The sequence below is a fragment of the Taudactylus pleione genome, unplaced genomic scaffold (assembly GCF_031769625.1).
Source record: "Taudactylus pleione unplaced genomic scaffold, aTauple2 ptg000897l, whole genome shotgun sequence".
NCBI classification, from domain to species: domain Eukaryota; kingdom Metazoa; phylum Chordata; class Amphibia; order Anura; family Myobatrachidae; genus Taudactylus; species Taudactylus pleione.
In genome coordinates, this window is record NW_028285298.1 from 1,896,298 (window position 1) to 2,036,858 (window position 140,561).

At 46.0% G+C, this 140,561-nt stretch overlaps 2 protein-coding genes across 2 annotated transcripts in view; both read right to left on the reverse strand.

The window, feature by feature from the left end:
* The window catches only part of LOC148474064 (POU domain, class 5, transcription factor 1.2-like), a 10,564-nt gene extending 239 nt beyond the window's left edge, over positions 1-10,325 (reverse strand). Inside the window, exons 1-5 of the mRNA XM_088459141.1 lie at positions 9,624-10,325; positions 6,704-6,815; positions 6,482-6,612; positions 5,580-5,744; positions 1-37 (exon numbers count right to left, since the gene is read on the reverse strand). The exon at positions 1-37 is cut by the window's left edge and continues 239 nt beyond it. Of these exons, the coding sequence (XP_088315267.1) occupies positions 1-37; positions 5,580-5,744; positions 6,482-6,612; positions 6,704-6,815; positions 9,624-10,325 (1,147 nt within the window). The remainder of the gene's footprint in view (positions 38-5,579; positions 5,745-6,481; positions 6,613-6,703; positions 6,816-9,623) is intronic.
* Positions 10,326-25,851: 15,526 nt separating this feature from the next.
* NPDC1 (neural proliferation, differentiation and control 1) lies at positions 25,852-116,826 on the reverse strand. Its single transcript, XM_088459151.1, has 9 exons — positions 116,604-116,826; positions 61,178-61,306; positions 38,180-38,269; positions 36,810-36,938; positions 35,032-35,098; positions 34,112-34,196; positions 32,714-32,793; positions 31,622-31,721; positions 25,852-27,330 (listed from the first exon to the last, which is right to left on the reverse strand). Exons 1-9 carry the CDS (start codon positions 116,689-116,691, stop codon positions 27,256-27,258), a joined length of 843 nt encoding a protein of 280 aa, XP_088315277.1. The 5' UTR covers positions 116,692-116,826; the 3' UTR covers positions 25,852-27,255.
* Between the last annotated feature and the right edge of the window lie 23,735 nt (positions 116,827-140,561).

Here is a 140,561-nt window from a genome sequence, read left to right on the forward strand (position 1 = left end):
CCTTCTGTCTGCGGTTGCAGAACCACACTCGGACCACCTGTTGGCAGATTGATACAACCAAATATGAATGGTAAAGCATTAAGGGTGACAGCAACAAGACAAATATATCAGATAATGACTGGATTGAGTACTGGGTTCCGTATGAAAGGTCGACAGTAACAAGCAATAGGTCGACAGGTATAAAAAGGTTGACAGGTACAAATGTTTGACATGGAAATGGTCAACACAAATATGGTCGAGGCACTAGGAGGGACAGTTAGGGCTAGACACTAGGAGGGACTTTTAAGGCGGCACTAGGAGGGACGGTTAGGGCTAGGCACTAGGAGGGACAGTTAGGGCTAGGCACTAGGAGGGACAGTTAGGGCTAGGCACTAGGAGGGACAGTTAGGGCTAGGCACTAGGAGGGACAGTTAGGGCTAGGCACTAGGAGGGACAGTTAGGGCTAGGCACTAGGAGGGACAGTTAGGGCTAGGCACTAGGAGGGACAGTTAGGGCTAGGCACTAGGAGGGACAGTTAGGGCTAGGCACTAGGAGGGACAGTTAGGGCTAGGCACTAGGAGGGACAGTTAGGGCTAGGCACTAGGAGGGACAGTTAGGGCTAGGCACTAGGAGGGACAGTTAGGGCTAGGCACTAGGAGGGACGGTTAGGGCTAGGCACTAGGAGGGACAGTTAGGGCTAGGCACTAGGATGGAAGGTTAGGATTAGGCACTAGGAGGGACAGTTAGGATTAGGCACTAGGAGGGACAGTTAGGGCTAGGCACTAGGAGGGATAGTTAGGGCTAGGCACTAGGAGGGACGGTTAGGGCTAGGCACTAAGAGGGACAGTTAGGGCTAGGCACTAGGAGGGACAGTTAAGGATAGGCACTAGGATGGAAGGTTAGGATTAGGCACTTACCCCGACAGTTAGGGTTAGGCACTTACCGGAGGGTTAGGGATAGGCACTAGGAGGGACGGTAAGGGTTAGCCACTTACTCCGATGGTTAGGGTTAGGCACTTGGAGGGACAGTTAGGGTTAGATATTTACCGGGGGGTTAGGCTTAGGCGCTAGGAGGGAAGGTTAGGATTAGGCACTTACCCCGATAGTTGGGGATAGGCACTAGGAGGGATGGTTAGGGTTAGGCACTTGGAGGGACGGTTAGGGATAGACATTTACCGGAGGGTTAGGGTTAGGCACTAGGAGGGATGGTTAGGGTTAGCCACTTACTCCGATGGTAAGGGTTAGGCACTTGGAGGGACGGGTAGGGTTAGACATTTACCGGAGGGTTAGGGTTAGGCACTAGGAGGGACGGTTAGGGATAGGCACTAGGAGGGACAGTTAGGGCTAGGCACTAGGAGGGACGGTTAGGGCTAGACACTAGGAGGGACGGTTAGGGCTAGGCACTAGGAGGGACGGTTAGGGCTAGGCACTAGGAGGGACGGTTAGGGCTAGGCACTAGGAGGGACGGTTAGCGCTAGGCACTAGGAGGGACAGTTAGGGCTAGGCACTAGGAGGGACGGTTAGGGCTAGGCACTAGGAGGGACAGTTAGGGCTAGGCACTAGGATGGAAGGTTAGGATTAGGCACTAGGAGGGACAGTTAGGATTAGGCACTAGGAGGGACAGTTAGGGCTAGGCACTAGGAGGGACAGTTAGGGCTAGGCACTAGGAGGGACAGTTAGGGCTAGGCACTAGGAGGGACAGTTAGGGCTAGGCACTAGGAGGGACAGTTAGGGCTAGGCACTAGGAGGGACAGTTAGGGCTAGGCACTAGGAGGGACAGTTAGGGCTAGGCACTAGGAGGGACAGTTAGGGCTAGGCACTAGGAGGGACAGTTAGGGCTAGGCACTAGGAGGGACAGTTAGGGCTAGGCACTAGGAGGGACGGTTAAGGCAAGGCACTAGGAGGGACGGTTAGCGCTAGGCACTAGGAGGGACGGTTAGGGCTAGGCACTAGGAGGGACGGTTAGGGCTAGGCACTAGGAGGGACAGTTAGGGCTAGGCACTAGGAGGGACGGTTAGGGCTAGGCACTAGGAGGGACGGTTAGGGCTAGGCACTAGGAGGGACGGTTAGGGCTAGGCACTAGGAGGGACGGTTAGGGCTAGACACTAGGAGGGACTGTTAGGGCTAGGCACTAGGAGGGACAGTTAGGGCTAGGCACTAGGAGGGACAGTTAGGGCTAGGCACTAGGAGGGACGCTTAGGGCTAGACACTAGGAGGGACAGTTAGGGTTAGGCACTTGGAGGGACGGTTAGGGTTAGACATTTACCGGAGGGTTAGGGTTAGGCACTAGGAGGGACGGTTAGGGCTAGGCACTAGGAGGGACAGTTAGGACTAGGCACTAGGAGGGACGGTTAGGGCTAGACACTAGGAGGGACAGTTAGGGCTAGGCACTAGGAGGGACAGTTAGGGCTAGGCACTAGAAGGGACGGTTAGGGCTAGGCACTAGGAGGGACAGTTAGGGCTAGGCACTAGGAGGGACAGTTAGGGCTAGGCACTAGGAGGGACGGTTAGGGCTAGGCACTAGGAGGGACGGTTAGGGCTAGGCACTAGGATGGAACGTTAGGATTAGGCACTAGGAGGGACAGTTAAGATTAGGCACTAGGAGGGACAGTTAGGGCTAGGCACTAGGAGGGATAGTTAGGGCTAGGCACTAGGAGGGACGGTTAGGGCTAGGCACTAAGAGGGACAGTTAGGGCTAGGCACTAGGAGGGACAGTTAGGGATAGGCACTAGGATGGAAGGTTAGGATTAGGCACTTACCCCGACAGTTAGGGTTAGGCACTTACCGGAGGGTTAGGGATAGGCACTAGGAGGGACGGTAAGGGTTAGCCACTTACTCCGATGGTTAGGGTTAGGCACTTGGAGGGACAGTTAGGGTTAGATATTTACCGGGGGGTTAGGCTTAGGCGCTAGGAGGGAAGGTTAGGATTAGGCACTTACCCCGATAGTTAGGGATAGGCACTAGGAGGGATGGTTAGGGTTAGGCACTTGGAGGGACGGTTAGGGATAGACATTTACCGGAGGGTTAGGGTTAGGCACTAGGAGGGATGGTTAGGGTTAGCCACTTACTCCGATGGTAAGGGTTAGGCACTTGGAGGGACGGTTAGGGTTAGACATTTACCGGAGGGTTAGGGTTAGGCACTAGGAGGGACGGTTAGGGCTAGGCACTAGGAGGGACAGTTAGGGCTAGGCACTAGGAGGGACGGTTAGGGCTAGACACTAGGAGGGACAGTTAGGGCTAGGCACTAGGAGGGACAGTTAGGGCTAGGCACTAGGAGGGACAGTTAGGGCTAGGCACTAGGAGGGACAGTTAGGGCTAGGCACTAGGAGGGACAGTTAGGGCTAGGCACTAGGAGGGACAGTTAGGGCTAGACACTAGGAGGGACAGTTAGGGCTAGACACTAGGAGGGACAGTTAGGGCTAGGCACTAGGAGGGACAGTTAGGGCTAGGCACTAGGAGGGACGGTTAGGGCTAGGCACTAGGAGGGACAGTTAGGGCTAGGCACTAGGATGGAAGGTTAGGATTAGGCACTAGGAGGGACAGTTAGGGTTAGGCACTAGGAGGGACAGTTAGGGCTAGGCACTAGGAGGGATAGTTAGGGCTAGGCACTAGGAGGGACGGTTAGGGCTAGGCACTAAGAGGGACAGTTAGGGCTAGGCACTTGGAGGGACAGTTAGGGATAGGCACTAGGATGGAAGGTTAGGATTAGGCACTTACCCCGACAGTTAGGGTTAGGCACTTACCGGAGGGTTAGGGATAGGCACTAGGAGGGACGGTAAGGGTTAGCCACTTACTCCGATGGTTAGGGTTAGGCACTTGGAGGGACAGTTAGGGTTAGATATTTACCGGGGGGTTAGGCTTAGGCGCTAGGAGGGAAGGTTAGGATTAGGCACTTACCCCAATAGTTAGGGATAGGCACTAGGAGGGATGGTTAGGGTTAGGCACTTGGAGGGACGGTTAGGGTTAGCCACTTACTCCGATGGTAAGGGTTAGGCACTTGGAGGGACGGTTAGGGTTAGACATTTACCGGAGGGTTAGGGTTAGGCACTAGGAGGGACGGTAAGGATTAGGCAGCAAGGGGAAGGTTAGGGTAAAGATTAGGGTTAGAAAAAAAAATAATGTGTCGACATTTTTGTGTCAACCATACTTATGATGACCTTTTGTACATGTCATCCTAGATCCATGTTGTCCTTGCGTGTGTCGACAGTTTGTACCTGTCAACCTTTTGTCCCTGTTGACCTAGTGATTGTCGACCATTTGGTGCCGACTTATACACTGACAACCTTTTTATTGTTGATCTAATGAACCACATCCTCCAAGTACTAAATGAGAGAAAAGGAAGCAGGGAAAGCAGAACATTGGGGTACGAATTAGAGGGGCTTGCGGTGGACAATTAGCGGATATTTAACTTGCTTCCAACCCATCTATTTGTGAGCTGGAGGGTTATGTTTCAACATTAGAATCCTGTATGGGTTTATATAAGTATAAAGGAGCTAGCACTGTAATTGTGGGCAAGCTGTGTCCTGATTCCTGTACACACAAAGTAAGTGTACAGAAATCTGGAGAACGCAGCTGTCACCCATTTATTACAGGACGGCTGTTAGGGTAGAACCAGATGAGCGCTTTGTACGTTGCTATTTTCCAAGCTAGAAAAGTGCTGGCATTAATAACAAGTGCAGGAACAACACTTGGCGATACATGTACAGTATATGGTAGTAAACCTCAACGGCAATTTTCTGAGGTTTTACCTCATTATAATATTTGATACATCCCACCCCAAGAAGAGATTTGAGAGCCATGAATACTAGCGTTCTTCTACTGGACAAAATTTAGCGTACAAACCGCCCGTCTGACACTTATAATAATCTTTTATATTGTTACAACAATATTACAACTCTATGTAAAACTATGGGCCTAATTCAGACCCGCTCGCAAGCGGGTCGATGTTTTGGACCACTGAGCATGCGCACGATGGACCCGGCTCCGTTGTGCACATGCGCGAGACCCGGATAGCGACGGGCAAGCCATCGCTATGGGTCTCGCTACAAAGGGGGCGTGCTGTCGATGGTGAGTGACAGCACGCCCCCTTTGGTGGGCGTGCCGGGGGCGTGGCTGCCCAGACGGAGGCGTTCCCATGGGAACGCCTACTGTCTGGGGCCCACAAGTGATGTCAGTGGGAGTGCTCTCGGCTCTGATAGAGCCGAAAGCACTCCAGGGCCGGAAGCCCGATGGTCGCGATGGTCTTGACCATCGCGACCATCTTCATGGCTGCTCGCTATAGCTGTGGGTGGTCACCCACAGCTATACGAGCGGTGAGGAGGCCGCTCTAAAATTAAGAAGGACGGCCCTGAATCAGAGCGAGCGCTCTGTCAGAGCGTCCGGCTCTGAATCAGGGCCTAAGTTCAAATGTGACACTTTCAATCATGTATGCGGAACTAACGCCTCTGTTAAACTGTGCAGATAGCGAGGAGGATCCATTTCAGTTAATACGCTAGGCAACAAAATGGCTGAGTGCGCCCCGGACGGTAGGTAGGCCTCTATAGGCCCAGCTATCTGTGTATGCTAGGTAATCAGACTAACAGGGTAACCCCATTTACTTACATCTTTATCCATGCTCAGCTCTCTGGCAATCTGGGAGATCTCTTGGGCACCTGGCTTTGAGCAATGCATGAAATAGTTCTCCAGACGGCGTTTAACGTTGTTCTCGATGCTGGTTCGGTGCTTTCGCTTCTGGGCCTGAGGTAGAACGTGCCCTCGGCTGATGATCTGTTACATTAAATAAATATTACTGTATTGGTTAAGACTAACTGGCCTATAACAATTCATTACTCCGTGAGCATTTAGCAGTTAAAAGTTTCAGAATGAACAATTTCATAAGCGGAGCAGGTATTCGGGATCTTCCTTGATGAGAGTCCGTCAAGTACCAGGATTGGATACAGTGACTCTGATCTGAGGAGATCCCGAGTGTTCCATACAAAAGGTCAACAATGAAAAGGTTGACAATGATTTGGTCGCACACCAGAAGGTCGACATGGAAGAAGTTCGACAGCTACAAAAAGTCAACAGTACAGAAGGTCATCAGGTACAAAAGGTCGACACAGAACTGGTCGACATATGGGGTTTATTTTACTTTTAGGGTGAGACACTCACCAGAGGGTTAGGCACTAGGAGGGGCGGTTCGGCAGCAAGGGGAGGGTTAGGGCGAAGATTAGGGTTAGATAAGCAACAAAAATTTGTGTCGACCATTTCCGTGTTGAATATTTTAATGTCGACCTTGTGAACATGTCAACCTGACAGCCTTCAGTACTGTCTAACCTTTGTCATGCCGACATTATGGTGTCGACCTTTTGTACCTGTCCCAATCCCAAAACCCTGCACTTTTGGAAGACAAAAACACAAGTTTGGAAAGCACTGTACTAGCTGTCCCAGCAGATTGCCTGGTCCTAAAGAATCATGTCCAGTGATGGACTCAGGAGATCCCTCCAGTCACGACTCGTACTCACCTCCTGCAGATTCTCATTATTTTCCACCTCGTGCAGCCAGCTCCTCAGCAAAGGCTTCAGCTTACACATGTTTTTGAAGCTCAGCTGTAAGGACTCGAAGCGACAAATGGTCGTCTGACTGAAGGTTTTGCCTTTAGGAGAGAAGAAAGATGTCACACCCACAAGACTCCAACCAACGCTCTACCGTCAGGTCTCCCAAAACTCCAGCGCCCATGTTCTTACCGAAAAGAACCCCTAGGGCATAGCCCACGTCTGCTTGGGTATAGCCCAACGTGATACGTTTGTGCTTGAGATCTTTCGCAAACTGTTCCATCTCAGCGGATGTCGGGACTTCCTGCATTAGCACGACAAGGGAACAACATTTACCAGCAGAAACAAACAACATCTTGAGCAATTGTACCATTATCAATAAATCAGTGAACATCATGTAAGACAAATAGTAAAATAGGTTTAACGCAAGACCTGAAGTACAAATACAGTAGACAAGGGGAGAAACCAGGCTAGCTATCATGCAGATTATCCCCTTGTGGTGGACCTGTCACGTCATATCTACATGATGCTTTGAAAACAAGACATGCAAAGGAACCAGAAATGCGCCCTTCCTGCATGATATGAACTAATATTGTGTATTTTTCATCCTAATGGATCTGTGAAACCTCGTGTTAGCATATCTCACTGAATTTTCCGGTACAAACTTTCTTATGACTTCTCAGGATGCGTCTGAAGGTTTTAGAGAATGCTGACAACACAAATATAATCCCAATGCCTACGTAGTCAACTCTAAGATGACCTGTGGCTAAATCATGAGCTGAGATTGCAGAGTTCCCAGGAACTAATGACTTTTGGAACACCTGCAAAACTGTCTGTACATTCGCTCTCTATAAATTACCCATGTACGCACAATCAGGAGACGAATAAAGTTTTCCTGGTAAAAAAGTGTTAAGAGACACCACAAAACAGTCAGTTGATGGAATAGCAACGGGGATGTATATGTATATAAGAAAACATACAGACATTATCCTTATCTATATATCACTGAGCTGATATATGGTAGGAAAAAGATGGAGTGACATCACTGTTACAAACTCAGTGCATGATGACATCACCTCACTTTGACAAGGCCAGAAGCGCAACACAATATAGAGCTCTCTCAATGGGGGTAGATGTACTCAGCTCTGGAAAGTGATTAACTGGAGAGTGATAAACTACCAGCCACACAGCTCCTAACTGTCATGTTACAGGCTGAGTTTGACAAATGACAGTTAGGAGCTGATTGGTTGGTACTTTATCACTCTAATTTATCACTTTCCAAAGCTTAATACATCTGCTCCAATATAACAACATAATGGACTCAGAGTAATATGACAATTCAGTCATTATAACAAGCTCAGTAGCAAAAAAAAAAACTATATGGAGTTCTCTCAATACTACAGGATAAGACAATGGTTCCCAAACTCACGCGGCACCCTGGAGGGCCACAGTGCACTCCCAGGGGTGCCGTGGATCCTGGTCCCAACAGAAAAAGATTTGGGGCAGCTTGTTCATAGGCCAGGCCACGTGCTTCCTGTATGCCTTAAATATTCAGCAGCCATTTACAGTGCTGAACAGGAGGAATATGGACAAACAGGAGCGCAACTGTGTCCAACACCGCATAATTTACGAAAAGTGCAATTTTCTGATTTGAATCATTTTTGCTGAATACCTCAATAAGAAACACCTTGGGGATAAATTCAGTTTGATGTTTAAGTTCCATCTGCGCACAGGCTATTATGGTAGAAAAACCGCGTTCACTTTGACTCGCACCTCCGTTTGGACCGCTGCTTATTGGCGTGAAAAAAATAGCTGAGGGCTTAAGGGCGCAGAGAACCAAGAAAGTTTAGGAAGCACTGAGGTAAGGTAATCTATAACAAGATGGCGTCCATTCAATATAACAGGCTCAGGAGCTCAAAACAAGCTGATATAACGAGCTCAGTACAAGTTGAAGTCACATCAAAGTGACAAGGTCAAGAACTCAATATAACAGAGATGTACAGGATGGGAGTACCCTCAGTATAACAGGGACCTTAGTGCAGGATGGGTGTACCTTCAGTATAACAGGGACCTTTGTATAGAATAGGAGTACACTCAGTATAACAGGGAACTTAGTAGAGAATGGGAGTACCATCATTATGACGGGGACCTTAGTACAGGATTGGAGTACAATCAGTATAACAGGGAACTTAGTAGAGAATGGGAGTACCATCATTATAACAGGGACCTTAGTATAGAATAAGCGTACACTCAGTATAACAAGGAACTTAGTACAGGATGGGAGTACCATCATTATAACAGGGACCTTAGTATAGAATAGGAGGACAATCAGTATAACGGAACAGTACAGAATGGGAGTACCATCATTATAACAGGGACCTTAGTATAGAATAGGAGTACACTCAGTATAACAGGGAACTTAGTACAGGATAGGAGTACAATCAGTATAACAGGGACCTTAGTACAGGTTGGGAGTACAATCAGTATAACAGGGACCTTAGTACAGGTTGGGAGTACCCTCAGTATAACAGGACCTTAGTGCAGGATGGGAGTACCCTCAATATAACAGGGACCTTAGTACAGGATGGGAGTACAAACACAAACAGTATAACAGGGACCTTAGTGCAGGATGGGAGTACAAACACAATCAGTATAACAGGGACCTTAGTGCAGGATGGGAGTACCCTCAGTATAACAGGGACCTTATTACAGGACGGGAGTACCCTCAATATACATAACAGGGACCTTATTACAGGATGGGAGTACCCTCAATAAATATCTTAGTACAAGAAGCCAGGACAAAAAAACTGGGTAATTACAGGATGGGGTCACATCATCCTAGTAGCCAATAATCTGTATGATATATCTCCACAGCTTTCCGCACCCTGCTAGAATCTAGGCAGTTTTTGTTTTATTGTAACATTACACAATAATTAACATTTTTGGTCTATTTGAGCCTCGTACAACGCAGGGTGCTACACAATACTATCTCTAGAATATCACTTATGGATAAGGGTCTACAGGAGGCTACGATGGGCATGCATGATACCCCAGAGAAGTGGGGGGGGAGGTAAACACCAGACAACACCAGGGGGCGCCAGTGTGCACTCACCTCCTCATTGTCGCTACCGATGCCCTCGCTGACCCCGCTGGAAATGCTCCTGGGGGTGGTGCCCGAGCTGGTGGCGCTGTTGCAGCGGCTGGTCTCTATGCTGGAGATGCCACTCTCGGCAGCCGCATTGGGGCTCTGGTTGGAGGGGTACTGCTGCGGCTGCTGCACCGCGGGAGCAGCGGCTTGAGGCTTGACGGTGGCTTGGGGCTTGCTGGGAGGTGCAACGGTACCTGCGCTGGGGGCACTTGGCCACACGGTGGCGCCATTGGTCTCCCAGGTCTGGGGGTAGAAAGCTGCGCTGCTGGGGGAAATACTGGGCAATGGGAGGTTACACTTGGCCGGCGGAGGTTCCTCTTTAACCTCCACCTCCTGGCCCCTCTCTCTTTTCACGTTGCGGCTCTTGTTGCCCCCCGGGCTGGCCATCTGCTCCCTGGCTTGCTGCTCCCCGCGGATGCCCACCTGGCTGGCAGAGTCCAGCTGTGGCAGGTGGTTCCAGTGCATGACCTGAGCCGGGCAGTCCCCCATGGCCTGCACCCCCAGATCCCCATAGTCTGATGTCTTGACTGTGGAGAAGGGGTAGAAGGCCTGAGGGTGGTGGGGGTGGCTGATGCCAGCATAGCCACCCATGTTGTACTGGCAGTTGGCATCCTGCATCAGCCCCGGGCTGTGGGCAAAGGCCTGGAAGCTCTGCTGGTTGTACATAGTGAGATGTTCCTCAAGTCCCAGGTCTGGATTTACGAGTTAGCTTCAGTTGGAAAGTTGCGCTGAACTCTGAGATCTTCTCATCATCTTCTTGGTTCCCTTGTTGTAGCAGCTACAATATTCCTAATAGTCAGGGCAAGATGCCCTCTTTCTGGACCTGCTGGAGGTCTCCTATGGGTCAGTCCATGAAGTTTTTGGCTGTAGTTAGGCTCCTGCAGGTCCTCAGAGGACCTTTAGTATTGGGATGGAGGTTTGTCCTGTAGTTTTGCTGGCAGTAATCTAATTCCCCATGATCGTGGGCCTCCTTACACTAGCCCTAGAGACCCCTCCTCCCCCTGGCTATGGTAATTGGCCTCCTAGGTGATTGGCTCACTTAAAACAAATGACCCCCCCCCCCCCCACCCTCTCCAATGGCAATGAATAGCAGCCATATAGGTGTAAGGAAATAAAATAATGTGCTATAAGAATATTAGTTATATGGGGGTGATATATATTAATTCCCAGCACGCTGTGCAGAGACCCCTCAGCCCTCACTTAAACAGGTGATCACATTTGCAAATGCTCAAACATTATCCAGTGTAAAGAGTCTGCTCCTTACATGAATTTCTATATACATGGGAACACCAGCTCCACAGAGGCAGATGAATATTCAGCAGGGTCAATTCTTACAACTAGGTCCCAAAACTCCAGCAATCATTCCACCCCATTTCCTAAACATTAGACCTAATAAACCCATTTACTGGGAGTAATCACACAGGGACCTGTGACCTGTGTCTGTCATAACAGGACTGCTGGCTTCACAGCTATGTGCTAATGTGCAGGTATTGTCATTATCGAGATAGATAGATAGATATATAGATAGATAGATAGATAGATAGATAGATAGATAGATAGATAGATAGATAGATAGATAGATAGATAGATAGATAGATCATATGAGATGATAGATATAAAGACAGACGAAAGATAGATATTAGATAGATGTGAGATATGAGTTGATGAAAGATAAATAGATAGATAGATATATGAGATAGATATATAGTTAGATGATAGATATGAGATGATAGATATAAGATAGATCATATGAGATAGATATATAGTTAGATGATAGATATGAGATAGATAGATATGAGATAGATAGATATATAGTTAGATGATAGATATGAGATAGATAGATAGATATGAGATAGATAAGATATGATAGATATATAGTTAGATGATAGATATGAGTTAGATAGATATGATAGATAGATAGATAGATAGATAGATAGATAGATAAGATATGATAGATAGATCATATGTGATAGATAGATATGATAGATAAGATATGATAGATCATATGTGATAGATATGAAATAGATATATATGAGATAGATAGACAGACAGACAGATAGATAGATATGAGATAGATAGATAAATCATTTGAGATGATAGAAAGATATATATGAGATAGATAGATAGATAGATAGATAGATAGATAGATAGATGTGATATATATATATATATATATATAGATATGAGATAGATAGATAGATAGATATGAGATGATAGATAGATATCATTTTGTGTCATCTCTTCTAGGCGTAACCTATCCCACCCAGGGTAATCCTACATAGTGCGCCCAAGACGGCTGCCTCATTTGGTACCTTTGTGGGTGGAATATATTACCCATGGAAGTTATTTCCCAAAATGTCTGCACCAACCCCACAATATGCTTATTGTACTCTCTAGGTTTCGGTTGATTGTAATGATCTCGGTGTTGTTTTCTATTCTTTTGCAACACCAAATCCTTGTACGATGTACCATGTTTTCTGATGTCTGTAAAGTGACTTTGAGTCTTATGGGAGAAAAGCGCTATATAAATAAAATTATTATTATTAAAGATATGAGATGATAGATTAATAGATAGATATGATAGATATAGAAAAATAGAGAGCGCTTATGAATACAAAATTTCAATATTTTAATAAAACATGAAATTGCAATTTTAATATTAATCAATCATATAACAGCTTACAATGAAGATGGCCAATAAAGCACATTAAAAAGTACATGAAAATACAAAAAAATTCCATATAGCAGCTAAAAAAATAGTCAATAAAAATGAATAACCGTTAAAATTGATAAAAACAGAGAAACGCGTTAAGGATTTGGAGCCATCTATACCAGCTACTTTTTATTCAACATTTGATTGATGAACTGGTGGATTGATACACCTAATCCAGGGGATATTGATTTCTGGACAATACAGAGACCGCGTGGCTCAAGTGGAGTCGGGATTAACAGCTAGACTGTTATCTTTGGATGCCTGGTAACCTTAGCCGGGCTGATATTGTGAGTAAGCCGGTAATTAAGTGGTGACGAGTGGAACTCCTTATTATTTCCCAGCAGACTCCTCTGATGTGCTGTCACCGCTACTAGTACCGGGCTGATCTGGGAGTAAGCCGGTAAGTGGTGACGAGTGGAACTCTCTATCACAGTTTCCTTTGATGTGTTGTTACCATCGCTAGCACCGGGTACTTATTTTTGCAGGCTAGCCGGTGACTAATAATAATCAATACAAGGAACTACTATTTTTCCCTACGGATTATTGGATTCCCACTGTGCGTTTTCCTTCTTTGGATTTATGTCATACAGGAGCACATTATAATTAGTGGTGATAAAAAGATTGGAACATACACATGCTCATTGAAGTGTACTGCTGAATTAACCAGACAATTATTAATTTTTATTGACTATTTTTTTAGCTGGTATATGGTATTTTTTAGTATTTTCTTGTACTTTTTAATGTGCTTTATTGGCCATCTTCATTGTAAGCTGTTATATGATTGATTGATATTAAAATTGTAATTTCATGTTTTATAAAAATATTTTAATTTTCTATTCATTTTTATTGACTATTTTTTTAGCTGGTATATGGAATTTTTAGTATTTTCTAGTACTTTTTAATGTGCTTTATTGCCCATCTTCATTGTAAGCTGTTATATGATTGATTGATATTAAAATTGTCATTTCATGTTTTATTAAAATATTAAAATTTTCTATTCATTTTTTTTACTATTTTTTTAGCTGGTATATGGTATTTTTAGTATTTTCTAGTACTTTTTAATGTGCTTTATTGCCCATCTTCATTGTAAGCTGTTATATGATTGATTGATATTAAAATTGTCATTTCATGTTTTATAAAAATATTTTAATTTTCTATTCATTTTTATTGACTATTTTTTTAGCTGGTATATGGAATTTTTTAGTATTTTCTAGTACTTTTTAATGTGCTTTATTGGCCATCTTCATTGTAAGCTGTTATATGATTGATTGATATTAAAATTGTAATTTCATGTTTTATTAAAATATTTACATTTTCTATTCATAAGCGCTCTCTATTTTTCTATATTTATTTGTTCATTTCTTGTTTTGTGGGGAGCTCCCAAACACCCCTTTTGAGAGCTGCTATATAGCTGTTTTACAAGATTTATGTAGTGGGTGCCTGATATATATTTCTAGTGTAGTTTAGATATGATAGATAGCTAGATAGATAGCTAGATAGATAGATAGATCATATGAGATAGATAGATAGAACATAATATATATATAAAATAGATAAAACATATATATATATATATATACATATATATATTAGAATATATACAATTAAATAATATATAAAATATACATTCATTCACACATACACAGATTAAAAAAGTGTAAGATAAATAGATACAGAGATTGAAAAGGGCTAGAAAAAATATATACTCGATATATATATATATATATATATATATATATATATATATATATATATATATATATAAAACTATACGGCTATATACAGTATATATAAGATAGATGTTAGATACATAGATAAAACAGAGCAGCACAGTTGGCGTAGTGGTTAGTATTACTGCCTCACAGCCCTGAGGTCTTAAGTACAATTCCTTATCTATCTGTGTGGAGTTTGTATGTTCTCCCTGTGCCTGCTTCCTCCCACACTCAAAAATAAAATACTGGTAGACTAATTGGCTTCTGACAGAAACTGATGTGAATGACTCAAATATTCTCTGTAAAGTGCTGCATACACAACAGTATATAAATATATATTAAATAGATACATATATTACTTCAAAATAGAGCGCACCGTGGTTCCATACATAACTCCGCTGCTCTGATAGTAACCAGGGGATTGGTCACTTCTATACACATTTATCCCCTTCCCTTGTAATAGCTTCAGGCTAACCAACTGCAGCCCAGTAATACAGGGGTTAATCATAATGCTGGAGCTGCAAGTATTGGCTTTATCCAGACATGGAAAATCTTGTTAGGACTGATATCAGATAACAGGGGTCAGTCCTGGGACCCCCCCTATATATATATTGTGCTATTTACTTTACTTTTCATCTAGGTCAAATAAATAGCTGGGGATGGAGATAAGAGCCGGATAATTGGCTTTGGGAAGTTTGGTGCTATTAGTGTAAGAGGAGTCTGAGATCATTGCTCTCCGGGGCTGCACTAGCCAAGAGGGGGTTAAATAGATTAATTAAAGGTTTTCTTTGTTAATAGAGTTCGACTGACCTCACTGAGACATGTTAAGTGGCCTTAATCATGTTATGGCTACTAAGCCTCTTTATGCCCTGCAAAATGTTATAATCCCATCTCTTGTAAAAATATAATTTTTGTAATGGTCACGTCTGTGTTCAGTACTGTATATGGTATATGCAATGCACAGGTATGACTTAGACCAGTAATGTCAAACTCGGGCCATTCAGCTTTTGTGGGACTACATATCCCAGCATGCCCTGCCACAGTTTTAGCATGCCCTAACAGCAAAACTGTGGCACTGCATGCTGGGATGTGTAGTTCCACTGCAGCTGAAGGGCCAGAGTTTGACACCATTGGCTTAGGGCCTGCCGAGGGCCCGGTGAGCACTCTGTGGCCCGCTTTAATCTATTGTGTTTGTGTTTTACCTTAGCGGCACCCTAGAGCAGGGGTTCCCAACCACGGTCCTCAAGGCACACTAACAGTCCAGGTTTTAGGGATAGCCATACTTGAGCACAGGCATCTTAATTAGTACCTCAGTTATTTTGATTTAACCATCTGTGCACAACCATGGATATCACTAAAACCAGGACTGATAGTGTGCCTTGAGGACCGAGATTGGGAATCACTGCCCTAGAGTTATCAGCATTATTTTCACGACACCCCCTAGGCCAAAAGTTTTTTAATGAGAACGAGAAATTCTGCAAATGAATGAGATGAAGTAAATTGTGCTTCTATGTTATTAATAGGTGCAGTTACACGGTGATGGACAGCCAGGCGGTTGTGTACATATTTTGTGATTGACAGCCGCCATAGCTTGTTTTGCCTATCACAAGGACCATAAGTAATTTGATCTCTCCTGAAACACCAACCTGTGTCACCCAGTTTGCGATCCACTGCCCTAGGGTGTAGCTATGCCCTACATGGGCTGGCACACTAGCTCTTTACCAGGTTGGGTATGAAATCCCAGCGGCTGAATAGTTCATGGTTCATATCTGGACACCGGAAGCCCGAACAATGAAGATGTCGACAGGAGCAGTCAGTAGCTTAACCCTAACCCCTCCCTTCCCGCACCCTAAACATAACCCTCCCCGGGGGGTGCCTAACCCTAACCCCCCTCTCCGTAGCCTAACCCCAAGCCTCCCCAGGTGATGCTTAACCCTAATTTCCCCCAGGCAGGGCCAGATTAACAATGGGGCAGATGGAGCTACAGCTCCAGGCCTCCACATAAAAATAGGACCATTGTCATGACAACATGATGTTGACTAGCCATCAGCTCTCCACACGGTCAGCCATAAATCATAGGTATAAAAATTTTATTTCTATTCACCTCACAAAATTAAGCATTTTTTTATTTTACATATTTAGGGAGACATTGGGTCTGAGAGTATAGGGGGTACACCTCCTCTCTTCTCTTAATAGGCCCTTGGTCATTTTCAGCTCCAGGCCCATGTGACCCTCAATCCGGTTCTGCCCCCTGGGATCCCTAAAACTACCCCCCCTCCCCTCCGCGGCTAGCACCTTACAGGGCCTCGCTTACATTTGCTTGGGATGCCGGCTGTCTGGATTTCGGCGTCAGGGTAAAGATAGGCGTCAGGATTACGACTCCTATCTTTAGTCCCGGGTCGGGCTTCTAACGTCGGAAATCCAACGGCCGGCAGCCAGGCCGCCGGTATATTAACTTCATCCCCTCTTTACCACCCTCACAATCCAGCCACTTGTGAGCTGGTGCTGAAGGACAGCAACGTCGCAGGACTCTGTGATCTTGTAGAGTACAGGATTGTAACTATTTTTTTTGAGGGTGGGACACAAATTATATCAGTAAAATGAACTTTACAAAACATATATATTTTTTTTTATTAAAGTTAATTCTTTTGAGATGCAGTTGTCTACAAATTATGCACATGGGGTATATTTACTAATCAACAGATTTCGAGGACGCCACTTGTCAGTGGTTCTGGATTTAAACGGATAATTAAATCAAAGGCAGAATCACAGTTCACCCGTCTTTTAGCTACATATAAGCATGCTGGACTTTTCATGGGAGTGTTTGAGGCCTATGTGCTGTCTGTGGTCTCACGACCTTCCACACGGTCTATAACACGGGTTGGGTGCGTGTTGCCGGCACTCTGGATCCTGGCGGTTAGAATCCAGGGTTAGGATACCAACACCTGTCGGTAAGTATCCTAACCCTCCCTCCCTATTGCCTAACCCTATCCCCTAACCCCACTACTTACCGTCGGGATGCCGACGCCGGGTTTCTGACTGGTGTCGGGATTTTGGCGCCGGCATTGTGAGCGCCTTCATCCTGGCTGTCGGGATTTCAACTACCTACCCTATAACACATATGATGGAAGACTAGGAAAGTCCATTCTAGGGATCAATCCAATTAGGTGCGATGGGGGCTAGTTACCATTGCAACGGAGTAGAAATGCCAGCAAGGGCACAGAAATCCCCCCCCCACCACACCCCTTCTCGAGGCTGATTTTGATTCTGCATTTTTAATATGAATGTCCTGTAGTTGGTCTCAGTTGTGTGCAAGTAGCGTCTACAAAATGGGCCTGTATGTATCCACGCCATAATACTTCCAGTGGGATGTGAATGATTGATGTGCTGTATCCAGAACTAAAGGACAAGAGAAGGTATTGCCCATAGCAACCTATCAGACAATAAAGATCATTTTACAGAATGTGCTAGATAAATGTAAGCTAGTATCTGGTTGGTGGCTACGGCAGCTTCACTTATCCTCTTTAGAAGTTTCCATAAATCTCCACCTAGATCTCAATGGTTAGGTGGCTCTATCACAGGATCCTGCAGGATACAGCTCTCCGGGGATCCACTGGTGACAGACCCTGCTCCTGTCACCACAGGGGGGGCTGCTGGTATCTCTGAGCAGACCATGCAAGTGCACAATAACTCTATCACTTTGATTCATTGTTACTATTGCCTCATTCCATCCCCCGCCCTGTTGACTTATCACCCCGGGACACTTTGCTACCCAAAACAAGGCAAAAGAACTGCTTTAAACTAGATTGGCCACATTCCAACAGGTTTCTCTATTCAGAGCTCGGTGAAGACCCCTCCTCAGCTTGTGACTTTGAACCTGTTGGACCACACATGGGACTTTTTCTGATCCTGCCCTGTCCTGGGTACGGACTATAATTCACTGATTACTGGGTCAACTACAACAGTGGTGCTCAACCTCTTTATTTTGGCATGGACACCAAGTGTCAGTGCGCCAGGATCCCTGAGAGTCAGTGTACCAGTGTTCTAGGATCCCCGAGCATCAGTGTACCAGTGTTCTAGATCCCCGAGCATCAGTGTGCCAGTGTTCTAGGATCCCCAGAGTCAGTGTGCCAGTGTTCTAGGATCCCCAGTGTCAGTGTGCCAGTGTTCTAGGATCCCTGAGAGTCAGTGTACCAGTGTTCTAGGACCCCCGAGAGTCAGTGTGCCAGTGTTATATGATCCCAGAGCATCAGTGTGCCAGTGTTCTAGATCCCCGAGCATCAGTGTACCAGTGTTCTAGGATCCCCGGTGTCAGTGTACCAGTGTTATATGATCCCAGAGCGTCAGTGTGCCAGTGTTCTAGGATCCCTGAGAGTCAGTGTACCAGTGTTCTAGGATCCCCGAGAGTCAGTGTACCAGTGTTATATGATCCCAGAGCGTCAGTGTGCCAGTGTTTTAGGACCCCTGAGAGTCAGTGTACCAGTGTTCTAGGATCCCCGAGAGTCAGTGTACCAGTGTTCTAGGACCCCCAAGCATCAGTGTACCAGTGTTCTAGGACCCCCGAGAGTCAGTGTGCCAGTGTTATATGATCCCAGAGCATCAGTGTGCCAGTGTTCTAGGATCCCTGAGCATCAGTGTACCAGTGTTCTAGGATCCCCAGTGTCAGTGTGCCAGTGTTCTAGGATCCCCAGAGTCAGTGTGCCAGTGTTCTAGGAACCCTGAGAGTCAGTGTACCAGGACCCCCGAGAGTCAGTGTACCAGTGTTCTAGGATCCCCGAGCATCAGTGTGCCAGTGTTATATGATCCCAGAGCATCAGTGTGCCAGTGTTCTAGATCCCCGAGCATCAGTGTACCAGTGTTCTAGGATCCCCAGTGTCAGTGTACCAGTGTTATATGATCCCAGAGCGTCAGTGTGCCAGTGTTCTAGGATCCCTGAGAGTCAGTGTACCAGTGTTCTAGGATCCCCGAGAGTCAGTGTACCAGTGTTATATGATCCCAGAGCATCAGTGTGCCAGTGTTCTAGGATCCCCAGAGTCAGTGTACCAGTGTTCTAGGACCCCTGAGAGTCAGTGTACCAGTGTTCTAGGACCCCCGAGAGTCAGTGTGCCAGTGTTATATGATCCCAGAGCGTCAGTGTACCAGTGTTCTAGGACCCCCGAGAGTCAGTGTGCCAGTGTTCTAGGATCCCTGAGAGTCAGTGTGCCAGTGTTATATGATCCCCGAGAGTCAGTGTGCCAGTTTTCTGAGACACTTGAATGTCAGCATACTAGCAGTCTAGGCCTCCTAAGGGGTGCAGAGCGATTCAATTAACTGCCAAAACTCTGTGGGGGAGAATCAATTGTTGTGTGGGCGGCGATATTTAAAGTGTTGCGATTCAGTTGTTCTGAGCACCCATTAATTATCGGTCTTCACCGGGTTTAGCCGTTTTGCTCTAAAGTGCTGGTTAGGGCACCCTAACCACGGCTTTATCGCACATTTCCCGAAGGTGTGAGCAACAATTTAATTGCTCCGTCGGGCACCCTAAAAAAATAGCTGCCGTATAAATAATTTAATCGCCCCCCCCTCTGTGTTAAATTACCAGACGGTGCACTTTTCCTCGCAGCCTCTACAGGGTATTTACACATTACACTTTTTAATAACATCTCCAGCATATTATATTGACAATTTTATTGGTAGGGCCCCCACAAGTTAGTTGCCCTGGTGCCCCAACAAATCATAAACTAGCCCTGCACTATTATTTTGGGACCCTAAGATTCACTGTGACTGTGTTCTAGGACCCCTGAATGTCAGTGTTCTGAAACCCCAAGTGTCAGAGTGCCATGTATTGGAGAGCCAAAGTGTCAGGGTGCTATGTTCTGGGAACTCCAAGTGTCAGGGTGCCATGTTCTAGTAACCCCAAGGGTCAGGGTGACATGTTCTGGGGACCCCAAGTGTCAGGGTGCCATGTTCTGGGGAGCCAAAGTGTCAGCATACTAGTGGTCTAGGATTCCATAGTGTCAGTGCATCAATGATCTAGGACTCCTCAAGTGTCAGAGTGCTATTATTATGGGACACTAAGAGTCAGTGCATAATTGGTTTAGGACCCCAAGTGCTCATGGTCTTCCAGAATCCCACAAGAGATAATAACCAATTAAATGCATTGCATACCTGTCAGAGAACAATTCAGAAACCAAACTTAACAAGCTGACCTCAATTTTTATTAATAAATACAGCAAGGAAAATATTCAGTTAGTGATCATGCATCATGTTTACTTGCATGTGTAGCTTAGTCAGAGGCATGTGCAGCACCCTCTCTTCTGCTGGTGGCACCATTTGGGTGCAAGGTATGGGTTTAAAGCTGAACACACCTTAAGACCTGATTGTATAGTTTGATTGGCGAAATTGGCAACCCAATTGAACAACCTGGCGATAATTGGTCAGTCCGAATGCCTATGATTGCATCAGGCCACATTAGTGCCACAGCCAATGATCACCCACACTATGGGGCAGATTCAATTAGCAGCGGGATTTACCCTGCAACTAATTGCCGGCCTAAATTCTGATCGATTACATTTCTTTTTGAAATGTGAATTTTTGTTCTTGCTTACCATCAGGTGGAGTCGCGCAAATGTCATAATGATTATATATATATAATATAAAAGCTAATCACTGCAATAATTTAGTATAAATGTGGGATCTAAACACAGTGTTAGTATATAAACCTTTGTTCCTATAGGTTTTTTTTTTTTTTTTTAAGGACGTAAAAGAGAACACTTCGTAAAGTATTATTTTTTTGTACTTGCTGCAATTTGAGATACCTAAAGGTTTCCAAAGAAATGCCTTCCATTCTCATATGTTGTAGCCACTTTGGGTACCACCTTTATCACCATTTTTAGCATTGTCCCACCCTACACCTATAATTGAAATAATACAATAGATGAGGTGGTCTCATAAATAAGACATTGTATTCAGACATTCTCCCCAACACAGAAATACAAGCACAAATGTTTTGGGTTCAGTTTTAGCCACTCCGCCCTTCTGAGATTCCACCTTCTTTCAAAGCTTTAAACCAACCTCAGAGTATGTACGGCGAGAAAAAATTCTGATCTGCATATTATTTATGGTACATTTCACAGAAAACAAATAGAGATGTAATATCTGCAAATGTGAACAATTTATGAGTTCTGCAAATGCTGTCATGTTTTTTAACACCTTATAATTAACAAAATATTGTAACTTTTTTTGCTTCTCAGAAGCAGCATGAAAAGATACCTGCTTTGCATGCTAATGGGTACTATACCTATAAAGATTAATTAGAGGAAAAAATGTTGTAAAGATATTTTTGCATAAGTATTATAAGTTTCTTAAAAAAATCTGAAAGATTGATTTAATTTATATATAAAAAAAATAATATGATGGCTTGCAATTTTTTTTTTCATTAAAGCATTGTATTTATGCAATGTTCCATGTGTAATTGAATAATTTCCCAAAACTTTTTTTAGTTGGAAGTCACTGAAAAGAAACTATATATTTTAATTAAATTTCTATAAAATAAAAGTTGACATTTATTCTAAAAAGAAGCCAGTAAAAAAACCTGTCACTTTTATAAAATTGGCACACAACTTAAGATAAGACTCTTAACACTTTATAAATGAGGTGGTGTATTGAATAAAAACATCTATTAAAATTAGAAAACTCTTTCAAGACAATGTATTTATTTTATCTTTTTTTATATACTTTGTGCCATTATTATAGAACTTTCCTTACATGTCAGAGATTTAATCAAACACAAAATAATAATATAAATACTAACTTAAAATAAAATTAAAATTTAAAAGAATATGGTGTCATTCTTACTCAAAAAATTATTTCAAGTTTTTGACTAATTTTTAAGAAAACCAACCCCATGATTTGTGCACTTTCAAAAAAATTATTTACTGTGTACAAAGGAATTTCTAAAAAATGTTTTCGTTATTTGAGGGCCTCATCTACAATGAAGGTTTCCTTTAATGTATATAAAGTTCTTTAAATATATTACAAAGACATACTTAAAGCACACCTTCAGTACTGTGTATGTGAATCTAAAGCAAAATAATCATAAAAACTAAATTTTTCTCTAGATGATGGCTAAACCAGAGATGGAAAATGAGGTTTGCATAATCTTTCACACTCCAGAATGTGGTTATTGTTAGAAAACAAACAAACAAAAAAAAACTACAAAAGCATTTTAAATTGTGTCAGCATGGACAAGCTCAAGAAATGTGAAAAAAAAGTCAATGCACTTTTCATCAATGCCTTTCAATCATCCAGGCAGAGTTCAGTAATTCCAGTGACCTTGAATAAAACTGCTTTGTGGATATAATTCTAATTATAGATTAGATCTGATCTATGTCATATTCAAGGGCAAATACATTGTCAGCTCTGCCTGATGATATAAAGACATTGTGGGAAACTCAGACAAAACACAAAAGATAAAACAGTGTAGTACAAGTTGCATGTTGGTACATACAAACTAATACATTAAAAGCTGCCTGAAGGACGAAAACAAATTTAATGTCAATCTGGAACAGCACATTGTGTCTGTGTTGACCCTACCATATATATGGCAGATATGGCACATCACCTTGAATTAAATCAACCCCCCCCCCTTATGTCCGCACACAATATAAATGGACAGTTTGATAGAACTGAATACAAACATCTTAACCACATATTGGGCATAGAGCAATTCAGTTGCCATATTTTTGAAGGGGCCTCTCGGCAATTAGCAGTGGTCTTTCTCACCGGTATCCATTATTAGGACATTGCACAAAACACTTTCAAGAGTGATTTTAAGGGTCTAAATTTATTATTAACATTTACTTAAACAGCTCCAGCATACTCTGTTGTACCTAGAAGCATTAGTGAGCAACTCCCAGAATCCTACACTCTTAATTGTGGCCAAATGATGGTGGCGGTGTGGTTTGTTATAGCATGGTAGTAATGAAAATTGTTCCTCTTTCAGTCCCATAGAGGATCTCATAGGAGACTCAGATCTTCTCACTAAATACACAAACAGTCCAAGATGGTCAATCTAGACCTGAGAGTATGTGTCGGCTGGTCCTGACTCGCAACTGGTTTATCTGAGACACTGCCCACTCTACATCCAGCCTTCAATACACCACTAGGTCAGTGGTGGCCCATATAATGAACTCCCCATTTAATGATGGGGGTGATATTATATGAGATGTTAGGCTGAGAAATGGTTTCATGTTCCAGCCCTGCCATGAGGATTAACCTACGGTTATCAACCACTGAGGACAGCAATTGGTGGCTATTGCCATCACCTTTACCAGGCATATATGAATGACATACAATGTCGCAGGTTACAGACCCAGGATGCATATGTCCTGCAGCAGGGCCTAACAGAGAGGACTCCTGGTTGCCTTATAGTTAGCTGTACTGTATGCATCTCAAATTTGCCGACCACCCATTGCAACTAATGTAATACAGCATCTGTGTGTTCCACAGGTATCTGGTCAGTGTCGACACTAATGTCGACATGGTCAATATGTCAACATGTATATAATATAGTGCATGTTTGTTTTAGGGGTTAGGTTCAGGCTACAAAAAATCCTGTATGTATTTTTTGATGTCGACGTTCTAAGTCAACTTTCATGTCACACCTGTCCCACAGTATGTCTACTGCATTAGTGTGCTGTAAGTCGCTGCACTTTGCGGTCATTGTTATGCTGCACATAATACAAAATTTAAAAATCTACATTTTGAGTGGTTGCAATAAACTGCACCCCGCTGTTAACTAAGCCCCATTATTTTGGCTGTTCACCATTTTAATTTCATTTACCAGTTATTTATATGATTTTAATTATTCTGCCACATCATATATAAATGGGTGATGTTAAAATATTGTCCGAGACAACCAATGGTAGTAATTACATGGGCCTCTGTCGATAAAGTTACCTGTGCTCCTTGCTACTAGTAATCAATGAAAGAGAAGGGGGTTGGGGGGATGTATTTATCTGCTTCTAAATGTTTTATCAAAAGCACGGGGTAGGTTGCGAGATCAAGGCGAGTGCAGAGGAATGTGCCCTTGGGGAGGGGAAAGAGAATTCAGCATGAGAAAGAGGACTCACTGGGGACGGCCAAGCTATAGCAGAAGACTCCATGGGAGCATGAATGAATGGTGGTAACGGTGGTGGGGGGGGGGGGTCCCCAGGTGAAAACAAATGCAGATTTTGTTGTTAAGAATAGTGCAGGTGTAATTGGTTTCCTCTTCCTAGAGCTGGGAACGTGTGTTAGAACAAAAACAAAAAAAAAAAAGACCCACACAAAACTTTTTTTTAATTAACTTTCAGCAAGGTCACCAGAACTGTAGGAAACCTAACGTCTTAGGACACACGACACTGAGAGCTGGTGGGGTGATCTCTTTATTTTAATAAAGCAAAGTGGACAAAAATGAAGGAAGAATGAAGTACAGGAGGCATACGCCACGCACGGTCCGGTCAATGAGCTTGGGTGCAGAGTAAGGCAGCAGTACCGACTGCCCCAGTCAACCATCTCAACGTCAGGTCCTATTGAGTCAGGCCAGGACAGGGGGTGGGTTACAAACTAGGGACATGGCCCTAATGGTGCTCATTACTGCCCTTCTACGTCTGGAGTGCACCAGCACGCCAGGCCTGCCAACTCATCCCTTTGATTATCGCCACGTACAAATGATGTAGGTTGGGTGGCTAGATCATGACCAACTCATCATCCTCATCTTCCCAGACACCATGAGAGGATCTTGCAAGGCATTGATTCTTAATAAATGGAACGGATGACTGCCCCTGCCGCCCCCCTCCCCCCCCCCAAGGGGTCACAAAGTTACCAACAGATGGTCCAAGAGACAAGGCAAGACAGGGAGCCATAGTATTAGTTTAATGCTTGATGTTGCTCCTCAAAAGGTTGCAATTCTGCCGGACGATTGGCTCGTTGCCACCTAACCTGTCTCAAGAGTTTCTAGACACACTTTGGGGTATATTTACCAAAGCTTCTAAAACAGACAAGTGCTGATGTCACTCACAGCAACCAATGAGATTCTGTCTATCATTTTCTAGAATGCAATATAGAAATGATATCTGAAATCTGATTGGTTGCTATGGGCATCAACTCCACTCTTTCATTTCTTTAGTAAATCTACTCCCTCTGTCCAATCCTAATCAATATCACAGCGAGATCTTTCATATGTCAATGACGGTTGGTGGATAAATTGGACGTAGATCTGAACTCTCTGTCTCCCTCATATACCCAATACAGACCAAATACATTCATGGCCATTAGTGTAATTTACAGAGTTCATAGAGAAGAATAAAAGTGACCAAAAAAACAAAACAAATAATTTGTTTAAAAAATATCTCATCTAAACAATACTCTGTCTAGTTTAGTGTGTACAAATCAGCAGATGGGGAACTACAAGGCCCAGCAGTAGATGCCAGATAAGGGTTGGCAGGCCAGGCCGTGACTTATGTTGCCCATAGCAACCAGATTCTACTTAACATTTATCTAGCACCTTCTAGAAGATAATAGCTAGAATCTCATTGGTTGCTATGGGCATTTTCTCCACTTCTAAAAACCCCCTTATATTTCCACGATACCCGGTAGAGCCTTACGTTCTGTAATGTTAATGCAATGGTATGTAACAGCTCCTGATGGGACCTCACCTCAGCCAGGCGAGAAAGGGGCTGAACCCTAGATCATCCATGAAAAGATCTGACCCCTCCCCTTCCCCAAGCAGACAAATGAAAAACAATTTACGTAGATAAATAAAATGTCTAATTATATTATTAAGGAAAGAGGAAGCTGTACAGCGCTTGCAAGAGAAAATGACGGACAGACACAAAATATCTCTCTGTTATCGTACAATTATAAGTTTTGCAAAAAAAAAAAAAAAGGACAATTAAAAATGATTGTGTTTTTATAATTATCTCATATGAGGGGTGCAATCAACAAATAGTGCAATGCGGACACAGAAAACGCTCAGCTCTTTGTTTTATGTCCAGATACAATTAGAAGAAAAACATCGTTAACAGCCCAATATCAGGCGAACGTCCAGAACTGATTTTTATATTATTAGACTGCGCGGTCTGGCGCTAGACTGCAGAGATCCTACAGACTGAAGCTGGCCACACATACATCTGTATGGGCTAATCGCTGAACCTCCTGACCGGCTTTCAATTTGCGCTTGCACGCCCCCCCTTCCCTCGCCCAACGTGTTCCATGGCGCTCATATGTGCGGTATGTTAATGAGCACCTGCCCACACGGTGATCATGGTCAAACTCTGTCTGCATCTATGTCTGTGACCTATTAAAATCCAGACCATCGGTGGTCGAAGGAGCTGCAGTTTTACACCAGTTTGCCATAAATTCCCGATACCGGCTGATGACAGCACTATGTGGCGTCCGCTTTCTTAGCGCGCATATATAAATATCTTTTGAGGAGGTATTATTCCTTATGGGCGCATTCACTGAGTGTTATAACCGGCTAGGACACATTTTACGTTTAATAAAGAGAATTTTCTGGGATGAAACTGAAAGCAACATAACCGGCGACACTGGTCTGAGGACAGGGTGTACAGCATGTAACGGAATATGAATAACGGATATAGCGTATAGTGTTTACATACACAATTTTACAGATATAAAAGTGCAAATGTATTTTAAGGAAAAACCAAACAGTTGTACATGTCCTTAGCTCTGGACGTATGATCTAATATCAATCACAAGCTGCGGCGTTGGCCTCAGGTCTGGGCTCCTCCGCGTGGTGGGTACAGTGATCTAGAACCGCATTATCTTAGGATTCCGGGGCTGGTTGTATCCATCGCCTGATACAGCCGCAGGTAGGTTCATACAATATGAGGTAAAGGGAAATCTCAGTAGAGCAGAACGATTCACAGTCCTTGGAGAGGGGAAATTTTAAGCAAAAAAAGAAAAAAAAAAAAAAAACTTTTCTATCCGGATGATCTGGTCGCCTATATAACAGTCTTGATTTTATCGCCACTAGTAGAGTAGGTTGGCTGATAATCAGTCTTTTGCCACAAATTGATAATTTGTATTCAGGGAAATCTCAAAAACGGGTTTTTATGTTCTCAAATCCCTTTTTTTTTCGGACGTGAGTTTTGGTTTGTGCAAGTCTGGCGGTGGAGGCAAGATGTCGCTAGTGAGGGTGATGGTCTGAGTGGTGGAGAGACGAGTCGTCAAAGAGCGGGTTCTTCACTTCCATTTCTCCTGTCTGCAAAATGATACAAAATACAAATTACACACAAATCGCACTTTATCTATGTACATACACTGCACACCTAGAGCACGCCATCACAGGTCGGGAGACAGACAGGCGTGAAATGACAGCCTGACGACAGCAGTTTGGCTCAAAATGAAATTGAGTATTTTATATTCAGAATAATTATTGTTTATTTATTTATTTTTTTAAAAGGAAACAATTTAGTTTATTGCCATTTGCTGGCTAATGCGTCACATATTGTAATGTGACATTTCCAATCTGTACAGGAGAACGCACCAGAATGTCTGTACGCACAGCCGTCCTCTCTATATAAAGTCGATAGTGGCTAAAAACATTTACGCTGATCTACAGTAACATTTTAACAGACAAAGCCGGCATCTCATTGGCTAGGATTTAACGCAAATTTTCCACCTGAACGCTAGTTAGTAAATTGGCCACAGCGTGAAGTACTGTACACTGCAAACAGGAGACCCTCTAGATTGTAAGCTCTCACAAGCAGGGCCCTCGTACTTTCCCCTTCCACCCCAACTGCCATCGACAGCACCGAGCCTTTGGGTTCAGCCAGCGCTGCGTATGTGGGTATTGTGGCTGAATGTGCAGCAACGGTTCTATACCTTGTATCCCATGATAAGCAATGTTTAGTACTATAAGTCTTTTGAATTTTTCTATCGTTTTGTTAGTACGGATTCCGTTTATGTACTATGGGTCTGATTCAGCAAGGATCACAGTTGCTAATCGGCTGATTCTTGCGTTCTGTGCATGCGTCTGCACCGCGCCAACTAGCTATTGCGATCGGGACTGCGATCACAGAGGCTACGCAGACCCCTCGCAGAGCGATTGACGGGAAGCACCGTTTGTGGGTGGTGACAGAGGGTGGGGGGGGGTAGTCAGGGAAACGCAGGCATGCCAATGCGTTTGCGCGCCATTGCAGGGGCATGCATAAATTAGCCACTGCCATGCCATTACGCAGCGTGAGGTCTCATAACGTGCGTAGCTGTTAGCGATTCCTGAGTAAGGCGTGGGCTTGTACAAGTGTGCGCACGGGTCCAATGTTACTGAGACACTGAGTGTACACAGGTCACCTCCAGTTAATGATTTTAATAAATTGTGACCTCTGAAGTCACCTGACGGTACCACGTTTTAGTTTGCAAGAGCAGTGGTGTCATGTGCCATCAAATTATTGTCTGTTTCTTTTAATTTGTTGATCAATAGTAAGAATCCCTATAGAGATCCATAATAATTAATGATGGAAATACATTTAATATATGTTAAAGGCCCCTCTCCTCCCTCCCGTGTCTCTCCAGGAGCATACTTTATGCTAAGCAAACCGATGTATGCCCATCTCTGCAAAACTGGCATTGGCTATAATCTAGGGCAAGTAGAGAGAGCTTTTAGCAGACGGGTAAGGAGAGGACCTGCCAGCTAATCTCACAGACAAACCAGCAAAGGGCCCTGGAGGGGCTTTATTTTGGCAATCCAGCTGAAGCGAGTCATGGCCACGTATAAAAGCTTTCACTCTGTACCCCCAGCTGAGTCTCTGTGTCTGTAACACTTTACCTTGTAACAAGGCTAATGAAAGGGGCACATTGCTCTGGGATAGGATTGTATGTATCACACAGAGCAAAGCTTGCAAACAAGTCACAGCGCAGGCAGCCTTGTTCCTCTATACCACAATCTTATGACGGTTGTCTAATATCACATTGTGCCACCAACGCACTGTGCCTGGCAGCTAACTGTATAATTATAGGGGAGAATGTAGAGCGGGATTATGCAGTTATCCAGTGTGTTTAACCCATTCAGGACAGGTGCGGTGCTGAATATTAATTCCCTAGAGAGAGGTGGCGCCTATTCGTCGCATTTTGCTGGCAGCGAGGCCACCTCATTTCAATCTTAAAGCAGAGGTTCCCAAAACTTGGTCCTCAGGGCACCCTAACAGTCCATGTTTTCAGGATATCCATGCTTGACCACAGACGACTTAATGAGCACCTCAGTCAATGTCATTTAACCACCTGTGCTCAACCATGGATATCTCTAAAACCTGGACTGTTGGGGGTGCCTTGAGGACCGCGTTTGGGAACCTCTGCTAAGTCCGATCCTTTAGAGCTATCCGTTTTGTACATCACTCACTGCACTGATTGGCCATATTGTGCCTGTTCCCGTATAATATCCTATACATCCCCCTGCAATGAAAAGGGAATCTGAGGGGTGTGAATGACTGACCGCTTGATCTGTTGAAGAGGGGATTACATACATACACTTCCTGCTTGGGAGTGGACCCCCTCCCCATGGAAAGCTTAGAACAGGTCCCGTTTGATCCCTGCTACCAAATAGAACTACAAGCCTCATTTAACACACAACCCCTACTGCTGCCTCTAATAGTAAGTTTCTGATCCCTGTATGATGATACCGGTGAGCTGAGCCTCTGTCACAGTGTCCAACGCAGGGAATGTACCCTGGCATGTGGCTTTTAATACAAGTAAACCAATACTGAGCTCATTTTGCCCGGCGCCCACAGTAGCTGATTGAAGACATTGATTTATCTGATTGTTCCGCTGTCCAACCAGCATCTGATAGATCCTGATCAGGTATTGGTTAGGAAGAATGGTGCCTCTATATAAAGCTGGATGAATTTGGACGGAAAGGAAAGGATTTGTCCTTTTTTCTCTTATGTAAAGACAACTGTGTGTACGGGTGGCACTGTGCGGGTGTTAACTCCTGGTCTCCGCCTACAGCCAGAAAAAAACGGTGTGCACTGTAAAGATGGTTCTCTCTGCCGTGTCACACACAGGGCAAAGCGCATGTATTTCTCTGAATGGAGGAGACAGTAAGTGACAGAGGGGTGGAAAGACAGGGTCACTTGGCGCAGATACTGACCGATAGCAAAAGAAATGACAAGGTTTCCTCTGTACCAGTTTCCATTAGATCTGGACCCCCGACACCGATTGGTCGTCTCCATAATAGATTATTGTTCTGCATAGACGGCAATCCCTACAAATACCAGGGGCCGAGGGTGAAATGACACAATGTTGGACACAGGACGGATTAAGGGTTGGGCGAAAAGAGCTTTCAACCTCGGCTTTGAACTTCATAGGAGCCGTGCCCAGCTCAAGCTGAAACTGCAAATTGCATCCTTTTTTGAATGTTAAAAAAACTGCTGCTGTGAAACTACACATCCCAGCATTCCCTGCAACAGTTTTAGTATGCCCTTATAGAACAACTGTGGCAGGGCATGCTGGGATGTGTAGTTCCACGATAGCTGTAGCATTAACTGACCCAATGCTGTATGTAACAGGAGACACTGGGCCTGATTCAGAGCCGTTCGTAAGCGGCCGCTCGTTCGCTCCGAGCGATGTTCGCACATCTGCGCATGGGTCGTAATGCGCATGCGCCAACCAGTCATTGCGGTCGGAAATCGAGCGCTCGCAAAATAGCGAGGGGCTGCTAATTTGAGTGACAGGGTGAGGCGTTTGTGGGTGGTAACAGGGGAAGGTGCTTGAAAACGGGGAGTGGTGATCCAAACGCAGCCGTGCCAAAAAGTCAAAACGGGCGTTTTAAGGGTGTGCATAATTGACTAAGCAACGTCATCGACCACGTCACTTGGTTGTTTCTTAGCCTGAACTGTTCGCATGATTGCGGTAGGAAAATCCTACCACAAGCACTGCGAGCAGTTCAGATGCCTTTCGATGTACTCGATTAATCAAATAAATAGCGGAGATGACGTATGATGCGAGCGGCCAGGGGGCGTCTTTAATAAATAGCGAGCGCATGTTTCATTCGCTCGCTCAGACATAGAGGCGTCAACAGACCGCAAAGAGCGAGCGCTCAATTTAAATAGCCGGCCCCTTTTTCTGAACGAGCGAGCGCAAATAGCGTCCGGCTCTGAATCAGGCCCACTGCCCGGTCTTAAAACAAAGGGGTAACCTGAGTGTAAAGGGGCATCAGGAACAGATCATGTGACGCATTCTCTGGTCCACATACAAAACACCGGTCTTCAGCCGGGATTGTCACTGTACTTTATTCAGTGTCTCCTGGCCATTTAAACATTGCTACCAGCTTTTTAATGCAACGTCTAACCCAGGGGTCTGTGGCAGGGCATTCTGGGATCTGTAGTTCCACAGCAGCTGGAAGGCCAAAGGTTGAAGACCCCATGGTCTAACCCATTTTCAAACAGCATCTTAATGAGAATCTAGGAGAAGCCAAACTATGTGCCAAGTGTCCCCACTGTCCAAGTGTCCCCACTGCCATGGCTGAACAACCACCGATCTGGCACAATAATACTCACCGGGGCTAATCCGGGGCACTCGTACACTGTGAAGTCCCCGTCCTCGGTCTCTTCGTCTGACGTGACGGCCGAGTCTGGGTGTTTCAGATCATCTTTATTTCTTTAAGACATCACAGAACAAAAGTTTATTAATAAAGTATTAATGGGTCAGGGTGACATGAATAGGCTATACTACAGACTGATGTACACAAACGCTGGCACCAATGACACCGGCCACACGCACAGTTCTACAATATAGAGCCGTATTCAATTGGAGCCGCGTTAAAGCGGCCCGGACTTAATGCCGACTTCGCCTGTTTTGTGGGCGTTAAAGTATCGCGCGCGTGCACGCTTTACCCCGTATTCATTTTCAAAGTACGCGTAAACGGCACCCGGCGATAATGTAACAAGCGTAAAGTACTGTCATTTTTGGGGAAATCAGCCTGTCACCCCCCAAATGATGCTCTGACATGGGGGTTCACTATGGTAACCCCCGATTTGGCTTGCTGAAGGTATTTGGTGTTTTTAAATGGGCTCAATAGCTGCTAAATAGCGTTTTTTCTATACCTGATGCAGAATAGTATTTAGGAGTATTTTTTCCAGAAAATAAGTTATCTCAGCAAATTTGGGGTACTTGAAAATGGGGGTCAGCATATTTAAAGTTGAAAAAGTGAAGTTGAAAAAGTCGTGAAAAACTACCTGCCGCAAACACCTGCAATCAAAAAAACATTTGGGGCATACTTGGGGACCACCCCCCAGAGTCAAGTTTTTTTTTTTGCCCCTTTTTTCAAAGTCAATTTATAGGGTGTCTTTAAGTTTTTGTTTTTTTTGACACAGTTTACCCTTTGGGGGACTGTCTGAAGGCTGCACGGGGGTTCCCGCAACGTTGCACCCCAAAGCCCCAATTCTGCACTTTTTTCCGCCTGCCATTCATAGGCGATACTTTACAGCCTATTACATTGCATTGACTTTCCGCCTAGGCGGAAAGTCTTTCAAATTGAATACGGGGTAAAACCAAAACAGGCGATAATGACGTCATCGGCGGTAACTTAACGCGGATCCGGACTTAATGCTTCAGATTGAACACGGGCCATAGGAAGGTCGGCCACTCACTTCTCCATCGAGATCATCTGCTGTTTCTGGTGCTGGTAATGATACATCTGTGCGTTCTGGGCCAACTTCTTATCCCCGGGCTGCAAGTTACATAAAAAGAGAAATCTATGAGAAGAGTTCAGGCCCCAAACGCCTAATCTGTGTCCACTGGTGGGAGAGGAGATAGGGAAATATAATCTCAGTCACAGTACACACACTGGAGCCTGTAATGATAATCAAACATGAGCTGATATGCCAGCCGGAGCTGGGGGTGTATAACCAATTTGGGCAGATATGCAAAGTGCCAGATAAGACACTGCTAAATCTGGACACAACTGCCCATTACCCAGTAAAGTTTACAAAATAAAAACTATGGTTGCTATAGGCAACAACACAGTTTATTTGCAGCAGTCTTCAAATATTTATCCCATAATATCTATACACAGAGCACAAAGAGGAATGTGGGCGAGCAATGGGACGTTATACTGTTGGTGCACTGTGCAAAGAGGGGTATGTTGGACCTCCTTCCTTCCATACTGTGCAATTTGTCATTAATACCCCTTTCAGACATACGAGCCGGGAAATTTCCTGCTCAGACCCGGGAATTTATCCTGTGCAAAATCCTAGGTATTTGGTCGAGACCCCCCTTTCACACTACAGCGTCTACCCGGGAAATTCCCAGGTAGACCCCTTTCAGACATAACCCGGGATTTTTAGATTACTTGCCTCTCCTAGCCTATACCCTCTCCGGCTGCCGCTGATGAGGCCATCAAAATGCAGCAGGCAGCCAGCCAGCCAATCCCAATCCAGCCATTTTTTAAAATTTTTATTTTATTAATAAATTATTTGTTTTATTCCCTATTTGCCGTCTTTACCCCCAATGGGGAAGACATGGAACCCCTTCAGTAACTGTACCGCCCTGGTGGTCTAGCGGGAGTGCGGGCGGCCCGCTGTGGCAGAGACCTGTCGGCAGTCTCCTGCGCTGGCGGGTGTCCCCGGCATCCGGCTGGGGTCCTCTGTGCCGCAATCTATAGCGACACAGCCTCCGGTGCGGGGGATGGTGAGCAGCAGCGCCGAGCGTCGTCAATGTAAAAGCTGCTTGTTGCAGCCCGGGAGTAGTAAATTCCCAGGTAGCACCATTCAGACATAAGCAGGGTAAAGTCCCGGGAAATTCCCTGGTCGATTGTAGGGTTGGCTACCCAGGAACGTGTCCCCGTAAGGTACCTTTCAGACATACACGGCAACCCGGGAATTTGGCTGAGGCAGGCCAAATTCCCGGGATTCTCGGTATGTCTGAAAGGGGTATAAGTACTTATGGTCCCTTTAAACACACACACACACACACACACAAGTACGGTCACTGCTAATCACATAGCCTCCAGCGTGGTAGATCTGGGAAGCAAGTTATATGCAACTTACCGATGTCTTGTCATACGGCGGAGGGGGCGACTGCCTATATGCAGGGTAATCCGTCTTTTCTGTCAGCTTCATTTCCCTGCGCATCCTGCGCGGTAAGAAGACAAAGTATAAACATACAGAGATGTAAAGGATTAAAGTCACCTCTAAGGTGCGGTTATCGCATGGTCTGTCTGTGTTAGTGTAATATCCTCAGTTACTTCAGTGGTGCAGAAAATATTGGGCGCGCTATAAATGAAAACCCATAATGATAATGTAAATAAAAGAAGTTTTTAGGGGAATTCTGCTTCTAAATCACTAGATTTCAAATCTGGGGCAAAAACTCAGACTAAAAGGACGATTAAACTCTGCAATACAAATCATTATACAAAATTCATGAAAAAACCCTTAGATATATGCAAACATTTACATGAGACCCAAAGGCAGGAAACTGGAGCACTTTGGGGGGCATCACCCAACAATTGTGTGCGCATCCGGGTGTTCATATCAATTAGGAGACGTCTTGTGCTATAATTGAGACACTATCGCACCTGACTGGCGCACTTAACATGGGAAAGTTCCTTTATGTACTAATGTTTTTACTCCTTGCCCTGTGCCCATTTCCAGAAGGACGGACACCCTTGCAAAACAGGTGCAGACTGATTTTCAAGGGACGGCTTCCAAACCTGGGGCGTGGTAAATGCACACACAGGCGTATTCGCCCCAGTAGTTACGTCCCCCGTGTCTGTATGTTATGCACTTTTGCCATTGACTAGTACTAACACTGTGTTGGGCACCAGCTATTTAACCCTCTGCACATCACTAATTCCTGGCATATGACTTAGCGATAACAATTTATGCAAAACAGAGACTAAAACCAGGGCTCATCAAGGCCTTTACAATAAAGTATGATGATTATCTGAGTCCTACAAAGCTTATATTACCTGCACCAACATATGCCAGCGGTAAGCAAGGCCAGGAGCCCGGCCACGGCACACGCGACGAACACACCTGCAGAGACATGGACAGGAAAAGGTTAATTCACATGCTGGCAGGAACTTATACAGAAATATTTGTGGAGGACCTATAACACGCGTGTGTTACGGCACGGCACACATGTCAACCGATGACAACTGCGAGAAGACCCTCTATTATTAATAGCGGCACGTCATGTAAAATGTTCCGTATAGGGGCCACTCTCCACATACACTCCTGGGCAGGGCCGTAGCTAGGGTAGTGTGGCCGATGCCATGGCACAGGGCACCACAGGTCAGGGGGCGCTGTTTGGGCCTGTCAAATTTCTGTTTATTATCATTCTTGCTTGTAGCTTCCTCTTATTTCATCCCCAGCATCTCCTGGCCTCCCCTATCTCTTCCCTGGCCCTTCCCCATGAAGCCATGGCCCTTTTTTGGGTGCATTATCTCCCTTGGAAAAATGAGGGGGGCGCCAATGCTCTTTCTGGCACAGGGCACCAAAAAGTCTAGTTACGGCTCTGCTCCTGGGCATAACAGGATGAGATGTAATGGGGAAGGGTTGTACCTCCCATGAGGCAAGGCGAGGACCTGTTCTCTAGCGGAGGAGATGAGACTGTCACCACCCAGAGAAACGTAATAAGCCTTTGAGAGACATAAAGTGGAGTACCAACCAATCAGCTCCCGTCACTTTATAGGTTGTGTTTAAAAAATGACAGTAGAGAGCTGATTGGTTGGTACTTTATCTCTCTCCCAAGTTTGCTACCTCTCGTTAGGTCCTGGGATCCCGAATCATTGATTGCAGGAGGGACTGCAGTGCAACACATAGACCCAATTGACTTTAGCACTCACTATATTAACAGCACATGTATTGATACCTTAAAGAGCGGAGATAAATGGACGACGGGCATACAAGATGAAACTCCCCCTCCTCCCCCACTATTTCTGCTGTCAGTCACTTCTTTGCTAATACATTTGGGCAGATTCAATTACACACGATAGCCTATTGGGAGCCGTTCCGCCAGCTTTCGCGCTTCTGTGAATCTGCCCTATTGAGTGCAAGAGGAAGCGCAGGTGATCAGTGCAAGCGCTGCCTTTCCTCCTGCACCACATACACCTCAATGATGAAGTATGCTCTCGGTTGAGGCGGGTTCCCCCAGATCCATTTGACATATAGTGGGTGGGAGTCTTTCAATTGAGAGGCATAGTTGATAGAGTGAATGAAAGACAGAGGCCCCGCAGTGAGCAGGCAATGGCACTCCGCAGAGGCTATTGTACTCCGCTCAGAAAGCCATCTTTGCTCTTTACAGACTTAATTGCTTTATTGTCTTCCCAGCACCCTTTCCTGGCTCTGTGTCTTTGACTGCAAACCTGGACAAAACAGGCAGCACAATTGCTGTTTGATGAATGATTAGCAAATCCTTTATAATGACACATGAAAAGGTACAGAGCCTAGAGAGAGTCAGCTTACACTGAACACTTCCCCGATCGCCCATCCAGCAAGTTCAGCACGTGCGGGGGCTACAGAACCTCGTGCAATGACAAGTATGCAAATCCGGCCCGTGCAATATTTACTTTATTGCTATTTATTATTAATATGGCAATAACCTCTGCCTAGGATAGTGGAAATAACCTTAAAGTAAAAGCTAAATGAATAGCACATGTGATTGCCGATTCTTACAGTATTACAGGATTAGTGTCAGGAATATGATCAGGCAGAAACGCTGCTTTCTTGCAGGTGGTCGTTGTACCTAGTAAAACAGCATCATTAGGTCTTTTGGTTGCTCTAGGCGCCCCCGGGGTGTCACTTCGTCCTGACGGACCCTCTGCAGGTGGATTGGGGGGAGGAGGAGGAGGAGCTTGGGATGGTGTAGTGTTAACTGAGGGAGAAAAATAAACAGATTACACAGTGTAAGCACTTGGGAGGCACCAGTTTATGGCACTGATGTTATCAGCATTCTCTAGACAGTTCAGTCTATATCTGTACCAGCAGCAACAACAGTCTGTGTATCCTTCAGCAAGATTGCAGAGCTGTGTGCATCTATCCGACAGCAAGATTGCAGAGCTCAGTCTGTGTATGCGCCCCCTGCAGTAAGATTGCAGAGCTCAGCCTGTGTACGTGTACCCTGCAGTAAGATTGCAGAGCTCAGTCTGTGTAAGTGGACCCTGCAGTAAGATTGCAGAGCACAGTCTGTGTACGTGCCCCCTGCAATAAGATTGCAGAGCTCAGTCTGTGTATGTGCACCCTGTAAGATTGCAGAGCTCAGTCTGTGTACGTGTACCCTGTAGTAAGATTGCAGAGCTCAGTCTGTATACGTGTACCCTGCAGTAAGATTGCAGAGCTCAGCCTGTGTACGTGCACCCTGCAGCAAGATTGCAGAGCTCAGCCTGTGTACGTGTACCCTGCAGTAAGACTGCAGAGCTCAGCATCTGTACATGTAACCTGCATGACTATTGCGAAACCTTAGACCCCATACAATTTGATTCATGAGTTCTCTCTCTGATATACCCAACAAGTTGCAAACCCGATATGTTGTCGGCGTATAAATGACACCCTCTTTATACAGTGCTCTATAGGAATGCCAGACTATTCCCTGGCCCCATCAGAGGAGACAAGAACAAGATAAACAGAACAAGGGCCCTTGTAGCTAGCTTACATCTGCCATCATATCTAACACTACACGAAATCTTCCACAGTCCATTAGCAGCTGTACGAGCGGTCTGCAGGGCATTGTGTGGTGTAAGTGCATTGCGTTGGGTCTGGGGTCTGGTGCACAAGTGCCTGTCACCAGTATAATGATGCAGCTCTCGCACAAGGTCCTGCTGCAGTGAATATTCATGTCTCTGGCCCCAGGCTGTTAACATGTTTACATGGCCAGCAGCGCTCCTCATGTGCTTGTGTCTTTATGGGTCATTTAACACGACTGGCCACACAGGCTGACAATTACAGTCTTGTTCAGACTAATAATACAGATCCATCTACCAATGAGATTTATGGCTCTCTGTGCCGGCAGGTTAACAACAATACCTCCGACGTAGTGCAATGTCTGATATTACATATCCCATTATCGCAGCCCAATATGCCCCCTCCCAGCCCATAAATAATGATGTCTGGTTTTACCTTGCTGTGCTAACTCGGATAGGGGAGGACCCTTCTCCGCAAGCATGGAGGCGAAGTAGTCAATGACGGCGTCTGGGCCGCTTTCGTGCACTAAAGAAACCAAAAGAAAAAGAAATACGATTGAAGTAAAACACAAGTGTAGGTGGAAAAATAGGACTAAAGAGACAGGACGTTAAAGTTTTATATCCGAACAGTGGGCCTAGAGTTTGCAATCTCTCTCCGGTATCAGATGGATACTGATACTATTATCTCTCTTTCCTAGAGTTAGATATTTGAGGTTAGTAAAAAGTGCAGCACAAATCACTGTCCCCAGCACCCTGGTTGGTGAGGACTAACATGAAAAGATGTCGGCCATCATGGGTCATTAAACAGTGACCGACAACACACAACTATAGGTGAGACCTCGTAGACCTCATCGAGGACACCTGTGAAAGTGAAAGGGTTAAAATCCGTAGTATTTGTGTCACGGGGCAAAGGGCGACATCCGTTGTTGCTTTAAAAGAAAAATCACCAGCAAACCCCCCCCCCCTCTCCCACTGAGACCACTCAAACCAGTAATTATGCCTTCAAAAGGGACCTGCCTCAGGGAGGCTCTTTCTGAAGCCTTTACAGCAGAGGGGCCGTCAGAAGACTTGTGGCTTGTAGGCCTTTACATATGTCTGTTGTAACGCACTGACCTATATCCAATAGTAATGAGGCCCGAAGGTGAGGTGCCTCTGACTTCCAGATTTTACAGTGTTCGAACACTTATGCCTAAAGCTTGAGGGGTTCAGTTTGAGATGGATGGGTCACATTTCATAAAATAAACATATTATGTAGCAGAACTCTTTATCGGCCCACATGCAAAGGCTTACCAAGAGGCTCCCGTCCATTATGTACAGCGGCAGCCATTTTGTCAGTCAAGACTACATTAGGCCCATCAGTTTTCTAGGAGCTAGTGACGCAACCGAGGGACGTCAGATCAGCTCAAAATGGCCACCTAAGTGTGAACTGGCTGAGGCCCTGTCCAAAATCCTCCGAGTGGGCACTTGTACAGCTTATCGACTAATCCCATTGTCAGCGACAGGGGTCTGTCACGGCCCTTCATTGTGAGCCCTCGTTGTCAAACTACTGTAGGAAGTGGTAGGTAATAAAGTGGAGGGGACAAGTGAATGACACACGGACTGTAAAAAAAAACACTCGCCCGCCAGCATCTGTAGATGAGGAAGAGGTGAACAAGCAGCAATAAAACATTATACGGCATCCCTGCTCAGCCTGTAACAGTGACAAGATGCTGGGAAATACCTCAGAGCACTAATGCCGCGCCTAGGGAAACCGGACAAGACCACAGGCAGCCTGCAGGTGGCAGCAGGCTAGATGCTCAGCCTGTTCTATATTATACTATGGGATAATGCACGCCCCACTGTAACTAGTATAGATATCTCCTACGCAGACATTATGAAGTGCTAAACCCCCCCCATCCTAATCTACCTATTACAGTGATAGTCTGAATACTTTGGTTCGGCCACACGTCTCCAAGCGATGGCTCCACTACAATGGACACGACTGCAGTGCCCTGGAACAACTCCTAAAACAAACGGGGGGGGGGAGACAGTGGTGCCACGGTTTAATTAATTTTGTATATTTGATAGAATGGCTGTTGCTGCTTGAAAAGACGGCAGGTGTCCTGGCTTAGTTAGCACATCACACCTCTGTCCCCAAAAACTGAGTAAACAAGCCTCTTTCCTCTGCCTGAATAGGAGAGCATGGAGCTGTACACATGTTAATTAACCCTAGGGCAGGCTTGCCTGGAACAGAGCAGATGGCTTGAGAAATAGGGCCGTCCAGGACCCCCCACCGACACCCAACATGGGGCAGATAGCTGTGTTTTGCAAACATGTCAAAGGCAAAAAAGGTAAACCGGGGACAGTGCACCCTGTGCTGTGTACACCTTCCCACAAGAGGAACGGCAGTCATACCAAGCTATTCTGTCACTAAGGGGTCTATTTACTAAGCTGTGTTAGGAGACACAGTGAACGGAGGTAAGGTACCAGCCAATCAGCTCCTAACTGCCATCTCACAGGCTGTGTTTGAAAAATGACAGTTAGGAGCTGATTTGCTGGTACCTTATCCCCGTTCACAGTAAATAGACCCCTCAGTTCTCTGAAGTGGCTACGACGGGACAGCGCCACATAGTGGTCAGACTATTAAAATGAATCACAAAAATAATACTGGTCTCTGAAAATCTCGTGCTACGTTTTGCAAGTAATACAGCAAAATGAATGGTTTTTAAAATAATCAGTTATCAAACTGATAATTTTAAAAATTTTTTTTTATATAATCAGTTTTATTACTAATTTGCATACTCAATAGTACTCATAACCAAGAGACTTTTTATTCATTGGTTGGTAGGTCCAGGTTTTCATGAGAATCTGTCCATTGGGGGGTGCTGTTCCGTCATTGGAGTCTCTAGATCAGGGGGTCTTCAACCTTGGCCCTCCAGCTGCTTGTGGAACTACACATCCCAGCATGCACTGCCATAGTTTTAGCATGCTGTTATATCAAAAAGGTGGCAGTGCATGCTGGGATGTGTAGTTCCACAGCAGCTGGAGGGCCAAGGTTGAAGACCCCCTGCTCTAGATAATAATGTTCCTTTTAAGCAAGCAGAAGACACTTATGTTAAGGGGTAGGTGTAGAGAATGACTGATGCACCACGATTAACCAAATGCTTATAGAGAATAGGGTAAATAACCATGTATTACTAACTGGTAGGACAGGAGAGTCCTGAGTTCCTGACAATAATACATAGCCCTTAGGTGTTCATGATGGAGAAATAAATATCAGGGACAGAGAGAAATCAATGAGATGGTGACGGTAATGTCATTTACCCCACATCTCAGGCTGTTACAGTGTGGCGGACTCGTCCTGAGACATCCTCTTGTGTTTAGAGATCAACCAGGTATAAACTTCAGCTGTAGATTATAAGATCCTCATTCCCCACCCCCCTGTATCAGTGCTCCAGACAGACACATGCACACAGTGAGGCATTGACCTGATGCTGTATCACTATCACACTGCTACAATCAGAGATCGGACACATTGTTCCAAGTTGAGAAGCTGTTGGGGATAGAACTCCCTATAGCCAATCAGATCCTCAGAATGGTCCCAGCAGCAGGAGAGGAGTGTGAGCGGCACTGACCGGTCCCCTCCAGTTATGTGTTAGGGGCCCATTTATCACAAACTAATTGCAACATATTTCCCCCAAAGAACACCCTTTTTTGGGGGGATATCCACAAATATTTAGTATCCTCCAGATGTATTATGGAGGGACCACAGACTGCTGTCTCCATTCCCGGCAGCAGCCACAGCCCCCATAGGTTTCCCGCAGCTTACGCCAGCCCCCATAGGTTTCCCGCAGCTTACGCCAGCCCCCATAGGCTTCCAGCAGCTTACGCCAGCCCCCATAGGTTTCCCGCAGCTTACGCCAGCCCCCATAGGTTTCCAGCAGCTTACGCCAGCCCCCATAGGTTTCCCGCAGCTTACGCCAGCCCCCATAGGTTTCCCGCAGCTTACGCCAGCCCCCATAGGTTTCCCGCAGCTTACGCCAGCCCCCATAGGTTTCCCGCAGCTTACGCCAGCCCCCATAGGTTTCCCGCAGCTTACGCCAGCCCCCATAGGTTTCCCGCAGCTTACGCCAGCCCCCATAGGTTTCCCGCAGCTTACGCCAGCCCCCATAGGTTTCCCGCAGCTTACGCCAGCCCCCATAGGTTTCCCGCAGCTTACGCCAGCCCCCATAGGTTTCCCGCAGCTTACGCCATCTGAAGACATTGCAGGGATACATGTACAATTTTATACATTTAAGCCCGTATTCAATTAGATGCGAAAAGCCGCGATCGGCGATATGCGCGATGTTTTAGCCTCATTCGCCTGTTTTGAGGCAAAGTTATCGCGTACTTTCACTTTGCGCGCTCCCGCTTTCACCCTATTCAATTGTAAAACAGGCGAAAAGACGGATGTGCGAATGGCGAAACTAGCGAAAATTATTTCCTTTTTTGGGGGGAAATCAGTCTGTACCCCCCATAAAAGCATAAGTGACCCTGGTATTCAATATAGAAGCGTATTAATAGCTGTAATAAAAGTATTTGGGGTTCCTAAATTGAGTTAAATGGATGTTATATGCACTTTTGCATTAGTATGAAAAAAGTATATAAAGCAAATTCTTTGGGAAAAAGTAATTGCTGTAGATAATTTGGGGGTACATTTAAATGGGTACTAGTATATTTTGGAATTAGTTAAGTGCATTTGAAAAAACTTAAAGAAAAAAAACTGCTGCAGCCCCTGCAATCCTAAAAACACCTATCCCTCCCATACATACAGCACCGCAAAACACCAGTCCCTCCCATCCATACAGCACCCCAAAACACCAGTCCATCCCATACAGCACCCTAAATACCTGTCCCTCCCATCCATACAGCACCCCAAAACACCTGTCCCTCCCATACATACAGCACCCCAAAACACCTGTTCCTCCCATCCATACAGCACCCCAAATACCTCTCCCTCCCGTACATACAGCACCCTAAATACCTGTCCCTCCCATACATACAGCACCCCAAATACCTCTCCCTCCCGTACATACAGCACCCTAAACACCTGTCCCTCCCATACATACAGCACCCCAAAACACATGTCCCTCCCATACATACAGCACCCCAAATACCTGTCCCTCCCATACATACAGCACCCAAAACACCTGTCCCTCCCATACATACAGCACCCAAAACACCTGTCCCTCCCATACATACAGCACCCTAAATACCTGTCCCTCCCATGCATACAGCACCCTAAATACCTGTCCCTCCCATACATACAGCACCCTAAATACCTGTCCCTCCCATACATACAGCACCCTAAACACCTGTCCCTCCCATACATACAGCACCCAAAACACCTGTCCCTCCCATACATACAGCACCCCAAAACACATGTCCCTCCCATACATACAGCACCCCAAATACCTGTCCCTCCCATACATACAGCACCCAAAACACCTGTCCCTCCCATCCATACAGCACCCTAAATACCTGTCCCTCCCATACATACAGCACCCTAAATACCTGTCCCTCCCATACATACAGCACCGCAAAACACCAGTCCCTCCCATCCATACAGCACCCCAAAACACCAGTCCATCCCATACATACAGCACCCTAAATACCTGTCCCTCCCATCCTTACAGCACCCCAAAACACCTGTCCCTCCCATACATACAGCACCCAAAAACACCTGTCCCTCCCATCCATACAGCACCCCAAATACCTCTCCCTCCCGTACATACAGCACCCTAAATACCTGTCCCTCCCATACATACAGCACCCCAAATACCTCTCCCTCCCGTACATACAGCACCCTAAACACCTGTCCCTCCCATACATACAGCACCCCAAAACACATGTCCCTCCCATACATACAGCACCCCAAATACCTGTCCCTCCCATACATACAGCACCCAAAACACCTGTCCCTCCCATCCATACAGCACCCTAAATACCTGTCCCTCCCATACATACAGCACCCTAAATACCTGTCCCTCCCATACATACAGCACCCTAAATACCTGTCCCTCCCATACATACAGCACCCTAAATACCTGTCCCTCCCATACATACAGCACCCCAAAACACCTGTCCCTCCCATACATACAGCACCCCAAAACACCTGTCCCTCCCATACATACAGCACCCCAAAACACCTGTCCCTCCCATCCATACAGCACCCTAAATACCTGTCCCTCCCATACATACAGCACCCTAAATACCTGTCCCTCCCATACATACAGCACCCTAAATACCTGTCCCTCCCATACATACAGCACCCTAAATACCTGTCCCTCCCATACATACAGCACCCTAAATACCTGTCCCTCCCATACATACAGCACCCTAAATACCTGTCCCTCCCATACATACAGCACCCTAAATACCTGTCCCTCCCATACATACAGCACCCTAAATACCTGTCCCAGTACGTCTTTAATTGTATAAGGGCCTTAGCCAGTATGATCGCATACTGCAATGCAATCAATGATAAATAGACCCTTAGTGAGGACAGGGCTGCATGTGACATGATGTAATGCGAGGAATGGAGGCAGCAGGAAGCCACAGAGAGTTATACAGTGGGAGGAGCAGGGTCCCCAGCAGCACAGAGTATATCAGGAGATGAGTGATGTGTTAGTGAGGACAGGGCTGAATGTGACAGGAGCAGTGACATGATATGAGGAGGGGAATGGGGACAGCAGGAAGCCACAGACAGTTATATACAGAAAGGAGCAGGGTCCCCCAGCAGCACAGAGTATATCAGGAGATGAGTGATGTGTTAGTGAGGACAGGGCTGCATGTGACAGGAGCAGTGACATGATATGAGGAGGGGAATGGGGACAGCAGGAAGCCACAGACATTTATATACAGGAAGGAGCAGGGTACCCCAGCAGCACAGAGTATATCAGGAGATGAGGGATGTGTAAGGACAGTGCTGCATGTGACAGGAGCAGTGACATATGAAAGAACAGGGCTGCAGTAATGATGTGAGTCTGCTGACAAACTGCGAGAAAACTGTGGTGTCAAGAGTTCATCTGTATACAATGGAGATGATAAATCCAACTTATTAACATGCAGGAGTCAAAAAACAACAACAACAACAGTGCATAAAAAAAATAATACAAAAATCAAGTTCATCCATATATGTGTGTGTATGTATGTATGTGTGTGTGTGTGTGTGTGTGTGTGTGTGTGTATGTATGTATGTATGTGTGTGGCAACGTACATAATATTAATCATTAGACAGTATGAATATCAGACCACTGACCTCCCTGGTAAGAATAGGGGGATGAGGGAAGTCAGGAGAGGTAAATTAGATCACTGTAATTACATTACTGCAGAAAGAGACGTTATCTATCTGTGGGGCTACCAGACAGGATAACGGAACACCTGTACATAGAGAGCAGGGAGCCGAGCGTCCATATCTAAAGATGGAAGTCCCATACCTGTACCAATCAGATTCTACTTATCATTTATCTAGCACCTTCTAGAAGATAATAGCCATAATCTGAAGGGTTGCTATGGGCAACATCTCCACTTCCAAAAATCAGCAGTTTAGTAAATATACCCCATAGAGAGCAGTTAGCCGAGGACAGAGCCCCCCCCCAGACATACAACCTATCTGCAGCCTGAGGAAGCACAGAAAGATTTTATGACATGTATAAAAATAATAAGGTAACGGAGTTGGATCCAGCCTGTAAAATCTGCTATGATGAGTTTTATACAGGACACAAAGACACACGCACAGCCCAAGGTGATATGTTTATCACTACCTGGACGTATGATCAAAGGATTACCTGTTGTCACCTCACCCCAGACAGCTAATACACAAGCATTATTTACTGACCAAATACAGACAGGCTCCCTCCCTGGATGCAGGGGGACATACAGAAAAGTGAAGCCCCTTTGAAGTTCAAAAGATAAAAATTACATGTTTTTTTGCTAATTACACAGCTGAAAATAAACTATCCACTCAGCATTATTAGAATAGCTTTACAAGTGTGTGTCAAAATACACTCAACAGCAAATATAGGAAGATTCAAATATCTACTCAAAGCTAGTAGCGTGGCCATATTTGATGTACTAACAAATGTATGCAAATCCTTTAATGCAAAATGATTCTGTGACTGTAAAAAACAGATTCAGCAAGTTGCATTACATTTAGTGGCCCTTTAGCACACCTTAGTGACCTACAAATGAAATGCAACCAGGATTCACAGCTACAACCTGGCCAGTACCTGGTAATTACATCTAAGGGGGGTATTCAATTAGGCTGCGAAAAGTCGCAATGGATGATGTCATTTTCGCCTATTTCAATTATCCCATTATTCAATTTCAAAGACTTTTCGCAGGTTCGAAAAGTCTTTGAAAAAAAACGGGGATAATTTTTCACCATGCAGAATTGGGGTTTAGGGGTGCAGGCTTAAAAATATATATATATAGCCTGCACCCCTGGCAGTGTCATTTAAAAATAAGCGGTGTCAAAAAAAAGTAAGAAAAAAATAAAAAATTAGGGACACCCCAAAAAAATAAATGAAAAATTTTGGGTAAAAAAAAAGGGGAAACAGTGCTTATAAATAGGGAAATAGGTTAAGGGGTATTCTGTAATTATGCGGCAGGTGTTTTCTAGAATAGGCTATTAGAGGCAGGTGCATTATTGCAGAATTTAAAAAAAATTACTTTAGGGACTTATAAATATGCTAGTACCCATTTTCATGTACCCCAAATTTGATGGGACCACTTAAAAAAAACAAAAAAAAAACCTAAGTGCTCTTCTGCATCACTTCTTCAATGTCAAAAAAACACCTGCCGCGACTATTTAAAAACCCGACTTTCTTCTGCAGGCTAAAACGGGGTTACCCATAGTGATCCACCATGTCTGGACATCTTTAGGGGGGTCCTACAATTATTTCCCCAAAATTCCCGTTTTTTTTCGTAGATCCCAATTCGTCAGGTCCCGTTTTCGCTCATTTTAAATTGAATACGGGGATAAAGCGGGCACGCGCCCGGTACTTTATCCCCAGAAAAGCTCTGATGTGGAGCGAAAAGTCCAGCATGGACTTTTCGCTCCCTAATTGAATACGGGCCTATATAGTGTTTTTTGTAGGTTTTCCATACAATGTAGGTATAGTGCCCTCTAGTGGCCAATTCTGCAATTGCAGCTATTCTTTCTGTTACATCAGTGCCTGCAAATATGTTCAGGTTATCAACATAGTAATTTGTGTATGTTGTCTGTGCTTCTCTAACTCTATTGCTGAGTATGGGCCAAGGCCGTACCGCGCCAAAGGCACTGCCCAGCTCAGCCACACACAAATTTTAATCCCTGGGGAACCTGCAGCTGCCCTACACCAGAGAAGGCACTTAGCCTTGCTTTTTGGTCTAAGCTCCTGACTGCTCTGTTACGGAGCCTCTATGATGTCGTAACGGAGGTGCAGAATGCACGACATCATGATAGGCAGCTGAGCAAGTCCTTCACCTCGTCAGAAAACAAGGGAACATTTTAAGTCTCAGGCGCTTGAAGGGATCACAATTAATGCAAATATATATGACAAGCAATTTAAATATATGAAAATTCAGGGTTTTCAACAATAAATCAATTTGTACAATGAACTATATTAATAGTATCTTACCGAGCGGCAGTTAAAATAATGGTTGCAAACCAATACACATACAAAAGAAAAAAAGAATCAATAACCGCGCTCCAAATTATTAAAAGACAGCCCCATGTGTTCGTTAATTAGAAAATATTTAATATAAAAAAAGAATAATTCATTCATTCATTCGTTCTCTCTCAATGCTTTCCTTAGAACATACATGATATAAAAACCATTGGAATCAAAAACTCAACAAATGATTAAACATTGACACATTAATACATTGTATCAGCTGATTGCTGTAAAACTTGCAAAAGGTCCACTGTAAACCCGTTAGTCCTTATATTATGTAATGTTCCTACAGGTGTCACTGTATGGCATGTTGGCGGGATGATATGTAATGTTCCTAAAGGTGTCACTGTATGGCATGTTGGCGGGATGATATGTAATGTTCCTACAGGTGTCACTGTATGGCATGTTGGCGGGATGATATGTAATGTTCCTACAGGTGTCACTGTATGGCATGTTGGCGGGATGATATGTAATGTTCCTACAGGTGTCACTGTATGGCATGTTGGCGGGATGATATGTAATGTTCCTACAGGTGTCACTGTATGGCATGTTGGCGAGATGTTATGTAATGTTCCTACAGGTGTCACTGTATGGCATGTTGGCGGGATGATATGTAATGTTCCTACAGGTGTCAGTGTATGGCATGTTGGTGGGATGTTATGTAATGTTCCTACAGGTGTCACTGTATGGCATGTTGGTGGGATGTTATGTAATGTTCCTACAGGTGTATATGGCATGTTGGTGGGATGTTATGTAATGTTCCTACAGGTGTCACTGTATGGCATGTTGGTGGGATGTTATGTAATGTTCCTACAGATGTCAGTGTATGGCATGTTGGTGGGATGTTATGTAATGTTCCTACAGATGTCAGTGTATGGCATGTTGGTGGGATGTTATGTAATGTTCCTACAGGTGTCACTCTATAGCATGTTGGTGAGATGTTATGTAATGTTCCTACAGGTGTCAGTGTATGGCAAGTTGGTGGGATGTTATGTAATGTTCCTACAGGTGTCAGTGTATGGCATGTTGGTGGGATATTATGTAATGTTCCTACAGGTGTCACTGTATGGCATGTTGGTGGGATGTTATGTAATGTTCCTACAGGTGTATATGGCATGTTGGTGGGATGTTATGTAATGTTCCTACAGGTGTCACTATTTGGCATGTTGGTGGGATGTTATGTAATGTTCCTACAGGTGTCACTGTATGGCATGTTGGTGGGATGTTATGTAATGTTCCTACAGGTGTCAGTGTATGGCATGTTGGTGGGATGTTATGTAATATTCCTACAGGTGTCACTGTATGGCATGTTGGTGGGATGTTATGTAATATTCCTACAGGTGTCACTGTATGGCATGTTGGTGGGATGTTATGTAATGTTCCTACAGGTGTCGCTGTATGGCATGTTGGTGGGATGTTATGTAATGTTCCTACAGGTGTCACTGTATGGCATGTTGGTGGGATGATATGTAATGTTCCTAAAGGTGTCACTGTATGGCATGTTGGCGGGATGATATGTAATGTTCCTACAGGTGTCACTGTATGGCATGTTGGCGGGATGATATGTAATGTTCCTACAGGTGTCACTGTATGGCATGTTGGCGAGATGTTATGTAATGTTCCTACAGGTGTCACTGTATGGCATGTTGGTGGGATATTATGTATGCAGTGATGACTGCATACATAACATCAGGTATGTCGACCTTTTGCCTGTCTAACATATGGTGTCTATCAAGACATTGAGCCGTATTCAAATTGAGCGGACCTAGGATACTTTTCCGCCTCCTGGACCTTTCCCTTACATCGCATGTTTTGCAGGCGGAAAAGTATCGCGCACGTGCCCGCTTATCCCCGTATTCAATTTGAAAGTAGACGAAAACGGGACCCGGTGAAACTTGAACAGGCGGAAAGTATAGTGAGATTTGGGGAAATCAGCCTGACACCCCCCAAAAGATGCTCTGACATGGGGGTTCCCTATGGTACCCCCCGATTTGGCTTGCAGAAGGTATTTGGTGTTTTTAAACTGGCTGAATAGCTGCTAAATAGCGTTTTTCTATAAGTGGTGCAGAATAGTATTCTGGAGTTTTTTCTGCAGAAAATAACTTATCCCAGCAAATTTGGGGAACTTGAAAATGGGGGTCGGCATATTTTAAAGTTGCTAAAGTTAAGTTGAAAAAATAGTGAAAAAGCCACCTGCCGCCCGTCGGGCAGTGTGTACCCGCGATATGTCGGTGAATGTCGTCGTTCACAGACATATTGCGTTGGCTATGCTGCACAGTTGATGGACAGATATGTCTGCAGACCGGCCGTACACACACAGCGGCAGCTGCGAGGAGGGGGGTGGGACACGCCCTCGGCGCACAAGCAGATGATGGCTGTTCAGTGTGTATGAACGACCATCATCTGCAGATATATCTGTCAGGTGTGTACCCACCTTAAGGATGTTACTTAAACCCTTTTAAGTTCCTTTTCAGTCTCTCCTGCTGTGAGTATTGCAATATGCCAGTATCTGCCCTTCCTTCCCCTCACCCACCTCTCCCTTTTACAATCTGTCCTAAACTCTGCAGCGAGGCTGATCTTCCCTCACATTCACATCCCTGCACTGGCTGCTTGGAAGCACCAGAATACAATGCAAGGTACTCATTCACCTCCATGCTGGACAGTCACCACCAGATGCCTCAGACCTCCATGCTGGACCGTCACCACCAGATGCCTCACACCTCCATGCTGGACCGTCACCACCAGATGCCTCACCCCTCCATGCTGGACCGTCACCACCAGATGCCTCACCCCTCCATGCTGGGCCGTCACCACCCGATGCCTCATACCTCCATGCTGAACAGACACCACCCGATGCCTCACACCTCCATGCTGGACAGACACGACCCAAAGCCTCACACCTCCATACCAGTCACCACTCTATACATCCCACCTCAATGCTGGACAGTCACCACCCTATACAGCCCGCCTCCATGCCGGACAGTCAGCACCCTATACATTCCGCCTCCATGCCGTGGAGTCACCACTACATACATACCACCTCAATGCCGTACAGTCAGCACCCTATACATTCCGCCTCCATGCTGTACAGTCACCACCCTATACATCCCACCTCAATGCCAGTCAGCACCCTATACATTCTGCCTCCATGCCGTACAGACACCACCCTCCCTATAATCCCACCTCAATGCCATGCAGTCAGCACCCTATGCATTCCGCCTCCATGCCATACAGACACAACCCTATACATCCCACCTCAATGCCGTACAGTCAGCACCCTATACATTCCGCCTCCATGCCGTAAAGTCACCACCCTATACAGCCCGCCTCCATGCCGTACAGACACCACCCTATACATCCTACCTCAATGCCATACAGTCAGCACCCTATAAATTCCGCCTCCATGCCGTACAGTCATCACTACATACATCCCACCTCAATGCCGTAAAGTCAGCATCCTAAACATTCCGCTTCCATGCCGTAAAGTCACCACCCTATACAGCCCGCCTCCATGCCGTACAGTCATCACTACATACATCCCACCTCAATGCCATATAGTCAGCACCCTATACAGCCCGCCTCCATGCCGTACAGTCAACACTGCATACATCCCACCTCAATGCCGTACAGTCAGCACCCTATACATTCCGCTTCCATGCCGTACAGTCACCACCCTATACATCCCACCTCAATGTCATACAGTCAGCACCCTATACATTCCGCTTCCATGCCGTACAGTCACCACCCTATACATCCCACCTCAATGTCATACAGTCAGCACCCTATACAGCCCGCCTCCATGCCAGACAGTCATCACTATATACATCCCACCTCAATGCCGTACAGTCAGCACCCTATACATTCGGCTTCCAAGCCGTACAGTCACCACCCTATACATCCCTCCTCAATGCCATACAGTCAGCACCCTATACATTCCACCTCAATGCCATACAGTCAGCACCCTATACATTCCGCCTCCATGCCGTACAGTCATCACCCTGTACATTCCACTTCAATGCCATACAGTCATCACCCTATACATTCCGCCTCCATTCCGGACAGTCATCACTGCATACATCCCACCTCCATGCCAGACAGTCACTAATTACTCCACCTCTAGACTCCGTTATATCCCTATTCCCCGGCCTCATCGGCAGCAGCTGCAAAATGACCATCTTGGCTCTATGTCAGCAGCGAGAATGATAGCAAAGAAAACGTCACATCGCGCCTACGCCAAACGGAGGATAGATACCGTATCATAAAAGCAAACTCCCCCTGTAAAAACAGAAGAGGATGAAGGGTCAGCTCTAATTATGGTTACTAGCAGATGACTCCGATCTCTCTCCTTGTCCCAAACGCGATGTTCGGACATTTTTAGCAGCGATTAATGCTGCCGACTTATAAATCGCCACGCACGTTCTACCCTCCACCAGCTACAAGAGTCATTCCGCTACCATAGGTCTGAAACGTTCCCCACACCTCTTAGATTGTGAGCTCACTAGCCTGGGGGGCAATGTTTTCCTTTTATTTCATATCATTCTACGCAATTTGTGTCATGATCGTCTCACTGCGCGGCGCTGCGTCACAGGTCAGCGCTTTATCAACGAGCAATGACCATCTTGTACTGGATGTATAAACATCACTAGGTCCCACTACAAGTGTGAAGTGCAGAGCAGTATATGCACTATAGAGTCACAAAGGAACTACACCCCCAGGTGCACAGTGCTGTATACATGCACGGCAAACATAGGGACATCAGGCATTAAGCAGCTGCTGGCACTGACTGTACCAAAACCTCCCCCATCAATACGACACTAGTCACAGCCACACTTACCTTTGTGGTGTCGGAATCCGTGCTCTCTATGCAGGTGATAGCCAGATCCCAGGGACCAGAGGGCGCAGAGAGACTGTGCGAACACGAGGTGAGTGGCGTGCATGCTGCCGGTGAGGGCAGGTAAGGTAAGGCAGCGGCTAGACGTTGAGGAGTAGAAGGCACAGGAGCTGCAGCACAGCCCTGACGTGTGTGCTCTCTCTCACTCAGTGAGCTCAGACTGTGGGGGAAGCAGGGAACTCTCCTCTGTACCCACGCACTGCAACTGGGCAGCAGCCAATCAGAGGACGGAGCTGGGACATCATCCCCCGAGAGGGGACTAGCACCACCTGAGTATGTTACCAGGTACAGCAGGGCCGATACCAGCAAACAAATGATATAACGTTACTGGTGACAGCACCTGCCAGCAGGCTACACTCACAATGTATAGTTATTAACAGTTATTTATACACCACCAAAATATCACCGACAATGGTCGATCTTTCCCAATGGAGCTAGCAGCCCATAAACAAAATGTTAATAAATAATGAATTATGGGTTGTACATATCTCTCACACATATAGTATGCAGCAGGCTAGTGCAGGTATAACGCTCATAGCGGCCAATTACAAAATCCCGTCCGTGCAGAACACACCACAAGGCACTTTCATGCCGGAGAGGCAAAAATAGTTCTCTCTCCAAACCCGCACAAAGAACCTGGGCCGGCTGTCATATCCATCATGGAGGAAAATATGGAGAAGGAAACTTAGGGGCCAGAAGATATTATTATTATAGTGCCACCAATTGACATTTTTATGGTCAGTCCCTGCACCATTGGAGCTAACAATCTAAAGACCAACACACACACACACACACACACACACACACACACACACACACACACACACACACACACACACACACACACACACACACACACACACACACACACACACACACACACACGAGGTAATGTTTGTCAGAATCCAATTAATGTACCAGTATGTATTTCGGTGTGTGGGATGAAACCCAAGCCCCCGGAGGAAACCCACACAAACACAGGGGAGGGGGGCACATACAAACCCCATAAAGGTGTACTACGACAATGGATTAGAGTTACCCGCTCTCTGTTCAGAGTATTTTCTGAGTGCCTGGGTCTATTGGGGGTCCCAGATAAATATCCCCCCCTAGGACAAAGGCTATAGCAGAACACAGGCTTGCTGTGAGCACTTACAGTAAATAACGACTGTTCCTGGTACACAGCGACTCGCACTACATCACGCTCTATTTATAAAAGCTTCGCCTGGGTGACAACAGCCGGCAGATTTGTTGTGGTTGAGCACAACCTTGAAGATGAGATATCACACCCCGTATGACCAGATAAGGAGGCATCACGTTGTCACATACACTCACACCGTGTCCACGTACTGCATACAGAGTGTGTGGGATTTCACAGGATGAAGCGTGCAATGCCCACGGGTGCTCCTTCGGCCCGGCTGCCAGCACAAGACAACCCCCTTCCCTGGGCTCATTACAGAATCAGAGATCTGGGCAATGCTCCTTTCTCCAGCAAACAGACAAACGCAGCATTCCTCTAGCTCCACGGGCTCCATCTGACGTCGCCTCCGCACTCTGAGAGGTTTTATTTTTACATTCTGGATGATATAATTGCCAAAAGAATCTTGAGAGAGTTTCAATAAGAGACAAAACGATTTGTGCCATCACAAGCATTAAAGAGGCACCATCCAAGAATGGCATCATGGGCTCGATTTTCAGTTGCTCATAATCTATGGATTGTAAGCTTACGAGCAGGGCATTCCTACCTATATATCTGTCTGTTATTACCCAGTTCTGTTCTATAAATGTTTCCAATTGTAAAGCGCAACGAAGTATGCTGCGTTATAGAAGAAACAGTTGATAAATAATTAAAAATAAATGTAGTCACAATTTCAGATGCCTACTGCTATCGTAAGTCCTGTGCGGCTCTATCCACCCCTATTCCGAGACGTATAGATCTACAACAGGGACGGGGAACCACAGGCCCGGGGACCGTATAAGGCCTGCGGAATCATCTGGTCTGGCCCTCTGAGATTTTTTCAGCTAGCCTCATCTGGCTAGCGGGGTGCTTAGAATGTCACCCTGCGGCCAGAATCTATGCAGCAGTGCCGCCTGCAGCATCCTTAGGATGCTTCAGACGGTCACAGCATTGCTATAATCACCAGCGATTGTGCCCCCCTGTGACATCACATGGAGGGGGTGTAGCCTGCAGCGGGCCATGCAAAAAATTTTCTATATATTAAAATGGCCCTTGGACGAAAAAAGGTTCCCCACCCCTGATCTACACGATCATGGCCTCTGGCCGCGAGAGCATTTGGCGTTACTAGTAACGGCACGTACACCTTCCCCATGCTGGGCACAGTAATCATTGTAGCAAATGAAAATGGCGTGCACCGTGCTGCTCTAGCTACAGGCACACGGCAAGACTTGGGGGCGCTTTTCTTTCGTGCGAAGACCCACAACTCCCACACAGTCCTTGTTGAGAAGCGACTGAAATGCATCCAGCGCAGATGACTATGTCGGCTTGGGTGCATGCACGGTTTGCCAAGATTCGTAAAATGAAGCCGCATTCAGACATTAACGCAACTCAGAATAAGGCCCTATAAGCTCCTAGCTGTATGGAAGAGCATTGCCATCGGCGTAATGCAGGACTGCCACTATCTAATCTTCCAGTATCGCTGATCAAAAATCCCTGGGAGAGGTAAAGAAAACTGACTCGGACAAGTGCTGACAATTCAATATGACTGGAAGGACGCATCTATCTTTAAAGGTGCAATCCCTCAGACTTTTATTTAACATCTCATACCGTCTGATGTAATATCATCCATGCAATTACCACGGCAACTACAGTCCCATGGCAAAAGATGTAATAAGAAAATCATTGCAATGTTGGTGGTCCCACAGTGTAAGTTTGGTGGTTGGGATGTCGGGGGTATCTCGCTATGAACATTCCAACAACTGTCACTTACTACATCTTATGCCATGTGACAAGTGTGGTATATGTTGTTGTCATTCATCATGTCGACAAGAGCTCGCCCACATTGTTGACTTTGACCCCTAATGCCTGAACCTAGCTCCCCTCCCGTAGCCTAACCCTAATCCTCCATCAGCCTAATCCTCTGCTCCCTGCAGAATGTCGACAGTCTGCAGATGCCGATAAGTTCAATGTCGACATAAAAACTGTAACGACTGAAACCCCCGTGACTGGTTGCCATGGGAATTGCATTAAAGTAGATCTAAACGTACAAACTGAATCATGGTTCACTCGCAATGGGGTCCTTAAAGCTTCATCGAAGTGTATTTGTGCAGGGAGGTGACGCTCTATTAGACTAGATCACAGCTGCAGAGGGAAGTCTGGGTAACAATCAATGTTGCCATTGAGTTCTGCATTAATAAAGGGTATAGACTATAAGTAAGAGTTTATCAGATCCATGTTATAGTGAATAATCCCATATTAGGAGACGTTGTATAGCAGGTTCACATAAGTGGAGGACTTTCAGACATTACTCCTGTGATATAGTCACCAGTATTTAGTGTATTATTCCCTGGATATCCCCCGGACATCAAAAAGAGATAGACGCTCTGCAGGCAGCAGCCTTTCATTAATCATTAATGCGGCTGTTGTCTCTGCAGGCAGGAGAAACAATTCAATCTCACTAATCCACAATACATAACCGGTAACAATGGCTCACAGCTTTCCACATCAAGAGAATTACGGCAGCGGGCGGCTACGTCCATTATATAAGGCTCCCAGCTGTTGCAGGACTATATGTCCCAACAAAAATAGTTGCTACCAGTTCCCAACAGCTGGTGAGAACATGCATTTTAGCTTTATACAATCTCAATGTCATCCGTCAACTCGTGGCTATTTATTTTCCAATCATTATGTCGTGCAATTATCGGTCTGAGAGCGATTAAAATAATTATTTTAATTATGTTAAATTATAAATGGATATTCCTAGAATTTTGGATTATAATCCTAAAACTCTGGAAATACATGTAGTGTGCTGAAATTGCCTCAAGATGGCGCTGCAAGCATAGTATTTTGTGATCTGTTTTATTAGAGGTTATAACGTGGAAAAGGCTGACTGTAGGGATACAAGGACAGCAGCCGCAAGGACGCAGCATTATAGCAGTGCCGCATCACGCTCTGGTCATGTAATACTCTGAGCGTTGGGGATCATCTTTTCCCATCATGGTGTAAATAGGTTTTGGTCATTTAACCTTGGAAATAAATACAAACATATGGAAATATAGGTGGTATATTTACTAAAGTCCTGGTAGAAGTGGAGATTTTGCCCATAGCAACCAGTTTCTAGTTATTATCTTCTAGAAGGTGCTAGTTACATATTAAGTAGAATCTGGTGGCTATGGGCAACATCACTTCTAAAAACGCTCACTTTAGTAAGTAAACCCCCTAAGAATACTGATAGTCAAAGCAATTATGATAAACTCTCTAATTAAATGTAGTGTAAATGAAATTCTTAGCACGTTTGGCCAATGCGTTGCCCATTCACCACGTCAAGGTGCCCCCCCCCCCCCCCATCAGATGGGTCCCTGACATCTCTAATACTGACACACTGGGCGGTATCCTGTCAGACGCGAACAGCCGCCAGCATTTCAGCTCGCACACCCCGGGGGGACAAGCTGAAATGCGCGGAAAGTGACCCGTTTGGGCGCCCAAACGGCACTTTTCGCGATCGCGGCCAGCACTTTGGTTGGGTTTACCAGTTTTACGCGGCTAAACCCGACCTCTTTAGGAACGATAATTGGAACCAATTGAATATCGCCGCGCGATCTCCAGTCACTTTAGGCACGATAAAACAATTGAATACCGCTCATTATGTCAATTTTCCAAGGATTTACCATAATAGTGCCCATTTTAATATGCAAACAGCAATGCAAGAACCTGTGCTTATTAAAATAACCTAAAGCTGGGTGCACACTATGCGGTATGTTGTTCAATCAGCCGACGAACGATATATCGCATAGTGCATCGCCGGGTGTGTACAGACGATGTCATTCACAGACATATCGCATCTGCCCTGCAGCACGGCCGATGCTGATATAACCTACAGATATATCTCCACATCTGGCTGTGTGTACAGGGGACCCGCTGACAGCAGGGGACACGCGGGTGACTGACATTTCCACTGGGCGGGCATTTAAATTTGCGCGCCCAGTTGTGGTGTCAGCGCAGACACATTGCGCGGCAGATTGGTCAGCGTGTATTGGCTTACAAAATGGTCGCTCGGTTGGCAGATCCCTGGGTCGACGGACAAGCCGTCCATGTGTATACCTACCATAAGGGCAGGTGGGAGGGGTACCATAGCCAGGCAGGAGGAGTCTCAACCTTTACACAAAGACGCCATGTTTAAAATTAGGGTGCATCACACCTGACCCCTACCATTAGCCTGAAACAACTGGAACCGTGTCTCATCGGTCCACGCCACATGTGGCCAGTCCTCCAGGGTCTAATCAGCGCCATCACAATCACAGGTGAGGCACTGTGTCCGGTGTCGTAGTGTTAACAGGGGGACTCTGGTGGGTCTTCTGCTCCCATATCCCATGGCAGACGACGACGACGACTGCACTGACCTGCTGGTACCTCCTGCATTGAATGCGGATGTGATTTGAGTTAGTGCCGCTTATCTCTTTACCACGGACAAATCTGGCCAGACGTTGCTGGTCACGATCATTAAGCACCCGTGATCGGTCACTGCGCTGTCCATGGTGGGTGGTAACGCCTTCCCTGAGGTATTCCCGGTACGCACATACCACCGTAGATCGAGGAATGTTGAATGTCCGCATCCATCGGGCATCCCGCTATTATGCCCCGTTCAAAATCTGAGAATTCATGTCACCTGGCCATGAGCAGCCTAGTCGGTGTTCATACTGACTCAGATTATAACTAATGCGGGTCTGTGCATTTCCAAGATGTCACAGTACAGTAACGCCACCTGCCATCACATACTGCTATCCCATGGCTTTTGGCACTTCATTGTATATTGACGACTCATTCTGGCGACAAGATCACGACGGAGAAGCCCTGTGTTATATTATATCTGCTCTCTAATACGCTTTCTGTTGCAGCAAAGTTAACCCATGTACAAGTCCCATAAGGCTGCCAGTGACTGTAAGCTTATTTCAGCTCTAGGGTTAACTCTCCTTTCCCCATAGATCACGTACAAACATTACCAGTACAACCAGCCTGTAAATGGTCTTCAAGTACTTGTTTGGGTGTTAGGAAAAGCTTAGCGCGACATTTATAGGTCTCTAATAAAAAGAGATGAAGCCGCCCAGCAGATTCCCACTAGTCGCACGGGTCTAATTACTGCCCACGTCGTTATCTCAGGCACAAGCTGCTCGGATTATGAGAAATTCAAGGTTTCTGAAGCTCCCTGACCTTGTTATAGGGAGTTCCCGGTGTCACCTGAGCCCTGTATGCGTACTGCACGGATATGAATGGTAGGGAACCTGCAACTCAGCAGCTTCTGCAAAGCTACAAGCCCCAACGTGCTCCGTTAGCCAGACGTTTACAGGGAATGCTGGGAATTGTGGTTCCTCCCAGCTGGACAGCCACAGTTTTGGATAACGCTAGCTTAAAACAATCACTGCTCAGGGGCGTATCTATAAAGGGTGCAGGTTGTGCGGTGCACATGGGCCCCTGGGACCAGGGGGGGCCCGCACCACACAGCCTGCACCCATTTATTAAATACTTACCTCTCTGGAGTCCTGCGTCAGCGTTACCATCACTCTGAAAATCGCCAGAAAAATGGCTACCGCGACCATTTTCCCGGCGTTTTGAGCAGGCGCAGTGAGATCACGCCTCCTCCCTTAATACGGCCCTGTCACTACTATTACTGTGTCATGCACCAAAGTCTCACCATCTGAAAAATAACTGCTTTTAGTGACACCAGCAGGCTACGGAAGGTACTGCACCCAATTTTAAATGTATACTTGATGAAATGTTTGCTAATGAAATAAGTGACACGCTTCATAAGGCTTCCTATGAGACGAATGATCATCAGCACATGGGAACTTGCACACACACACACACGGTCTAATTCAGAAGTGGACGCAGTGTCGGTGTCTGGTGCAAGCGGGCAATGTTTTCAGACTGCGCATGCCTCCCCATGGTCACTGCACAGAGATGCAGACCAAAACTGCGCGTAGATCCATGCAGTATCACTGAGCCGGCCGCCATGTTCAGACAGAGAAACTGCACCTGGCATAGGTTAGGTGTAATGATCGACGGTGCGACCGATTTGTTCGATGGTGCGCCTTAATATGCAACGAGTGCCTCACTAGCCATTAGCGCGCACCTCTGTATCAAGCGTACAGATGCTGGACTAGGGCTACATGTACAGTATATCAAACGCATTTCATCGCATAGCGAGCAGCACAGCATGGTCGACCCTGAAAATAGGGATCACGGATTAAGGAATTTATAGCAGTGGATACAAATAATAAATAAAATGAAGCAGTAAACATCTAGGTTGCATTTCCCTTAATTCCTGCCTCCGGTCTTTGCAGACTGCAGACTCACTAACTCCAGCACGTGCGGACATGGCACTGTGACATGATCCATACATTCCTTTCTGCACGTGGGCTTAGAGTGCTGTGTATGCTTATCTGTCATCTGGTCGCCCACCCACAGCACTGACTCATCGGCAGGGAGATAAAGATGCTTGTTCTGCCCACGTGGGGAGGTCGGGCAGGGCAAGGTCTATTGAAGTGACACTCTTCATCTATTAGTAATCCTTTTTCCCAAGTGCCATCAGATGGGGAGATGTGTGTGTGTGTGTGTGTGTGTGGCAGGGGGGGGGGGGGGGTCGACAGTCTCAAATCCAAGTATTTAAAAACACATTTCTAGACTAATTGGCGTGAATTCAATTCTGAGCAATGTGCAGAGTGCCGAGGGAATGGATGGGTGAGATCAATCTTTGCTCATTATTCTGCGCACTTCTAGATGAGCGAAGATTGCCTACGGTATTGGGCGTAATTGTGTAGAGCCGGAGGTCACGGTGATGTCTGTCACAGCTGAAGACCCCCCACCCCATTCAGTTTGCAGTAGTCACTATACCGACCACATACTGCAATATGTACAACTACCACGACTCTGAATAACTGCATAATGTATTTATTACTGTGTAGGAGAATAAATTAAGAGCTTCTGCTGTGGAAAGGAACGATTACACTTGGTGCACACAAAAGTCTTTACAGCCGTGCCATCATCAATAATGAGTAAATGCTTCCAGGTGTATGGGGTCCTGACTTTCATCCATCAATCAGAAATCTGTATTCTGTTTTACTGCTACAGAATCCACGGGTGCTTTTATATATATATATCTATATCGTATCAGGGTATGCTACACAAACCTATACAGAGACACAAACCACTGTTTGGGCCACATTGCCGTAAATCTCTCTGTGCCCATATAACCTCCTCCTATGTCAGCGCTAAAGCCATTATCGGCCTCTCGCCGGATTGGAATAATAATGCCTATTAAACAGGTGACAGTTGGGGAAAGTTTATCATTATTCATTTAACAGATGAGCACAAACGTCAGTGTTCTGCTCATCGTTCAGACACAGCGCGCTGCTTGCAAAGAGAAAGGTGATCCCACGCTGTACAGATGCAGGTTATCCTATGTTGTCTGCCTAGAGATCACAAACAGGTGGGAAGATGGGCAATCGGATGGGGAACTAGAATGCAACAAAGGTCTACAGCAACGCTTAAAGGTCAGTCTTGTAATGCACAGATGGAGCAGATTTAAGTGCACCAATTCACTGTACTGAGCTATGCTCCATCTGTAGATGACCACACAGATATAAAACACAGAAAGATCAGTGAAGTTCTTTTAAGACATTATATATTCACACATACCGGTTTCCACGCATTTTCCATCGACAGATTCTTTGTAGCCGCGGATACAAGGGCCACACTCTGAGGAGCCCCGAGGGCAGACTTCTCTCTTGTGTAGCGGGCAGTTTAGGCTGTTGCGACACACGGCGGCTGAAAGACACAAAATAGGGGCGTGTTAACGATACGCTCAATGTTTATTAATGATGGCGAGTCTCTTTATTGAATGTAACAAGACAAATCCCAGGACGCAAGTAACCAATGCACTTAAGAAACTAAAATATTGCTGGCGTGTAACTAATCTGAGTTATTTATACGTATGCTGATAGTTCCATATCTTCCCTGTCTCCTTTACAAGACCCTGCTGGCACCTGATGCAACTAGCCTGCTCCTGAATGGTACAACACTCTGTCCACCCCTGGTACCACCCAATCTCACAGAACTGCAGGGTGAGCTTGGGGAAGGCAACGGTTTAAAGAGTTAAATCAGGCCCATGCATCAGGAGTGACGGACAGAGACGGGCAATAGATTTATTCTGCTTCGCTCTGGGCAGTAAAAACAGAGGTAAACCCAGGCGCCATTTTTCCCACCCACGCCTGCGGCAGTGCCTTGGTCTATGCCATGGGTCTTCAACCTTTGGCCCTCCAGCTGCTGTGGCACTAGACATCCCAGCATGCCTTGCCACCGTTTTGATATAACAGCATGCTAAAACTGTGGCAGGGCATCCTGGGATCTGTAGTTCCACAGCAACTGGAGGGCCAAAGGTTGAAGACCCCTGGTCTATGCAGACACGCAGCCGATTCAATCAATTTGCCTCCTGTCCGCTGCTAGAATCCGTCTTGTGTCCGTTGGTGAGATGTTTCTCATAGCGCCAAGCTCCATCATTCCAAGGCAGGATAAGGGTCGGAGTTATCGGTTGTGGGGGGAGGGGGGGGGGGGGGGGTCGGGAGAGTAGAGTCTTAAAGTGGAATTAGCTTCTGAGGACGTTCTGCAGCAAACGCTATTGTTAGAGGTACGCAATGGGGTATACGGTAACGTAGGTCATTAAAGTCTTTACAGAACCAACAAATACGTCATAAGGCAATTTCATTGAAAAATCAATTGGGATAAAAACACAAAGTCCAGGGGTTTAATCGAACTGTTGCAAATGCTGCGAACGTTACAGGGGCAGATTCAGTAATAGCCATCAAAGAGGACAAAGATATAAAATTGAAAATATAAAAGTTTATCGGGAAATGTAAACATTCCGCTCTGAGCGGCTGATACAACCGGCCACAAGGGGGCGCACATTGGGGAACAGTCATGGTGACATTTGAAGCAAGTTAACTAAAAAGGAAGGATTATAAATGGATAATTATCGCACGCGGAAGAGAGGGGTGGGTGTTGTAATAACTTTTTATGTGTCTGTTTCTTTATTATATACATATATCTCATTCACTAAGTTCATTCAAATGACTGCAACACTAATTCATTATTTATTTATTTTGATAAAAAAGTGACCCCACATATTTATATCCTTCACGTAACTTTTCTTTAACTTTTTTCCGGCAGGATTAGCACAGTTATCATTACGTTATAATTTTAGAAAGATCACTACAATGACGTTGACACGACACATCAATCCATCATATTTCTATAGAGATTATACACTGAAGTGCTAAACGTCATCGGATAGCAGTATACACCGTACTGTGACCTCTTGGAAACGCCCAGACCTGCATCAGTAGTAATCTGACATCTCAGGAGTCAGTCTTAACAACGGGTAGGCTGGAACCACCACCAGCCTGCACGCTGCCTTGTTGACAACTGGGGTCCATGGCCTCATGGGGTCTGCGTCTAGGCTGATCGTGGCAAGGCGACGTGATCAGAGTTGGAAGGGGGCATGATAGAGGTGCCTGACAGATGGGACATTCCATTTCCGAAGTTGTATGGACATTCAACATTCCTCGGATCTACGGTGTCACGTGTGTACCGGGAATACCTCATGGAAGCATTACCGCCCACCTTGGACTGCGCAGTGGCCGACCAGGGGTGCTTAATGATCATGACCAGTGGCGTCTGGCCAGAATTGTCTGTGGTACAAGACAAGCGACACTGGCTCAAATCACATCCACATTCAGTGCAGGAGGTACCAGAAGGTCAGTGAAGCGTCCTTTAACTGCCATGGGATATGGGAGCAGAAGACCCACCAGAATGCCCCTGTTAACACTACGACACTGGACACAGCGCCTCACCTAGTGACAGCGCTAACTGGACCCTGGAGAACTGGCAAGATGTGGAGTGGTCCGATGAGTCACGACCGCAGATGATTTGGACTGATGGTAGGGTTCTGGTGAGGCGCAGCCCCCATGAGGCCATGGACCCCAGTTGTCAACAAGGCAGCGTGCAGGCTGGTAGTGGTTCCATAATTGTGTGGGGTGTGTTCAATGGGCATGGGTTGGGTCCACCTTAACACGTCATTGACCGGTAACTGCTACGTTGCATTGCTTGATGGCCATTTGCAGCCCTTCATGGACGTACCCCCACAACAATGGAATATTCCAGCGGGATAATGCAATGTGCCATCGTTCCCAAGTCTCCAGAATTAGTACGAGTAGCATTCTGGAGGGTTCCTAGGAATGGTATGACCACCATGTTCGCCCAATCGAGGTAAGGTGGGTTAGTGTTAGGGAGAGGGTTACTTACCAAATGTTGTCAGCATTCTGACCGTCTACATCCTGACTCCTGGGATCCCGTACCCAACCCTAATTACCTATATAGGGGGTTGGCACAGCTAATCATTTAGGGATGGCAAGGCACCTGGCCCACCATGTTTTTGGCACTCTTGTTGGACAGATACAAGCTAGCCAGAAGGGACATTAAAGAGGTACAGAAGAGGGTGTGGGGTGACTCCAATGCAACCATGATACCGGGGTAAATGAACCCCCGTACTGTACATTATAGGTCACAGAAATACGAGGAGACGTTTTGCATCCGCAATGACTACATAATTCCTCGCAATACATTAGGGGCCTGATCTGGATTTAAATGTGATTCAGTCTGTGGACGGATCCCGTGATTTTTAGCAGACCGCTCGTGCGTCAGGGCCTGCAATTACAGGTGACTCAGCAGTACGCATCTCAGCCGCCTCTCCCCTTCTGACTGAATGGGCGTATCTGGATGGGGAACAGGGCGCTCGCACGTAAAATAAGTGTTCCATGAGCGTGTCCTTGCTACGTTGACGGAATTGCTGGCTACTCGGAGATGAGCGTAAGCAGAAACCGGTTGAACTCTGAACACAAGCCGATATCCGAATTTATTTCCGTATGCGAAGACATAAAAACTTTGCATTAGGCCGCAGTGTTCTCCCCAGGATCAATTTCCACGGGTGCTCCACCCGCCACACTATCCGGCTCCGCGGGTCTGACGGATGCGCTTACATTACTGTGACAGGCACAGTAATAGAGATTCCTCCCCTTTCTTTAAGAAGCAGGGCGCAGTTTTGTCGGCGGGAACACTGCAGAAAGGGTAGACGGAGAGCGTAGACGAGGACTGTGACTTAGTGTGCAGTGCTGGACCCAATCATATCTGTGTCCAGCCGGCAAGTGGGCAAAGGCTCTGCTCTTAGCAAAGGGCTAAGAGCAGAGCCTTGAGGGGTCCCTATGAGGAAGAGGAGGGGGCAAGTGTCAGAAGTAGAGCCACTACATAGAGGTGGGAAGTGAAACCAGGTAAGGAAACGAAGACCAAGGGAGCAACGAGTGTTTATAAAAAGAATATGATAAACAATAGAGAAACCAGAAGATAAAATTAAGATAATTCAGTAACTGAGGAGCCCCATAAAGCCACAAGCCGGGCGCATTTATACAGGTTGCGCAAATTCCGACGTGACGTCTACTACCCACATCTAAAAAGGCACAAATAAATAACGATAAAGGAGAGGAGAGCTGGAATCCTGAGGTAATGAGCATGCAGATTGGCCTGAAGTATTTGTGAGCACGCTTCCAATGGAAACCATTATCACAGAGACCGCGCCGCTGCGAGGAGCAGAACAACAACACATCTAATTAAGATATTAACAAAATTAGCAAGGTCCCACACTGCCAGCATGCTGCAGATATTGTAACGGAGGATTTATTCTCCTCACGTTCCCAGGGTGAAAGGCTGACACGTGACTGGAGATTCACGCGCAGACACCCAGCGCCTCCGCTCCAGAGACCTTGTCATGTACCGGCTGAAGAACTCTACGGTCTGGAGCGAAAAACTTTGTGTCGGCCTCCATTACAAATGCATGCGTGTGTCATAGTAAGGGAGACGTGACAGCACCGCATTACATGGCGGCTGATGGCTTTTACATAGACTAATATTTACAATAAAGAGCGGTGGATGAGGGATATGGGGGAAAGACAGGTTCTGCATTTAAATAGAGAGTTTTTATAAAAGTATATTCAGCTTAAATGAATGCAAACAGACTAAAGAGGATGCAGGGGCCAGGAGAGATAGGACGCAGGGGCCAGGAGAGATAGGACGCAGGGGCCAGGAGAGATAGGACGCAGGGGCCAGGAGAGATAGGACGCAGGGGCCAGGAGAGAGATGACGCAGGGGACAGGAGAGAGAGGACGCAGGGGCCAGGAGAGAGAGGACGCAGGGGCCAGGAGAGAGAGGACGCAGGGGCCAGGAGAGAGAGGACGCAGGGGCCAGGAGAGAGAGGACGCAGGGGCCAGGAGAGAGAGGACGCAGGGGCCAGGAGAGAGAGGACGCAGGGGCCAGGAGAGAGAGGACGCAGGGGCCAGGAGAGAGAGGACGCAGGGGCCAGGAGAGAGAGGACGCAGGGGCCAGGAGAGAGAGGACGCAGGGGCCAGGAGAGAGAGGACGCAGGGGCCAGGAGAGAGAGGACGCAGGGGCCAGGAGAGAGAGGACGCAGGGGCCAGGAGAGAGAGGACGCAGGGGCCAGGAGAGAGAGGACGCAGGGGCCAGGAGAGAGAGGACGCAGGGGCCAGGAGAGAGAGGACGCAAGGGCCAGGAGAGATAGGACGCAAGGGCCAGGAGAGATAGGACGCAGGGACCAAGAGAGATAGGACGCAAGGGCCAGGAGAGATAGGACGCAAGGGCCAGGAGAGATAGGACGCAAGGGCCAGGAGAGATAGGACGCAAGGGCCAGGAGAGATAGGACGCAGGGGCCAGGAGAGATAGGACGCAGGGGCCAGGAGAGATAGGACGCAGGGGCCAGGAGAGATAGGACGCAGGGGCCAGGAGAGATAGGACGCAGGGGCCAGGAGAGAGATGAGGCAGGGGCCAGGAGAGAGATGAGGCAGGGGCCAGGAGAGAGATGAGGCAGGGGCCAGGAGAGAGATGAGGCAGGGGCCAGGAGAGAGATGAGGCAGGGGCCAGGAGAGAGATGAGGCAGGGGCCAGGAGAGAGATGAGGCAGGGGCCAGGAGAGAGATGAGGCAGGGGCCAGGAGAGAGATGAGGCAGGGGCCAGGAGAGATAGGACGCAGGGGCCAGGAGAGATAGGACGCAGGGGCCAGGAGAGATAGGACGCAGGGGCCAGGAGAGATAGGACGCAGGGGCCAGGAGAGATAGGACGCAGGGGCCAGGAGAGATAGGACGCAGGGGCCAGGAGAGATAGGACGCAGGGGCCAGGAGAGATAGGACGCAGGGGCCAGGAGAGATAGGACGCAGGGGCCAGGAGAGATAGGACGCAGGGGCCAGGAGAGATAGGACGCAGGGGCCAGGAGAGATAGGACGCAGGGGCCAGGAGAGATAGGACGCAGGGGCCAGGAGAGATAGGACGCAGGGGCCAGGAGAGATAGGACGCAGGGGCCAGGAGAGATAGGACGCAGGGGCCAGGAGAGATAGGACGCAGGGGCCAGGAGAGATAGGACGCAGGGGCCAGGAGAGATAGGACGCAGGGGCCAGGAGAGATAGGACGCAGGGGCCAGGAGAGATAGGACGCAGGGGCCAGGAGAGATAGGACGCAGGGGCCAGGAGAGATAGGACGCAGGGGCCAGGAGAGATAGGACGCAGGGGCCAGGAGAGATAGGACGCAGGGGCCAGGAGAGATAGGACGCAGGGGCCAGGAGAGATAGGACGCAGGGGCCAGGAGAGATAGGACGCAGGGGCCAGGAGAGATAGGACGCAGGGGCCAGGAGAGATAGGACGCAGGGGCCAGGAGAGATAGGACGCAGGGGCCAGGAGAGATAGGACGCAGGGGCCAGGAGAGATAGGACGCAGGGGCCAGGAGAGATAGGACGCAGGGGCCAGGAGAGATAGGACGCAGGGGCCAGGAGAGATAGGACGCAGGGGCCAGGAGAGATAGGACGCAGGGGCCAGGAGAGATAGGACGCAGGGGCCAGGAGAGATAGGACGCAGGGGCCAGGAGAGATAGGACGCAGGGGCCAGGAGAGATAGGACGCAGGGGCCAGGAGAGATAGGACGCAGGGGCCAGGAGAGATAGGACGCAGGGGCCAGGAGAGATAGGACGCAGGGGCCAGGAGAGATAGGACGCAGGGGCCAGGAGAGATAGGACGCAGGGGCCAGGAGAGATAGGACGCAAGGACCAGGAGAGATAGGACGCAGGGGCCAGGAGAGATAGGATGCAGGGACCAAGAGAGATAGGATGCAAGGGCCAGGAGAGATAGGATGCAAGGGCCAGGAGAGATAGGATGCAGGGGCCAGGAGAGATAGGATGCAAGGGCCAGGAGAGATAGGATGCAGGGGCCAGGAGAGAGATGATGCAGGGGCCAGGAGAGAGATGATGCAGGGGCCAGGAGAGAGATGATGCAGGGGCCAGGAGAGAGATGATGCAGGGGCCAGGAGAGAGATGATGCAGGGGCCAGGAGAGAGATGATGCAGGGGCCAGGAGAGATAGGATGCAGGGGCCAGGAGAGATAGGATGCAGGGGCCAGGAGAGAGATTATGCAGGGGCCAGGAGAGATAGGATGCAGGCTGCCAGCCTTGGAGCACGCATTCACATGGCCTGGGTCAGGAACACACAGAGGACGACACGTGTTCTGATTCCCACGGGAGGAGGTGGAGGCTGCCAGATAACAGCCATGTGCATATCAGACTGCTGGCCGGCACTTTATTATACATTATTAAAGGGAGAGAGAGAGAGAAGGAGGGAAAAAGAGAAAGAGAGATGAGGGAAAGAGAGAGAGATGAGGGAAAGAGAGAGAGATGAGGGAAAGAGAGAGAGATGAGGGAAAGAAAGTTGAGGGAAAGAGAGAAAGACGAGGGAAAGAGAGAAAGACGAGGGAAAGAGAGAAAGATGAGGGAGGGAGAGGAGGGAAAGAAAGAGTTGAGGGAAAAAGTAAAATGAGGGAAAGAGAGAAAGATGAGGGAGAGAGAGAGAGATGAGGGAAAGCGAGACGAGCGAAAGAGAGAAAGATGAGGGAGGGAGAGGAGGGAAAGAAAGAGTTGAGGGAAAAAGTAAAATGAGGGAAAGAGAGAAAGATGAGGGAGAGAGAGAGAGACGAGGGAAAGAGATGAGGGAAAGATAAAGATGAGGGAGGGAGAGAGAGAGAGAGAGATGAGGGAGGGAGAGGAGGGAAAGAGAGAAAGATGAGGGAGGGAGAGAGAGAGGAGGAAAAGAAAGAGTTGAGGGAAAAAGTAAAATGAGGGAAAGAGAAAGATGAGGGAGAGAGAGACGAGGGAAAGAGATGAAAGAAAGAAAGAAAGAAAGATGAGAGAGAGAGAGAGAGAGAGAGAGAGAGAGAGAGAGAGAGAGATGAGGGAGAGAGAGGAGGGAAAGAAAGAGTTGAGGGAAAAAGTAAAATGAGGGAAAGAGATGAGGGAGAGAGAGAAAGAGATGAGGGAGAGAGAGAGAGAAAGAGATGAGGGAGAGAAAGACGAGGGAAAGAGATGAGGGAGAGAGAGAAAGACTAGGGAAAGAGATGAGGGAGAGAGAGAAAGAGATGAGGGAGAGAGAGAAAGACTAGGGAAAGAGATGAGGGAGAGAGAGAAAGACGAGGGAAAGAGATGAGGGAGCAAACAAAAATGTAACAAGACCCATCTACAACATTTAACCCTTCTACATAAAGAGGCTTCTCCTAACATTAAGCCCTATATGCAGATATAAAGTAAGTGATCAGCACAGTGACCTCTCCCCATGTACATTTTCAGCCTGGGTGTGTCGGCCAGCCTACTGCCCCAGGTGGTAGACATTCCCGAGTCAGCTATTTCCCTCTGTGTCACCTTGTTAGCTCATCCTATGTAAGCGGTTCTGACCAATAATAGTCACCTTCCAACCGGATTTACCAACATTGCTGATAATGAACCAATCAAGTTATAGACTGAGCACTTTACAGTAGTGTGCGACACGACAGCGCGTAGCCACCGTTACTTCCAGCGTAAGTCAACAATTCCAGTCCTGCGGACGCCCAACCTGCACCGCTAAAATACATCCCCCATTAAGTATCATCTTTGGTACTGACAAGTCCCTAAAGCTCTTTCATCTAGAGAGGTGAATGTCATTCCTTAGAACAAGCTGCATTCTAAGACATCCTGCAATAAGCCCACCTACAGACAGAAGGGGGCGCTCTGTGCTTACAGTACACAGGCAGACCATATATATTTATTCACCCTTCAGTAACATGGAGGATTACTGAAACCATGACAACCCCAGCTGTGGATGTGTGTTGCTATGCATAGTATGCCAGGTTGCATTATCCTGTCCTTGTGCAGGGGGAGGGGTATATGCGTTTTTTTTTAAAATTCTGAGCAAAGGGAGGTATAATGGATCAATATTTTCAACGTTGCTTATTTTTCATAGGAATTACGGTGTTAAACTGGAGCTGGGGTGAGCGTGTGAAATATCATCTAAACGTCGCTCAGAAATGGCTAAAGATCTAAACCTAAAGTCTCGAAGTCCAGCCTGACGCTCTCGCGCTTCCAGACAATTCCTCGATACCAATAAAAGAAAGCGCACTCCAGGAAACGGACACTGATAGAGCATCATAAGAAAAAGAAAACAAAAGAATGGCGGAGACCGGTCCTGTCTGGTCCGCCATTACCAAGTGGAAATGAAGAATCACGTACAATCAGTTAACTAATTTGGGTCACAAGTAGATGGCGAGCGTTACAGATATCGGGAAAGATTTTGAGTTGCGGACAGATCTTTCCATCACTGCTCATGCTCCGTAGACGAGCATTCGCAAGTTATAGCAACTGCGGGCGTCTCCACATCATACCCATCTCAGCCACACCGCCAAATTGTGTCCGAGTGTGTGTAACTGGGCGCATGAATGTAGGTTGTGTGTCCTGAGGGCGTGCCGTTGGCGTGTAGACGATAGTTTATCGTACACAGAGATCCGACGGAATCCAGATGTATCTCTTGCGCCAGGGCGGTCGCAAATGCGCACAGGTAGAGATGGCGGCTACTTTTAGCAGCGGATGGACAGGTGCGGTGTGGCCAACTCTGAATGCAGGCTGAGATCCGCATTTATTTGCCGAGCACGCCATGCGGAGGACTTTGCAGGACTATGGATCAGGCCCTTTATGCGACGGCATTGCGAATGCAGCATTTGCATACATTCGCCTACAGAGTTGCACACAAGTCAGCAACTGCAATCCAAGCTTAATCAGGCCCAGAAACCAGCACAGTGTAAGATTAGTTACACACCAAACTTAGGAGCTGTGGTGTCCTCCAAGGTGCACACAAGCCTAGGTGGACACGTGTGGTAAGGCGGCCAGCTATGGTCTCTTGACCAAGTCATAGCGAAACACGTCAAAATGGGATAATTTTAATTCACCGGTAGCCATACACATACAAGTTGGTGCTATAACATTGGGGGATTAGGAGTACATGAGAAACAAATAATAATAACAATCAATATTACTACGCATCAGTGGGGGGAAAGCACCCTTCAATGCAGGAGTAGGTACTTGATAAGATGCCCTCTACTAGAGATATGGAAAAGAGATTTAACCTCCCTTCTACACATCCTTTACTACAGTTCCTAAAAATCCTTTCAAGGAGCTGTAAAGCTGTCCAACATACGTACAGATTTAAGTCAAAACAATCGTCTTTGCCAAATTTCAACAACTACTTATGTCTATAATCTGGGCAACGAACGAGCTGATATGATTTAATGGGGAAGCAAAAAATGGTCTGTAAAGTCTATTGATTGTGTCTGAGTTTTTGGCTACACAGAGCAAAGTTCCTGTCTGTTATTCCATTGAAGACCACATCACTAGCCATCAGTAGCCAGCTTTTGGAATAGGACATCAGCAGGAACTTTTATTGACCATCGTGCCCCAGACTTGCATTAAACAAATCGCCAACCATCGATGCTTCAATCTGCAGGGCGGCAGACTGGTTAATATCTGAGAGGGCAGCGACTGCCCTCACTGCCAAGGAATCAGACGCTGCGGCACATCTGTGGTATGAGATGAGAGAAACATTACAGAGATATGACTCATACTAAAGTAAGAAACAGGACTATTCATCATTCTGGTACCTCGCACATCACCTGGGGACTGGGAAATAGCATGAGACTACTCTAATGGATCATGAGCAGTACCCGGACGCTGTGCACTGAAATATACGAACTTTGGATCTGTAACAATACATGCTGCCAGTAGGCGTTGGGCATTAAGGTTTTTTTAATGCATGTTTAAAATAAAATTATCTATATTCATTCAGCCAGCAGGACGAGAGAGACTTGCACTGTAGTGAAGTCATTATGCTCGACATACGTGGGCAGCTCAATCTACGGAGTTGCCCTCCTCCGGATTGTCATCTCTCCGAACCAGTGAGAAGGGCTGCGAGGGCAGAAGTAAAAGCTGCAGGCTGGTGCAGGATGGCAACATTTGCACACTAGTAAGTTGAACAGGCTGAGAGGAGTCTCCCCAGCAGCCTGTCAGCCACCCTCCTGTGTGTCAGCTATTTCAGTACTAATATACATAAAGCAATGTATTTAAAAAGTTGCAAGAGGGTGGCGTACTAACCAGTGAATTTATGTAATTATTTCGTTTTGTAGTGGGCAGGGACATAAGATATAGCCAATCAGATTGTTCACAGCAGCACAGAGTGTTTCAGGAGAAGACTGCTGACCTCATGTGCAACCCACAACTGGGGATATATCGAAAAAATCTGCTCCACAGGTAAAAGGAGGTGCCGCCCATAGCAAGCAATCAGACGTTTGCTTTCATTTTCTACACTGTGCTGCTGGAAGAATCACAGCTGGAATGACGACATCACCTGTTCTGCAAAGTTACACGGAGAACAGGTTTCATAAACGTTCCCCCACAGTGCTGTGCGATATGGCATTACGGAGCCTGTACCCCTCAGTGGAGAGCTGGATGCCAAGCTTTCCTTTAAGGTCTCACCACACATTTCCTTTAAGGTCCCACCACACATTGCACGTCCAGTAATGGAAAGGCTACAGATTGCTAGGCTTGCTGTATCAGGGTGTGCAATATCCCTGCAGTGTTTGTGCAGGGCGGCCCATTCTGCTTGTCTTTGTTTAGCTGACGTGGCTGCCAGCCTCTGTTCCTGTGTGTGCAGATACCCAGGGCCAAAAAGTACATTATAGCTCCACGCGTTTTATTCCCGCACAGAGACATGGAATATACATAGGAATCCTATCATATGTATATAAGTAAAATACTGTGTGTCCTGAACTGTCTTCAGGTTCCTTTTAAAAGGATAAAGGTGCATACACAGACAACGATTTTTTGAACGATTATCGATAACGATATCGTTTATCGTTCAAAAAATCATTCACTTTCTGAGTTAAAACGATAGACTATCATCGTTCATGCGCGTTCACGTTTGTAGTTCAGTCAGACTGACCAACTGACCGATTTTCAATAAGGGAATATGCAAAAATCGTTTGTAGTTAAAAAAAAAATCACTCTCAAAAATCTGACAGATAATCTGACAGAAAATCGTTGGCAACAAAATCGTTGTGTGTGTATGCAGCTTAATGGAACATACACACGGTCAGATTTGTCAGATGTGTCAGATGAACGATTGAACGATTTGACCAACGATTTGAACTATGAACGATTTTTGACTGCATTCAAAAGAATGGTATCGTCCAAATCTGACTGCAAACACATCAGATGTCAGATATCGTTATCTGACCATCGGGAAAACGCATCGTTCATACATGTCAGATATGTCAGATTTTCCTTCAGATATGAACGAAAAATCTGACCATATGTATGCACCATAAGTCAACCTAGGAAGCCCTATTACACGATTTTATTTTAAATGCAACCGGTATCCCCAGAACCTAGCAGTCCTGACCGTTAAAGCATTATTGCAGAACGCAGACGGAGTGGCAGCAAAATAACACACACATTAGAGGTTTTTAGACTGTTCACATTCTCATGGTGCATTAAGTGCTGTCTCCGAACCCTCCCTGCACAGTACACATTCTCCTGAATGCAGTCACATGGCTGTTAGATCCGCTTCCTGCTCTCCCTTACACGTATCCCAGCCCATGTAGGCTCTCGTTAGCTTAATAACAGAGATCCTGCCTCCCAGGCCATGCTGCCCGGAGCACAACAATGGCAAGGACAGGGGAGACCTGGCCTGCAGCACACATCACTCATTCCATGGCCTCGCTTTTCGTGATGCGTCTAGGTGTGAGCCTGAGAAATGCAGGGTGTAGTCACTGTACACAGGCTGAGCCAGGTGCACTGATCTGGAATGGCCCATAGAGGGAGCACCTTAAAGGTGAGATCACAGACAGACAGAAGCACTGTCTGAGGTAAATGTCATCCGGTGGATCGTAATTAGTCGCTCACACCCCAAAGACATTATGTCTTTCTAAAAAAAAATGTTTAGAATTTGTACAAATGACAGCTAGGAAATCATGGGGTGAAATAACACATCCATGGTAGCGCGGAGATGTTTGGGGCGCTATTTGGCAGATATTCTAGCACAATGGGGGTAAAAAGCATTTTCTATATAAAATTATTAGTCAACAAAAACGTAAGCAACATTTACAACTTTTTTTTTTTTTTTAAATCTTATGTAGATCGCAGCTATAGATGAGAGACAAGATGGCACCTATTTATCACAGTGCGCAGGATTGCTGAGGACGACGGGTGTGGAGGAGAAATTACCTAGGGGAAGCACATAATTGGGACTTCATCACTATGTCCTGACATTTAAACGAACAATACAGGGTGGAGATTGGACAGGCCTGAAAGTACTCTCTACTTTGCACACCGGTTTGTAGGATTAGCGCTACACAGAAGGTCACACTGAAATCCAGCTCAGTGGAGGTGTTTATACTATACCCCTTTCACACTGCCAGCAATAACCTGGGTTACTGTACTGTGAAATAACCGGCCATTTCAACCCTGGTAACGAGCAGGGTTGAACACAGGTTCAACCCGGCTCGCGATGCACTGTGAATGGGTCCCGCTCACAGCATAGGAAGAGGTTGATCTCATCGCCAAGCGCCGCCTCAGCACGTGATGGTGGTGACGTCATCGACCTAGCAATAAGCCGGGTCGGGCCGCCAGTGTGAAAGGGGTCTCAGGCGGGTCGCACCCGGGATGGACCTGTGTACAAAATCCTGGGTGTCACCCGGCATTGTAATGTACAAGGAGTATAACCCGGGTGACTGCCGCGTTGACCCGGGTGGTGGCTTGGTGTGAAAAGGTCCCCGAAAAATAACCCAGGTCTAGTGACCCGGGAATCCAAACCAGGTAGCAAAGCAGGATTGGACATGGGAACGACACGGGTCACGGTGCAATGTGAACGGTCTGACCCAGATCAAGCCCTAAAATTATCTGATTGGGTGGGGGCTGTGGAGCAGTCGCCACACACTTTTTATGACCTCACAAGTTTAGCAGAGCAGACCCGGGTTCAGTGTGAACAGGGCCTACCTGGGAATAACCCAGGTCGAAGGTGCAGTGTATGGGGTCTGACCCGTGTTCAAAATCCTGGGTTGGACCTGGGATTTTGGTGTGAAAGGGGTATTATTTCAATAGTGACATTTACTTATCCCGTATAGGGTGCCTAGAATATCCCTTTTCCACCAAAAATCCAAGTCCGACCTGGGTTTTCGGACATGGGCCCTGATTCGGAGCCGCTCGCTCTGAATGTGGGCATTTTTTTTTTCTCCGGCCGCTCGCAAAGCCGTGGGAGACCACTCACAGCTTGTGCGAGCGGCCAGGAGACCATCGCGACCATCGGGCTTGCGATGAGACCCTAGGGTAGGGTCTAGCTGCTGCAAGGCCGAGTGGACTTCCTGCTCTAATAGAGCAGGAAGTCCACTACTGACATCAGTAGTGATGTCAGTAACCCCTCCCAACAAACGCCAGGCATTCCTAAGGGAACGCCTGCGTTTGTTCAGCCATCCCCCCTAACCACCCACAAAACGGGGCGAGCTGTCACTCACCATCGACAGCCGCCCCGTTTTGTAGCGAGCCCCGTAGCGACTGAACTTCGGTCGCTCTGCGGGGCTCGTGCACGCCGGACGTGGCGCATGCGCAGTGCTTTACCATCGGGCCGCTTGCGAGCGGCTCTGAATGAGCTCCATGGTTCCAACCCAGGTCAGACCCGTTTACACTGCACCTTCTATATGGGTTATTCCAAGGTCAGCCACGTTCACACTGAACCTGGGTCTGCCCTGCTAAACATGTGAGGTCATAAAAAGTGGGAGGTGACTGCTCCACAACCACCAATCCGCTCATTTTAGGCATGACCCAGGTTGGATAACCCGGGTTGTGCCGTTTACACTGCACCATTACCCGGGTCCATCCTGGGTCTGACTCTAGTCCTGGGCTACATGGGTTGGATTTCCGGGCCACTTGACCTGGGTTATTTTTTCAGGGACCCTTTTCCGCCGAGCTGCGACCCGGGTTATTGCAGCAGTGGAAAAGAGAAATAAACCAGTGTATTCAATTTTACAGGTTCCTCATTCATATATATATATATATATATATATATATATATATATATATATATAACGTTGAAAGGACGACAGCCCCAATTGGTACACAGTCATTCTATTTAGCACTTCAAAGTCGGCACTGCGGTGTTTCTTGACCAGAGTGCAGCACTTGCATTCGCCGTGTTGGGGAACCCGGGAGCACTTGAGTAAAATGTTAAACATCACAGTCACACAGAAAGCAGCACTTGAATTTCCAGTAAGTGTTTGGCCTCTTCAGAAGTCCAATGTCAGACGGTGAAGAGGAACCTACAGCCACTTGTGGTAATTGAACAATTTTTTTTTTCCTGGCATTTCAGCTCACCCTGAATAAAATTAACATTTATGACACACACAAAATATACAATTGTATACTGTCTGCGCCCCCCAGCTGTATGGGATACAGAATGTAACATACCCTCTGCAGTGTACGAACAGAAACATGACGTTCCTGCACATTTTAATTACAACCTATTTGCCAATAAAAAAAAAATACAAATAATGGGGGCGATTCAATTGTTTTTGGGCTCCCGTTGCTATTCAATTGCTTACACGACCAGCCCCACGCCAGCATTGGTGCGTCCAAAATGTACGGGATTAACCGTGTAAAGCGGCTTCTTCTGTGCAAAGTGAAAATCCTGAATTTGGGCGGATTTCGGATCGCAACTGGAGAGGTCACCCAAAAACAATGGAATAGCTCACGGTCACTTTAAACGCGAGATACGGGCACGAGAAACAATTGAACTCCCCCCCCCCCCCCCCCAATGAATACAGGATTTGCAGAAGTTTGGGCACCCTTCCAGTTGATTCATGCAGACATATTTGGGGGGGGGGTTAATGTTTTTTTTGGGCGTCATACGCGAAAAAGTCTGCCGTTTGGGTGCCTAAACTATTGTTTGGGTGCTATAAACCCGGTGCATTTGGGCGCAACAAGCGAGATAACCGCGGCACTCACTCCCGATTAGAGCAACAATGGAATAGCTCTGTTGGGCGCCCCCCCAAATAGCTCTGTTGGGCGCCCCCCCCCCAAAAACATTGAGTTTAATTATGCATACTCATAATTGCCTATTATGTTTGGGGAATATTTTGTAAAAGGGATGTAGTCAAGATACCGGCGGGCGCTATCTCGACAGCCGATATCCAGACACCCACATCCCGACATGGGACTAAAGATAGGTGTCAAAATCCCAACATCTATTATTAGCCTCACTACTAAATCCCGACACCCGGCTTACCGAACGAAGGTAAGCCGGGTGTCTTAAGAGTGTAGCCACAGGGGGGAGGGTTAGCTTTAGGGACCCCCTGGGGGGACTTAGGGTTAGGCTCCCCCCGGGAGGGTTAGGGTAGGAAAAGGGGGAGCTAGGGTTAGGACCCACTAGCAGGGGGTTAGGGTCCCTCCGGGAGGGTTAGGCTTAGGCACTAACGGGGGGAGGTTAGGGTTAGGCACCACTAAGGGAGGGTTAGGGTAGGGTTAGAGTACTTACCTTCTGCAGTCTGTATTTCAACCCGTCGGGCTGCCGCTGTCGGTATTTGATCCGCCGGCATTACATACCGATTCCTTGTAAAATGCTTCCTCTTCACGTCTACATTAGCTCCATCTAAATGATTCCAGCTTCTATTTTCTACTGTCTAATATCACATCAATAGCAAATGGAAGTTTAAGGAAACTGTTGAAGTGAAGACCCAATCTGGAAGACCCCGATAGTACGACTTATAGACAAAGCAGAACCCACATATCACTGCGAGTGGTCTGCGAAAAGGTTTAATGGACACCAGCGTAGCGTCCTCAGTACTGCGCTTATGAAGATTTGTCAGAAGAAAATCTTTTCTATGACATTACTACAAAATGAAGAAAGAAAAATAATACATAAATAAGCTGTAAAGATTCTGGAATAAGGCTCTGTGGACTGACAAAATCAATATTCAGCTATCTGGCCACAATAACAAAAAAATACACTTGTAGGAAAACAGGTCAAGTTCATGAAGAACTGAACCAGCCATGGGGTAGACCTGTTATGCAGTGTGAATGGGTGGCAGCTGGTGGGACGTGAAATATTGCACGGGTCAAAGGAAGAACGGGTTCAATTAAATGTTAATAAATCGTAAAAGCTTTTGTAGCAGAGTCAGCGAAGAAACCACTTCCAAGATTAAGAAAGTAACAAGTTCCCCCCCCAAAAATGAAAAAATATATTTTTTTAAATTTAACATTTTGGATTGCAATATAGTGCAAAATAAGAAAAGTGACAATCAAAAAAACATTTGGAAAACTACAGTATAAACCCCCAACTTCAAATTTAATATGTACACCCTTAAAATGTCAAGGAACAACATAGAAAATTTTTGAAAATTTTAAACCATATATTTTTTTTTATTTTTATTTTTTTTTGGGTGAGTTTTTTTTTTTTTTAAATGTTTGAACTTATGATCTGAAAATTTTAACTTCCTTAAACCTAGCCCTGTGGAATACTAAATGAAAGCCAGCTATGTTCTGAATAAAATTTCAAATTTCTCAATCTTGGCCTCAGAAAATAGCGCTTTTGTACAGTCGCCCGCTCCGTAGTTTATGGATTTCTTTACATTTTCAAAGCCTTACAACTCAAAAATTACATGAAATAAAAGCGTAAAATTCTAGATTTGTAGTCAAGCTTTAATGTCTCTTTTAGTATACAGAGTTCAATAAAAATTGGGAAACTTAAGGTGAGAAAAAAAAAAAGTTATTAAAAATTGGATTAGTTGACGTGACATAAACCTAGGAGCTAACTTTGATTTTCTGACCCTATGTTAACAAAGGAACTGTGACGTTCTATGATCTGAGATGTATAATATGACCTATAAACCAGTGAAAACACTGAAGGGCTCCATACATACAGAAATTAAATCTGGGCTTAATCCGTAATCTGCAATATCTGGGAAATAAGCACAGATAGTGCGAGAAATGAGATTGAGAAACAGCAAACTGACACAGCGCGATTAGCAGAGCTTGAACCAAATGATGGCCTAACAAGAACTTGACATCGTAAATTCTTCACCCGCAGAAAATATCCATGAAACTTGATGTCTCTGTCGTACGCGGGTGACAGACACAGTAGAGAAAGTAACAAGATAATTACGTAGAGCCGTTCAAGCGTCCGCCGGGTTTGTGCGCCGCTATTGTTTTAACAAGCGATGCTCAGAGAACCAGTTACAGGTTCTGCTCACCAATCACAGAGGCTTATGCAGATTTATTGCAAATGAGATTCCCACAGAGACCGCCGCCGGGTTTGAATGTGAATTTAATGAGGGGACATGATGTCAGTATTGTAGGTGAGCTCCGGGAAAAAAAAAAAAGAGTGATTTTTATTTTTTAGGGATGACTTTCATGTGCAATGTATACAGCTTAGACTTCAGGAGAGGCCTGCGGGCCCTGTCATGTCACTGCTTAGACAGGCAACGTCCTCCATAAACAGAGCAGACAGTATCCCGGAAGACTTCCTGCTTACATCTACAATATCTACAGCAGGTGCTGAAACTGGAGGACACAGCGATATCAAATGTTAATTGCCAAAAAATGATTAAATGAAAAAAAAAAATTGCACTCAATTTTTAGATTAACCGGCTCGTGCGTAGTGCGGATCATTATTAAGATGTTGACAAAACGTCATCTTGGTGTTTTAGGTCAGAGGTTTTCCGAAGGCCTCATAAGACATGTTTCAGTGGTCCCTTTAACTATGCTAAACAGACTTTTGAATTTTGCAGTCATCGTATTTAGGAAAGCAGCGACTATACACGTAGGGGATCATCATCTGTACATCGGCGGTTCCAAGGCCCAAACTGGTCATTTAAAAAATAAAATATGACCACCCAAGGAAAAATATTGAAGGTGGGTACACATTAGGACGACAGATTGGCCTCCCAGATGATCTACTGTCTAATCTGACGATATAAGTGCATACACACTTATCAATTGTCGGGCCGATGTGTTGTGTCTGACGTCACAACAGGACGGGCATTTACATGTGCCCGCCCAGTTGTGATGTCAGTCACCGGCGGCCGCTGCAGCAAGTGTACGGGCGACCGTCTGACCGTCTATACACACAGCACGATGTGCTGATAGATCTGCAGATGTATCGGTCATCGGCTGTGCTGCACGTCGTTCACAGACGTATCGCTGGTACACACCCGCCGATGCACCCACGATACAATGGCCGTTCAATTCAGTGAGTACCCAGCTTTAGATACAGAAGACTGAACACCGTTTAGCATTTTAAAAAGGACAGTGGATGGCTATAAGGTGAGGTATCTAGAGACAAAAAGTGAAAACACCCTTATGACAACACGCACAAGAATTTTCCTGTAAAACACCGTCGCCAACGGAGACGGCGATCACTACCTTTCACCCGCACTTCCTAGCAACATCAAATAAGCGTTTCAGCGGCAACAACAAAAATAGCAATAATATGACAGACAGTGAGGCACCGCTGTCTTCCTGCAGCACATTGCATAATCAGGACGCGGGAGTGATGGGAGACGGAACGTCGTCAGCTGCAGAGCAGTTTATACACAATACAGACACAGATGAAGCGGATCAGCTTCAGGTCTTAAGAGGATTTAGGCTCCTACACAAAAGCAATTGATCAGAGGGGATAAAAAAAGACGAGTGTCACAAAACACGCTCATCCTGTTCTAGCACAGCAAACACGCATGGAAAAAAAACACAAAAGGAGACTATTATTAGCTCATGGTAACTTGTATGTCCTATACAGGTCACCTAAACACGGTTGCTCTGCGAGGATTTCAGCATCACATGCAGAGTCCGCTTCCGTCCTCCGAAACGGTCGATTGTTTAAGATAAATTCCAATAATGAAGAATGGGTACTGGAGAATCCGCAATGGCGCAGCAAGACCATCGCAATTCGTAACACAACCACACAAGAAACTTTAAGGCAAACAAATGCATATACAGCGTTATAAGGTGCATCCGGAAAGTATTCACAGCACATTTTGTTATGTTACAGCCTTATTCCAAAATGGAATAAAATCATTTTTGTCCTCAAAATTCTACACACAATACCCCATAATGACAACGTGTAAAAAGTAATTTTTTTTTAGATTTTTGCAAATTTAATTAAAAAAAAAAAAAAAAACACCAAAAAATCACATGTACATAAGTATTCACGGCCTTTGCAATAAAGCTCAAAATTGAGCTCAGGTGCATCCTGTTTCCACTGATCATCCTTGAGATGTTCCTACAGCTTAATTGGAGTCCACCTGTGGTAAATTCAATTGTTTGGACATGATTTTGAAATGCATACACCTGTCTATATAAGGTCCCACACTTGACATGTCAGAGAACAAACCAAGCATGAAGTCCAAGGAATTGTCTGTAGACCTCCGAGACATGATTGTCTCAAGGCACAAATCTGGGGGGTACAGAAAAATATCTGCTGCTTTGAAGGTCCCAATGAGCATAGTGGCTTCCATCATCCATAAACTGAAGAAGTTCGGAACCACCAGGAATCTTCCTAGAGTTGGCCGTCAAAACTGAGCGATCGGGGGAGAAGGGCCCTAGTCAGGGAGGTGACCAAGAACCCGATGATCACTCTGTCAGAGCTACAGCATTCCTCTGAGGAAAGAGGAGAACCTTTCAGAAGGACAACCATCTCTGCAGCAATCCACCAATCAGGTCTGTATGGTAGAGTGGCCAGACGGAAGCTACTCCTTAGTAAAAAGCACATGGCAGCCTGCCTGGAGTTTGCCAAAATGCACCTGAAGGACTCTCAGACCATGAGAAACAAGTTTCTCTGGTCTGATGAGACAAAGATTGAACACTTTGGCGTGAATGCCAGGCGTTATGTTTGGAGGAAACCAGGCACCCGCTCATCACCAGGCCAATTCCATCACTACGGTGAAGCATGGCGGTGGCAGCATCATGCTGTGGGGATGTTTTTCAGCGGCAGGAACTGGGAGACTAGTCAGGATAGAGGGAAAGATGAATGCAGCAATGTACAGAGACATCCTGGATGAAAACCTGCTCCAGAGCGCTCTTGACCTCAGACTGGGGCGTCGGTTCATCTTTCAGCAGGACAACGACCCTAAGCACACAGCCAAGATATGAAAGGAGCGGCTTCAGGACAACTCTGCGAATGTCCTTGAGTGGCCCAGCCAGAGCCCAGACTTGAATCCTATTGAACATCTCTGGAGAGATCTGAAAATGGCTGTGCACCGACGCTTCCCATCCAACCTGATGGAGCTTGAGAGGTGCTACAAAGAGGAATGGGCGAAACTGCCCAAAGATAGGTGTGCCAAGCTTGTGGCATCATATTCAAAAAGACTTGGGGCTGTAAGTGCTGCTAAAGGTGCATCAACAAAGTATTGAGCAAAGGCTGTGACTACTTATGTACATGTGATTTCTGTGTTTTTTTTGGTTTTTTTTCTAAATTAAATTGGCAAAAATCTCAGAAAAAACAAAACTTTTTACACGTTGTCATTATGGGGTATTGTGTGTAGAATTTTGAGGACAAAAATGAATTTATTCCATTTTGGAATAAGGCTGTAACATAACAAAATGTGGAAAAAGTGAAGCGCTGTGCATACTTTCCGGATGCACTAGATAGGATTCCCATAAATCAGTCATTGCTCTGTAAGAATTAAGGAGAACAGGTACATAAGGAAGGAAAGAGGGGGGGGGGGAATCTAACAGGGTTTATACAAGAGGCCCTTTAACACTGATATCTTTCGGAAGGCTGGTGTGTATGTGATGTCTCTACTCTGGCAGTATGCAGCAAAGTTAGAAGCCCTCCTGTCTGTTCATCGGGGACGTATTGTACAGCAGACAGGTCCTGCATTATTCAGCATGCAGCTCTGTGCACATCTCATCCCATCTATCAAAACCAACAGCCGTACCCAAATGGAATACGCAATGAGGAGGAGAAAATTAAGTGGACGCTGTGGCGTTTATATTGTACAAATATTGTTCCTTTCCTTATCTGGATATTCATTTAGCCTACTTTCCGCTGCCTTTATACCGACAGACCTTTGCCAAAGCAACCCGATATTGGTCCAATTTAGCCGCACACATATAGGCCTGATTGAGTCGGATGCTGCCGAATCTGTGTTTTGTTTACTGGTTGCGCCTCTACGACTTTAAAGAAAAAAAAAAACTGCACAACTATGCGTTTAAAAAGAGGCCATACTGAAAACATCTACGAAAGGATGTAAACATAGTATTTCAATTACCAGCATTTTCTTTACCCCTCCAGCATAAGTGTTATAAATAGCAATCACTCGCCAGGCCGTACAAAGCCTGCAAGACGGAAACGGCAGGGTGGACACATGGAAACAATAGTGCATGGGGAGCTGGGGGAGCTGGAGGTGCTTATTACGGTGGTGGTGATGGCAAACTTGCTGCAACTCCTAGCAACCAATCAGATATTAGCTGTGATTTTGCAGAGCAGCTTGGAAGATAAAAAACAAGCGTCGGATTGGTCGCTATGGTTACACCACATTTTCGCATACTGCAGCGTGTTAAAGAATCCCGTGAGTGTGTGTTTTTATTCTATGTATAATCATCAGGAGGCCCCAGCTGGTTCAGAATCCTTCTCCAGTCTCTCTCAGCACAGATCTATAAGCTGATTATAGGGCTAATGCCTGTGCACACTCAGCATCCTGCATTAACACTTGTGGACATGGACTGCTGGGCAGTCCGTGGCTCTGCCGGTTTCTGCAGTGTTTTGTGGTCTCTAAGGCCACGTGCGAAGTGTTGCTTATAGCAGAGGTGCTGACTTACTTTTGTGCTTTACATCAGAGATATATATCGCCTCATGTAGGACATGAGGGGAGGGGACGACTTAAATTCTTTGTGATATGCCGTCATAAACAGATGCACATATCGGCCAGTTACGATTGTGCAGACGTCGCAGTGGGCGAGATGTGACATTGCGGAATGGCGCACATTGCGTCGAGTGTCACTTATGTTGGAGGAATTAATAGATTGTTTTCTGAAAGTTTGCAAGAGGGCACATTTGTCATTACATAGAGAATGCTGAGCATAAACCAAATTTGTTTACACACACACACACACACACACACACACACACACACACACACAATGCAACACAAAGCTTTACTACCTCACAGGAAGAGTCATTTCAGTCCTAAATTCAACATACAGCAATTCATAATCACATAGGGGCATATTCAATCAGGTGCGAGTGTACCAAAAATCTTACACCTGCAGGGTTTTTCCCTCAAGTGCAACATTTTTGATATCCAGTTGGGTGTGTGGTTTTAAGTTTTTTTTTTTATTTTTGCGCCTCCAGAGCAGATTCATTTTTTCCTAAATCTATATTTTAAGGAAAAATAATCCACACCTGCTCTGGACCCCTTTGGAGACCCCCCTCAATAACTAATTAAGCGATTGGAAGTTTCCAATTATCTTAATTAGTCCTTAATTAGTCACCTTCTGCAGTGCTGTCCTCCTCCTACATCCCATCTTCAACATCGCAGACAGCTTACATGGGCCGGTCGGGACAGGAACTACCCCTAATCCTGCACCTGTTCCCCACACAAACTACATTACCTCAACCCTGTTTCCCGCACACACTACGCTACCCCTAACCCTGCTTCCGCTGTCCACACACACTACGCTACCCCTAACCCTGCTTCTGCTGTCCGCACACACTACGCTACCCCTAACCCTGCTTCCGCTGCCCGCACACACTACGCTACCCCTAACCCTGCTTCTGCTGTCTGCACACACTACGCTACCCCTAACCCTGCTTCTGCTGTCCGCACACACTACACTACCCCCAACCCTGCTTCCGCTGCCCGCACACACTACGCTACCCCTAACCCTGCTTCCGCTGTCCGCACACACTACGCTACCCCTAACCCTGCTTCTGCTGTCCGCGCACACTACGCTATCCCTAACCCTGCTTCTGCTGTCTGCACACACTACGCTACCCCTAACCCTGCTTCTGCTGTCTGCACACACTACGCTACCCCTAACCCTGCTTCTGCTGTCTGCACACACTACGCTACCCCTAACCCTGCTTCTGCTGTCCGCACACACTACGCTATCCCTAACCCTGCTTCTGCTGTCCGCACACACTACGCTACCCCTAACCCTGCTTCTGCTGTCCGCACACACTACGCTATCCCTAACCCTGCTTCTGCTGTCCGCACACACTACGCTACCCCTAACCCTGCTTCTGCTGTCCGCACACACTACGCTATCCCTAACCCTGCTTCTGCTGTCCGCACACACTACGCTACCCCTAACCCTGCTTCTGCTGTCCGCGCACACTACGCTACCCCTAACCCTGCTTCTGCTGTCCGCGCACACTACGCTACCCCTAACCCTGCTTACGCTGTCTGCACACACTACGCTATCCCTAACCCTGCTTCTGCTGTCCGCACACACTACGCTACCCCTAACCCTGCTTCTGCTGTCCGCACACACTACGCTACCCCTAACCCTGCTTCTGCTGTCCGCACACACTACGCTACCCCTAACCCTGCTTCTGCTGTCCGCACACACTACGCTACCCCTAACCCTGCTTCTGCTGTCCGCACACACTACGCTATCCCTAACCCTGCTTCTGCTGTCTGCACACACTACGCTACCCCTAACCCTGCTTCTGCTGTCTGCACACACTACGCTATCCCTAACCTTGCTTCCGCTGCCCGCACACACTACCCCTAACCCTGCTTCTGCTGTCCGCACACACTACGCTACCCCTAACCCTGCTTCCGCTGTCCGCACACACTACGCTACCCCTAACCCTGCTTCTGCTGCCCGCACACACTACGCTACCCCTAACCCTGCTTCCGTTGTCCGCACACACTACGCTATCCCTAACCCTGCTTCTGCTGTCTGCACACACTACGCTACCCCTAACCCTGCTTCCGCTGTCCACACACACTACGCTACCCCTAACCCTGCTTCTGCTGTCCGCACACACTACGCTACCCCTAACCCTGCTTCCGCTGCCCGCACACACTACGCTACCCCTAACCCTGCTTCTGCTGTCTGCACACACTACGCTACCCCTAACCCTGCTTCTGCTGTCCGCACACACTACACTACCCCCAACCCTGCTTCCGCTGCCCGCACACACTACGCTACCCCTAACCCTGCTTCCGCTGTCCGCACACACTACGCTACCCCTAACCCTGCTTCTGCTGTCCGCGCACACTACGCTATCCCTAACCCTGCTTCTGCTGTCTGCACACACTACGCTACCCCTAACCCTGCTTCTGCTGTCTGCACACACTACGCTACCCCTAACCCTGCTTCTGCTGTCTGCACACACTACGCTACCCCTAACCCTGCTTCTGCTGTCCGCACACACTACGCTATCCCTAACCCTGCTTCTGCTGTCCGCACACACTACGCTACCCCTAACCCTGCTTCTGCTGTCCGCACACACTACGCTATCCCTAACCCTGCTTCTGCTGTCCGCACACACTACGCTACCCCTAACCCTGCTTCTGCTGTCCGCACACACTACGCTATCCCTAACCCTGCTTCTGCTGTCCGCACACACTACGCTACCCCTAACCCTGCTTCTGCTGTCCGCGCACACTACGCTACCCCTAACCCTGCTTCTGCTGTCCGCGCACACTACGCTACCCCTAACCCTGCTTACGCTGTCTGCACACACTACGCTATCCCTAACCCTGCTTCTGCTGTCCGCACACACTACGCTACCCCTAACCCTGCTTCTGCTGTCCGCACACACTACGCTACCCCTAACCCTGCTTCTGCTGTCCGCACACACTACGCTACCCCTAACCCTGCTTCTGCTGTCCGCACACACTACGCTACCCCTAACCCTGCTTCTGCTGTCCGCACACACTACGCTATCCCTAACCCTGCTTCTGCTGTCTGCACACACTACGCTACCCCTAACCCTGCTTCTGCTGTCTGCACACACTACGCTATCCCTAACCTTGCTTCCGCTGCCCGCACACACTACCCCTAACCCTGCTTCTGCTGTCCGCACACACTACGCTACCCCTAACCCTGCTTCCGCTGTCCGCACACACTACGCTACCCCTAACCCTGCTTCTGCTGCCCGCACACACTACGCTACCCCTAACCCTGCTTCCGTTGTCCGCACACACTACGCTATCCCTAACCCTGCTTCTGCTGTCTGCACACACTACGCTACCCCTAACCCTGCTTCTGCTGTCCGCACACACTATGCTACCCCTCACCCTGCTTCGGGTGTCTGCACACACTACGCTATCCCTAACCCTGCTTCGGGTGTCTGCACACACTACGCTATCCCTAACCCTGCCTCCGCTGTCCGCACACACTACGCTATCCCTAACCTTGCTTCCGCTGTCCGCACACACTACGCTACCCCTAACCCTGCTTCCGCTGTCCGCACACACTACGCTATCCCTAACCCTGCTTCTGCTGTCCGCGCACACTACGCTATCCCTAACCCTGCTTCCGTGGGTGGTTTTGCCCGCAAAAAACCCCACAAGCAATTTTCTTCAATATGATAACGTGGGTATCGGGAGGACTCATATCCGTAGTAATCCAAACTTGGTTGCGAGGTCCGTTTCATTTTTTGCGGGCAAAACCAATTGCATATGCCCCATAGACAAGTGTCACAGTAACAGCATATCCTTAGGACCAAAATTTCAAGCCAGTCTCCTGTGCCCGTCATGTTTTTTACTGATGTAATCATTTATTTATTTTTTCCCCCCATCAAGCCTGGAAATTTTTTTTTTTAAATGTTGTAGCTTGGCACAAAATTCTCGTCTTCTGAGCTTACAATCCGACTTGCGGTGCTTGCCATCCAGAAGCACAATTAGCCAACGCTAACATTTCAGAACGTTTTCATGAGATGTATCAAGATATCACAAGCCTTGGGGAGAGAGAAAGTGAAGTACAGTAGTTGATCGAAGCAACCAATCAGCTTCTAATTGTCATTTATGTAGCACAGCCTTTGAAATGACAGTTAGAAGCTGATTGGTTGGTACTTTATCTCTCACCAAGATATGATAAATGTTTCCCCAGGGCTAGATACAACTCCCCATGCGTCTGCTTCATGTCGCGAAGCCTGTGGCAGTCATTTAATCAGCGCTCTTATCATACAAGACGTCACGAGCACTTAAATCAAACATTTTCCTGCCACCTGATATAAGCATGCTGCCAATGTTACGGGTAGTTTGCCAAAACCCAATATCCGTCAACCAATCTTGCCACATAAAAATCTCGCCCAGGAACTAGAGCTGCCCACCCAGCCCCACGAACCACGAGTAACAAAACCAGCGACCTACCAAGGAGCAATATCGCTCCGGCACGGCTCAGCCCCATTCGGAGTTCCTGATCTGCAGTTTACTATAAAGACGAGCTGTTAATCAGCAAATAAACAGTGCAAAACTAAACACAACAATTACCAGAGTGTTTAAAACCCTGAGCTCTGTTATTACCGCATCGCCCTGTCTGAGACATTGTCGCTGAATAATTACCCAGAAAGCAAAAGCAGCTGGGACCTAAATCTTTCATGTGTTCCCGAGATTACATTTGGAGCGGAATACAAAAGACTAAACAGGTGGAAAACTGCCTCTAGCATGGGAATTACGTAACGCTCTGTATATCAATTGTTGGATTGACACTAGTACATCGCACAGGTATGTTTGACCCATTTAGGAGGACTAATATACAAGTTGGAATAATGAAAATAGGGTGACAACTCATGTGTGCCCATTAAAAGTCATTCCGATAGGGGGTGAGCCCATATGCATAAGGAATGTATGTGTGTGTGTGTGGCACAGTTGGTGTAATGGTTAGCATTACTGCCTCACAGCTATGAGGTCTTGGGCTTTATTCCCACCACGGTCCTGTGTGGAGTTTGTATGTTCTCCCCGGGTTTCCTCCGGGTACTTCAGTTTCCTCCCACGGCCCACACTCCAAAAATATACTGGTAGGTTAATTGGCTCCCTACAACAAGTAACCCTAATGTGCATGTGCGTTTCCATGTGGTAGGGAATATAGACTGTAAGCCTCACTGCGGCGGGGACTGATTTGAATGGCTAAATATTCTCTGTAATGCGCAATAAACGTGGACTGTTTACATAACTGGCAGTAAATATTTTCAATTTACGGCGATAGTCTTTTTTAAACGAGGGTCCATATTCAATTTGGAGCGAAAAGTCAGAGGTCGGACTTTTCGCCATCATCGGGAAATCAGCCTGACACCCCCCAAAAGATGCTCTGACATGGGGGTTCCCTATGGGTACCCCCGATTAGCCCTGCTGAAGGTATTTGGGGTCTTTGAATGGTCTCAATAGGCGCTATTTAGCATCTGTGGGACAGTGGTGAAGAATAGTATTTAGGAAATTTTTCTGGGGGAAAATAAGTAGTCCCAACAAATTTGGGGTACATGCATATTTTAAAGTTGCTAAAGTCAAGCATTAAAAAGCGCTAAAAAACACGCCTTCAGCCAGTACCTGAAATCACAAAAAAACTTCCCCCATACTTCCAGACCCCCCCCCCCTCAAAGGCTATTTTGCTAGTTTTTGATTTTGTACCCCCCACTTGATTTTTTTCTAAGTGCTTTTTTGGGGTGTCTTGTGATTTTTTTTTGCATCTTTTTGACGCAATTAGCGTCAAGGGGGATTGCCTCAATTTTACGGTATACAATCGGGAAGCCGGCTGCCTTAATACCGGCAGCCGGCTTCCCGACTGTCATATCCCGGCGAGGGATGAAATGCCGGGTGTCTAGATGTAGACGCCTGACATTACCCCGACGCCGGGAGACCGGCGCCCGGCATCCCGATCGAAGGGATGCCGGGCGCCGCGAGCGGACAGCCGAGGGGGGGGGGGGTTAGGTCTCCCGGGGGGTACTTAGGGTTAGACACCCCCACGGGAGGGTTATGGTTAGGCACCCCCGGGGGGAACTTAGGGTTAGGCACCCCCCCGGGGGACTTAGGGTTAGGCAGCGGGGAAGGGAGGGGTTAGGCACTTAGAGGGGGGATTAGGGTTAGGCACTTGGGGGGGGAGGTTAGGGTTAGGCACCCCTAAGGAGGGTTAGGGGGTTAGGTTAGAATATACTTACCTATCCACGATCGGGATTTCCAGCGCTGTCGGGCTTCCGCTGCTGGGATCTCTGCTGATGTCGGGCTGTCACTGCCGGGATTCGAACCGCCGGACATGGGGCCGGCGGTATTTCATACCGATTCCCAATTTTACACCCCGAAACCCCAATTCTGCACTTTTTTCTGCCTGGTATCCATTGCCGATACTTTTCCACTGGTTACAATGCGCAAACTTTTCGCACCAGCGAAAAGTCGTCCAAATTGAAAGGGGGATAAATAGAATCGGAAAAATGACGTCGCTCCAAATTGAATACGGCCCAAGGTCTTATAAGATCGCATTGTAGTCGTTTTCCCTCCTGGCGTCAACACGAAAAGATATAGTTTTGACGTGACACGCAAAGTTGTCCATGAGAAAAACAAACAGTCTCTACTTAGGTCAACTCCGGCCAAGCGTCTGTCCCTGTGCTATATTTATTGCCATGCCAAAGCCGACTCTTACCGGGAATTGGACTTGTTTGAAATTAAAGAATCGTTTTTCACATAAATGAAATAGGAACAGTAATAAATGGGAAAACCTGACATTTTGTATCAGTAAACAGGGCTTACATCAATGTTTCTGGAGAAACCGGATAATACCTATCAATCTCTACATGTCATAAAATAGAGTCCATCGCTGTGATAGATCTCGTTTTAGGCAGTGTAAGCAAAGAAAGCTCTCGGACGTCCATTTTTTCATAGGCTTGCTTCACTAAAACCGTCAATGCTCGGCTCGCTTTGTCATACATTACTGTGTTATACACCTAAACCTTCCTCCACACATGCTCTATACACTAGTGACATCTACATCACTAATATCATCACTGCTCTGCTCCCTATTGTCATACATTACTGTGTCATACACCTAATCCTTCCTCCACACATGCTCTATACACTAGTGACAGCTACATCACTAATATCATCACTGTTCTGCTCACTATTGTCATACATTACTGTGTCATACACCTAATCCTTCCTCCACACATGCTCTATACACTAGTGACAACTACATCACTAATACCATCACTACTCTGCTCCCTATTGTCATACATTACTGTGTCATACACCTAATCCTTCCTCCACACATGCTCTATACACTAGTGACAACTACATCACTAATATCATCACTGCTCTGCTCCCTATTGTCATACATTACTGTGTCATACACCTAATCCTTCCTCCACACATGCTCTATACACTAGTGACAACTACATCACTAATACCATCACTGCTCTGCTCCCTATTGTCATACATTACTGTGTCATACACCTAATCCTTCCTCCACACATGCTCTATACACTAGTGACAACTACATCACTAATATCATCACTGCTCTGCTCCCTATTGTCATACATTACTGTGTCATACACCTAATCCTTCCTCCACACATGCACTATACACTAGTGACATCTACATCACTAATATCATCACTGCTCTGCTCCCTATTGTCATACATTACTGTGTCATACACCTAATCCTTCCTCCACACATGCTCTATACACTAGTGACATCTACATCACTAATATCATCACTGCTCTGCTCCCTATTGTCATACATTACTGTGTCCTACACCTAATCCTTCCTCCACACATGCTTTATACACTAGTGACAGCTACATCACTAATATCATCACTGCTCGGCTCCCTATTGTCATACATTACTGTGTCCTACACCTAATCCTTCCTCCACACATGCTCTATACACTAGTGACAGCTACATCACTAATATCATCACTGCTCTGCTCCCTATTGTCATACATTACTGTGTCCTACACCAAATCCTTCCTCCACACATGCTTTATACGCTAGTGACAGCTACATCACTAATATCATCACTGCTCGGCTCCCTATTGTTATACATTACTGTGTCCTACACCTAATCCTTCCTCCACACATGCTCTATACACTAGTGACAGCTACATCACTAATATCATCACTGCTCTGCTCCCTATTGTCATACATTTATGTGTCATACATCTAACCCTTCCTCCACACATGCTCTATACACTAGTGACAGCTACATCACTAATATCATCACTGCTCTGCTCCCTTGTGTCATACTCCTAAACCTTCCTCCACACATGCTCTATACAATAGTGACAACTGCATCACTAATATCATCACTGCTCTGCTCCCTATTGTCATACATTACTGTGTCATACACCTAATCCTTCCTCCACACATGCTCTATACACTAGTGACAGCTACATCACTAATATCATCACTGTTCTGCTCCCTTGTGTCATACATTACTGTGTCATACACCTAATCCTTCCTCCACACATGCTCTATACACTAGTGACATGTACATCACTAATATCATCACTGCTCTGCTCCCTATTGTCATACATTACTGTGTCATACACCTAATCCTTCCTCCACACATGCTCTATACACTAGTGACAGCTACATCACTAATATCATCACTGCTCTGCTCCCTATTGTCATACATTACTGTGTCATACACCTAATCCTTCCTCCACACATGCTCTATACACTAGTGACAGCTACATCGCTAATATCATCACTGCTCTGCTCCCTATTGTCATACATTACTGTGTCATACACCTAATCCTTCCTCCACACATGCTCTATACACTAGTGACAGCTACATCACTAATATCATCACTGCTCTGCTCCCTATTGTCATACATTACTGTGTCATACACCAAATCCTTCCTCCACACATGCTCTATACAATAGTGACAACTGCATCACTAATATCATCACTGCTCTGCTCCCTATTGTCATACATTACTGTGTCATACACCTAATCCTTCCTCCACACATGCTCTATACACTAGTGACAGCTACATCACTAATATCATCACTGCTCTGCTCCCTTGTGTCATACATTACTGTGTCATACACCTAATCCTTCCTCCACACATGCTCTATACACTAGTGACATGTACATCACTAATATCATCACTGCTCTGCTCCCTATTGTCATACATTACTGTGTCATACACCTAATCCTTCCTCCACACATGCTCTATACACTAGTGACAGCTACATCACTAATATCATCACTGCTCTGCTCCCTATTGTCATACATTACTGTGTCATACACCTAATCCTTCCTCCACACATGCTCTATACACTAGTGACAGCTACATCGCTAATATCATCACTGCTCTGCTCCCTATTGTCATACATTACTGTGTCATACACCTAATCCTTCCTCCACACATGCTCTATACACTAGTGACAGCTACATCGCTAATATCATCACTGCTCTGCTCCCTATTGTCATACATTACTGTGTCATACACCTAATCCTTCCTCCACACATGCTCTATACACTAGTGACATGTACATCACTAATATCATCACTGCTCTGCTCCCTATTGTCATACATTACTGTGTCATACACCTAATCCTTCCTCCACACATGCTCTATACACTAGTGACAGCTACATCACTAATATCATCACTGCTCGGCTCCCTACTGTCATACATTACTGTGTCCTACACCTAATCCTTCCTCCACACATGATCTATACACTAGTGACAGCTACATCACTAATATCATCACTGCTCTGCTCCCTATTGTCATACATTAATGTGTCATACATCTAACCCTTCCTCCACACATGCTCTATACACTAGTGACAGCTACATCACTAATATCATCACTGCTCTGCTCCCTTGTGTCATACATTACTGTGTCATACACCTAATCCTTCCTCCACACATGCTCTATACACTAGTGACATCTACATCACTTATATCATCACTGCTCTGCTCCCTATTGTCATACATTACTGTGTCATACACCTAATCCTTCCTCCACACATGCTCTATACACTAGTGACATCTACATCACTAATATCATCACTGCTCTGCTCCCTTGTGTCATACATTAGTGTCATACACCTAATCCTTCCTCCACACATGCTCTATACACTAGTGACAGCTACAACACTAATATCATCACTGCTCTGCTCCCTATTGTCATACATTACTGTGTTATACACCTAATCCTTCCTCCACACATGCTCTATACACTAGTGACATCTACATCACTAATATCATCACTGCTCTGCTCCCTATTGTCATACATTACTGTGTCCTACACCTAATCCTTCCTCCACACATGCTCTATACACTAGTGACAGCTACATCACTAATATCATCACTGCTCTGCTCCCTATTGTCATACATTACTGTGTATGACAATAGTAATGTATGACACACATGCTTTATACACTAGTGACAGCTACATCACTAATATCATCACTGCTCGGCTCCCTATTGTCATACATTACTGTGTCATACACCTAATCCTCCCTCCATACATGCTCTATACACTAGTGACAGCTACATCACTAATATCATCACTGCTCTGCTCCCTATTGTCATACATTACTGTGTCACACACCTAATCCTTCCTCCACACATGCTCTATACACTAGTGACATCTACATCACTAATATCATCACTGCTCTGCTCCCTATTGTCATACATTACTGTGTCATACACCTAATCCTTCCTCCACACATGCTCTATACAATAGTGACAACTACATCAATAATATCATCACTGCTCTGCTCCCTATTGTCATACATTACTGTGTTATACACCTAATCCTTCCTCCACACATGCTCTATACACTAGTGACAGCTACATCACTAATATCATCACTGCTCTGCTCCCTATTCTCATACATTACTGTGTTATACACCTAATCCTTCCTCCACACATGCTCTATACACTAGTGACATCTACATCACTAATATCATCACTGCTCTGCTCCCTATTGCCATACATTACTGTGTCATACACCTAACCCTTCCTCCACACATGCTCTATACACTAGTGACACCTACATCACTAATATCATCACTGCTCTGCTCCCTATTGTCATACACCTAAACCTTCCTCCACACATGCTCTATACAATAGTGACAACTACATCACTAATATCATCACTGCTCTGCTCCCTATTGTCATACATTACTGTGTCCTACACCTAATCCTTCCTCCACACATGCTCTATACACTAGTGACAGCTACATCACTAATATCATCACTGCTCTGCTCCCTTGTGTCATACATTACTGTGTCATACACCTAATCCTTCCTCCACACATGCTTTATACACTACTGACAGCTACATCACTAATATCATCACTGCTCGGCTCCCTACTGTCATACATTACTGTGTCCTACACCTAATCCTTCCTCCACACATGCTCTATACACTAGTGACAGCTACATCACTAATATCATCACAGCTCTGCTCCCTATTGTCATACATTACTGTGTCATACACCTAATCCTTCCTCCACACATGCTCTATACACTAGTGACAGCTACATCACTAATATCATCACTGCTCTGCTCCCTATTGTCATACATTACTGTGTCATACACCTAATCCTTCCTCCATACATGCTCTATACACTAGTGACACCGACATCACTAATATCATCACTGCTCTGCTCCCTATTGTCATACATTACTGTGTATGACAATAGTAATGTATGACACACATGCTTTATACACTAGTGACAGCTACATCACTAATATCATCACTGCTCGGCTCCCTATTGTCATACATTACTGTGTCATACACCTAATCCTCCCTCCACACATGCTCTATACACTAGTGACATCTACATCACTAATATCATCACTGCTCTGCTCCCTATTGTCATACATTACTGTGTCATACACCTAATCCTTCCTCCACACATGCTCTATACAATAGTGACAACTACATCAATAATATCATCACTGCTCTGCTCCCTATTGTCATACATTACTGTGTTATACACCTAATCCTTCCTCCACACATGCTCTATACACTAGTGACAGCTACATCACTAATATCATCACTGCTCTGCTCCCTATTCTCATACATTACTGTGTTATACACCTAATCCTTCCTCCACACATGCTCTATACACTAGTGACATCTACATCACTAATATCATCACTGCTCTGCTCCCTATTGCCATACATTACTGTGTCATACACCTAACCCTTCCTCCACACATGCTCTATACACTAGTGACACCTACATCACTAATATCATCACTGCTCTGCTCCCTATTGTCATACACCTAAACCTTCCTCCACACATGCTCTATACAATAGTGACAACTACATCACTAATATCATCACTGCTCTGCTCCCTATTGTCATACATTACTGTGTCCTATACCTAATCCTTCCTCCACACATGCTTTATACACTAGTGACAGCTACATCACTAATATCATCACTGCTCGGCTCCCTATTGTCATACATTACTGTGTCATACACCTAATCCTTCCTCCACACATGCTCTATACACTAGTGACAGCTACATCACTAATATCATCACTGCTCTGCTCCCTTGTGTCATACATTACTGTGTCACACACCTAATCCTTCCTCCACACATGCTCTATACACTAGTGACAGCTACATCACTAATATCATCACTGCTCGGCTCCCTATTGTCATACATTACTGTGTCATACACCTAATCCTTCCTCCACACATGCTCTATACACTAGTGACAGCTACATCACTAATATCATCACTGCTCTGCTCCCTATTGTCATACATTACTGTGTCCTATACCTAATCCTTCCTCCACACATGCTTTATACACTAGTGACAGCTACATCACTAATATCATCACTGCTCGGCTCCCTATTGTCATACATTACTGTGTCATACACCTAATCCTTCCTCCATACATGCTCTATACACTAGTGACAGCTACATCACTAATATCATCACTGCTCTGCTCCCTATTGTCATACATTACTGTGTCATACACCTAATCCTTCCTCCACACATGCTCTATACACTAGTGACAGCTACATCACTAATATCATCACTGCTCTGCTCCCTTGTGTCATACATTACTGTGTCATACACCTAATCCTTCCTTCACACATTGTCTATACACTAGTGACATCTACATCACTAATATCATCACTGCTCTGCTCCCTATTGTCATACATTACTGTGTCATACACCTAATCCTTCCTCCACACATGCCCTATACACTAGTGACATCTACATCACTAATATCATCACTGCTCTGCTCCCTTGTGTCATACATTACGGTGTCAAACACCTAATCCTTCCTCCACACATGTTCTATACACTAGTGACAGCTACATCACTAATATCATCACTGCTCTGCTCCCTTGTGTCATACATTACTGTGTCACACACCTAATCCTTCCTCCACACATGCTCTATACACTAGTGATAGCTACATCACTAATATCATCACTGCTCAGCTCCCTATTGTCATACATTACTGTGTCATACACCTAATCCTTCCTCCACACATGCCCTATACACTAGTGACATCTACATCACTAATATCATCACTGCTCTGCTCCCTATTGTCATACATTACTGTGTCATACACCTAATCCTTCCTCCACACATGCTTTATACACTAATGACAGCTACATCACTAATATCATCACTGCTCTGCTCCCTATTGTCATACATTACTGTGTCATACACCTAATCCTTCCTCCACACATGCTCTATACACTAGTGACAGCTACATCACTAATATCATCACTGCTCTGCTCCCTATTATCATACATTACTGTGTCATACACCTAATCCTTCCTCCACACATGCTCTATACACTAGTGACATCTACATCACTAATATCATCACTGCTCTGCTCCCTATTGTCATACATTACTGTGTCATACACCTAATCCTTCCTCCACACATGCTCTATACACTAGTGACAGCTACATCACTAATATCATCACTGCTCTGCTCCCTATTGTCATACATTACTGTGTCATACACCTAATCCTTCCTCCACATATGCTCTATACACTAGCGACAGCTACATCACTAATATCCTTACTGCTCTGCTCCCTATTGTCATACATTACTGTGTCATACACCTAATCCTTCCTCCACACATGCTCTATACACTAGTGACAGCTACATCACTAATATCATCACTGCTCTGCTCCCTATTGTCATACATTACTGTGTCATACACCTAATCCTTCCTCCACACATGCTCTATACACTAGTGACAGCTACATCACTAATATCATCACTGCTCTGCTCCCTATTGTCATACATTACTGTGGCATACACCTAATCCTTCCTCCACACATGCTCTATACAATAGTGACAGCTACATCACTAATATCATCACTGCTCTGCTCCCTATTGTCATACATTACTGTGTAATCCTTCCTCCACACATGCTCGATACACTAGTGACATCTACATCACTAATATCATCACTGCTCTGCTCCCTACTGTCATACATTACTGTGTCATACACCTAATCCTTCCTCCACACATGCTCTATACACTAGTGACAGCTACATCACTAATATCATCACTGCTCTGCTCCCTATTGTCATACATTACTGTGTCCTACACCTAATCCTTCCTCCACACATGCTCTATACACTAGTGACATCTACATCACTAATATCATCACTGCTCTGCTCCCTATTGTCAAACATTACTGTGTCATACACCTAATCCTTCCTCCACACATGCTTTATACACTAATGACAGCTACATCACTAATATCATCACTGCTCTGCTCCCTATTGTCATACATTACTGTGTCATACACCTAATCCTTCCTCCACACATGCTCTATACACTAGTGACATCTACATCACTAATATCATCACTGCTCTGCTCCCTATTGTCAAACATTACTGTGTCATACACCTAATCCTTCCTCCACACATGCTTTATACACTAATGACAGCTACATCACTAATATCATCACTGCTCTGCTCCCTATTGTCATACATTACTGTGTCATACACCTAATCCTTCCCCCACACATGCTCTATACACTAGTGACAGCTACATCACTAATATCATCACTGCTCTGCTCCCTATTGTCATACATTACTGTGTCCTACACCTAATCCTTCCTCCACACATGCTCTATACACTAGTGACATCTACATCACTAATATCATCACTGCTCTGCTCCCTATTGTCAAACATTACTGTGTCATACACCTAATCCTTCCTCCACACATGCTTTATACACTAATGACAGCTACATCACTAATATCATCACTGCTCTGCTCCCTATTGTCATATATTACTGTGTCATACACCTAAACCTTCCTCCACACATGCTCTATAGAATAGTGACATCTACATCAGTAATATCATCACTGCTCTGCTCCCTACTGTCATACATTACTGTGTTATACACCTAATCCTTCCTCCACACATGCTCTATACACTAGTGACAGCTACATCACTAATATCATCACTGCTCTGCTCCCTATTGTCATACATTACTGTGTCCTACACCAAATCCTTCCTCCACACATGCTCTATACACTAGTGACAGCTACATCACTAATATCATCACTGCACTGCTCCCTATTGTCATACATTACTGTGTCCTACACCAAATCCTTCCTCCACACATGCTCTATACACTAGTGACAACTGCATCAAAATCCGTCCAGTGGTTCTCGAGATTAGTCCGAACACACAGACAGACGCCTACCAGGGACTTTGTAACAGACAGATAGATAATGAGATAGATAGATAGATAGATAGATAGATAATGAGATAGATAATGAGATAGATAGATATAATGAGATAGAGAGATAATGAGATAGATAGATAGATAGATAGATAGATAGATAGAGAGAGATAATGAGATAGATACTGAGATAGATAGAGAGATAGATAGAGAGATAATCCATCTGGTCCTAACTAGATACAAATCGGAATGCACACATCTTTAAGCTATTAAAACATTAGTGAAATTATTCACAGCATAATATCACCATTAACAATATTACAAAAAATCAGTAGAAAGTCTATTCCCTATGACTTAGCAACAACCATAGGAGGAAGAGAGGGAAAGCACTTAGTAATATACATAAAGACGCTTGTAAATGAGCACTAAACGTGACAAACCGGCTCTGGGCGCCTGGAAGATGCTAATTAATGCCTCTAAAACATTGAGATCCTAACTTTAGGTGATAAAACTGAATAATCAGGACGGTTATGCAATTGGAAAAAAAATCTATTATACTTCAGAACACGTCTGTTAAGTTGCTTAATAGAAAATTTATATAGTAAAGGAGTAAACGCCCTATGAAAATCCTGCTTTATATCATGATTACAGGATTACAGCCCCCATATAATAAGCATGAATACAGTCTGCAACACGCTCCCTGCACTAAGTTCCCAGGTGCCGTCACCGGAGGGCGAGCGGCCTGGATATTGCTGGGGGTCTCTCCATACGTGAGCAGGACATAGAGGCGCGTTAGTGGGATAGAGTAATGTGATCCTGCAGTACTCTCTGTATAATTGCTCATCACCATTACACAGGGCTCCCCCGTCAATACATTGTATGGGCTCCAGAGGGGAGACAATCAAAGTCACTGCAATCCAGCGCTGTATAACGCACGGCACAAACCTGGGCTCCAATATACGATCGAAACAAGCGTAATTTAGAATGGATGGATTGTTATTACCATCACCATCCTTTACTTATAAAGCGGGATACAAATAAATCATTTACAATGCCATTAGACATAATAATGTGTCCTCACTAACCTATTCTCAGATCGCTCCAAATATCCCTGTAAAGCTGCATACACACAAACGATTTTTTAAACGATTATCATCTAATGATATCGTTTAACGATAATCGTTTGAAAAAATCGTTCACTTTCTGAGCCAAACGATGAACGATTATCGTTCATGCGCGTTCACGTTTGTAGTTCAGTCAGACTTGTCAACTCAACGATTTTCATTAAGGGAATATGCAAAAATCGTTTGTAGTTCAAAAAAATCGTTCATTACACTTTAAAAAAATCTGACAGAAAATCGTACATAAAATCGTTCATAAAATCATTGGTAACAAAATCGTTGTGTGTGTATGCAGCTTTAGACGCCACATAAAATGTGGTTAAGCTGCGTCATGCGCCCCCCACATTTTTTCACCGAATGTGCATCTTATGATAAATGAAAATTAAAGTACGGAACTTCAAGATTGACTACCTGTGCCGGAGAGTCTAGGTGGTGCCATATGGCGAATGAGAGACACGTCTTTAAGGGAAAGATGGCCCCGCCCAGAGGAGCTTACACTCTATGGGGTAAATTTACTAAAGTGAGTTTTAAAAGTGATGTTGCCCATAGCAACCAATCAGATTCTACTTAACATTTAACTAGCACTTTCTAGAAGATAATAGCTAGAATCTGATTGGTTGCTATGGGCAACATCTCTTTTAAAACTCTCTTCTAAAAACTCACTTTAGTAAATTTACCCCTTAGAGGTGCGGGAATCACTTGGTATATAAGGTAGCAGAATAACTGTAGCTGGTGGGGAAAGTGTGTGTAGTTACTGTAAGGCAGTCGCATAATCTCATCAGCCACTAATAATACAGCAGCCATTGGCAACTGGAATTTCTGTACAGCTACCGGTGGTGCATTTTGGTTGACGCTAGCAACGACGGCAGATGGTGAGGAAACCAAACATGAACCAATCACCAATCAGTCTGAAAGGTCTTCTGCTGGCAGCCATTATGGTCCATCGCCATTTATTTCATCTGACCCTTCGTCTACATCCGCAACATAGGACGCTCCAGCCTTCAACTATCAAAAGGCGCAAATCAGCAGCGATTCATCCAGATTCTGTGTAGGACGATGACGAGTTACCTGGCTGCAGTTAATTACATGGCACTTATGTCTGGGGTAGGGTGTAGCGGCACGAGGGACGGTAGCTCCGCAGGAATGCCAAAAATGTCATTTATCAATAACCTCGTGGAGCACGTGTCCATGGAGATTTTATAGAAACTACACAAACAGCACAGCGATAATAAAGATCACTGACACAAGGGGACGGACGGGTTGGACTGGTTGGGAGATATGCGACGAGGTGGAACCTCTGCTGGGAGAGGCCGGGGAAACAGAGATTGAACTTGTACACACTGTGCGGCCAGAGGTCCGCTTGTAGGCCAGGCCTGGGCAACTGTGCGCTGCGACGTTGTGATACTACAAGTCCCAGCACAAGAGAATTCAATTTTTTTTTAACAAAAAATACGGTCTCTACATTTTTTTATTTCATGGACAAATTGACATGGAACAGTGACAAACTGGAAATCCAGGTATAGCATAGGGTATAGTGTCCCCTCCCCGACTAGGTTATATGGCTATTAGAAGTCATACAGGTGATGGAAACCTGAGGTGACCTCTAACAGCGATTAGACTTCACAGTAGATGGAGCGTCATTCCTTATTAGGGATGCAGTCAGGAAGCCGACGGTCGCAATGCCGACCGCCGGCTTCCCGACTGTCAAATCCCGGCAAGGTACTAATGATAGGCGTTGAAATCCTGACGCCTGTCATTAGACCTACGCCGGGAGCCCGACACTCGCCATACCGATCGAAGGTAAGCCGGGCACCGACAGCAGCGGGCGGGGGGAGGGTTAGGGGCTCCCGGGGGGGACTTAGGGTTAGGCAGCACATCAGGAGAGTTAGGGTTAGGCTAGGGGAAGGGGGGTTAGGGTTAGGTATCCCCGGGGGGAGGTTAGGGTTAGGCACCCCCCGGGAGACTTAGGTTTAGGCTGCGGGAAAAGGTGGGTTAGGTATAGGCACTTGGGGGTGGGATGGGTAGGGTTAGGCACCCCTAAAGGATGGTTAAGGCTAAGGGGTAGAATAGGGTTAGTTGTACTTACCTTTTTTAAGCTTTGGGATCTTCACCCCTGCCGGGCTTCCGCTGTCGGGATTTGAACCATGTGGCCAGCGGTATATCATACGGATTCCCCTTATTATACACACATTTTCCTAATGAACATTATATTTATTACAAGCGATAACAACCAAAAAATGTTATATATATATATATATATCACTCATACATTATAATAATAAAACATCCTCTTCCTCTTTTAAACTGCACTGATTTAACAAATCGGAGAATTGTCACACAAAGCCATTCCTCCAGTTTGTATCTGGATACATCATGCACTGGGCGACTTCAGGTGCAAACATCTAATATGAGGGACTGGGGCAGATCCCAGGGTGGGATATAATATAACTCCATCATTGCTTTAAAGTAGATGACTTCACAAAATAGAACTCTAACATGTAATCCTAATGGCTTTCTTCCCATCTGAACACTTTAATTGACTTTATCTGCATGCACGTGACTGGATAAGGAAACTTCCTGATGGTACAGAGCTCATGCCCTGTACCCCTCTATTTTTGGGGTCCCTCATGATAACAAGCTCTGGTATTTTGTAAGACGCTCACACAGTGATTCAGCTTGCACCTATTTCCATGGAGCAAGGGTGTAACTCTTACCACAGGAGTCCATGTGACTGCTTTGGGCCCCAGCAGAACCAGGGTTCCAGAGGATTAGGCACATCGTGGTGGGTAGGATTTTATGGTGGTTCGTTGAGGGCCCCATCACAATGTTGCTCTGGGGCTGGGTCATTTCTAGTGAAGCCCCTGCGAGGACGTTATCAGCTCAGCAAACTAAGGGCCTGATTCAGAGCCGGACGCTATTTGCGGACGCTCGTTCAGAAAAAGGGGCCGGATATTTAAATTGAGCGCTCGCTTTTTGCGGTCTGTGGACGCCTCTATGTCTGAGCGAGCGTCCGAAACATGCGCTCGCTATTTTGTAAAGACGCCCCCTGGCTGCTCGCATCCTACGTCATCTCCGCTATTTATTTGATTAATCGAGTACATTGAAAGGCGTATGAACTGCTCGCAGTGCTTGTGGTAGGGTTTACTTCCCGCAATCACTGTGAGCAGTTCAGGCTAAAAGACAACCAAGTGACGTGGTCGAAGACGCTGCCATGTTAATTATGCACACCCATTAAACGCCCGTTTTGACCTTTAAGCACGCCTGCGTTTGGATCTCCACTCCCCGTTTTCAAACACTTTCCCCTGTTACCACCCACAAACGCCTCATTCTGTCACTCAAATTAGCAGCCCCTCGCTGTTTTACGAGCGCACGATTTCCGACCGCAATGACTGGTTGGCGCATGCGCATTACGACCCATACGCATGCGCAGATGTACGAACATCGCTCGGAGCTAACGAGCGGCTGCTTACGAGCGGCTCTGAATCAGGCCCTAAATCCGACTGTTTCTACATTCCTGTCAGATCACCGGGGTCCTGACCCAGCCAGGACAAAGGGCGACTGTGGGAGGCAAAAAGTCATCTTTCATGGACATATGTGCGAGATGTCCGTAAAAGATGACATTTTGCCTCATTCTGAGATCCGAACTGTGAACGCCGCCATTCACAGACATATCATGTTGGCCCTGTAGCACGGCAGATATATACTGGTACATCTGTCTGTGTGTGCGGGCGTCCCGTGTGTCGGCCTCAGGAACCACCGCCAATGACGTCACTATCGGTGCCTATGGCCAGACCTGAAAGGCAGCAGATTGGCAAAGTGTGTATGCGCAATATCGTTTGTGCAGAACACTTCACTAATGGTTGGATCGATCAGGCACAAGTGTTACAACCTATAACAAGCCAATACGACAATAAAGCAGGAAGGAGCTGGGGCCACACAGGAAGTCTCATGTGCGTGTCATTGATGTATGGGCCATCCCTGGAATCACTATCATCATAGCACCTGGCCCACAAACATTTAAGTGAGAACCTTCATAGAAAATCCCTGACAGCTCTGCCCTCATAGCACTGAGGAGATGCATAATAAAGAAATATCTTTAAGAAATCTGACATAGAACTACCAGACCAGCTGCTTATGTCTCCACGACGAGTGTTAAACTTTCTGTGTACGTACTGCACAATCACTAGGGGTTATTTACAGCGATATGCTGTAAACCGCAACCAACCAACCAGTCCCTTGCTTTTATTGTCCAACTGCTACTAGACAGAATCAAGCTAACTGCCGATTGGTTGCCGTGGGTTGAGTGCAAACTTTCCACCTAAATGCACTGTTGGTAATGAGGCGTAAAGTGTAACAGTCCGGATGCTGGTGGGGGAAGGGATACTTTGCTTTTCCAGTACACACCACCGTGTCGCAGCTCAGCAGTAGCGCAGAGCCAATATCACACGGCATCACATCCTCGTACTGTAGCCGGCCACATGCGGTACGTGTATTAGTGAGCGCTGCAAGTATCTTCATATAACATATCTATAAACACCTAATGTCCGTAATAACTGGCGATATCATTACCCCAGTGTTCATTAGAGAGAAAGTACTCCGTATTATAAATTGAGACGGGTATTAGAAGTCATCTCAAGTTCCAAGACCTATATAGGTCTGTATTCAATTTGGAGCGAAAAGTCAGAGGCCGAACTTTTCGCCATCATCGGAAGTTTTGCCGTCGAAAACTCATCGCGCGCGTCCCCGCGTATCCCTGTATTCAATTGCAAATTGCCGAAAACGGGACCCGGCGAAAACGAAATCGGTGAAAAGTGCTGTAGTTTTTGGGGAAATCAGCCTGACACCCCCCTAAAGATGCTCTGACATTGGGGTTCACTATGGGTACCCCCGATTAGCCCTGCTAAAGGTATTTGGGGTTTTTAAATGTTCTCAATAGGAACAATTTAGTGTCTTTGGGACAGGGGTGATGAATAGCATTTAGCAACTTTTCTTGGCCAAAATAAGTATTCTCATCAAATTTGGGGTACATAAAAATGGGTGCAAGCATAGTTCAAAATCCCTAAAATCAAGCTTTAAAGTGCACCAAAAAATGCACCTGTAATAAAAAAAAAACCCTCCCCAAAGGCTACTTCGCTAGTTTTTGAAGTTGTACCCCCACCTTGACATCTTTCGCCCACTTTTTCAAAGTGTTTTTTCGGGGTGTCCTTTGAGGGTTTTTTTTTAGCGTTTTTTGACGCAGCTAGCGTCAAGGGGGGTGTCCAAAGGGTGCAGGGTGGTTGCCGCAAGTTTGCATCCCAAAACCCCAATTCTGCACTTTTTTCCGCCAGGTATTCATTGGCGAATCTTTTCCGCTGGTTACAAGGCGCAAACTTTTCGCACCAGCGAAAAGTCGGACAAATTGAATACGGGTATAAGTGTATTCGGCGAAAATGACGTCATCGGCAAAAAAAGTTTCGCCGACAATGGCTTTTCGCTCCAAATTGAATACAGCCCATAAGTTAAAAGAAAAACTCCTCAGTGGTCTCTAATTTACGTCTGATGGTGAATTCCTGATAAATGCGAAATCTATGGTTTACATTTAAACTCATGGCCCACAGATTGGCTCTAGGCCCTCAAAGCCATTCTGCAACCGAATCCTTCATGTGGACCGTCATTACATAGTATAGGATTAGTCCTTAAATGACTTGATTAACCTATGCGCCTAGCTTGTGTGTACTGCAGCCTGCGCTACAAACACGGTGGTCACCCAGTATAACCAGTAGCAACGGCCTAGTTATTGCAGCGGAGGCTTCAGTCAGGGGGGTCACAGACTGGCGACAGTACAGCGGCTCTGCGGCAAAATCAAGTCCCTCCAGATGCACAGGCAGCACCGAAGCAGCAACACAATGCAAAATAACACGGGAAAATGCTATATTATGCTGAGACAATAGACCAATACTAAGCAGGAAGGAATGGGCAGACCGTGTGAACCTGTGTGTTCATTTACCAGGCAGTAACATCCCTCAAACCCGACAGGCTGTGACTAATAGGAACGCTATATTCCGTACAGTGTGAGACTATGGTGAGAAGTTGGCTATGACTGGTAATGAGCCAGCGGGGAAGGTGTAACTGCCAGCAATATAGACACGGTGATCGCCAGCAGTATATTGTACATATTGAAATAGATGATTTCCAGAATTTTGGCTGCCATTGCCCAGACAAAGACAGGGTGTGCAACTAGCGTGCCCTATCCTGGGACTTGTAGTTCCACATCAGCTGGCCAGCCACTGGTTGTCTATTTTAGTCATAGAGTATTGCACAGACATCTGCTACACTCTACGTGATAAGTGTAAGAGGATTGGTACTTTTTATCATTGGTTAACACCCCTTACTGCCTTCCTATTTGCCCCCAGTACCTACCGTGTCATGTTGTGCCCAGTCTTTGTAATTCTAACCCTCTAATGTTTTGCCAACTAAGGATATATAAAGTCACCTGAAATTTGTGCAGAACGCAGTCTTCTCACACCCTGTGTACACTTACTAAATGGATCTGTATATACAAATACTGCAATATTTCCATTTATTTTAACTCTTAAGATGCACATCCACTTACAGACATAGAAACAACATTGTAATCGTGCTGTCGTTTCACAGTCTGTGATGTGCCTGCACTGAACGTTCAGTGTAGGCACATCAATCATCAATGACGTCGTCAGGTTGACCAACATGTTCGGGCGATGATCGATGTCAAAAACGACCAGCGGGCACACGCATCACTGGTCGTTTTCAACATTTGCATGGCCGATTTGCAAACAATTAACAAGCGATTGAACGATAACGACGTCGTTATCATTCAATCGGCCTGTTTAATCGCTAAGTGGATGCGCACCTTTAGGGGTATATCTGATTGGTTGCTATGGGCAACATCTCCACTTCTAAACCCACTCTTTAGTAAATATACCCCTTAAGGTGCCTACACACAACGATTTTTTTAACGATTTAACAATAACGACGTCGTTATCGTTCAATCGTTGAAAAAATCGTTCAGTTTCTGAGTTATAACGATGAACGATTATCATTCATGCGCATTCCCGTTTGTAGCTCATTCTGACTGACCAACTGAACGATTTTCATTAAGGGAAGTTACAAAAATGGTTTGTAGTTCAAAAAATCGTTCATTACACTTTAAAAAATCTGACAGAAAATCTGACAGAAAATCGTTGGTAACAAAATCGTTACGTGTGTATGCACCTTCAAGGTGCGTACACACAACAATTTTTTGAACGATTTAACTATAACGACGTCGTTATCTTTTTAAGGTGAACGATAATCGTTCATGCGCGTTCACGTTTGTAGTTTATCGTCCATTCTGACTGTCCAACAAACGATTTTCGTTCAGAAAATCGTTCATGCTGTACAGAATGAACGATTTCCATTCACTGTATGCATGATTAAAAAATCGTTCATGAAAATCGTTCGGTAATTTAGTGACCAACGATTTTTAGTGAACGATTTTTTTTCACTTTTTCAAGGGAAAATCTGAACGAAAATCGTTCACTAAAATCGTTGGTTACTAACATCGTTGTGTGTGAAATGTTGCACACAAGTTAGCTAGACTGTAAGCTTTTCAGGCCAGTGCCTCTTTTAGCAGGTGCGATAGATTGTTGATTTCTTGTTGCAAAGCTTTACTGACCGTCTGTGATGGGGTAAAACGTTGACAGCCTAAATCAGAACAGTGGCCATTGTTTGTCTTCTCTTTCCTCATAATCCCTTTATCTCCTCCCACAGCTCTGTTGTACTTTTCATTTTCTTTTGTCATAATAAGCCTCTCAAAAGTCAATATTTTAGGGTCAAGGACAAAAAGGTAAAAGTTAAGTGTGACATCATCAGGGATGGGGTATGATGTCACTGGATATGTAGTAAGGTGCAAAAGACACCAAACACATTACAGGGAACAGACAGACACATCTACATTTATTTATAGCCGTCACAGAACATAAAACTATGCAAAGCATTTACACTCCCCAATGCTATTTGCAGTTATTTAAAGGAACATGTGGAGGCTGAGAGATGACCGCACACTGGGCCTGATTCAGACACGGTCGCAAGCGCTGAGCGCTCGCAACTGGGTCGATGGTGGCCCAGAGCGCATGTGCACGACGGAGCCGGCTCCGCCGTGCACATGCGCGAGACCCGGATAGCGACGGGCAAACCGTCACTGCGGGTCTCGTACCAAAGGGGGCGTGCTGTCGATGTTGAGTGACAGCACGCCCCCTTTGGTGGGCGGGCCGTGGGGGTGGCTGCCCAAACGGAGGCGTTCCCATGTGAACGCCTACCGTTTGGGGCCGGCCGAGAGATTCCGGCTCTGTTAGAGCCGAAATCTCTCTGGGGCTTGCGGCAATGAGACCCTACCACAAGGGTCTCATCTCAAGCCCGATGGTCGCGATGGTCTTGACCATCGCGACCATCTTCCTGGCCGCTCGCTATAGCTGTGGGTGGTCACCCACAGCTATGCGAGCGGCCAGGAGGCCGTTCTAAAAAAGAAAAAAAAAGACCGGCCCTGATTCAGAGCGAGCACTCTGTCAGAGCGTCCGGCTCTGAATCAGGGCCACTGCGCGATTGCGGCCATTGTCTGACCACAGTATTCACTGGTCGTGATCTGAACTGCAGCCTACTGTGAGGCTTCTGAGCTGAACTCAAAACGCCCCCCAAGCGCGTCTGCCAGATTTACTATCCTATGCTCAGTATCCGTACGGCTTCATGCGTATGATAGCACCGCCCGCTGTATTTCCGTTTTCATCCGCCATCACCTGTATCGGAAATTACATTGGGTGCAAAAAGATGCGTCTGATACAGGAGCCCCTTATCCACATGCACGGCCTCAAACTAGCACGCAAGTCTGGCTACACAAGCACAAGACGGATCTTTACCCTGTAATTGCCAGGTATATGTCCAGCTGATGCGCAGAAACGTCAATTCCGGACACTCTCGTATCCTTCATTAATGTGTATATGCATGGTGTATGGCATTAGCAGTCTGCAAATGCTTTCTGTGGCACGTGCGCAGCCTGCAAATGCGGATGTGTCCACGCTCATTTCTGCTGTAGTCGCGTCAAACAGCCCCTCTTGGCGCCCCTGGTCCCATCAGACACTGCTAACGCCGGGCGTCTTTTTTTACATCTCTTTTTTTTTGCCGAAAATGCGTCTAACGCCCGTATTCAATTTGAGGCGAAAAGTCCGGATCTGCGATACTTTTTCACCGATGACGTCATTTTCGCCTGTTTTGCTTTTACCCTGTATTCAATTTGAAGAACTTTCGCCTAGGCGGAAAGTCAATGCAATGTACTAGGCGAAACTTAGCAGGCGGAAAAAAAGTGCAGAATTGGGGTTTTGGGGGTGCAACGTTGCGGGAACCCCCCCCCAAAGGTAAACTGTTTAAAAAAAAAATTAAAAACACTTAAGGACACCCCAAAACATGACTTTGAAAAAGGGGGCAAAAAAAAAGTTGGGGTACAAAGTTAAAAACTAGCGAACTTGACTCTGGGGGGGTCCCCAAGTATGCCCCAGGTGTTTCTTGATTGCAGGTGCTTGCGGCAGGTGGATTTTTCACGATTTTTTTCAACTTCACTTTAGCAACTTTTAAATATGCTGACCCCCATTTTCAAGTACCCCAAATTTGCTGGGATAAGTTATTTTCAGGAAAAACTACTCCCGAATACTATTCTGCATCTCGTATAGAAAAACGCTATTTAGCAGCTATTGAGCCCGTTTAAAAACCCCAAATACCTTCAGCAAGCCAAATCGGGGGGTACCATAGTGAGCCCCCATGTCAGAGCATCTTTTGGGGGGTGTCAGGCTGATTTCCCCAAATCTGACAGTACTTTCCGCCTGTTCAAGTTTCGCCGGGTCCCGTTTTCGCGTACTTTCAAATTGAATACGGGGTAAAGCGGGCACGGCCGCGATACTTTTCCGCCTACAAAACAGGCGTAGTAGGCAAAAAGTCCGGGCTGCGAAAAAGTATCGCGGCTCAGCTCAAATTGAATACGGCTCTAAGTGGCAATGCGATGCGACTAGGGTGCACCAGGAGACTGAGTGGATTTATTTAGATATTGACACTTGTATATCTGCGTGCAACTATAATTCTCTCAATCATGCGAAGTGCTACGATCTAGAGGTTGCAGCTTTCTTCCACGCCAAGTTCCGTTTACAGTCATACACAGATATGCAATTTTCAGTCGTAATTGAGACATGTACTGTGCCCTACAAACATCAAACCACGATATTCTGTGTTACCTGGACCGGGGTGAATGTGACCTCCTACCTCCCTTTGTGTCTGCCTAGTACTTGAGGGGATCTGGTCTTTTCCAACATTAAATAATGACCAAGCCCAACTTTTCCACCTGGACACAATCCGTGATGTTGAAATATATACACTGACAAAACTGGTTTAGCGTAGAATATACAGTATACACAGAGTACTATATGAACTGCAGTCTAGGGACAATGCATCACATAAATTAATTCATGGTTAATTCATAAATAGGGGCGTGGTCAGTGATGTCACAGCAACTCAAATGACAGCAGGCGGTGCTTTTTGACCTGGTGGAAGTCAGTATGTCAACATGGACAGAATGTCAGTATTGTCATAATATCGACATTAGTGTTAAGGTTAGGTTTAGGGATAGACTTACATAAAAAAAGCAGTGTCTGCATTCTTACCATGTCAACATGCTAAATGACGACATTCTGACCATGTCAACCTAATGTATGCCAACCAAATATACCGAACCCTTTTTGACCTGCATCAGATGCCATAAGGACGCTATACAACGTGTGGGTATGATTTCTGCGGTCTATGGTGGAGTGAGCGGAGGGGACAGTGATGTTTAACAGTGAGTATCAGAGTAATACTGATCAATATAAACTGGATACATGGCTCATATCAGAAGATCACAATCTTGGGGTTTATCGATCCTCCACGACATGTGTCTCATAATTCAGCTGCTAATTCTAAGTAAAAATAAAAAAACAGAAGTGTGTGTGTGGGGTGGGGGGGTACCCGGGGCGGCGGAAAGACCGGAAACATGGCAGGGGATAGAGCTTCCTGATAGAACGAGTGAGCCTGGGACAGGACAGCATAGCTCAACAAGTTAAATAAATAGACAGGGAGAGGAATTAGCATGACATGCTGAAAACAGGTTCTACACCTTCCATCTGACTCACTACCAGTCACAGCCAAAGTCTCCCTCCTACAACAAACATGGGCGACCTGGGGGGCTGCCAAGTGACAAGCATACACCTGCACCCAATAAAAAGATGGAGGTACCCTTGGGGAGGGGGGCGGGGCTCGATCTCACAGGTGGGTTGTCGAGATCTCTTCTAAGTGTTCCGCACATTCAGTCTTCCCCAAAAAAAACAGAGAAACCCCTTTTGCATAGGAGGGTGAACTGTTACACTTAACCTATTACTAAGCTTCAGAACGCTGGTTTATTCAGATCATAATTCAGGAGTTGCTCGGTGCACGTTGTCATATTTCTGTCAAAACATCGTATATATTATATACAGATTCACAGCATTGGGTCTGTTCTATGTTTGGTAGAAAGCAGACCCTGATTCAGACAGTCTCACTTTGGTAACTCGCATCAAGTAAAGCTCTGCCCTGGTAAGGAAAATGGTCTGCAGCTTTGTGAAACAATACAGGAATATATACGCTGTTTGCCCACACCAACTTTCTATCCTGCTGTATATCATACCACTACGGTGCCCCAAACACTTTTATTGATGCCAATAGTGGGGTGGAAAGAAGATTGTACTGAGGAGACGAGGAGACACCACCATTTTGAACGCAAATATGAAAGTACGTCCGCTAGCGGCTTTGTACAAAACAAATTGTGCATTTTCACGAACACCAAAAGTGCCTCCACCATAAGACTGGAGTGTAACGATATAAAAAAAAACCCAGCAAACTTTTTCTGTTATCCGTGTGATCCATTCCTCCTGATGTACAAATATATAGGGAGCAAACAGCGGGATCAGGAAGTTAACGGGTTTACTTATTAAACTTGCTAAGTAACGAAACAGAATTCCAAAATAGAACAGTATAATATTTAAGTTTTCCAAAGCGCCTTATCCACTATTGCGTACTGGGCTTGTTCACCTTGATACAACTTGAGTTAATGTAATGTACACACCAGCCTGTAACCTTTGCTAAATACACAGCTTTAGCTTTCGGGCTGCCCTCAGATTTTCGCCAACGGGTTCATCATCCACGCGGTGCCTTATATAAGAGCTGTAAGTCACCATCGCAAATTCATATGTCAAAGTTTTCATGCTTTGACAGAATTAGAGATAGTTCACATTACTTCCACATTTGCTGTGCAAAAAAGTGCAAGTTATTGTTCTCTGTTATCAGTCATTTGCAAAAAAAAAAGAGGCTCATTAGAGTGTCTTACTGACGGGAAGTTCTAGGTACAAATCACATCTCACAATCATTATTGTATCTCTACTATCTTCAGTTCTGTTTAGGTGTGTAATTTTAATAAGTATAGTTTTATATATTCTCTTGGCACTTTGAGAACGCTCTACTGCGTACATGGGACCAGCACGCAAAAAAAAAAAAATAATAATCTGATTAAACTGTTAAAATACAAAAGCGATTATTTGGTTGACCAGTCAGGTGCGGTGTTATCTTTTCTCAGTACCGTGACAATATACCCTCAGGAGGGGAAAAGCAGATGGTGACTAGGGATAAGATGAGAGACTTCATTTAGCCATTACTTGGAAATAAACATATGTCAGCAAGGACAATCTCACAACAGCTAGGAACACCGGCTCTGTTCCCAAGGTTATATTTCCAAATGATATTCCCTACGATAACGATCGGTGACCGTATGTGAGCCGCAGGGTGTAATGGCGGCTGTACGTCTGCCCAACTACACCTCCATGCAGAATGATGCTTTATGTCAGCGGAAACGATGCAAACTCTGATCCGCAGGGATTATCACTTGTGCACAGTTTTAGAATAATCCCGGTTTGGCACAAGTGGGTTATCAGATATCCAGTCATTAACTAAACTTGTTTGCCGATGTAGATATACAGAAAATATGTGCATTTAAAAAAACGTGTTTATAATGCAATAGTGAATACCATATGTCAGGGGTTTCAAAACTTGTCATTACAGTCCAGGTTTTAAGGATATCAGTGCTTGAGCCCAGATGGTTAAATCAAATTGACTGAGGTGCAAATTAAGTCACATGTGCTCTAGCATGGATATCCTTAAAACCTGGACCGTAATGGCGGAGTTTGGGAGCCTCTGTAGTGTGTTATGCTTTAGGTCAAAGGTCGGCAACCTCCAGCTGTTGTAGAACTACAAGTTGCAGGACAGCTGGAGACCCGCCGGGCCTTCCACCACAGATCTCTCTCTTTCCCTCCTTAACTCCTTCTGGCCAATTACAGCGTCAACTCCGAACGTGGCAATCTCAGTGCCTGGTCACTGTATAAGCCGTCGACTTTGTTCCCAAAGCCGGCTGTCGTATATATTGTCCTGATCCGTCACAGTGGGAGCAGTTGTCGGTCAGGGGGGGCTCCCCAGACTGGACAGACTATCACCGATTATTATAAAATTACTACAAGTCACAAATATTCTGTTTGTTAAAAGTTTACCTATAATGGGTAACAGAACTACTTAACCTCCTGTCCCCAAATACCCCCAACAGGTCATGTTTTCTGGATTTCTTTAATCATGCACAGGTGAGTTAAACCATTTTGTTGGATCAGAAATAGTCCCACCTGTTTCCAGACAGTAATTGAGGACTGGAGAGGAGAACCACTGGCATAGAAGGTACAGGAGGAAGTTATTGCATTAAGGGACGAATTCAATTAGAGGTGAAAAGTCCGGTTTGGCGAAAAGTTTTTGACGATTTGCCAATTCCAGGACGTGTTTCGACTGCGCGGAAGCTTCATAGGCAAAAACAGGCGAATAAGTTTCTCCACCCAGAGACTGACGAAATTAGGTGCAAAATCTCTATTTTGGGGTAAAAATGTGGGGACTTGATTCAGAACCCTTTGGACACCTCCCCCCTCCCCAATGACTAATAAGGCAAAAAACAACAACTTAAAACACCCTAAAAACAACTTGTCATTTTTGGGTCGAAAATGTAAAAAGTGGTGGAAATTGGGTAAAAAGTAGGGTGCCTGGTACTTTGGGGGGGGCTATAAGGTAGAGACAGGTGTTTTTAGGATTGCAGGAGGCTGCAGAAGGTGTATTTTTTAGATTTTTTTTAAATCTTCACTTTAGAGACACCAAAATATACTAGTACCCATTTACATGTACCCCAAATGTAACTACGGTACTTATTTTTCTAAAAGATAAAAACATTGCTTTATATCATTTTTCCACACCTATGCATATAACAGCCCTTTGACTCAAAATAAGATCCAGAATTACCCTTATTAGGGCTATTAATACTCTTCTATACTGATCCCCAGGGTCAGTGATGCTTTGTATGGGGTACAGACTGATTTCCCCCAAATATGCTGTTCTTTTCGCTATTCAGTACATTCGCCTATCCGCGTTTCCGCCTGTTTTGGAATTGAATAGGGCAAAATACAGGGACGCACATTGAGAAAACAGTGCGTCCAAACAGGCGAATGAGGTGAAATCATTGCGCTTTTCGACAAACCGGACTTTTCGCCTCTTATTAAATTCGGACTTAAATACCAAATACTGAGGTGGGCGATGTCACCCGTGTCCTAATCAGACATTTCCTACAGCAAATACTGAACTAATATAGAATAGTGATGAGCGAATTAGTGTCAATAACAGTGTGTATTGCATTAGCCGTCTGATATATAACCTCCATACAATACGTTATCGCCAAAATCTCTGGAGAGCCCAACCACAGACTGACAGAACTCCAGCACCATAATAAATAAGAGACTTCTTACTGTACGGGGGCTGCTAGTTGCAGACCATGGGTAAGGAATGAGTTTGGGGGCTCCCAATGCGCGTGCGCCCCCCCCCCCCATAAACTAGGAAATTACCAACAGGAAACCTGTTTGTTCCTAGGCAGACCAGATATCATTTGCAGCGAGGAACAATCTTTCATTTCCACAGAACAATGGAGTTTCCTTGAGAAGGGTAATAACGTGTAGGGCACTTATATCCTGCTGTTACAATGACAAAGGCTGTTTATATATGTAACCTGCCATCCAGCCTATGGAGGAGACTGGGGGTTACTACAGCATCCACTGGCTGCTGCCGATTCAGAAATCTAAATAGGGATCAGGCTCCGGAAAAAGGGGCAAGATGCATCAGAGGTGTGTGAATATGTCTATAGTCCAGTGTATCATACATAACCATATTACCTCATTATGCAGAAAACACCCAGAGCAATGCTCCTGCCTGTCACTGTGCAAGGGGGTCAGTACGGGCCGCACCAAATACTGACAACATGACGCAGACAGAACAGGGCAACTGAGGCACAATAAATTATATATATATATACACACAATGATGACTTGCATGAGATATGAGATGTACATTTGGACTACAGAACAGTATCCACTCACCCCATACTGGCAAATATGCCATATTATATATATATATATATATATATATATATATATATATATATATATATATATATATGGCACTTGTTCCTGGGAAATATAAATAAACTACGTCACCCATGATAACATATGTCAGGCACACGTAGCCACACACATGATATATACAAGGATTTATACTACAGTGCAAGAGAAAAGCACCCAAGTCATATATATATTATATATATATTGTTCGTTTGCATATATAAAATCTAATACACTGCACAGATACACAGAGGAACAATAAAATGCCATTTACAGCATGTTGTCCCATCCCATCCACCTGTACGCCCTGTGCCCCCCCCCCACCGGGCTCCCTCTCACCTGGGCTGCCGGCACACAGCTGGAGGAGCAGCAGGCAGCAGCACACGGCGGTCCCCAGTGGGATCCCCGATCCCTTCGGTGCCCCCATCTCTCAGGCTGATCCGGGGAGAGGCTCCACCATGGTGTCCCCGGCCGAAGCAGCAATCTCTACCCTGACAGCAGCAGCACGGAGCCGGGAGCGCGCACTGGCAGGGGAGAGGCGGGAGCGCGCCCTGGCAGGGGAGAGGCGGGAGCGCGCCTGAGAGGGACGTGGGGAGGAGGAAGGGGCGCGCTCTGGGGCACGTGCATTGCTCACTGAGGGCAGCGCGGGAGCGCGCACCCGGCTCAGTCATACATGTTACAGTCATTATACACATTTCACAATCTATTATTATTATTATTATTAAATGGAGGAGAGTCATGTAATACATAAATTAAAATCACTATTTCAGCCTATAAACTATATTTAAGAATATATATATATATATATATATATATATATATATATATATATATATATATAATGTTGTGCTATAATGTGAGTAATACCACAAACATGACTGGACAGACTAGGGGCCTTATATGGCTCCCAATTATTAAGTATTCACCTCGCAGTGGGGGTTACTTAACATTTCATCATTGCTCCGCTGCGGGGACTGCTGCTCCGAAAAGCAGCTGTCCCCGCGATTAGTAGCACAGCCATAGAAGTAGCTGCATTACTTACCTGACCCCGTCGTTGCTTCTGACCTGAGGTCACACATGCGCAAAGCCGCCGGGGAGGCAGTGCAGAGGCAGCGGAGGGATCCGCTCGGATCCCTCTTCGCATCCCCGGAACTCCTTCCTATAGGAAGGAGCGGGGTTACGAGATCTAGTACCATCTGATCAGTTTGGTGAATATCAGGTGATCCTTTTCGAACCCCTCATGATGAATGGCCCCATAACCTAACTAGCGTTTCCGTTTGGTTAACCGACCATTTATTGTTTGATGAATAGGCCCCTAGATCACTATGCACTATTTCCCCATGTTATCTTGCTCCACCGACCTGGCTGCCCATATTATATATATATATATATACACACATACACACAATGTATACATATATTGCACACCCAGAACGCAAACAGTTATATATGAATATATATATATATTAGGGGTGTGCACCGGCCACTTTTCGTGTTTTGTGTTTTGGTTTTGGATCTGGATCTTTCTTCGTGTTTTGGATCTGGATTGGTTTTGCCAAAACCACCCTTCCGTGTTTTGGGTTCTGGGTTTTGTGTTTTGGATCTGTATTTTTTTTTTAAAAAGCATAAAAACAGCTAAAATCACAGAATTTGTTGGTTTCTCTGCTCCTATGCTATTATTAACCTCAATAACCTTAATTTCCACTCATTTCCAGTCTATTCTGAACACCTCACACCTCACAATAGTGTTTTCATGTCCAAAAGGTTGCACCGAGGTAGCTGGATGACTATGCTAAGCGACACGAGTGGGCGGCACAAACACGTGACCCATCTAGGAGTGACACTGCAGTGGCAGACAGGATGGCAGTTAGAAAAACTAGGCCCCAAACTGTACATAATGCAAAGAAAAAAAAGAAGTGCAAGATGGAATTGTCCTTGGGCCCTCCCACCCACCCTTATGTTGTATAAACAGGACATGCACACTTTAACAAATCAATCATTTCAGCGCCAGGGTCTGCCACACAACTGTGGCTGAAATGATTGGTTCGTTTGGGCCCCCACAAAACAAGCTGGAAATTAATGTGTCCCTGCACAAACTGGCTCTACGGAGGCAAGATGTCATCCTCATCCTCCTCATCCACCGATTCCTCACCCTCTTCAGTGTGTACATCCTCATCCTCACAAAGTATTAACTCGTCCCCACTTGAATCCACCACCACAGGTCCCTCTGTACCTTCTGGAGGCTGGTCTCCCTGGAAGAGCTGATAATTCATTTTGATGAACATCATCTTCTCCACATTCTGTGGAAGCAACCTCCTACGCCTTTCGCTGACAAGGTTCCCGGCTGCACTAAACACTCTTTCGGAGTACACACTGGAGGGGGGGCAACTCAGGTAAAATAGAGCCAGCTTGTACAGGGGCCTCCAAATTGCCTCTTTTTCCTGCCAGTACAGGTATGGACTGTCTGACATGCCTACTTGGATGCTGTCACCGATGTAATCCTCCACCATTCTGTCAATGGTGACAGTATCATATGCAGTGACAGTAGACATGTCAGAAATTGTTGCCAGGTCCTTCAGTCCAGACCAGATGTCCAAACTTGGTCCTGCCTGCCCTGCATCACCGCCAGCGGGTTGCTTAGGATACCTAAGTTTTTTCCTGGCAGCCCCAGTTGCGGGAGAAAATGAAGAAGGAGCCGTTGACGTGTCACGTTCCGCTTCAGCTGACAGTGTGTTCACCAGCAGGTCTTTGCACCTCTGCAGGCTTGTGTCGGCCGGAAAGAGAGACACCACATAGGCTTTAAACCTAGGATCAAGCACGGTGGCCAAAATGTAGTGGTCTGATTTCAACAGATTGACCACCCTGGAATCCTGGCAAAGCGAATGAAGGGCTTCATCCACAAGTCCCACATGCCGAGCGGAATCGCTCCGTCTTAGCTCCTCCTTCACTTTCTCCAGCTGCTTCTGCAAAAGCCTGATGAGGGGAATGACCTGACTCAAGCTGGCTGTGTCTGAACTGACTTCACGTGTGGCAAGTTCGAAGGGCTGGAGAACCTTGCACAACACGGAAATCATTCTCCACTGCGCTTGAGTCAGGTGCATACCCCCTCCTTTGCCTATGTCATAGGTGGATGTATAGGCTTGTATGGCCTTTTGCTGCTCCTCCATCCTCTGAAGCATATAGAGGGTTGAGTTCCACCGCGTCACAACCTCTTGCTTCAGGTGATGGCGGGGCAGGTTCAAGAGTGTTTGCTGGCGCTCCAGTCTTCGGCACGCAGTCGCTGAATGGCGAAAGTGGCCAGAAATTTTTCGGGCCACCCAAAGCGTCTCCTGCACGCCCCTGTCGCTTTTCAGAAAATTCTGCACCACCAAGTTTATTGTGTGAGCAAAACATGGGACGTGCTGGAATTTGCCCAGATGTAATGCCCGCACAATATTGGTGGCGTTGTCAGATATCACAAATCCCCAGGAGAGTCTAAGTGGGGTAAGCCACTGGGCGATGATTTCCCTCAGTTTCTCTAAGAGGTTGTCGGCGGTGTGCCTCTTACTGAAACCGGTGATACACAGCGTAGCCTGCCTTGTAACGAGCTGGCGTTTCTGAGATGCTGCTACTGGTGACGCTGCTGCTGTTGCTGCGTAAGGTGATACATCTACCCAGTGGGCTGTCACAGTCATATAGTCCTTAGTCTGCCCTGTTCCACTTGTCCACATGTCCGTGGTTAAGTGGACATTGTGTACAACGGCATTTTTCAGGACACTGAGGACACTTTTTCTGACGTTTCTGTACAGTCTCGGTATCGCCTGCCTAGTGAAGTGGAATCTAGACGGGATTTGGAACCGGGGACACACTACCTCCATCAATTGTCTAAATCCCACTGCACTAAAGGCGGATACCGGACGCACGTCTAACACCAACATAGCAGTCAAGGCCTCAGTTATACGTTTTGCTTCAGGATGACTGCTGTCGTACTTCATCCTCCTCGCTAAGGACTGTTGGAGGGTCAATTGTTTAGTAAAAGTAGTGGTGTTCCTACTTCCTCTCTGGGATGATGAACGACTCCCAGCAGCAGCAACAGCAGCAGCGGCAGCAGTAGGCGTAGCAATGCAGGATCCTCCAGAGGAATCCCGGATAGGAGAGTCAGTCATGCCAGTGACATGGCCTGCAGGACTACTTCCGATCCTGACTAAGGAGGAAATTGACGAGGAGGGAGTTGATGGTGTGGTTTGCAGGCGCTTGGATACAACAGGACAACGGGATTTAGGTGTCCCTGGACTGCTTACGGTCTTAGCCAAAGTTTCTGAACTTGACAGTAACTTTTTATGAACGCGCTGCAGGTGCCGTATAAGGGAGGATGTTCCTAGGTGGTTGACGTCCCTACCCCTACTTATTTCACCTTTACATATGGTACATATGGCAAGACAGTTGTTGTCCGGATTTGGATAGAAATATTGCCAGACCAAAGAGGTGGAATGTTTGGTCTTCTGCCCAGGCATGACCGTGATGGGCTTTTTCATCCCACGGACAACAACTGTCTCCCCCGGAGCCTGATTTAAACAAACCACATCACCATCAGAATCCTCCTCGCCAACTTCCTCCTCAGCGCCAGCTACACCAGTATCCTCATCCTGTTGTACTTCAACAGTGACATCTTCAATTTGCATATCAGCAAGTGGACTGTGGGTGCTCCTTTCAGCACTTGCAGGGGGCGTGCAAATGGTGGAAAGAGCCACCTCTTCCCGTCCAGTGCTGGGAAGGTCAGGCATCGCAACCACCACCACACTTGGACTCTCCTTGGGGATTTGTGATATCTTCTTAGAAAGCACAGTTCTTCGCTGTGCTTTTGCCAGCTTAACTCTTTTGATTTTTTTAGTGGGAGGAGGGCTTCCATCGTCATGTGAAGCTGAACCACTAGTCATGAACATACTAGGGATCGACCTTAGCCGTTCCTTGCCACTCCGTGTCGTAAATGGCATATTGGCAAGTTTACGTTTCTCTTCAGCTGATTTAAATGTCTTTTTCAAGGTCATTTTCCTGAACTTTGCCATTTGGGATTGTATGTGCCCTCTACTATGACATTGGGCATCGGCCTTGGCAGACGACGTTGATGGCATGTTATCGTCTATGTCATGACTAGTGGCAGCAGCTTCAGCACTAGGAGGAAGTGGTTCTTGATCTTTCTCTATTTTATTTTTATCGGAGAAAGTTTGGTCCTCCATTTATGTTATATCGATTTGATATATACGTGCGGCTAAACACAGAAAATAATTTTTTTTTTGGTTTGGACTGGAGTGTACTTTGTGGGTTACAGCACCCTTTAACGGTCAAGCCAGCCGGCCCTTTACTTATGACACAGGCGCACTCTTGGCACTACTTTGTTGATGCACGTGCGGCTACTGCGCACACAATTCACAAACACAGAAAATAATTTTTTTTTGGTTTGGACTGGAGTGTACTTTCGGGGGTTACAGCACCCTTTAACGGTCAAGCCAGCCGGCCCTTTACTTATGACACAGGCGCACGCTTGGCACTACTTTGTTGATGCACGTGCGGCTACTGCGCACACAATTCACAAACACAGAAAATAATTTTTTTTTGGTTTGGACTGGAGTGTACTTTCGGGGGTTACAGCACCCTTTAACGGTCAAGCCAGCCGGCCCTTTACTTATGACACAGGCGCACGCTTGGCACTACTTTGTTGATGCACGTGCGGCTACTGCGCACACAATTCACAAACACAGAAAATAATTTTTTTTGGGTTTGGACTGGAGTGTACTTTCGGGGGTTACAGCACCCTTTAACGGTCAAGCCAGCCGGCCCTTTACTTATGACACAGGCGCACGCTTGGCACTACTTTGTTGATGCACGTGCGGCTACTGCGCACACAATTCACAAACACAGAAAATAATTTTTTTTTGGTTTGGACTGGAGTGTACTTTCGGGGGTTACAGCACCCTTTAACGGTCAAGCCAGCCGGCCCTTTACTTATGACACAGGCGCACGCTTGGCACTACTTTGTTGATGCACGTGCGGCTACTGCGCACACAATTCACAAACACAGAAAATAATTTTTTTTTGGTTTGGACTGGAGTGTACTTTCGGGGGTTACAGCACCCTTTAACGGTCAAGCCAGCCGGCCCTTTACTTATGACACAGGCGCACGCTTGGCACTACTTTGTTGATGCACGTGCGGCTACTGCGCACACAATTCACAAACACAGAAAATAATTTTTTTTTTGGTTTGGACTGGAGTGTACTTTGGGGGTTACAGCACCCTTTAATGGTCAAGCCAGCCGGCCCTTTACTTATGACACAGGCGCACGCTTGGCACTACTTTGTTGATGCACGTGCGGCTACTGCGCACACAATTCACAAACACAGAAAATAATTTTTTTTTTGGTTTGGACTGGAGTGTACTTTCGGGGGTTACAGCACCCTTAACGGTCAAGCCAGCCGGCCCTTTACTTATGACACAGGCGCACGCTTGGCACTACTTTGTTGATGCACGTGCGGCTACTGCGCACACAATTCACAAACACAGAAAATAATTTTTTTTTGGTTTGGACTGGAGTGTACTTTCGGGGGTTACAGCACCCTTTAACGGTCCAGCCAGCCGGCCCTTTATTTATGACACAGGCGCACGCTTGGCACTACTTTGTTGATGCACGTGCGGCTACTGCGCACACAATTCACAAACACAGAAAATAATTTTTTTTTTGGTTTGGACTGGAGTGTACTTTCGGGGGTTACAGCACCCTTAACGGTCAAGCCAGCCGGCCCTTTACTTATGACACAGGTGCACGCTTGGCACTACTTTGTTGATGCACGTGCGGCTACTGCGCACACAATTCACAAACACAGAAAATAATATTTTTTTTGGTTTGGACTGGAGTGTACTTTCGGGGGTTACAGCACCCTTAACGGTCAAGCCAGCCGGCCCTTTACTTATGACACAGGCGCACGCTTGGCACTACTTTGTTGATGCACGTGCGGCTACTGCGCACACAATTCACAAACACAGAAAATAATTTTTTTTTTGGTTTGGACTGGAGTGTACTTTCGGGGGTTACAGCACCCTTAACAGTCAAGCCAGCCGGCCCTTTACTTATGACACAGGCGCACGCTTGGCACTACTTTGTTGATGCACGTGCGGCTACTGCGCACACAATTCACAAACACAGAAAATAATTTTTTTTTGGTTTGGACTGGAGTGTACTTTCGGGGGTTACAGCACCCTTTAACGGTCAAGCCAGCCGGCCCTTTACTTATGACACAGGCGCACGCTTGGCACTACTTTGTTGATGCACGTGCGGCTACTGCGCACACAATTCACAAACACAGAAAATATATTATTTTTTTAGCACTTGGGGGGAGCACCCCTGATGGACAGAGCACCCCCTGGACAACACTACAGCACTCCTTTAGGACTGGGACACTGCACAGGACTTTGGAGTGGACACAGCCCCTATGGAGAACTGACTGCACAACACAGTCCAGCCAGCCCCTATGGACTTTGAAGTAGTGGACACAGCCCCTATTAACAACAGCAGCACAACACAGCCAGCCCCTATGGACTTTGAAGTAGTGGACAACAGCAGCACTACACTACACTACACTACACAGCCCTAACTCCCACCCTCCCTCTTCACTGTCCACAGCCGAGTGAGAAAATGGCGCCGACGCGGGTACCTTATATAGGATCCAAAACCCGCGAGACTCGGAAGGCGGGATGATGACGTTTTGCCTCGATTTCAGATCCGAGTCAGGCGGGAAAAGTCGAGCCTGACTCGGATCGGACTCGGATCGGGGGGGCTCGGGGGGGTTCGGATTTCAGAAATCCGAACCCGCTCACCCCTAATATATATATATATATTTATTTATTTTTTGCAGGAAAATACAACTATATATTAAGCACTAATCAGGCAGCTTATCTTGAATCACGAAGTTGCAGTGTACATGTTAATCCAGTAAATGGAGCACCAAGACAAATACTACATATAGATTTGCTGCTCATGTTACTTGCAACCTTTAAGTGTTACTGTAGGTTAAGTGGCTTGCTCACGAGTTAGTAGCCTCAAGCATCTTTTTTTGTTAAACCCTGAAGGAAAAACTGCAAATATTGTTTACAAAGACATTTTGTGATCAATGTCTACAATACAAAATACTAGCTGGAGTATCCGGCGCTGCCCGGGATTTTAAGAATGTTTGTTTACACATCATCCTCCAACAAACCTCTCCTTAGGCAGACCTCACGAAAGGTGTGACAAACTTCCCCATCAACAGTCCTAAGGTCTTCGAAGGAAGTAGGACCTAGGAAGTAGGACCTGTAACGGTGTAAAGCAAACTTCAGAGATAGAAGCATTCAAAATTTGTCGGATGTACAGTGTAAACACGGCCAAGAGCTTCTGTTGATCTGATACCAGGATGACCATCTACAGCAAGTCCCTGTTTTCTGCGCATAAAAACTTTTCGAGAAGCATTCCATGTGTAATGTTTTGGCAGCTCACAGTACAGCAGGGTCCTTGTAAAGTCATCATTTTGACACAGTTCGAAGAAAGAAGTCAATGTTTTTGCGTAATTTGGTATAGTCAGAGAGCTGAGAATGCTGGCAAAGCCTGCTAAAGCTCTCTTCGATACTAAACATTAAGATCATGACAAAACATGACAACACAAAACGCTCGCTCCGAGGCCCCACCCATATGCCGTGAGGCCCCACAATGAGCATACAGCAAAAATAGTGTTTTTTAATTAATTAAAAATGAACAGTAATTAATTTCAATTAAAAAAAATTTTAGTTGCCTCCACCGTGTTTTAATACGCTCATATGTAAAATTTCACGATCTTCGCTTGCAAACTGTGGATTTGTATAGAAAGACAAAAGGGCAAATTTTCGCTTTTATATAGTAGAGAAGATAGAAAAGAAAAAATAGTAGATAAGCTAAATCCTTTTCTAATTCCGGACCTGACCTGTAGAGGGCGAATGCTATGCAAAAATTGTGGTTTTTTAATTAATTAAAAATTAACAGTAATTAATTTCGATTTCAAATTTTTTTAGTTGCCTCCGCCGCGTTTTAATACGCTCTTATGTAAACTTTCACGATCTTGGCTTGTAAACTGTGGATTGTATAGAAAGACAGAAAAACAAATGTTCACTTTTATATAGTAGAAAGAAAATACATCACAATATTAGATGCCGCTACTGTCTTTGTCAAATCAGTTCCGCTAAGCAATAACAGATATCAGCGCAAGCAAAGCTGCGGGCAAACACTAATTCAAAATAATTCTAACTAAACATCCTATACTGTACTATTTTTTTACTCCTATTCTGTATCTGTTTCATCCTACGTCATCTCTACATAGAACTATTTTGTCTTAAAGGGGCCATTTTATAAGGTTAGATATGCCAATTTTGGAATCGATTATTAAACTCAGCTCACAACTGTAATGTGTGCTTGAAAGTTGTGAAACTTATTACAGGCTTCCATTTTTTGTTGAATTCTTAAATGAAGCTTTGGCCCCTCTTCATCTTGGGAATGTTAGTACAGGGCATACACCGACATACAGGGCTATGTGACCAAAATTTGGAAGGAATGGACATATGGAAAACACCAAGTATATTAAAATCAGGGCCTTCCACACAGGTGCAGCTCATGCTTTAACTAAACAAAAATCATCCCAACATGTCCAGGTAACTCCCATATTTTAGGGAGATCTTCAGGACCGTGGCCTCATAGTTGGCCGTTTGTATCCCTCTGCATTTGAAGTGGACATGGTCTTGATGATAGACCCTCCAACATGACCCCTTCCAACATGTACAACATGACAACTTCCAGTAGATACATGACCTCATCCAACAGCTACAACATTACTCCTACTACCAAATACAACATGGCCCCTCTCCACCAGGTACAACATGACCCCTTCCACCAGGTACAACATGACCCCTTCCACCAGGTACAACATTACCCCTTCCTCCAAGTACAACATGACCCTCTCCACCAGGTACACCATTATCCCTACTACCAAATACAACATGGCCCCTCTCCTCCAGGTGCAACATTATCCCTACTACCAAATACAACATGACCCCTCTCCACCAGGTACAACATGACCCCTTCCACCAGGTACAACATGACCCCTTCCACCAGGTACAACATGACCCCTTCCACCAAGTACAACATGACCCTCTCCACCAGGTACAACATGACCCCTTCCACCAGGTATAACATGACCCCTTCCACCAAGTACAACATGACCCTCTCCACCAGGTACAACATGACCCCTTCCACCAGGTATAACATGACCCCTTCCACCAAATACAACATGACCCTCTCCACCAGGTACAACATGACCCCTGGTGGTACAACATGAAGCTCTGCACCTGAAAGATGATAATTGTAAGAGAAAATATTAATATTTGCTTTGTGATTACAGAATATGGCCCTGATTCAGAGCCGGACGCTCTGACCAGAGCGCTCGCTCTGAATCAGGGCCCACCTCCATTAATATGGAGCGTCCTCCTGGACGCTCGTATAGCTGTGGGTCACCACCCACAGCATATACGAGCGTGCAGGATGATGGTCGCGATGGTCTTGACCATCGCGACCATCGAAACTGCGAGCAAAAGCCTGCGGTTGGGTTTTTCAACCGCAAGGCCAGGAGTGATTTTGGCTCTATCAGAGCCAAAATCACTCCCACTGACATCACTAGTGATGTCAGTGGGGCCGGCTTCAGACGGTAGGCGTTCCCTTGGGAACGCCTCCGTCTGGCAGGCACGCCCCCGGCACGTCCACCAAAGGGGGCATGCTGTCAGTCACCATCGACAGCACGCCCCCTTTGATGAGACACTCCGAGCGAAGGAAAGTGTTTCACTCGTCGGGTCTCGGGCATGCGCGCGACGGAGCTCCTCCGTCGTGCGCATGCGCAATGGGGACCATCGACCCACTTGCGAGCGGACAGCCGCTCGCGAGTGGGTCTGAATGAGGGCCAATATTTTTACATCACAACTGCATTTGAAGTAATAATGCGGGATGCAATAAATATGCCCCTTATGAACAAGATCCAATTTGTAAACACAGTGTAGATTATGAATAAATACAATAGAGTCTGCGCTCAACCAGTAGGTGTTGGATGATAATGCTATAATGAAAAAAATAGTAAGCTAATGAGAATGAAATAATGCTTGTTAGCAGGAGTGATGTGCTCACGAGCATTATTTAATTCTAATTAGCTTAGTATTTTTCATTATAGCATTATCATCCAACACCTACTGGTTGAGCGCAGACTCTATTGTATTTATTCATATCAGAATTAGGAGAGTGGGAATCTCTCCTTGTGTCCGCAGCTAACTATACCAATCAGGAGGTAAGCGCAGGTTCATTTATTGTTATCTACAGTGTAGATTATATAAGTGTATTTTCTTTCTTAGTATACTGTACCTCCACCATTAGGATCTCCTTTCTTTTTGCATATGTGTGTGTGCCTGGTTTGCTACTAGTCATTTGCAGAAGCACATAAACTAGGGATGGGGAACCTCAGGCCCAGGGGCTGTATAAGGCCCCCAGAATCATTTGGTCAGGCCCGCAGAGCTTTTTTCTGCTAGCCTCATCTGGCTAGCGGGGTGCCTAATATGTCACCCTGCAGCCAGAATCTATGCAGCAGTGCCACCTGGAGCGTCCTTAGGGCGCTACAGACGGTCACACCGCTGCCCTTACACCTCCCCGAAGCATCCTCAGGATGCTCCGGGCATTGCTGAAATCACCGGCGATTGTGGCCCCACCCCTGTGTGATGTCACACTGAGGGGGCGTGGCCTGCACCAGGCCCACGTCTCCTGCACTAGAGACAGCCACGGCAAGCACCACCTGAAAAGTGGACACTCCCACCGGATCGAAGCCCTGATGGTGATCCCCACAAAGAGAACCGCCGGCAGCATCTCCGCCTGAGAAGTGAACCCGCTGGAACTCCAGACGGCACCTACACACCTGATTGGCGACACTGCTGTCCACCACGGCATGTCTTGCAGCCCAAGCAGCACCACAGGACCAGGTAGAATGCACAGCAGATAAGCGGGACACCGCTTACTGCACACCATTAAGGTACTGTATAACTTTCCGGTACCCTCTGGGTAGCGATCACCATTCGTCCATCTGAAGACTATACTGACCACGACACACACACAGAGGCCCTCATTCAGAGGTGGTCGCAAGAAGCGAGCGCTCGTTCTGAATGAGGGCGGCCGCTTCTATTTTTAAGTGCGGCCTCCTGGTCGCTAGCTAAGCTGTGGGTTACCACCCACAGCTTAGCGACCGACCAGGGTGATGGTCGCGATGGTCAAGACCATCGTGACCATCAGGGCTTGCGACGAGACCCTAAGGTTGGGTCTCAGCAGCCGCAAGCCCCATGGAGCTTCCTGCTCTGATCGAGAGGAAGCTCCCCACTGACATCACTGCTGATGTCAGTGCAGCCGCCCACAAAACGCCTCCGTTTGTGAAACCTCCCCCCCGCCCCGCCTACAAAACGGGCCGAGCTGTCGATCAACATCGACAGCCGGCCCTTTTGTAGTGAGCTCCGGAGCGAGAGAGTTTCTCTCTCTCTCCGGGGTTTGCGCACGCGCAGTGCGGCCGCTGCGCGTGCGCAGGGCCTAACCATCGACCCGGTTGCGAGCGCTCAGCACTTGCGACCGGGTCTGAGTGAGACCCAGAGACTGTAAGGCACGCAGACGTCCAACAGCTCTGTGAGGATTCAAAGACTTTCTCCTATACTACAGGAAATTTTATACTCAGGCCAGAGGTCACCATTGTTCAGTTCTGTATCCACTGTGGAATTTTTTTACCCCCATTGTTCCTCAGACCTTGTTATGTTGTTATAAAACAGGGTCGTAACATTGTATACACTGCTTGTCAGTGAACACATATACATACAGTATATACACATTGTATAACATTACCCAATAAAGATACTATTCAGCTATTCCAGCTCTCATCAGATTTTTGATTACACTCACACATGCCACAGATAGGGGTTGAGCGCAGTCGACTTAAAGGTGCCCATCCACTAGACGATTTAATTGAGTGATTGAGCGATAACGATGTCGTTATCGTTCAATCGATCATAAATCGTTTACAAATCATTTGCAAATCGTTTGCAAAATTGTCTAAAACGACCAGCGATGCGCGCTCCCGCTGGTCGATTAGACATCTATCATCGGGCAAACATGCTGGACAACCTGGCGATAATGTCAGGATCAGCATGTTTGCAGATGATTGATGAGCCAGCACTGAACGACTGCTCGTTCAGTGCAGGCTTATCACAGACTGACAAATGACTGCACGATAACAATGTCATAATCGTGCAGTTGTTTTGAGGTCTGCTAGTGGACGGGCACCTTTATTATACGATTCACCTATTAGGTCAGGGCGACCTCACTACCTGCAGCACTCCCCACCACACTACCAGCATCCAGTGCGCAGGGTACCCTTCTATTCCTGTACAGTTATTTCTGAGTAGGCATGGTCGTATCCCGGTTTAGGAATTTTATCTGTTGGGAGGTATTATATCCGGACACAATTAACAATTCTACAGTTATTACACAGTTGTAATATTTGACAAACGATAGATTTAACTTTGTAATTATTTATTTTAAAAAAATAAAATAAGCCAAACTGTTGAGGCCACAGGTGACAATGGGCCTGATTCAGCAAGGATCGCAATTACAAAGCTGCACGCAGGCTATAGATATATGATGTATGCCTGCAGGCTATAGATATATGATGTATGCACGCAGGCTATAGATATATGATGTATGCACGCAGGCTATAGATATATGATGTATGCACGCAGGCTATAGATATATGATGTATGCACGCAGGCTATAGATATATGATGTATACACGCAGGCTATAGATATATGATGTATGCACACAGGCTATAGATATATGATGTATGCACGCAGGCTATAGATATATGATGTATGCACGCAGGCTATAGATATATGATGTATGCACGCAGGCTATAGATATATGATGTATACCTGCAGGCTATAGATATATGATGTATGCACGCAGGCTATAGATATATGATGTATGCACGCAGGCTATAGATATATGATGTATACACACAGGCTATAGATATATGATGTATGCACGCAGGCTATAGATATATGATGTATGCACGCAGGCTATAGATATATGATGTATACATGCAGGCTATAGATATATGATGTATGCACGCAGGCTATAGATATATGATGTATGCACGCAGGCTATAGATATATGATGTATGCACACAGGCTATAGATATATGATGTAATGCATGCAGGCTATATATATATGATTTATGCACACAGGCTATAGATATATGATGTATGCACGCAGGCTATAGATATATGATGTATACACACAGGCTATAGATATATGATGTATGCATGCAGGCTATAGATATATGATGTATGCACGCAGGCTATATATATATGATTTATGCACACAGGCTATAGATATATGATTTATGCACGCAGGCTATATATATATGATTTATGCACACAGGCTATAGATATATGATGTATGCACGCAGGCTATAGATATATGATGTATGCACGTAGGCTATATATATATGATTTATGCACACAGGCTATAGATATATGATTTATGCACGCAGGCTATAGATATATGATTTATGCACACAGGCTATAGATATATGATGTATGCACGCAGGCTATAGATATATGATGTATACACACAGGCTATAAATATATGATGTATGCACGCAGGCTATAGATATATGATGTATGCACGCAGGCTATATATATGCACGCAGGCTATATATATATGATTTATGCACACAGGCTATAGATATATGATGTATGCACGCAGGCTATAGATATATGATGTATACACACAGGCTATAGATATATGATGTATACACGCAGGCTATAGATATATGAGTTATGCACGCAGGCTATAGATATATGATTTATGCACACAGGCTATAGATATATGATGTATGCACGCAGGCTATAGATATATGATGTTTGCACGCAGGCTATAGATATATGATTTATGCACACAGGCTATAGATATATGATGTATGCACGCAGGCTATAGATATATGATGCATGCACGCAGGCTATAGATATATGATGTATACACACAGGCTATAGATATATGATTTATGCACGCAGGCATCTTTGCAATTGCGATCCGGGCTCTAATGCAAATTCAGCAGGAGGTGTATAACACCCTGTGCTGCATCTGCGATCCTAGCACTGAGACGGAGGTCGCAGGCTGGGATGACCATCGGTGGTCGATGGTCTCGATGGTGGACGGCGCCGGGTGGCCGGCCAGCTGAAGAAGCCTCAGCTTACTCAGACTGGCCAGCTTGTGAGCCCAGCAGACTCCGTACGTCCACGCAGTCCCTGGGTTGGCCACTCCCGGAAAACGGGACAGATACGCCCCGTTTCTGGGTACGGCGGCCACCCCCGCCCTGCCCCTTAAATGCCTCTGCCTGTCAATCAGATAATCGTGAATATGCTTTCAAATAAGGCCCAATGTACAGTAAGTGCAGCCTTATTACATCCTTATCAATAAAGAGGTTGCTTAAGGCAGGTGCCACTAATCATGTGCACTCAATGCTTTAATCATCAGGAAGCGTCCCCACCTCTATATAAATGCACAACTGTCCCGTCTGAAGCACTCAGGATTGTGTTATAATAACACCACACCAAGGAGAGAAGACATCTGCTGCAGTGACCTCCACGGAGTAATTGTCGGTACTCATCAGTCTGGAAAGGTTTAAATGGCTGTTTCCAAACAATTTGAAATCCATCATTTAGCAGTGAGAAGGATAATTTTACTAATGCAGAACATTGGAGAAAGCTGACGATCTTCCCAGGATTGGGTGCCCCAACAAATATCTCCAAATGTCAGGCCGGAATGATGTTAAGAGACATCACAAACAGCCCAAAAGAATCTACGGCCATGGCCAAAAGTTTTGAGAATGACACAAATATTGGTTTTCACAAAGGTTGTTGCTTCAGTGTGTTTAGACCTTTATGTCAAATGTTACTATGGCATACTGTCAGATGTTACTATGGTATACTGTCAGATGTTACTATGGTATACTGTCAGATGTTACTATGGCATACTGTCAGATGTTACTATGGTATACTGTCAGATGTTACTATGGCATAGTGTCAGATGTTACTATGGTATACTGTCAGATGTTACTATGGCATACTGTCAGATGTTACTATGGTATACTGTCAGATGTTACTATGGCATACTGTCAGATGTTACTATGGTGTACTGTCAGATGTTACTATGGTATACTGTCAGATGTTACTATGGTGTACTGTCAGATGTTACTATGGTGTACTGTCAGATGTTACTATGGTGTACTGTCAGATGTTACTATGGTATACCGAAGTAACATTACAGCATTACATAAGTGTCAGAGGCTTTTATTGACAATTACATTAACTTTATTTAGAGTCAATATTTGACCCTTCTTTTTCAAGACCTCTGCAATGCGCCCTGGCATGCTGACATTCAACTTCTGGGCCACATACTGACTGATGGCCGCCCATTCTTGCCTGATCAATGCTTGGGGATTGTTAGAATTTGTGGGGTGTTTGTTTGTACACCCGCCTCTTGAGGATTGACCACAAGTTCTCCATGGGATTAAGGTCTGGGGAGTTTCCTGGCCATGGATCCAAAATTTTGATGTTTTGTTCCCCGAGCCACTTAGTTATCACTTTTGCCTTATGGCAAGGTGCTCCATCATGCTGGAAAAGGCATTGTTCCTCACCAAACTGTTCTTGGCTGGTTAGGAGAAGTTGCTCTTGGAGGATGTTTTGGTACCACGCTTTATTCATGGCTGTGTTCTTAGGCAAAATTGTGAGTTAGCCCACTCCCTTGGCTGAGAAGCAACCCCACACATGATGCTTTACTGTTGGCATGACACAGGACTGATGGTAGCGCTCACCTTTCCTTCTCTGGACAAGCGTTTTTTCCAGATGCCCCAAACAATCTGATAGGGGATTTATCAGAGAAAATAACTTTAGCCCAGTCCGCAGCAGTCCATCCCTGTACCTTTTGCAGAATATCAGTCTGTCCCTGATGTTTTCCCTGGAGAGAAGTAGCTTCTTTGCTGCCCTTCATGACACCAGGCCATCCTCCAAAAGTCTCAAAACTTTTGGCCATGGCTGTACAGACTTTTGCCAACAAGACACACATTCAGAAAACGGTCGGTACTATTAGAGGACTATTTATTAAGGACAAAAATGCGGTCATTACTACAAAAATGTCAGTTTTCGGAAGATTGACTCATCTTAGAGTATTGTGGTCATTTATCAAAGCGAGCGGAGACCAGGAATATCGGGAGCGGACCCTGTCTTAACACTTGAAAAAGTAGCAGCCATAAAATTCTGGACCTGATTCAGCATGGATCGCAACTGCTAAAGCGTACGTAGAGGTTGGCAAGGTAAGACGGATGTGAGATAGCGGTAGTGGGCGCCTCTATACTGCTGTGCAATTGCTTTCCGATTGGAGACATTACTGTATTTTCGCAGCAGACCACCGTGCGTAATCGCAGCTGCGATTGCAATAGCGAATTAGGCTCTCTGGGCCTGATTCAGACCCGCTCGCAAGCGTACAATGCTCGCAAGCGGGTCGATGGTTCCCTACTGCACATGCACCGCCTCCGGCGTGCGCATGCACGAGACCCGTCCAGCGACGGCTGCTCCGTCGCTACGGGTCTCACTACAAGACGGGGCGGCTGTCGATGTTGACAGCTCGCCCTGTTTTGTAGGCGGGGAGGGGGGGTGGCTGCACAAACGCTGGTGTTCCCTTAGAAACGCCTGGCGTTTGTGGGCGGCCCTACTGACATCACTAGTGATATTGACATCCACCCTGCAGCCTGTAATGTTCTGACCCAGACCTAGAGTATGTGACATAATCTCAACTCTATGGTATCATCCTGTACTGCATGACATAATCCACCCTGCAGCCTGTAATGTTCTGACCCAGACCCACAGTGTGTGACATAACCTCAACTCTATGGTATCTTCCTGTACTGCATGACATAATCCACCCTGCAGCCTGTAATGTTCTGACCCAGACCTAGAGTATGTGACATAACCTCAACTCTATGGTATCATCCTGTACTGCATGACATAATCCACCCTGCAGCCTGTAATGTTCTGACCCAGACCTAGAGTATGTGACATAACCTCAACTCTATGGTATCATCCTGTACTGCATGACATAATCCACCCTGCAGCCTGTAATGTTCTGACCCAGACCCACAGTGTGTGACATAACCTCAACTCTATGGTATCATCCTGTACTGCATGACATAATCCACCCTGCAGCCTGTAATGTTCTGACCCAGACCTAGAGTGCGTGACATAACCTCAACTCTATGGTATCATCCTGTACTGCATGACATAATCCACCCTGCAGCCTGTAATGTTCTGACCCAGACCCACAGTGTGTGACATAACCTCAACTCTATGGTATCATCCTGTACTGCATGACATAATCCACCCTGCAGCCTGTAATGTTCTGACCCAGACCCACAGTGTGTGACATAACCTCAACTCTATGGCACTACCCTCCCTGTTCTGCATGACCTAATCTAGCCTGCAGCCTGCAATGTGCTGACTCGCAGTGGGTGACACAACAGATTGCTTTGCTGACATCTCTATCTAATCGCAGTGTGATTCCACATGCCGACACCAGGAGAACTGTGATGAATATGTGCTGCAGGACAAACCTGACTGGTACAGGGGACTGAGGGCCTGATTCAGAGCCGCTCGTAAGCGGACGCTCGTTCGCTCCGAGCGATGTTCGCACAACTGCGCATGCGTATGTAATACGCATGCGTATACCAGTCATTGTGGTCGGAAATTGTGTGCTCGCAAAATAGCGAATGCCTGCTATTTTGAGTGACAGGATGAGGCGTTTGTGGGTGGTAACAGGGGAAGGTGCTTGAAAACGGGGAGTGGAGATCTGAACGCAGGCGTGCCAAACGGTCAAAACGGGCGTTTTAAGGGTGTGCATAATTAACAAAGCAGCGTCATCGGCCACGTCACTTGGTTGTCTTTTAGCCTGAACTGCTCGCATGATTGCGGTAGGAAAATCCTACCACATGCACTGCGAGCAGTTCATACGCCGTTCGATGTACTCGATTAATCTAATAAATAGCGGTGATGACGTAGGATGCGAGCGGCCAGGGGGCGTTTTTAAAAAAATAGCGAGCGCATGTTTCGTTCGCTCGTTCAGACATAGAGGCGTCAACAGACCGCAAAGAGCGAGCGCTCTATTTAAATATCTGGCCCCTTTTTCTGAACGAGCGAGCGCAAATAGTGTCTGGCTCTGAATCAGGCCCTGAGACACAGGCCCTAACACAGAGGTGGAGGCTAGTGCGTATTTGCAGGAGCGATAATATGCAAATGCTAAATTCAGTCTCATGGTAAAGTGGGAGCGTGCCCACGATAACACAATCATGTTGCACGCCCCCACACTGCCTACCTATGCCCTCCCCCGCTGTGCCAACCTGTCTCCCAGAGGGGACAGACAGAATGTCGGGAAGTATGGCATAAACCTGGCATTTACACCTGCTTGTGCCTGCAGAAGTCGGGCAGTGGAGGGAAAGTGAGTTTTAGGGGCCCATTTATTAATGACCACATTTACAATGCAATCTGGGCACGATATTAGGCTACCCAATTGCAACCAAAAACACCCATAAGCTCAGAAAGGAGCCCGTCCCTGCGATGTGAATTGACCGCTCCAGCGGTCTCTTTTGTCCTGTGCTTAGACTCCAACGCATGCGTGGCCTACAAACCACGCATGGGCCACAGCCATGGAACCCTCTCCCGGGTAGTAGTGCGATGTGTAGCCCATAGAATACAACGGCTTACGCCATCTCCAGATGGCGTTAGCGATGGGGGCCAATCTCCTGAATGCTTCACGTTCCAGAACTTGGTGAATCTGACATCGCATCGCCCACAGACATCTATGGAGGTTGCGGTGAAGGCAGAAATGAAGAGACTGCGGCAGATACTGAAGATATTTGATGTGATTCTCCATAATACATCTCCGGGGATACTTAATGGGTGTTTTCTGGGAAAACACTGCAAATATTAAATGATAAATGGGCCTCTCAATGAGTATAGTAATTATGAACAGAATCGTTTCATAGTGGAAGTCCCAGGGGGCTACAGCGGTAACACCGGATCTCTACCTACATTTTTGGTCCTCTACAGGCTTCATCTCTCTGCCAATTGGGCCCACATACAGATAGGTATCCCTAGCCTAATGTACAGTTACCGTATCACAGATAGAGAGCATACATGTACAAAATAAAAACAGCATTATTATTGGAATAGTTTAATTGTGGCGATGTTGTGTATAATAGATATAAGTGGTCAGTTGGCTGTGACTGCCCCCTAGTGATACATCAGTCTCCATGCAATGTACGGAGCTTATTTATTCTTTCCATCACAAGTGTGTTTGTAACCTATTCCAGCAGATAAACAGACATTTAATATAAAACTCTGTTATGTAGTATAATATAAAACTCTGCAATGTAGTATAATATAAAACATTTAGGGCCTGATTCAGACGCGCTCGCAAGCGGGTCGATGGCCGGGCAGTGCGCACTGTGCCTGCGCGAGGCCCGCAACGAGTGAGAACTTCACTCGCTCGGGACTGCAGCAAAACGGGGCGGCTGTCAATGTTGATCGACAGCTCGCCCCGTTTTGTAGGCGGGCCGGGGGGGGGGGCTGGCTGGCCAAACGGAGGCGTTCCCGAAGGAACTCCTGCCTTTTAGGGGCGGCCCCACTGACATCACGAGTGATGTCAGTGGTGAGCTTCCGGCTCTATTAGAGCCGGAAGCTCACTGGGGCTTGCGGCAAACGAGACCCTACCACAAGGGTCTCGTCGCAAGCCTTGATGGTCGCGATGGTTGGGACCATCGCGACCATCACCTGGCCGCAGCTTAGCGAGCGGCCTGGAGGCCGATCACAAAAAAAAAAAAGCAAGTGGGTCTGAATCAGGGCCTTAGTCCCTCGCTCACTTTTTAATCATATTGTGAATATCCACTTACTGCAGCAAGGATTTGGTGGTACTCACCTGCATACAACACACAATAAGGATCACGTATAAACTTGCAGCACAAAGGCAACCCAAATCGCTGTCCTGATTTCTCTACTTTGAAACCATACAAACCACCATATTTATAAAGCAGCAGTTTCTGGACTAAATAAATAAATAATAAGAATCTCCCTATTGTCTAGAGAAGGCGTTCTTCACCCTAATCCCCAAGTGCCATCAACAGGTCATGTTTTCAGGATTTATGTAATCATACACAGTTGAGTTAATGGGCCAAATGTAATAGGGTGAGAGTTTAGATAATGTGAGAGTTTAGCAGTAAACTCTCACATTGGTTGAGTTTTATCTTCAAAATAGGAAAACATCGGAATGAGATTTTAAGTCTTGAGAGTTTTTTAAGTCTAAAAAAACATGCAAGTTCGCTCTGTTACTTTGTTTTTGGACTTTATTACATTGGCAAAGTTTAAAAAGTGTCAGAAACTCTCACTTTTCTAAACTCTCACTCTATTACATTTGGCCCAATATATTTTTGCTGGGTCAGTAATTATCCAACCTGTTTCCACAGACAGAAATCCACAAAACATGTCCTGCTAAGCTGGGTACACACCAGAGGTGCTAGAAGAGGAGAGGGGGAGGGGGGAGGGGTGTGGGGGGGAGAAGCACCACGGTTGAGCAAGGTGCGGTGAGATGTAAGACCACACATTACATCCTCCGTGCAGTGCAGGAACAGGGCAACCCAAGATAAATAATTTGCAGCCATTCCTATTCCCTGGTGGTCCTGATGGCCAGCCTCATCCTTTAATGTGATGATGGTGCTGGCTGGACTCCTGCTGCGGTCCCAGGCACCTTCTCCCCCCATAACAGCAACCCCGTCCACGGGACTTGCGGCCTCTTACCCCTAGTACCGCCCCCTCGTCCCCAGAGGCTTCTCTCTCAAGACTCCTTGAGGGCTCCCAGTAGGGATGGCGATCGATGGGGTGTTAATTAATGATTAACATCAACGGGTTCATCGGTGGTTATCAGTGGCACATAAACCATCTATGGTTTGCACCCCTCGATGGCCACCACTGCGGAGATCGGCTGGCCGCAGGCCAATCAGCAGGAGTGAGGCTTAGCGGCCGCTGGGAGGCCGGGCTAAGCTCCATCCCGTCCAAAAAAAATAAAACATCGGCTCCCACTCGTTCATCGATGGCTAAGAACCATTTGCTCACAGCCATTGATGGTGAATGTATTCAATATCAGCTATAAACAGTGGCAAACGCAGGATTTCTAGAGGGGGGGTTCCAAATGCCTGATTTTAGAGCGAGTTTGGCCGGTCCATGAAGAGGGCATACTTAGCACTTGTCCAGCTTTAATATGTTACATACAAAGTATATTGTGTTGCATAATTCCAACATATACAGGACCAGCGATCACAGTATGGCATTAGATATGGCAATAGGTCCATCCTGTCTGAGCAGAATGTTTTTTTCAGATGTGGGCACCATTCCTGAACACTGGAGCAAGTCCGGGGTAACAGCAGAAGAACCTAACACTGCCCTGGACATATATGTACATATCGGTCTCCTTATGTACTGGATAGTGTATTATTATACAGTATTAATAATTAGTCCTATAGATGGTCTATAGCAGTGCACCCCTAACAGTGCATGTTTTCCACATCTCCTAGTTGGTGCACAGGTATATTTATTACTGGCTGACACATTTTAAAAGATCCACAGGTGGTGCTAATCATTTCATTTGTGATACTGAGAAGAACATGCAGCACTAGTAACATTCTATTATATTACTATTGTGGTCATGGTGTGTGATGGTGAGGGGGGTTTCCAGGCAGACGGAAACCCCCCCGAGTTTGCCTATGATAAACCATCAATGATTTCAAATCATCGTTGGTCGATGGCCATCCCTAGCTTCCAGTCCTCACAAGGCAGGCACCATGACAGAGATCTGCAACACAGGGGCTCTCATTGGCTGCAGCAGGAGCATCATGGCAACAGAACAGAGAGAAGATATTCTGACCTAGCAACAGGTAAGTTGGAATGGTGGGAGGGGATTAAAGGGTAGGGTTAAGGACTCAATATAGGAGAGTCTCCTAATCTCTGGCCTTTTACTAGTTCCCTCCAGGCTCCCCAAGCAGGTCCTCCTGTGCTCGCGTCAGGGGTGGTTTGTGCTACAGGTGGCGGAAGGTCGTGTGAAGGATGTGAGATATCGGTGGGGTTGGTTACAGGTGGGGGGGTGAAGGTGGGTACTCACAGTGATAATTATGTAATGATGAATAAGTCCCATAGAGAGGTATTAGGGGTGTATTTACTAAGCAGTGTTAGGAGACAGAGTGAAAAGTGATAAGGTACCAGCCAATCAGCTCCTGTCATTTTTCAAACACAGCCTTCCCTATATCAGCAGCACTTCTCCAACCCTCTACGCCCTGTATGGATGACATAGGTCTTTAGATTTGGTTTTGTGCTCCTGCAAGCTCTGATTTTTGTACTTTGGTGCTAAATAATTATACGAGCAGGGCTCCTTCCTCCTCTCTAATCTCCATTGGGTCCCACTCAGCCATCGACCACTGGCTCACTGCCATCGATGGCAAACCCATCGACCATCGCTACTCCTCACCCACTTCCATCACAAGGTTTGGCCATATTATGCCAGCTGTGGCTCCACTCATCAGGCATCCACAGAACTATGGGCCTGATTCAGAGCCGGATGCTATTTGCGCTCGCTCGTTCAGAAAAAAGGGGTGGCTATTCAAATGAACCGTTCACTCTTTGCGGTCTGTTCACGCCTCTAGGTCTGAACGAGCGAACCAAACATGCGGTCGTTTTTTGGCAAACTACGCCCCCTGGCCGCTCGCATCCTACGTCATGTCCGCTATTTATTAGATTAATCGAGTACATCGACCAGCGTATGAACTGCTCGCTATTCTTGTGGTTGGTTTTTCCTACCACAATCTTGAGAGCAGTTCTGACTATAAAATAACCCAGTGACGTGGTCAGTGACGCTGCTGTATTAATTATGCACTCCCATAAAACGCCCGTTTTGACCTTTAAGCACGCCTGCGTTCGGATCTCCACTCCCCGTTTTCAAGCACCTTCCCCTGTTACCACCCACATACGCCTCCTCCTGTCTCACAAAATAGCAGGCATTCGCTATTTAGGGAACAAACGATTTTTGGCCGCACTGACTGGTTCG

Bases quoted from the DNA above. Each gene is read 5' to 3' on its own strand.
- NPDC1 (XM_088459151.1), bottom strand. From the start codon at position 116,691: ATGGGGGCACCGAAGGGATCGGGGATCCCACTGGGGACCGCCGTGTGC. The intron at 35,099-36,809 runs GTACAACGACCA...ATGTCTCTGCAG, and splicing joins TAATGATGCTGTTTTACTAG to GTGTGTTCGTCGCGTGTGCC. The intron at 34,197-35,031 runs GTAATATAAGCT...CTTACCGCGCAG, and splicing joins GCTGGCATATGTTGGTGCAG to GATGCGCAGGGAAATGAAGC.